The sequence below is a fragment of the Phascolarctos cinereus genome, unplaced genomic scaffold (assembly GCF_003287225.1).
Source record: "Phascolarctos cinereus isolate Bilbo 61053 unplaced genomic scaffold, phaCin_HiC Scaffold_4;HRSCAF=312, whole genome shotgun sequence".
Classification (NCBI taxonomy): Eukaryota; Metazoa; Chordata; class Mammalia; order Diprotodontia; family Phascolarctidae; genus Phascolarctos; species Phascolarctos cinereus.
The window spans coordinates 567,544,772-567,688,950 of NW_027555847.1; the positions used below are offsets into that span (position 1 = coordinate 567,544,772).

The following is a 144,179-nucleotide window of genomic DNA, read 5'->3' on the forward strand; positions in this document are numbered from 1 at the left end:
CTCCAAGAGCTTTTCCAAGAAAACCCCAGTGGGGTCATAGTCGGACATGACTGAAAAACGACTGAACACAGGGTCATTTGAGGATAAAATGAGATAATATATGTAAAGTGCTTTGCAAACCTTAAAATGCTATATAAATGCAAGCTATTATTATCACTATGTAAGTAAGGATGAAGTACCTCACTAAGAGAACTCTCCTCTGAACCAGGAAGAATTGTTTAAAAGGAGATGATGTCTTTCCCATCTCTTGCCTGGGAAGTGACAAACTTCAGAGCCAAGGCCCTGAGACGGTCAAAGAGTGAAGGGGTCAGCCAAACCTAGATTCAAGGTCACTACCTAGAATGAAAGAACACATTAGCAGTTCTGTTGTGAGGAGCACAGTAATACTTACAGGGCTAGAAGCTGGAGGAAGCAGAGCCTATAGCCACTCAGGCATTAAGCTGAGATACTATGCACACTCTGGGAAGAGCTAGCCCAATCACTGGGTGACCTTCCTCGCCAAACCTGGATGGGACTGCAGCCAGGGAGGAGGTAGCCCATCTACCAGGACCAGGCCTGCATCAGCTGGGCCAAGTGAGGAGCCAGTCTAGAACCTGCTTGCCCCAGCCCAGCACTGAATGGATGCATCTAAACAAGATGCCAGGCCTTTGGAGGAGCCTCATCCATCCACCCTCCCGTGCCTTACAGTGAATGCTCTTTAGACACTACAGAGAAAGAACATCGAGGCCCTACTGCCTCAGTACTGTGAGTTGTTTTGGCCACATAGGTTTCTCACATGTGTGCCTCACTATCCTTTTAACATTAAGTCTGTGCACACTATCTCCTTCCCCCTCCCCACCTCACCCCATCCATTCCTCAGGGATTCTGTGTGTTTTGTGGGGGGTTTTTTTGCTTTTTGGTGAGGCAATCTGGGTTAAGTGACTTGCCCAGGGTCACACAGCTAGTATCAAGTGTTTGAGGTCACATTTGAACTCAGGTCCTCTTGACTCCAGGGCCAGTGCTCTATCTACCATACCACTAAGCTGCCCCCTTCTGTGTGCATTGCAATAGCAATTGATCTTGCTATGCCATTTGAGTTAATACCTTTGCTAAGAATTGTCTGATCTACAGGCTGATTGTTAATGGGAAGCACACCAGGCAGGGCTCATGAGCTAAGTTGGGAGGATAAACTACCACAAGATTACCAGAACTCAAAGTAACAGCTGCCCCTCTAGGGACTCAACCTGCTTGTTCTAGGGTAAGTTAGGGGAGTGAACTCAGAGGGAATGTTACATACATACTGAGTCTGAGATGACCTTGGGACATCCCATTCAAAACATCCAAACAGGCAGTTGGTGATCTAGGAGTGTAGCTTGGAAGAAAGTCTGAATACATAGAACTGGGAGTCATTTGTATTGTGATGATAATTAAACCCATGGCAGTTGATGAGAGAGTGTAAAAGAGTGAGAAGAGAGTCCAGAACAGAGATTTAGGGAACAGCCATAGTTAGGGGGTGTGACATGAATGATGACCCAACAAAGGAGATTGAAGAGAGGTACCAGATTGGTAGAAGGAGAGAGAGACAGACAGACAGACAGACAGACAGAGAGACAGCAGTGTCAAAAAAACCCAAGGGGACAGAGCATATAGAAGACACTCTCCAAAATAAAAAGGTTGCAGTAAAATCTTTGTGCAGTCTATCTGAAGAAAAAAAAATCTGACATCCAGAATCTATAAGGCCTTCATACAAATCTATTAGTATCATGTTTGTTCCCCAAAGGAAAAGTGATTCAAATGGTACAATTTTCAAAACAGGAAACATATTGCTAACAAGCACCTGCAAAGTTGTTCAGACTCTAATAATCAGGGAAATGCAAATTAAAACACCATTAAGGTGTTTTAAAGCTCGGGCAAGATAATTGACAAAAAATAGCTAACAATGATTAAATGTGGGTAAGGGGGAGGGCTGCAAGGAAACAAATACTCTAATATTTTTGATGGGACTAAATCTACAAAAGCTTTTTTGAGAATAGTCTGACAACATGCAATAAGAGTTTTTAAATGTCCACATTCTTTGACCCTATTTGTCTATTGTTAAGACCATAACCTAATATTGTTCAGTTATGACCAACTCTTTACGACCCCATTTGGGGTTTTCTTGGCAAAGATATTGGAGTGGTTTGCCATTTCCTTCTCCAGCTCACTTTACAGATGAGAAAACTGAGACAAACAGGATTAAGTGACTTGCCCAGGGTCACACAGCTAGTAGATAGATGTCTGAGGCCAGATTTGAACTCAGGAAAATGAGCCTTTCCGACTCCAGGCCGAGCACTCTAGACACTGTGCCACCTAGCTACAATAACCTACAGCTGCTATTAAAAGGGGAAGGACCTTACTGTACAAAGTATTTGTAGTTGCTTTATTTGTCATAGTAAAAAACTAGAACTAGTTTTAAAACTGTTTAAAAACAGTCTGTATGTCCAATGACTCGGGAATGGCTGAATAAAGAGGTAATCTTTTTTTTGTCCTGTGACGTCAAGTTTGCCTCTTCCTCCAGATGACACCAGAGAAACCCTTTAATAAATGTTGCAATATTTTAAACTTGAAACAAACATCTTTCTTATTCCATTGCCTTTGCATTTCTGACCCCAATTACCAAAGCTGACTTCACAGGTCTTATTATAAAGTTCTCCTCCCATATACATGTTCCCAAGCTGGGGCAGGAGAGGGGGAGGAGTAAAATGACATTACTTTTCCTAGAAAGTCCATCATGACTATAAATATTAAGTGACTTCAGGTTCAGTCTAATGATGTCATATGGGAGTAAATAAGGTTATGGTTTAAGGTTTGAAGTCAATTACATTACAAAATGAAATACTAATGTTCTTTACATAGTGCCCTTCCTCTGAGAGCCTTAAAATGTTTTACAAATACTTTCCTTGTTAATTCTTACTCTGGTTCAAGAGAGGCAGGTATTACTATATTTTTATCCTCATATTATAGATTGGTCATAGACAAGTGATTTTCCTTAAAAACAAACAAACAAACATGGTAAGAAGTGTATTTGAAATATAGGGTGCTAACCCAAACCTGATCCGCTGTCCCAGGATCAGTCTTACCCCAGACATGAGGTATATCCTAGAAGGGGCATTCCAGGAAATTAGCTCCCATCAAATCTCCTCCATTTCTTAAATTCCCTTAAATGGAGACAAAATCACTTATTCCCCTACGAGAGAGAAGGCTTAAGAGGCAAATATTACCGGAAGGAACATCACATTTACTTAATTTCCCACTGATACCAGAGCTTCCTAAGAGCAGGCTGAGGCAGTGAGAAAGGAGGAGGGTTCTGAGTGCCTGAAGTCACAAGTTCCATGAATAGGTAGAAAAGGGAGAGGAAAGAGTTCAGGATTTTGCTTCTCATAAAGCGATAAAAATTCAGCAAATAATGCTTGGGAATGAAATATTTTGTTTCCTCAAAATTTTCCACGTCAACACTGCAAAGTTGACTTGGCAAGGGCAGACACGTTCCATCATTTTAAAGCATTTCTTTTCAATACTGTCATAGGATGATAGATCTAGAGCTGGAATAGACCCCAAAGGTAGTCTCACCCTCTCTGACAAATGAGGAACCTAGGGCACAGAGGTTAAGTGATTTGCTTAGGGTCACACAGATAATAAATGTCTGAGTTGGGACAGCTGGACATCTGACCATGTTACCCCAACCCCTTCAGCAAATTCCAATTGTAGGGCAGCTAGGTGGTTGCTAGGTTACAGCACTGGCCCTGGAGTCAGGAGGACCTGAGTTCAAATGTGGCCTCAGACACTTAACACTTACTAGCTGTGTGTGACCCTGAGCAAGTCACTTAACCCCAACTGCCCCACCCAAAAAAAATTCCAGTGGCTCCCTAATACCTTGAGAATCAAACAGAAAGGCCTGTCATTTAAAGCACTTCACAACCTGGCCCATTCTTGCCTCTCCAGTGTCACTTTGCATTATCCCTGGCTTCCTTCAAGACTCAAGTGCTCCCTTCTATAGGAAGTCTTCCCTTTGAAGGCTATGCTGTGTTCATTCTGTGACTATCCAGTATATGCCTATACAGAACAGGAGACTGGCCAATAAACCCAGTCTTTATGTACTTGGGTACAGGGTGCTTGACTGAAGTAATGCTCTATGGAAGAGACTAATCAACCAGGACCATTCTCTTAAGGGCTCTTTTCTGGACTAGTTTGGCGGATTCTCAGACTCTCTCACCTGGAGCTATGTAAATACAGAGAAATATATCACACACACAATACATATATATGTATGCGTAGACATATATATGTATGGATACACATATACTGACACACATAAACTGCATGTGGCAAGTAAAGATACACTGTGTACATGTGTGTCTATATGTCTATACCTAGACATAAGCACACATGTAACACATATATACATATGTGTGTGTTTTCTTCTTTTAAAAATTGCCTGTTTGTGTCATTTGAACCACTCTTCTTGGGAATGAACATGATGCTAACAGATTTACATGAGGGCCTTATAAATTCTAGATGTCAGATTTTTTTTCAGATAAACTTTGCACAAAGATTTTTCTCCAACTTTTAGTTTTATTTTGAATACATTGCCTTTAGCTCTGCATTTGACAGTTAACTACCCTTCCTTCTAGAAGCTCTCTCCTGAGTTTTTGTGACATTGCTCATATATGTATCTGTCTACACACATACTTTTATATTTGCATATAGTACATATGTGTACCAATACACATATAGCATACACACACACACACACACACACACACACACCACACACACACACAGAGTGTATCTCTGCCTGCAAGCAGTTACCTCATTCCTAGAGGTGACCATAACTTAGCCTAAAGCAATGTTGTAGGGAGCAGGCACTGTCCATAGGCAGCAGAGAGAGGAGTTAGGAGACAGAAGGACAGGGAATCATTAAAGGATAAGTCTGTTGCCCAGGGAGCAGGTCTTATTCCAATGATCAACAAACCATTTAATCCTGGGTGCCATGAGGGAAATTACTTCTGTGGGTGCTGCTGGGCGGACTAAGACTAAGGGAGACAAAAGAAGAAGGAGGAAGGGAAGAAAGGAATAGAATAAAGGAAGATAAAAGAAGGAGGAGAAAGAAAAGCAATGCTACTTGTTGATTGGCTGATGGCACCAGCAACCAAAGAGCAACTCTGTGAGGTCAGGGAGCAGTAAAACAGCTTCCTATTGTTGGAGAGCCTTGGGAGAGACCCATCCACCTCCTTTTCTGCCTTCCTAAGTGATAGGGCTGGCACTTGTCAGTTAAGGGCTCCTTTTTCTGCTTTGTGGTGACAACCTTGTCTCAGGCACCTTCCACGCCACAATTGATGGGTTTGACAGATGAGCTTTAAACAGCGGATGCTGTCAGTCAGATCATTTAGGCATTCAGTTCACACTGGTCACCACGTCTCTCCAGAAACCCCACAGTTCCTAGATTATCTGCCTCACCTCGGAAAGTAAAATCTAGGAGTAATGAAAGTTAACTATTTCAGTTCTGGAAAGGACATGACAAAATAATGCCATTGCCTTGTGGCTCTGTGCCTGCTAGTCAGAAAGTAATGTTTTAAAGTGTCTTCTATGTCTTAAGTATAGTACAATCCCCTTGGGCTACTAAGACAAAAAGTCAAAGTTCCTGCTCTCTAGGGGGTGTGTGTGTGTGTGTGTGTGTGTCTGCGTACATCCAAATTTTCGGGGGGGAGGGGAGAGAAGGGGGACACCAGGAGCTAGGGGATCAGCAAAAGCTTCCTGTAACAGGGTTAATCATCTCAAGCACAGCACTCTGCAGACTCCACATTTTGCATCATATTATATTCTGTTAAAATGCTGTGAACCTCTCAAATTTCTCATGAATTAAATAAAATCAGTTTTAGTCAACAGGAGACAAATTATTAAGCAGAACGGTAAAATATATATCATTCTGCTTGAATTGATTTTTTTGTTGAGGGTTTAAAAGCAGGATTAGAATTTTACATCTGGAATAAAAACTAATATTTATATAGGCTTATCCAACATAGGCTGTTTCACAGACAGACATTTTTATATATACTCTCTTTACAACTTGGATTTTAATTTTGTCTCATTTTAGATGTTTCCTCTTCTCTACACTATTTTTTTCCCCCACATCTCTCCCTTCTTTTCATTTCCACTCATTTTTTTCTTTTCTAAGACATTTAGCCATTCAGTTTTACTATTTATAATGTAACCTTTACATAAAGACTTTCTTTTATAGTTGGTAAAACATAAACACTCTAGTGAGAAAGAAATTCAAATGATGCCCTTTAAATGAATGCATGGACTCTCTGGACCCTTCTAATACTTTGGGGATCCATCCAGCTTTTTTTCCCTTGATCTTCCTTCCTTCCTTGTCCCCATCTCCATTGCCCCCACTGGCAACGGTAGTTACCAAGTACATCGCACTGTGTACATGTACTTTCCAAGGCAAGCCCAACTCAGTAACTGCTTGTTTTTGGTTCCTTTTTGGGTTTTTTCCCCCCTCTGAGGTCAAGAAACACTGATTCTGAGAAATGGATGTTTTGAAGTCAAGTGCCAGCTGCCCAGCAGGCCACATCCATCTTAGCACACATCTCAAAACGAGTGGATGACCACTGATGGGATCATCCTGAAAACTGAATAATTAAAAAAGCCATGCCTGGCTAGCCAGGAGATCTTGTGACATGCTCAGCAGCTTTGCTGAAGTAAATGTAAAATGTCAGGTCCAGCTGTTGAAGGAGTCCCAGAACCTTGTATTTACCTTCCAAGAAAATATAGAGAGTCTAATGAATGTTTTAATATGAATCTTTTTAATCTTAAGCAATTTCTGTGCTGGAAGAAATAACTGTTCTATATCTAAAAAACAAAAACAAAACACAAGAAAACAGTACTGGCCCACATGTAAATTGTGTGCCAATTTCGTTTAAGTCTGAGTCTCCACATCCCTCCCAGCCTTCAGTGCAGGGGTTACTCCTGGGCCCAGTCTCATTTTGATCAGTACAAGAACCCTGACCTGCTGGTTTGACCCTTTCTAGGCAACCTGGTGCTCCCTCTGGCCCAAGGGACTCAATATATTAATGTTGAACTTACTGCAGACACCCAATTACTCCTGTAATTCAGGAGTCCTTCGCTCAAGGGACAGCCTCTGCCTCCTTGGGAGCAGGGATTACTTATAGGCATGAGCCACCATGCCTAGCCTATAACAAAATTTAAAAGGAAAATTCTTGGTATTAACGAGTCCCAAAAATTTAATCTAAGGCTGTTTACAGCTGTTCATAAATCCAGCAAGTAAAATGGATATGCTTCAAGGTCCCTACTCATAAATCTTATGGACGTCAGTTATGAAAAAAGCTAAGATAACTGGTGAGTCAGATTCTATAGTTATTTTGTCACTGTCTACTAACTTGAAAGATTTTAAGCTGCATTTTCACTTGGGAAGCACACTGGAATGTTTAACCCAGGGCTACCAGAAGAAATGCCAATATTTTGCCATTTAGGTCCCAGATGTTTGACATTTATGCCAATTTTTCACCTGAATGGTCAAAAGCACAAGGAAATTATGAAATCTTAAGAAAACTGGACTTTGACTGCCAAGTCTCAAATTTCTTGGCTTAAGGCTTTTGCTCTAACATGTGCTTTCTTATTTAGACCAGGTTAAGCATTTTATAATCTATGTTATAAATGACCAAGAACAAAATTCCCCAACAAATTCAGAAATGAGAAACTGGCTATATCCCACCACAGTAAGAAAATGTAAAGTATATAATTAAAGTTTTTAGCAACTAACAAAGTTTGATATTAATGAATGTTAAATGAAAAAACAATAATAATCGGAGCATTACACAGATATTTTAATTACACATAATCCCAGGAAAATGCAATTACGATAAAAATAAGTACATTATATTCCTTGGTCCCTTGAGTAGCTGAGATAGTTGAACTATCTTCTTTAGTTTATATTACATAAACACCATTAATAAACACATGTGCATAAATATTTCCACTTATTTTCTTGACCCTTACTTTGCTATTTTCTTCTTTTATGGCCATGATGCCTTTCTTCATCCCTGAAATAAAAAGATATTATAAGCTACTAAACATTTTAATGTCCGTTTCAAAAAAATTAATAATTAAGTACAAATAGATCACTTAATTTCCAAACTGTTACTAAAAACACCAACAAAAACAGAAAATAGCTACAAAGAAATATTCAGCTAACCATCCTGATAATGCAAAATATCACAATCTGGTTGGCAGCTAAATTGTTCAGAGTAATATGAACAGCTACAGCTGAGTAATGGGTCCCAAAGTATTAGTGAATATGATTGAATGTTTATACAGATATAGACGTAAAGGTGCTCCATCAGGGATGGGAAATGAAAGGGCTTTAGTGAGTTCAGGAATGAGGAGCAAACAAGGGGTTTCAAGAATTCATTTGGCCCCCATGTTAGGTCCTGAGGACTAAGAACTAGCACTGAGTAGGAAAGGGGTTTGAGATAAAAGGACAGAATTAAGCTGCCCAGATGAAATAAGGGCACCTATAAGGAGCAAATGGGGAGAGACAGTCATATCTGAGACATGGGGGTCCAACTCTTGAAAGGCAACTTTTTTATGAGAACCAAAGGAAGGGACAGACAGTGACCTGAGGTATCTGAGAAAATATGTTCTGCCAGCTTTACAATTTTGCACATAATGGACAGATCTCATTTTCTTCAGCAAAAAACAAGTCACACAGGTTTTCTTCTTGTTTCTAACAAGGGAAAAACAACTCTGTGCTTTAAGTTAAACTACGGTCAGCATTTAGAACATAAAACAATATATATAAATGGGAAGGCAAATAAAATTTTTAGGTACAGATTTTAACTTTTTCTACTCCATATCTTATGAAGCAATTACGAATTTTTTAGTTTTTTAGAGGAGTCAAAGTTAGAGAATCAACTCTCTATCGATCATAGCAATGGACAAACAAGAAACAGAACACCAAAATTGCAAATAATCAAATCTATTCCTCACCACTGGACATCTGAGTTTAAGTATGAATCTTCCAGGAATTGTTTTAATGAAACCATAGGAATGCAGAAGCTCTTTAATATCCCTATCCCTATTTCATTCCTCACCTGACCCTGCAACCCATTCCATGTCAGAAATAGCCTGCAGAATTTAGCCCTGTACTACAGCAGTGGTGTCAAACTCAAACAGAAGTGGGAGCCACTAAACCAGATATTAAGAATCCCTAGGGGTCCCATATTGACTTCCTTTTCAAAAGTAGTATTATCTATGGTATTTATTGTTAACTATTACCTAATTACATTGTAATCTGGTTTGGGTCACACTTGGGAGTATTGTGGGTCATTTGGGGGCCAAGTGTTTAAATATTGCACTACAGGACAGGTTTACACTCTCTTAAATTATCTGGGGAAAGGGGGAAGGGATGGTGATATATTTAATTTCAAAAGAATTCTTGCTATGCAAAAGAGAAATCTGAAATGTCAAAGTATTACTTAAGCACAGTAGGTGCTGTATCACATAAATTTAAGAGCAATATTGAAAGATGGCAATCCAAGAATAAGCAATAATCAAGAGCAGACCACAGAAAGACAATAAATTTCCATTTTATTAACCAAAAAGGATCATGAAGTTAATTCTGATGAAATTTGAGCCTATAAAGAAATGAATGATTGCAAAACTTTAGACAGGGGTGGGGAACCTGCGGGCCTCGAGGCCACATGTGGTTTAGGATAAGCAAAACAGCTAAAATGGTATTCTTTGAATATAGCTAATTCTTGCTTCTCAGTGGTAATGGAGAACAGATAATAAAGATACTTGACATCCACAGTTAGTACAAAAACATCACTCAGGTGTTAGTGAATTCAATCACTAAAACCCTTATAAGAGCTATTATCATAGAATAAAATTAACCAATCTGAAGATTTAGTTCTTCACCTTGCAAAGTACAGCTAGCACTAAAAACAATAAAATGAAAGAAGCAAAAAGGATGTGAACAATTCCTCTGAATTCCCCACCTAAACCTGATTCCCTCTAACGTCTCCATTTCTTTTAGTAGCACTGCCACATCAGACCCAAAGCCTTGATATCATCTTTGATCGCCCTTCTCACACATCAACCCTTTGATGGCCAGCGCTCCTCATCTCTACCTCCACTACATCTGGCCCTCTTCTCTCATACCACTGCAGTCAGTTAGTTCAAGCATTCTCCTCTTCTGCTTTAGATCACTCTACCAGCCACCTACCTAAATGGTTGTGTCCAGTCTAACCTCTTTCCAATTTATCTCCCACACTGCTGCCTAGTCTTCCTCTCATCACATCATTCTTCCACTTACAAACCTTCAGCACCTCCCTATGACCTACCCAATAAAACAGAAGCTCCTAAATCAAGGCCCTCTGCCGTGATATTCCAAACCCCCTGCCCAGCCTTCTCTTCACATCCTCTAAGTACTGGAGCCACTGGATGACTGCTCACTGTTCCTGGACTCCTGCTATTGACCTGCCATCTCAGCTGCATCCCCAAGGCCTGGCCTAGCGCCTCCACGCGCACACACGTCTTCTCTGAAGGTTCCCCTCACAGGCCATCTCCTCTATGAATCCTCTCTGATGCTGCATGAGAAAGTGACCATGCGCTCATCCTCATGTTCACAGTATCCTCCCTGCATCCTTCCTTTTCCCTTCAGTCTTCACCTCTTTAGGTATTCATCCCTCTGCCTTTTGTTAGACTCTAAGCTCCCTGAGATCAGGGCCTGTGTCTTACCTAACTTAAGCTGATTAGTACCTAGTAGCTACTAGTATTAGTAGGCAACTAGGTGGCACAATGGACAGAGTCAGGAATTCAGGAAAACTCATCTTCCTCAGTTTAAATCCAGCCTCAGACACATACTAGCTGTGTGACCCTAGGCAAGTCACTTAACCTTGTTTGCCTCAGTTTCCTCACCTGTAAAATGAGCTGGAGAATGGTAAACTACTCTAGTATCTCTCCAAGGAAATCCCAAAGGGGGTCTCTAAGAGTCAGATACAATTGAAAATGACTGAACAAGAAGGTAGGAAGGAAAGCATTTATTGCTATGCCAAGCACTGCTTAAGTGCTTTACAAATATATCATGATCCTCATAACAACCCTGAAAGGTAAGCGATAATATCTCCATTTTACAGTTGAGGAAACTGAAGTAAAAAGAGGTTAAGTGATTTGTCACACAGCTAGTAAGTGTCGGAAGGTGGACTGGAACTCAGGTCTTCCTGACTCCAGGCACAGAACTCTATCTACTGCACCACCTAGCAGCCAGGTGGCACCAGTTAAATACTCGAGCAATGAAAGATAAGATTAACAATGATTATAGTTTACGAGAACAGCATTTAAACTTACCTATCTCTCTTTCTTCTTACGTCCCTATCTCTCTCTTTCTCCTTGCTTCTTTTTCGTTTACGTGGGCTCCGACTTCTGTCTCTTCTGTGTCTTGAGTGGTCAGTGTCTTTATGGCTTTCCCCAGACTGTCGTGAATCTAATGAAGCTGAACGTCTTTCCTCCTTTCTGGAAAGCAATATTAACCAGTAAATCTTAAGCAGGTACCACACACCCATGCAAAATATTTTAAACAATGAAATCTCAAAGTAATATAATTTACTCCAGCGCAGAATTCAAAATCAAACAGAGTTTTCTTGTATTCCTCTTCTGGGGGGTTAGAATGGGGAAAAAACAGGTTACAAGGCAATCCTATAGCAGAAACCAAGAGTATTATTATAGTAGTATACCAAGGAAAAAATATTTTGAGTAATAGCAAAAAGCATTTTTAAAAAATTAAATTGTTTTAAATGGTTCCGAAAATCTAGAATTATGGCAAACTTTATGAATTTATGAGCACATGCTCAGAAAAGAACATTCTGACAGTGCCAAGAAAATGATGAACACACCTTCCTGAAGATTTTGCTGAGTTAGATGCATTTTCAGCATCATCCTCTGCTTGTTCCACTTCCTCCTGCCAATGGTTGCTGAGTTCTGCCATGTGCACACTGATCACATCTCTAATCACCTGAGGAGAATGACGATATGGCAGGGTGTTCATTGCAAATGAGAGAAGACAGATAACTAAGGGGCTTATATGCAATATGTAAAATATGGAACTATATTCGTTCATTTCACAAGTATTTATTCTGACTCCCTAAGTAAACTGGAAATTCTTTGAGAACAGGGACCATCGATCTATTTCTTTCATACCTCATTTTCCTCTCTCAATCTCCTTCAACTAGTGTTCACAGTGATTCTGAAACTAGAGACAATTTGTATGAAGTCCATTCTTCCCCCTAAGTAAAGTTTTAGGGAAGATAAGAAGATACTTTAAAGTTGAGAAAAAAAGGTTGGGGAAGAGGAAGAAATATGGGAAATAAATTCAGAGCTGGAAGTGTCTCATACAGGCTAGACAGTGAGGTCACGTTCTCAGCATCAAAGAAAGCTGGCAGGAAAAAGGGTAAGTTAGAAGGTAAACACACAACTGAAAGGACTAAAAAAAGATCAAGGGCAAATACTAAAGTAAGTTGAGAGAAAAATGGTGAATTGCAAGAAGGTTTTAAACAGTAAAATAAAGCAATTAGCAGTTCTGAGAGGAAAAAAACGATTGGAAGTAGCACATACGCTGACTGAAAGGGAATGAAACCAGGAAAGCAGTCAACAAATGTATTAGTGTATTTTATGTACTTAGTACTCTGTTAAACATAGTGGGAAATAACTATGAAATTTTAAATCGCTACATGATCTCAAAGAGATTATAATACAGTTAATGAAAAAGTACATTAAATAAAAAAGAATATACTATTATGTGGTATGGACTATAACTACAACACATAACAAGTCAATTAAAAACATGGTTTATTAAGTATCTACTGGGCGCAAGATACTAGGGATACAAAAACATAAAAATAACAGTCTCTGTAGAACGAAAGGCATACATACAAGTAAGACATAAAATAAAATGTGTTAAGGGCAAAGGAGATAAGCAGACAAAATGTTATAAGAAAATGTGAGAGAGAGATTACTTTTGGGGGGGGTGGCAGGGACAGTTGGTAAGAGCCAACTGAAGTGGCACCTGAGCTGGATACTGAAAGAAGAAAAGGACTTGAAGAAGTAGAAATGTAGAGATATATATTCCACACATGAGAAGGATATTGAGGCAGAGATGCAAAGAGCAGAAAGATGACTGGGAGTGTACAATGCCAAGAAGATACGAAATAAGGCTAGAAAAAAGGTGGGTTAAAGTCAGACTGCAGAAAGCCTTAACTACCAGACTAAGTCTACCCTGGAGGAAACATTTTTAAGCAGGACATGAGTATTGGAAAGCTATTATTTATTGTTTTGTTTTTTTGGTGAGGCAATCAGGGTTAAGTGACTTGTCCAGGGTCACACAGCCAATAAGTGTCAAATGTCTGAGACCACATTTGAACTTCTGACTTCAAGGCCAAGGCTGTATCCACTGAGCCACCTAGCTGCCCCTAGAAAGCTATTATTTAGCAGTTACACATAGAGTAGATACTAGAGGCAGTGAGACTAGTTGGGCATCTGTCTCTCTAGTTCAAGTTAGAGATATGAGGGCCAGAACTAGGATGAGACAAAAATTGTGGGAACAGAATCCATAGGACTTGACAACAGACTGGATTTGAGGGTAGAGGGAAGAATTAAAGATAATTCAGAGATTTTGAACCTGTATAAACTATGAGAAGGGTGATGCAATGAACAGGAACTGAAAAGCTGGTAGGACAGACAGGCCTGGCGTGACAAGTGATTATTCCATTCCAAACATACTTTTAGTCTGATGCGCTGTCAGGACATATAAATAGAAATGTTCCAGCATCTGGTTGGAAATGTAGTACTACAGCCTGACGGTGACATTAGGGCTGGATGTTTGGAAGTCATTGGGAAAGAAGTGATAACTGAAGCCATGGAAGTTTATGAGACTTCCAAAGGAACGAGTGTATAGAGAAGAAAGAAAAGGGCCAAGGACTGATCCTTGAGGGACACACACTCAGGTGGCAGGAGGAAAAGGGACCAGCCAAACATACTGAGGCAAGGAGGAAAAGAACCAGAAAATATTAGTGCCATGAAAGACAAAGCAGAACAGTGATCAATTATATTAAATGTTGTAGAAAGGTCTAGATGCTAGGGACACAGAAAAGTCAAGACTATGATAAGGTCTGAGAAACCATTGTTGGTTTACATAACATTCATAGCATCACTTTTTTGTGAAAACAAAAAAACTAGAAACAAAGTGGACACTTATCATTTGGGGAATGGCTACACATAAATTGTGGCATGGTCAGACACGAGTATCAGAAAGACCATTCTAGTGGCTGTGTGTAAAGAGTCGATACTGGAGACAGGGAGATCAATTAGGCAGCTGTCATTATCAGTTCAGCTTAGAGATAAATGAATGAATGGAATGGAATATTACTACACAGTTAAAACCAACAATTTAAAAGAAGTAAACTTTGATGACCTTAGAGAAGTTTCAATAAAGTGATAGAGATAAAAATCATATTAGTGAGTAAATGGTGAGAAAGCATAGTACAGTATGAACAGTGCTAGATTTGGAGTTAAAAGAGATTGGTTCAAATCCTATTCTTGCAGCTAGTGTCCTGGTGGAAAACGCTGTTCTTGAAGTTGGGTAGACTAGAATTCCAATCCCGATAAAGACAGACACTTAAATAGTTATATGACCCCAGGCAAATCTCTTTCCGTCTTTTTCCTCATGTATATAATGGGGATAATAATAATAATAATAATAATAACTCCTATCTCACAGTGATCAAGTAAGATATACACATTAAAGCACTTAGCAAACCTTAAAAGTATTATATGAATGTTAGCAGCTATTACTGTTATTGATTTTATATCTTTCACTGTTTTCTTTTCCTCCTGCCCCCCAAGTATGGGTGTCCCTCAAGGGTCAGTCTTTGGCCCTTTTCTTTTTTCTCTCTATACTCTACTGGAAATCTCAAGAAACTTCCATGTTTTTAGTTACTGCTTCTTTGCAAATGACTTCCAAACATCCAATTTACTACTACCTTACTCCAAATCACCCCCTTGTTCCTGGGCAAGTTAATTACCCTCTCTGGGCCCCAGTGTCTCATCTGCAAAATGAGGGGTCTTAGCCCTTAGATGCCCTCTAAGGTCCTTCGTAGCTCTAAAGCTATGATCCTACAATAAGCATTGGAAAAAAGACTATTCTTTCTAAAAATAAGGAGTGAAAGATTACTCACTATCATCATATGGACCATTTATCCTACTATCTACTCCACTTCAGCAGCATCCACTGCTCAGCATGGTTTTGACTCCAAGATGCCCCCCCCAGGATAAACTTCTAAATTCATCCCTTGATTGGCAACACCTCCTCCCTCATCCTCTTCTTCCCTCTGATTGGAGGTTTGTAGAGTACAAACTCCTCCCACTGTCTTCCTTTATAAAGGACAGAAACTGAACTCCGCTCACTCCACTTTGCATGTGTTGCTCTGCCTGTTTAACTCCCCACTTTACTGCCTCCTTTTGTGTGATGTCTTCCCTTTTAGATTCTGAGCTCCTTGATGGCAGGGACTGTTTCTTTTTATTAATTGTATCCCCAGTACTTAGCACAGTATATGGCATATCATAGGCACTTAATGTTTATTGAATTGGATTGGAAGAAAAAAGATAGTGGACGACAGCTTAAGGAAGCAGAAGGAGTAGTTTTTTTGGTTGTCTTGCTTTGTTTTTAGGCTCTCAGAGACCTAAGCAATTTTTAAAGTAGTGAACAAAAAGAAAGAGGAAAGTGATCAATTAAAGATGGAATAAAGGGAAAATCAATGTGGAACACTTAGCTTTGGCAAAGAGGACATCTCTTTTTTTAGGACAAGAAGAAGATGAATGGAGAGGTTCTGAGGTACAGAGGACAGGATATGAGGGCACTCATAACAAAGAGCTGAAATTTTCCAAAGATAAAAAGCAGTGAGGGGCAGCTAGGTGGTGCAGTGGATAGAGTTCCAGCCTTGGAGTCAGGAGGACCTGAGTTCAAATCCAGTCTCAGACTAGACAGTTGACACTTTCTAGCTGTGTGACTCTGGGCAAGTCACTTAACCCTGATTGCCTCACCAAAAAGCAAAAAAAAAAAAAGCAGTGAGGTAGTAGGACTGCATAGAGTGGGTAGGACTTATGAGATAATCCCTTAGGGGTGGACTGAATAGACAAAGAATGTTTTAGGACAGCGATATGAGCAAAAGCACAGAAGTGAACTTTGCAAGCCTGTAAAACAGTAAGGACACCAGCCAGAATGAATCAGAGACAGCATGTTGGAGAATCAAAGTAGAACCACATTAGGAATCTTGAATGCCAAATTAAGAACTGAGGAAGCAGGAAACAGAAAGCCAATCAATAAGTATTTGTGTTCCAGCTAGGAGACAACCACAATTATTCTAGGTAATAAAAATCAGCTCATTAGCTTAGAGAATTATATAAACCAAAAACTTTCTGCTGCCACCAGAAAGTGATTCTCAAAATAAAGCATGAAATCAACTCTAATTTTCCTCTAAGTAGTAAAATATTAAGTACTGTTATACACATCCTGAAAACCCATTCCCTGCTAAAAGTTCTTTTTTTGCGGCAAAAGATGCTACATGCTATTAAGTGTCTACCTCAGCTATACTTTTTCACCTTCCAAAACATCTCTGCAGCATCTTGGGGTCCTATGGAGAGTTTAAAAAGTAGGGACTCAGGGGGCAGCTAGGTGGCACAGTGGATAGAGCACCGGCCCTGGACTCAGGAGGACCTGACCTCAAATCCGGCTTCAGACACATAACACTTTCTAGCTGCGTGACCCTGGGCAAGTTACTTAACCCCATCAACTAGCCAAAAAAAAAAAAAGTAGAGACTCAAGGCATACAAATCATTTTCTGGTTATAACTTACCTCAGTATAAGACTTTTTGGTTATATGAACATTCTTTGCCCTATAGGACTGACGTCGTCTTTTATAATCTCTCATTTCTGCCAGAATTTCAAGATGAGATTTTGGACCCTTTTGACTATCATCTAAGAATGAAACACAATGATCATATCCTCAACATGCTTATCAAAAAAAATCAGCATTCATGGTACATCATCAAATGACATTTCAACTGCAGTACACATGTTAGAAGGAAAAGGATTCTGTCTTACATAAACAGGCCAAGTAGCAGTGAAGTTAGAAGCAGAGCTCTTGCATTAAACTGGGGTGGGGATAGAGGGAGGGGTTCAAGTTCATAAAGATCATTCAGAAGTACTATGCAATTATATACACGGAATTTCATTGATCAAGAAGTTGTACTATTTTAGCTCATTTTAAAGGAGTTTTTAAGTGACTATATAATGTTAATACTATACCAAATGACAAATATTTGAAACTACAGTATTTATCTCAAACCTTGATTGACTTTAGCAGCCAGGTCTACAAAAAGGTCACTGTCATTTTCAGTGATTTGAGACCTGGACCGCTGTTTCTTTGTCTCTTCAAGAACATAGTCAAAGATGGCATGACGATCAGCTTGGGTCAGGTCACAGATGAAACGCTTGTGATTCTGAGGCACTTCAATAGGCACTGAAGAATAAATCCCTAAAGTAGAAACACAGTGACAAGAAAACTGCATGAAACAATGTAGAATAAAACTTTTGACTGATATTAACACATAAATGTCATAAAAATGCAACATATTAATAAAGTCAAGACACTAGGACAAGTAATACTCCTCATCAAGCAACTCCTGAATACTTAACACATGTATTTATGTTTTCAATTGTCTTAAATGTGCTATGTCCACAATGAAGGATTTGCTTAATTCACAATAGTAGAGAAGACAGATCCCTGCAGGGACAAAGACAGTAACTACAGCAAAAGGCTTACCAATGACTTAGGAAACTCCTCAAGGTGATACTTTTGACATTGCTACTGCGCAGTTTCAAAATGACTCTTATCAGAAAAGTATCTACTTTGTCAAAATAAACCGTACCAATCATACATACCAAACATATCAAAATCTAGGGAACTTTGTGAATTGGGAAGGGAATGGTATATTCTCAGTTGGTTAATGAGTTTCTCATCCATGTATATTAGTCTCTTCAGTCCAACAAAGATAAATTATTCAAATTAGGGAGGAAAAAACCAAAAACTGCATGAAGAGACTGATGTAGATGTACAGGAAACTCATTAACCAATTCAGATTTTTAAATCATGAATAGAAGATGAAACCAAAGGCAAATAACAGAGAATATGCTAGCATAACAGTCTCATAAGAATTCCATCAGGAGAACTAAAACCAAGAATGAGATGTTCCTGGCAATTAATACTAAAGACAAAAAAAAATGGTTCTTTTTCTACTTATGTTAGGCCTATTAGGATTGATAAAAGGCTATAACTACCAATAGGGAGGGTGGTAGGGGAAGGAGGGATGGAATGATGGATAACGAAAAAAAAAGGACTGAACTAATCAACTCATTGCATTCTGATTTCATTTTCTTTGAAACAGAAACAAAAAACGGGACCAGTCAGCAGAACTCTAATATAAGTGAGGAGTCATTGTCCTCAATGAGTTCAAGTCATTATCTCTGGTCAAAGGACCTCCTAGAGCATTAAAAGAACTGATAGATATGATTGTGAACCACTCTGCTGGCTCATCATCCATCTTACACTCTTTCTTGGGAGTGGTCCCCAAAACTCCGTCCTAGGTACTTTCTTCTCTCTACAGCCTCACACAGTCACCTAAGCAGACACCATGGGTTTAACTCCTGCCTCTATGCAGAAGACTCACAGACCTATACATACAGCCAGTGTCTCCTCTGATCTTTAACGCTGCATCTACTGACTACTGGACATCTCAAACTGGATGCCCCACAGGCATATCAAAGTCGATATATCCAAAACAGAACTTTCCCTCAAAACTCACCCCTGTCTTCTAAACTTCTCTATATCAATTGAGAGCACCACCTTTCTTCCAGTGTCCAAGGCTCCTAATCTCATCAGCCTCAATGCCTCCCTTTCCCCGCACCCTACATAACCAATCGACAGCCAAATCTTGTCTTTTCTGCTTCCACAATGTCTCTCAAATCTGTCCACCTTTTAAACAATCTTCCACTCTTCTGGCCTAGCACAACAGCCTCCTAATATATCTCTTTGTCTCAAGTGCCACCCTTCCCCAATCTAGTCTCCACAGCTGCCGAAGTAATTTTAAGCATAAGCCTGACTTCTTACCAACCTCATTATGTATTACTGCTCTTCTTATACTTCAGGGTCCTGCTCTCTGTTCTTCACTGGCCATACCCTATGCCTAGAATGCAGGACTTCTTCACCTCTGCCTCAAAGAATCCTTCACTTCCTTGAACTTTCAGGTCAAGCACCACCTTTCATACAAAGCCTTTCTTCCCTCCCTGATTGTGAGGTATTTATTTTCTATCAGTTTTGTAAAGACTTATGTGTGTACGTGTTGTCACCTCTGATGGAATGGAAGTTCCTTGAGGGTAAGGGCTCTTTTGTTGTTGTTTTTCTTTCTATCCTCAGTACTTTTCCCTGTGCCCAGCATATTAGAGACTGGGCTCATCATGGACAGTAAGAGATGCAACAGATTTGGAAAAGTGAAAATGTCCCAATTTTCAAAAGGGGGAGAGGATAGAATCTGTATTCTATAAGTCAGTAAGCCTTACTTCTACGCCTGACAAAATTCTAAAACACATTATCACGGGATGGTATGCGGTGAGCACTCAGAGAAACAGCAATGAATACAAATCTTGCATGAGATTAAAAACCAGCCAGATCAGACTAACTTTATGTCCTCTTTTAACAAGGTACCTAGACTAGTAACTAGTAATACTATAAACACAGACTTTAAATTTAGCAAAGTATTTGTAAAAATCTCATTCCAAAACTTTAGAAAAAATGAAGATAAACGGGCAAAACACCATTAAGACATTATAATTCATTTGGAACTGACTGGAGGGCAGGACTAAAAGAATAGTCATTAATGAATCAAGGTCAACTTTTTTTATCCTTGGCTTTACTGGCCAGCCTCAGCTCTACATCACTCCTGATACAAATCTAACAACACTGCAACATGTCTTCATATTCATTTTGTTACCTGCTCTCAGCTTAGTTCTAACCCTCGTTGTGTCTGTATGTTTGTTTGAATTTAAATTGGTTGATAATATCCTTTTTTATCCACACTGGTCTTCTTAAACAACTTCCCTCAGTAGTATTTTTTCTCTTTTTCTTCAGAATGTCTATTCCTGAGGGCTTCCCATCCTTTCTAGGCTGATTTTCCCTACAGAATTTCAGGCCATAATATCTTACTTATCCTTTCCCTCACCCTTTGAAAGCTCCTTTTCTAAAATCCGAGGTTCACATAAGATCGTGCCTGGCTTTTTTCTCTTCTATCACAAACTATCTTGGAGCAGTCACTTCACCCGAGGTTCCTACTATTTCCACCTCAGCAACCACTTCCTCCGTGTTGTTGACAATCAGATCCAAAATAGCACTTGCCTTTGTTGGGTCTTTCACCTTTTTAAGAATGAAACTGCCATTAAAGCAATTCAAAAAATTATTAGCTAATCACTTGGGGCAAAAAGAAAGCTCTAGCAGATGCACATATAATTAGTCTCCCACTACTATTATATCACCATGCCTCAAGCTTGTAATCTACTTCCTCTCTTTGTTCATGAAGAAAAGTACAATATCATTACAGTACCACTCCTGCCTCTATTGATCTTCATTCACATGATTTTCACCATGTTTCCCTTCTCTAGTTCTTGGATTTTCTCATGTGTATCTCTTTATAATCTACCTTAAAGTGCTACATAAATGCTAGCTATTATTTTTTTATTAAATAATGCTAACCCCCATCCCACATACTAATAAATCCCATAATTCTATATTTGCACACCATATTCCTTTTGAACACAGAATACCCTTCCAGAGCCATGACTTAGTTATCAGTCTCATCCCACCAAGCCTCACAGATATAGATGACGCCAAATGTACCTCCTTATGTTAAGATTTCTAATTTACTTTGTTACCTATTCTTGTACATAGATACAAGACCACTGGTTTAATTACTCACTCAGATATTTTGCTTCCTGAACATAAAGTTCTGCACTGGCATTTAAAAAATCAACTTTACAAATAAAGGATGGGAGGACATGGCTAGACAACATTTCCTGTGGAAAAAAACTGAAGGGTTTTAGTGAACTGCAAACTCAATGAGTCAACAGTGTGACATGGCAACTAGAAAGGTGAATAAAATTTTAGGCTATGTTAATGAGATAGGCACTTTGTTCAGAACAAGGAAAGATAATCATTCCGCTACTCTCTGCCCTGGTGTTCAGTTCTGGGTGCCAAATTTTAAGAAAGAGAGAAGCATATGCAGAAGAATAACCAGGGTAACGAGAGAATTAGAGAACATGCCACTGGAAGATCAGTTAAATAAACTGGGAGTGTTTAACTAGAAGAAGAGATTACTTAAGAAGGTGAAAAGTGTCTTCAAAGTATTTGAAGGGCTATCACATGGGAGGAATGGACTTACTTTACTCTTCCCGAGGACAGGATGAAGCACAATAGGCATACACTACACTGAAGTATATTTAAGCCTGATATAAATAAAAACTTTCTAACAATCAGAACTGTCTAAAAATGAAATGGGCCTCTTGGGAGGCAGTAAGTTCCTCCTCACCAGAGCTCTTCAAGCACAGACTACATGATCGCTTGTTGGTAATCAGTATAGATGGGACCCTTGGTCAGGCAAGAGTTAATCTAAAGGATCATTCAGAATCTGTGATGATGCATGGAACTATAACGAAATACATAATTTGCTATGTAAAATTACTCAGCTTTCATTCAGAGATTCCAGAATTTTCTAGGTCAACAATAAACCAACAAAATTTATGCCAAATTCTTCTTACGTTAGTCACCATGTAGTATCCTCAAAAAAGTAAATACCAAATTAATTCGAAACCAATTAATAGCAGTGTCTAGCAACACTTGCAACTTTCCAAACCAATTCATCAATGGAAAAAACAAATAGGCACAGTACCTTGAAGTAACAAATTAACAAGTAAGCAGAAGTATTTAGGGATTCAAGGCTCTCAAAATAATCATATGATTAGAGATAAAGTAATACAGTCACAACATTCTTTCCAGACTTCATCATTTACTAATACAAATAACAGGTTCAAAAGTGCATTGGTTATGATACAACATATACCAAATGCTACTAAAGAATTATTTTAATCATCACTGGGTTAACCCAAGGGAGTAATTTTTATCTTAATGTCCTAATTCAAAATATAATAAGTCACTGGTTCTTCCCAGATACTTATTTGGGTAAGAAGCAATTTCAGTGATATCCTAGACAAAAAGTAGAGGTGAAAAGAACTCTTAAAAAAAATCTGAAGAATTAAACAACCTAGAATGACTTGTTCACCAGTTTGTACGAAAATTAAAACAAAAGTTATTTGGAAAACAATTCCTAATTTGGCTCCTGTACCAGTACCCTAGCCATATCTACTACTTAAGGGTTTGATTTAGTAGGCTTTCTCTATTTTAAGTCAATAAATTATAGTATACTACTAGTAGGCACAAAAAAGAACGCTTTTGTGTAAGCACGATTAAAGTATCATTTCTATTATACATACATATATATATGTATACACACACACACACACACATATATATATATATATATATATATATATATATATATATATATTTATATAAAATTTAAAAATGAGTCAGCTCTGTCCAATACCTAATTATTTAGGGTATGGGCAATGAAAATTTAGGGAATGTAACATACATATTAGAAAATTTAACTATCGACTCTATAATCAGCTTTGTCCATATGTTCATTATTCTTAAAAACAGAAACACAATTTACTCTTTAATGTGGCTGGAAGGAGGGTGGGGGAGGGATGACACACTTCCCTTTAATTTCTTTCATATTGAGCTACTAAGCAGGGTGGGGGAAAGAATACTACTATTTCTGTTTCTCTGAATTAAACAAAACAAAACCAAAAAAAAGATAAATATACAATGTTCTGCAGCCCATCAAAATAAAGTTTAGTAACATGTTTATACTTTTGAAAGGATATCTGCAAAAAGGATACTGCAAATCTTTTAAAAGGGAGTACAATGATGTTCCTAATTCCTCCTTATACTCACCCCAATTACTGAAAGAGAAGAAGGGGGAAAAATTATTAACTATAAACTGCATTTAATTAATAAGAATGTATTACATATAAACATATCACATTTCTGAGAAAGAAACCATACAAAATGCCACTACAGAAAGACATAACACTGATAAATAATGTTTGCATTGTAACATCACAGTACATAGGATATTACACTTGAATGTTCTCCATGGGTCGCTTCTGTCTCCCCTTCACTTTTTTTTACTAACCCACAGTTGGCATTCAATTCTCAAGCTTCTTTTCCAAAATATTATGGCACAATCAAGTATCCTATATAGTTTAATAATTAAAATACAGTATGATGTATCAGAAATAGGATAAAGGATCATAGGATCAAATATTTGCCACTAAAAGGGACTTTGGAGATCATCTAGTCCAACCCTCTTATTTTCCAGATGAGGAAGAGATGCCATTAGGGGTTAAGTGATATATTCAAAGTCATGGAGATACCAAACGGTAGAGCCAAAACTTAAATGCAACAAGCCCACTAGCTCTAAAGCTACATTCTTTCCACTATATTACACACTGGACTAACCTCAACCTTTAATATTTAGCTTCAGTTTTGTCATCTATAAAATGAGGATAATACCACCCGCCCTATGCAGAGGGCTGTTGTGAGGGCCAAATGGGAATTTAAATAAAAGCCCTTAGAAATACCATGAAGCTACACACAAATGTAAGGTGACAGTATGATTATTACTATATGTGCCAAGTATAAGAATACTGCTAGAAATAGGGAATTGTAGAGCCAGAGGAAGCTCAAAGATCATCTCTTCTAATCCTCTTATTGCATAAGCAGAAAAACTATGGCACAGAAAATTTACCACTATCTTCTGTCACTTACATACAGTCTTACTTTTACACAGAATCTTTTGTTTAAAGTCTTATTTATTAAATGTATTATAAACAGCGTGAAGCATGAATAGCACCAATATGTATTTATAGTATATGTCTATAAACACATGTAGATGGTGGACAGATTTCCATGAATTTTAAGTCAACTATGATTGAATTATTATAGTTAGGTTAGAGCAACACCTAGAGGTGAAGAATCACACTTCATTAATTTTTCTAAGGTATCTTGCTTCTTGGGAGAAGCACAAAACCCCAGACATAGAATGTGGGCTGGGAGTCAGAAAAACTAGGTTCTAATTACAGCTCAGCCTATTAATTAATGATATGACCTTTGCCAAATGATTTAAACATTTCGCCCCTTAATTTCTTCATCTGTCAAACAAGTGTAATACCTTCTCTCCTATCTACTCAGAAATTTCATGAAAGATTCTCTGATACTACTACATAGTATTAGCTTGAAATACTGTCTATAGTTCTATATTCTTTATATGTCTTTATTAAAGGGGCTTCTATCAAGTTAAGACAGATCTTCCTATGGGTAATTTAAATTTTCTTCCTCACAAAGATCCAAAGATCTAATTTTTACTGATCTTTCACAGAGGAAGCAAGGTATCAAAATTTGTATCATGTTTATAGTCCTCAAAGTGCTTTAAAATGTCACCTTATTTGAACATCCGAATAACCAGGTGTAACAGGTATTATTATCCCCATTTTCCAAATGACAAAACTGAAACTCAAAGAGGTTAAATGAAGTGAGGATGGCTACAAAGCTACTTCAGTATCAGAGAGGGATATGACTCCAGTCTCCTGACTCTAAGTCTCTCACTCTCTATTATTGTACGGTGCCTCTCCTGGTACTACTGCATTTGAAGCCCTAGGACTTATTATTTGTGTGACTTTAGGTAAATGCCTTCACCTCTCTGGCCCTTATTTTCCTCATCTATAAAATGAGAGGGCTAAACTAAATTATCTCTAAGGTCCCACCATGAAGATCCTGAGAAAAGACATAAAAATACTTTAAAAAGACATTCACAAATCTTAAAGAAAGACAACTGTACATAACCTTTCAAAACAAAGGCACTGGAATTTCATAACAAAACCAAACATGGCAATTAACTTCAATTACCTAGTTCAAAGTTAAAGTAAAATCAATTTCTTAAAACCTTTTAACCTTTTGGTCAATAAATTAAAATGTTGACAGTTAAAGTTTTAAAACATCAACAGAGGCTAATTGTAATGTCTTAACCTAGATTCCTGCCTCTGATTGTCCACACTTATACTTCACTGACAACTGCCTAACAATTCAATTATCATAGCCATCGCCAATGGTCAGGAATGCTACTGTACCTCCACCAGAAATCTCTTTAGTGCCTTAAACTACTTAATTAATTAACTAGTTAACTAGTTAGTTCCCATGTCTGCTTCTGAGTGAACATCTTTTCTCTTAGTGGAAATTAAGGAAATTATTTCTAATTTTTGCTGTACACTTAAGAAATGTTGGTATTAAATGCCCATAATAATTAAATTCTCTGGAAGGCCAACAGCAGTGAGTCACAGAAGTAATGACTCATTAGATAATAAATAAGGGAGTTGAGGGAAGCTGGTAACCTGGACCAGAAAAGACACCTGCTGAGGTCATTCATGTCAGTTATATCTGCTCTGCAAATGAGCGGGAGAGCTAGAGGCATCCTGTACACAGGAAAGAACAGGAACTTAGTGGCCCAAAAAAGAATATGAGTGTTGAAACAAGAAGTGACAAAGAATCTGCTGTCAGATTGACCTGATATGGGATAGACAGGTCTTAAGGAAAGAAAGACTACCTTAGAATCACAGGTAAAGAAACCAAGCATCACCAAGGGACAGTACCACTAGAAGCCATGATTCAGATAAAATGAGGAGGTCAGACAGAAATGGGTCAGGGTAAGTGTTCAATTCCCAGGGGCCTAGAAACTTCTAGGAAAGGGAAAGAAGGCAAGCCTAAAGCACAAAGGAAAAAAACCTTTAAAAGTTAGACAGTAATAGTGCTTTACTCATCCAGGAAGCCAGGGACCAGGCAGGACACAGCTTTGCAGGACTAGAGCAACGGTAAAGTTGAAATTCAGTGCAGTTTGGTACCAAAGGCCTGGAGCACCCACACTGGGAAATAAGACTAGAAACAAGTTCTAGTTAGGACTATGAACCCCACCAAATCTAGAAGCAGGGCCAGCTTCAATCTAAGTCAGGTTAGAGAGCTGAATATCTTTGTTTAGCCTGCCTCTGGGAAGGGGGGACAAACCAAGCTTGGTGACATAGTGAATAGAGGTGCTGGGCCTAGAGTCAGGAAGATCTGAATTCAAATCTGGCCTCAGACAATTACTAGCCATGTGACCACCAGCTGTATGGGGAACTCACTCAATCCTGTTTGCCTCAGTTTCCTCATCTGTCAAATAAGTTGGAGAAGAAAATGGCAAACCACTCTAGTATCTTTGCCAGGAAAACCCCAAATGGGGTTAGGAAGAGTTGGATACACTAGGGAAAAAATAACTAAGACACTGCCCCTGACATCATGGCACTTATACTGTAGGGAACATGATACATATATAAATATATAATAGTATAATGCAGAATGGAGTGTGATAGGAGCATAAGAGACGTATACAAAGAGGAAGAAAGGAGACAGAATCAGAAAAGGCTTCAAGGAAAAGATGGGCATTTGAAATGGACCTCTATCTGCCCTGATTTGCCACAGATACAAGGTACGCTTTTGATAGCAGCAAACCAAATGAGCTCTGGGGTTCTAGGAGAACCAATGGAGAAAAATAAGAAGCCAGCAGAAATGAGTTAGAAAGAGCTATGAATGTTGACCTTTTCCTGTCTTAGAGGAATGCCTCTGCTATTCACCAAAATGAAATTTATTATAATGCAAATTTATCTTGGACCTCATTCAAAAAAGTTATTTCATAAGCTAAAAAGAACCTACTTACAAGGCAGTCTCACCCAGAAAGTGGTTCCCCTACCTCAAAAACAAAACAAAAGCCCGACTCTTTATCTTCTCTAGATTTTAGAAAAGTGCTCTCCTCACAACAGGTGCTTATAAAATTTGATTTACATAAATAAATAAAATAAATAGGTCAGTGAATTCCCTAGGATAGTATTAGAGAGAGGCTCTGCTATACTAAAGATGGTCATAGATACAAAATGAAGCAGAAACCAAGATTATCATTTCAGAAACTTAAAACTTATACTTTGCTCACCTCATATGCTTTCCACATGAATTATCCTCAAGAAAATTGCAATTTTGGTTACATGTACAAAAAAAATAACTTGGTTGCCCCCCCATGGCAAAATGAGACAAGTAAAAGCTTTAATGACAACATTTCATCTGTCAATAGCTTACTTAAGCCATGTATGACACTTACTTTGACTATAAACATCACCATCTCTTCCACTTGAAGCCCTAGCTTGTTTAAGTATCTGGAACTGTAAATTCTTATCTGCAAAAAAGGCATAAAGGATTTGTCAAAAGGCTTATTTAATGCTGAGGTATAAAAATTATGAAAAGTAGTCCAGCTTCCTTAGGCTGAAAACTCAATTCCACAATTCACACAGGAATTTTAAAAAATTAAATACTACACTTAGCATAGTTTTATTTTAGAAGTCTTCCCCACTTTCTATTTCTACCATTTATAGTACATAGACACAGACAGACCCCCTCTAGAGGCGAAAGACAAAAATTCTCTCTCTAAAGCCCATCCAATTTGAATGGTGACAAAGTCAGTCACATCAGTGGTCAAGAGCTTAGAAAACCATTCAAGGAACTGTTCCATCACACATGCAGCAAGAGTAACTACATATACACCAGGAAACAATTGTGAACATGTGCTTAACAATCTTGTTACCCTGGTCACATCCACAGGTAGTGCTGTGGTCCTATTTTTCTCAGGAAGGACAGGCATAGTCTCCCAAACCACATAGGGCATCTGTGGAAAGTATCTGCCATAAATAAATATGAACCTGTTCTCCAAACCATGGACTAAAGAATCAGGTACACCCTCCATTCATTCACTCATTCATTCCATTTTCCCATATGAGAAAAATATTGCTTTTCTATTTGCTAGGTATACTGGGAAGTAGAGTGTGTTCTACTAGGAAATATGTGGAAATCATTATAGAATTTTTATTTTAAAAACAAACTGATGATATGATACTTACCCAGGTGAACTACAGGTATCTTTGCATTCCCATAGAAAAAGGCAGAATCATACATTTCAGCCTAAACATTAAAAAAACAAAACAAAAAGCCTTTAAAAAGTGGTTTTTTTGAGTATCAGAAATTTTAACATTAAAGTTTTTATAAATATGCAAATGTTAGTTTAGTGTGATTGAACTATCTTTCTATAATAGTCTGAGAATTGGGCAAGCATTAATATTATCATCCCATAAAGAATGGGAGTAAGGTGCTACTAATAAACTGCAAAATTATTTTTGAAAGGGTAACATAACTGATCATTAGATGAAAGATGAGTAGCTCAACCTAAAAATTCCACATTTCTCAGTTAAAGCCTCAAAGCAAAGTTACCCATTTTTTTTGCAACAGTACAGTTTCATTTTTTCACAAATAAAGAATTTGGAATTTCATACTGTACAAAAATATAAGAAATACATAGACTACTATACAGAGTAGATATACATAGATCTACATAGAATACATATATATGTGATACCTCTTCTTCTTTTGTATAATCCAATTTCCTGAGCCTACAAGATGCCATATGTTTCACCAAAGAAGATTTTGGCATGTGATGATTAGGATCATATGGGCATACCACGGCTTCATTCTGTAAAGAAAATAATTATAATCATAGAATTTAGAGATGAAAGTTAAGTAACTTGTCCCAGAGCATGCAGCTAGTTAGTGGAAGACCTTGGACTGGAATGGAGGTTTTCTGACCTTCGGTGCTCTGTCTACTACGCCATACTAGCTTTCTTGAACAATAAATTTTCATAAAAAATTTTATCTACAGATTAATACATAGCATCACAAGACGTGAATAGGCCACTGGGACTCAACAATTCTTCCGCTTTGATTAAGTGGAAACTTCCACGTCAGGAAGTCAAACATGCCAGCAGAAAAATGAAAGGCACTATGATATAGTAAGAAAATCCTGGTGAGTCCTCAAACCTGTATTCTAGATCTAGTTCTGTCACTACATATGACATAAAGCGACAAGTTTAAATTGAAACTCAGTTTCATAATTTATAAATCGAAAGGTCTGAATTAGATGATTTTTAATCTTTTAGGTAAAAAAATTCTACAATTCTATGATTCCATTCTTTCTGGCCATACTTATTATAGGGATCATTAAAGGATATCATTCACCAAAGCTGTTAACTCAGCAACTCTCAAGTACACCTGATAACATAACACACACAACCACTGAATTGCAAGGGAGACAAGTTAGTGTCTGCTATTATAACATGGGGTAAACAATGGTATAGGAAACATGTTTTCCTTTGGTACCATTCAATGACATTCACATTAATAAATCATTTCCTTTTCCTTCACAAAGAGAATGATATCCCTAAATAGCAACAATCAATTGAAAAACTTTCACCATATATTTCATGTACAGTACAAAACTACGGGTTTTGTTTGATAAAAAAGATGAAAAGTTGTATGTAAATTAAGAATTTTAAATGTACTGGGGAAGGTGATTTAAAGGAAACCCAGCAAGTCATCATCATGAAGTCCAAATATATGGAACACTTTCTTTAACACTAAGAAGCAGGTTCTTCAAATGTTACCAGAAATAATAGCTCACACTCCTGTTATCACATCAAGGTTTTGCAAAGTACCCTCTCCACAATCCTAAGAGGTAAGTATTTCAAATAATAGTCTTATCTCCATTTCACAGATTATTGAACCAAGGTTCAGAAGGGTTAAGTGACTTGGCTAAGGTTCAATTCAATTCAATAAAAATGTATTAAATTCCTACTATGTACTAGGCACTGTGCTAAGTGCTGGCGATACAAAAGAGGCAAGAGAAGCCCCTGCCTTCTTCAAGGAGCTTACAATCTAATGAGGGAGACTGAACAAAGAAATATCTACAAAGCAGGCTATACACAGGATAAATATGTTGTTGTTCAGTTGTGTCTGACTTTGTGACCCTATTGTAGGGTTTTCTTGGCAAAGATATTGGAGTAGTTTGTCATTTCCTTCTCCAGCTCATTTGACAGATGAAGAAACTGAGGCAAACAGGATTAAGTGACTTGTGTAGAATCACACAGAGTGTCTGAGGCCAGATCTGAACTCAGGAAGATGAGTCTTCCTGACTCCAGGTGCCATGCAGCTGTCTCTCCCCCAATCCCCCACCTCCTCTTCCCTATAAACAGGAAAAAAATAAGCAGAGGGAAGGCACTGGAATTAAGGGGGTGGGGGATTTTATGAAATGCTTCCTGTAAAAGGTGGGATTTCAGTTAGGACTTAAAGGAAGCCAGGGAGGCCAATAGCAAGAGTGGAGGAGCGAGTGTTACTGGCAGGGGGATAGCCAGAGAAGATGTCTGGAGCTGAGAGATGGAGCATCTGTGGAACAGCTAAGAGGCCAGGGTCACTGGATCCAGGAGGACGTGATGGGGAAAGATCAGAGGACTAGGTTACAAAAGGCTTTGAATGCCAGAGCATTTTGTTTTTGTTCCTGGAGATGATAGGGAGCCATAGGGGTTTACGAAGTCGTGGGTGATGTGGCAGACCTGTTTTTCAGGAAATTCACTCTGGTGGCTGAATGGAGAATTCAGGTCAGAGTCTGAATTCCAATGCAGATCTCTTCCAGACTCTCACGAAGTTAAATGATTAGACCAAAGTCAGGCATTTTGCTGGTGACATAGCATACCCAGGATGTGGCTCTTCTGTGAATTTTTCTATACAGCAACTGCATCTTTGCAAATCTAACAAGGATGGCAAAAGAGACGAGCAACCTTTGATATTTCTTTTTTTATTCCCCATTTGCCCCTCACTACGTTTTCTTAACCCTACAACTCCTGCAAAATGCTATGAAACGGATCTACTAACTCATCTAGTGACAGCCAGGTGATCCAGTAGATCAAAGGGCTGGACTCAGAATGATGCAGATCCCTGAGCTGGAATCCTGTCTCATACATTTACTGGCTGTGCGCACCTTAACCTCGGCCTCAGTTTTTTCACACGTAAAACGGTTAATAACAGCACCTATCTCACAGGGTTGCTGGAAAGGCAAAATAAGACACGTGTAATGGGCCTTGCAAACTCTAAGCTCTATAAAAATGTTATTATTACACATCCCTCAGGCAAGGATGGGATGCGGCATCAAGAGCTTCGAGTGTCAATTCCCTGATGCAGGAAAACTAGACCCTCGTCCTAAGGCCCAAATTTTCAGAACCCACTGGCAAGACCAACCTAGTTGCACGGTCTCTACTTCCCTATTCCCACTGGTTCTTCCGGTCACGCGACAAGAGCGGCGCCGACCACTGAAGGAAGGGGGGAAGGACAATTTATTAACTTCATTCAGGCATTCAGTAAGCGCCACTAATGTATTAGGTGTTGAGGATACAAAGACAAAATTCAACTGTGTTCCGTCCTGTTTACGTTTCAGACTTTTACTACAGGTAGAGCAGACCAGGGAATGAAACATGAAGTCTTCAAACCCCTACCCCCAGAAGGCCGATGGGATAACCCAGCGGGCCCCGCCCCGCGCCCCCCGCCCCCCCCCCGCAGACCGGTGCCTTGACCTGCTCCTGTTCCTCACTGTCTCCTTCCCCGGAATCCAGCTCGTCGAGACTCCAGCCTAGGGAAGCTGTCACCTCCTCCAGCGTCTTGTAGCAGGTCTCCACAAAATCGTTCAGCTCCTGCTGTAGGTGCTGCCGATCCTCCAGCGGCGGAGGCCCAACACCAGCCGTTACCTCCATAGCCGCGTTCTGGGAGAATCAGCCGCCAGCAGGCGCGCAAGGGCTGTTGGGACGTCGGAAGGGGGCGGGGAGAGCTGTATCGCCCACGTGACTGGGAAAGCCAATGAGGAGGAGGCGGGGGAGCTCTTGAAGAGAAAGTGCCCTGGGGATGAATGAATCTGAAGTGTCCAGGCTAAGCAAGTGCACTGAGGGTCCGCTTTTTGTTGCGCCTCTAGCCAGGGTGTGGGAGAGGACGCCTTAGACTTCCTGGCCCTGAAGTAGCTTGCAAGCTGTCAGCTCTTTTCCTTATGCTGTACCAGCTTCTGCCCAAACTGAAGTGGAGAGGGAAATATGTGACCGCCATCCACTGCAGACAGTAGCCCTGCTGTCTCTGGGCAGAGAGAGGAGAATAATACTGAAGAATAATCGTCTGTGGGAAGGAGCTCTGGGCTGTGAGGATGTCGGAGAACTAGCTTTTTCATGACCTTGGTCAAGTCACTCTCTAGGTCTCAGTTTCCTGTCCTCTATCGAACATTTCAGTGCCAGGTGCTGGGACTACAAAGACAAAATGAAACAGCACCTTCCTTCTATGTTTAGTCAGTCTGACTCTTCATGACTTCATATGGGGTTTTCTTGGCAAGGATACAAGAGTGGGTTTTAATTTCTTTCCTTCTGTGGATTAAAGCAGACAAAGGTTAAGTGACTTGCCTAGGGTCATGCAGCTAGTGAGTGACTGAGGTCACATTTGAATTCAGGTCTTCCTAACTCCAGGCCCAGCTCTTTATCCACTGGACCACCTAGCTGCCTCTTCCTTACCCTCTAGAAGCTTACATTTTTGTGAGGGAAATAACCCTCACATATATGCATTTGCAAAATAATAGGAATAAACTAGCTATGGTGTTACCATGTTTACCAGGTTTATGTCCATATTATATACACAACCTGGAATAGCCATCCTCAGTGATTGAGAAGAATATTCCTTCCACCCTACCAGGAATTTCCTTATGGAAACGCAGCTTGGCAGCTGCTCCTGCAGATGCTGCTGACATGGTCACTGATGATCCAGAAAAGAAAGTACTTGCCACCAAAGACTTGGGCACCATCAAAAAGTTCAACAGCAAAAACGAATATGATTTTATCAGTGGAAATGACATTAAAGAGGCATTACCTTCTGTTTTGCTGCACCCTAAGGACCATGGAACCTTTCCATATGACTTGCATCACTAACCTTCCCCATGTGTTGTTTTCCCCATTACAATGTGAACTCTTTGAAAACAGGGACTGTTTTTTATTTTTCTATTTGTATTTCCAGCACTTAACCCAGTGCTTTACAAATAGTAAGCACTTAATAAATGGGTTATTCATTCCTTAACTCAGGAGTGAGATAAAATTCTCAGTTCAACTGAAAGATAAAACAATCTAGCTGGAGAATTTCACTCTAAGCCTTCTCTGGGGTTGCCAGCCGGAGTAATCAAGGAACAAGGTGGGGGTGGGGGTGGGGCAGTTTTACCCAGCTATCCATAGTTTAAGGAACTCCTGTTAATCATTCCTAAGGTCACACCTTCTTTCTCAAACTGCAATCTGGTCTCTAAAATCTTATGGGTTCACAAGCTCTCAATATAAAATCTCATCTCCCTCTCACCTCACCGAAACACACCTAAGTCAATCAATCAGCAAGTATTTATTAAGCACTTACTAGGTGCCTTTAAGCACTGTGCCAAGTACTAGGATACAAAAAAGGATTGGGGGGGTGGGAAGAGATGTAGAGGATGAAAACAAAAACTACCCCGATGTCAAGAAACTTACTCTCTAATGTATATTAACTGTCCTTTCAGGGACTTTCCAATCCTGCCTGGGGCATAGATTGGGCTATGTGCCAGAATTCTCCTTGGAAAGAGGTTTGGACCTGTGAACTTTACCCTGCAAAATCAGAGAAGCCTTTCTTTCCCTTTGTTTCCAATACACATTTTATACTTCATGTTGTTTGTCTTTGTTGTTGTTTGGCCAATGACATCATAGGTGATCTCTTGACTTGCAAGTGAATTGGATTTAAGGGAGGCAGAGTTGCACAAGTTGTCAGCCTCATTCTTTCTTCCTGAGTCATGGAAGTCCAGTGCTGGGACAAAAGACCAGATGACTGGTGATAACCCAGGATGTAGTGGATTATCTTGGTGTCTTTGATGCCTGACCAAGCTCTAAGCCCTCCACTTCACCTGCTTCAGCTGCCTTCATGGCCATCTAAACAAATTGTTCTCTTCTACCCATTTTGGGGGAAGTATTCACATTTTATACTAATAATGAAATAAAATTTGAAAAAATTCTACAGCCAGAGGGAAAAGAGTATCTTTAATAGGAACATGCCCTTGGAGAAAATATCTTCTAAAAACTGCTCCTGAAAATTCATGCTTTTGATCTTTTCACTGGCATAGGAGAGGGAAGCCTCTCTTGATTTGAGTAATAAAAAGATGTTCCCGTTTAGTTTGGTGGGTAGTAAGCAAGGCCTTCCCACCCTTAGTAAATTTCTGTTGGACTAGCTACCAATTATCTGCCTTATTTGAGGAATTAAGTACAGTCCTAATTTTCATTGCCTCCTATTCAAGAAAGTTTCAGGATTTCAAAGAAGTATACAGTATTCTTAATTTTTATAACACAACTAAGTTCTTAACACTGTATGTTTCCATGCTAAATGAACATACTCCAGGATATTAGATATAAATACTAAGATTTCTCTAAGATTAACAGTTCTCTTTTAAAAGATTTTGTTGTTTAGTTATTTCAGTCATGTCCAACTCTTCATGACCCCATTTAGGGTTTTCTTGGCAAAGATACTGCAGTGGTTTGCTGTTTCCTTCTCCAGCTTATTTTACAGATTGAGGAAACTGAGACAAAGAGGGTTAAGTGACTTGCCAAGGGTCACACAGCTAGTAAGTGTCTGAGGCCAAATTTGAACTCAGGAAGCTGTCTTCCTTACTTCAGGCCCAGCTGTCTATCCACTTTGCCAGCCAACTGCCCCTTTTAGAAGATTACCTTTTTTCTAATAATTCCTATGTATAATTTCATTTATTTACACGATGTCCATAGCATCACTCATCTCTAGTTGCATTTATATGAAAATACCCAAATATCTTGAAAAATGTAGTAGAGTACTTTTGAAAGTACTCCCCCACCCCTAAGAGAGGGAGGAAACATGTTTCATAATCTCTCCAGGTACAAGATTTAGCCTGGACAAGGTTCAGAACAGACCACATAGTAATTCATATGCCTGGAGAGAGAACACTGGGCAAGCTAACCCCTTGAGGTTTCCTTGAGTTCCATACTTCAAAGAGTCTACCATCAGAATATGCATATGGTTTTAAAGACTCTTGGTGAACATCTACTTCTGATACCTTACCAGCTGAAAAAATTCTTGTTTGTTTTCTTTTTTTTAACATGGAGCATTTCAGAAGACTATTTAAAATTTAATTTCCTTCCAAGAACCTAAGGGATATCAGGACCCTTGGCTTGGGGAACCTTGAAAATCCTGAGCCAAGAGAGTGGAGGTAGTTTAGTATTTTGGAAAGAGAACTGAGAATCACAAGATTTAGATTCTAGTCTTGTCCTCTGCAACATTGGGCAAGTCTCAACCTCGGTTTCCCTTTTCTCACCTGTAGAACAGACACTGGTGACCATTTCTCCTTCTGTATATTCCCCTCCCTGAGGGTTGGAGACATTGTTCTCTCTTGGTTCTCCTACCTGTTTGAATGTTCCTTGTTAGTGTTCTTTGGTAGATCATCAACCAAAACCTGGCTCCTAATGCAGGAATACTAAAGGATCATTGCTGGACTTCTTCTCTTTATCACCTTAACAGCTCCCATGACCTCATTTATCATCTCTATGCAGATGACTTCAAATTTATGTACCCATCCCTCTCTTTCCTGAGCTTCAGACCTCTATTGCCAACTGCCTGTTAGAATTTTTTAACTGGATGTGCCATAGGCATCTCAAATTCAACATGTCCAAAAAGACATTTTCTTCTCTCTAAACCCAGCTTTTCCCCAAACTATTCTGTTGTTGTTGTTGTGTTAAGGATTCTTTCAGTCACCCAGGTTTGCAACATTGGAGTGATCCTTGACTCAGTCTCCCTTACCCCACATATAATTTACTAAGTCTTACCCGTTTTCCTGAAATAATGTCTCATATCCCTATTTTCTCCAGTCACACAGCCACCACTCCCTAGTTAAGGCCCTTCTCACCTCTTGCCAAAACTATTATAATAATGTCCTAATTGATCTCCCTGTCTGAAGTTCTGCCCCTCTCCAATCCATCTTCCACATAGCTGCCAAAGTGATCCGACCTAAGGCACAGGTCTCCTTATGTGATTCCTCTGGTCAAAATATCTTAGTGGTTTCCTGTTACTTTTACCATTAGATAAAAACATGTATATTTGGTATATCATATAAAATTCAGCTCCAGCATCTCCTTCCAGGCTTGTATATTATTCCCCTTCATGAAATCTATGTTCCAACCAAACCTGCCTTCTTGTAGTTCCTCCTATATCTCTGTTTTCCATGCTTTAGCATAGGCTGTCCCCCATGCCTGGAATCTATGCCCTCCTCACCACTGCCCCTTAGAATTCTTCATTTCCTTTGATCCTTCTACTTAAGACTTAACTCATCTTTCACCTGCTATTGCCTCCAACCTGAAATTAGCTGTATATATGAAATTTGTATATATTATGGATGAGTAAATATTGTCTCCACTTATAGAAAGTCTGCTCCCTGACGATGCCCCACAGGGCAGGAAGGCTAGCCTAGCTGAAGCAGCAAGGCAGACTGAAGCAGGGACAGGAAGCAGTATGTTCCAGGCAAATCAAACCTCCACCCCCTTGACCACAGTCTCCCCTTAGACCCTAATGGAGAAAGCCCAGGTTCGATTGATTCCAGCCCAGTGCCCTTAGCCTTTGTCCTGAAAAGCAAGCCCTTTGGAGATGTAGCCTGGAATTTTTTTTAACTTGATTTTACTGATTTCTAAGAATGGAAACTGGCTCCCAATGCAATTTGATTGGAGACTTTTGTGGTCTTGTTAATTCATTGACTGCTGTAGTCCTTTGTGGCATGATCATTTTAATGCTATTATGTTATGGTGCTAAAGATGTGATTGGGTAGAGCTGCTGATGGTGGTTTGGACCAGTTGGACTTGTGGATCCCCAGAAGTTGTTTTTTACATAATTTTAGAGCTGTATGGGACCTTTCTCATGTAATCCAACACCTTTATTTTACATGAGAAAACCGTTGCAGAGAGGGAAAGTTGTTTGCTCAAGCTGTCATAGCTAGTAAGTGACAGAGCCAGAGCTAAAATGCAGGTCTTGTAACTGCTAACCTGCACTGAGGGAGAGATGAAAGAGTCAATGTGCAATGTGCAAGGTGAGTCAAACTGCCACCACCACCACTTTGACCACCATCTCCCCTCAGACCCTGATGGAGACATCCCAGGACTTTGACCCCAAGAGCCTTAAGAATAGCAGGGTCCCCCAAACCTGCTTCCAGCCCAGCCCCCTTAAATATCACTGAGAGGAGAAATCATTGTGGAGATGGGGCCTATCTTCCTCAGCACCTCCTCCCACCTCAAACCACTGTGGCCATTTCCAGCCCAGCTCTCCCAGTAATTATCCAGGGAAGAAACTCTTGTGGAGAAGGGGCCACCCATCCCTACCAACCGCCTACCAGCTGCTCCCCACAGGGCAGGAAAGACAGCTTAGCTTATGTAGCAAGGCAGGCTGAAGCAGGGACAGGAAGCAGCATGTTCCAGGTAAATCAAACCTCCACCCCCTCCACCACCATCTCCCCTCAGACCCTGATGGAGAAAGCCCAGGATCCATTGCCTCTGGCCCAGTGCCCTTAGCCTTCGTCCTAAGAAGCAAGCCCTATGGAGATGCAGCCTGGAAACAGGCAGGTACCTCCCTGACTATCTCAAGACTCCAAGCAGCTCCCAAAATGTGAATTGCAGCAAAGGTGCCAGTCTGCATTAGCAGAGGAAGTTCCTCATGAGGAGCTTAAACACTAGTGAAATCACCTCCTTCAAAAAATTTAAATGTGATTGTGGATGTGAAAGCATTTTGAAAAGTATAAATATGTTGCATAAATGCCAGGCATTATTTTTGTAGCCATTGTTGGGGGTCTTCACCTTTTTATTCCCTCTCCTCTAGACCCGATTTGGGAGATGGCATGAGTCCAAGGACATGGATGCCCTTATGGATGCTTGTAAATTTTCATGCATTCATTTTTTGTGTCAAAGAACCAATTTCAGTAGAGGATTCAATCCATTCCATTTGGTAAATTTAATTTACCAAAAGCTTATTAAACTCTGCATCTGGTAGGTGCAATGTGCCGGTGATACAAATTTTTTTTTTAAAGACAATGCCTGCCTTCAAGGAGCTTATCTTTTAGTAAAACAGATAATAGGGTTTAATTAAAAAAAAAACAGAGATTTGGAGTCAGAGGTTCTTGGTTCATATCCCAGTCTTGTTACTTGCACCTGAGACCTTGGGTAAATCATTGTACCTTTCTACATCTCAGCTTCCCCATTTATAAAATGAAAGATTAGACTAGAATCTAGTTGGAGGTATCAAACAGGGAAGCTGAACTCTTCTCAGTGCTGTTCAAACATATTAAAATGTAATTGGGAAATATTTAACTAAATTAATAAAAATACAATAGAACATAGATAATGTGGGTTTTTTTCTTGAGTCACTATGGGCCTGCAAGGATTTAGTCTTGACCCCACTGGACTAGATGACCCGTTACGGTCCTTAAAACTCAAAATCTGTGATCCTATGAACACACATAAGTACAATACAAGTTACCAATAATTACTTGTCCAGAAGCCAGATTCAGATTAGTGTCAGCTTCGGGGGTGTGGGAGAGAAGCATTTCTTTTTCCCTGCCTGCTAGTGTAAGTAAAAACCAATCCATACCTCTAAGTAGGCAATGTAGATTGAAGAGACCTAAAACAGTCCAACCACTTCGGAGTTATTTTTAAAAAGGATTTTTCATTAAACATATGCACCTTGATCTCTTTAGCTGAGAATAATTCCCCTCAGCTGCTAGTATCATCTTATTCATGAACATCTGGCATCTGCTTTGTATGAATCTTATATATCCTTGTTTATGTGTATAGTCTCCTCTGACAGAATGTAAGCTTCTTGAGGGCAGAGGGTTTCACTTTTGTTTTTGTATTCGCAGTGCCTAACTCAATGCCTGGAATACAGCAGATTCTTAATAAGTGTTTGCTGGTCAATTCTTGATATTAGCTCATGCTTTCCTTACTCATGCAGAATCCCTTCATAATTGCCTGTGATTTAAAATGTAATACTATACTTGGCATCTTCTACCAGACAACTGGAAAAAATAAAGTTTTGCAGACACCCTACTTGCTTCTGATATGATCAAGAAACTCTCCCTCAACTTTCCTAAATTTAAATAGAGTTGAGAGAAGTTCTCAAAGAAGTTCTCAAAGTGTAGTCCAGATACTAGGAGATCAAAATTTTCACAAAACAAGATTTTAAAATTTATAATTAGCAAATATTAATAGATTCATAATCCACCTAAAAAAAGCTCTTTGGGAGTCAGAGGTCCTCAGTTTTTAGGAGTGTAAAGGGGTCCTGAGACTAAAAAGTTTGATAACCATTGTCCTACATCACAATTTATGGATCAAAACAAAAACAAAAGCAGAAACTCAGACACCTAAAATAGATATTCTGAAAAATGAGTTTAGAACATAATTTAGAAAATGTCTTAAATTCCTCAGAAAATGCTTATTACTATGAAGTATTGTTATTCAATAAGAACTCACTATCTAAAATAAATTACCTTCTCACTTAAAAAATCTGCAATAAAAGAGCATTAAAAGACTTCTAAATACTCATCCTCTTTCCCCTCTACCATCTCTAGCAAGTTTATTTTTTCCTGAGGCAGCTAGATGGCACAGGGACAAAGTGCTAGGCTAGAGTCAAGGAAGATTCAAGTTCAAATCCAGCTTCAAACATATAGTAGTTGTATGACCCTGAGCAAGTCACTTACCCTTTGACTCCCTCAGTTTCCTCAACTGTAAAATGGAGAAAATAGAGCACCTACTTCACCGGGTTGTTAAGAGCTTCAATAAAACACTTAAGTGCAATGCCTGGCACATAGTAGGTGTTCAATAAATACTTCTTCCTTTTAACATTAGCCTTGAAAAAAAATCATGAAATTTTTCTATGTGTGCTTCTGTCTTTAAACAGCTAGACTCTAAAAGGTCAGTTTTCTGAGAGAAACATAAAAATAAAAATCGCTAATCACTTTTTTATGGCACACTTTTAGATATATTTTAAGTGATCAAAAAGCTACTTCTAATTTTCCTCAGGCGTCTGATCAGTTTTTTAAATGAAAACACAAAACACTTTAAAAGTTTAAAAGTTTATTGCCAAACTTGATGCAGACCCCTTTTTAAGATTACAAAGAAAAAGACAAGATTAACAGATTTCAGGTGAGGTAACAAAAAGGAAAGGCTACTGAGAATCATGCACTTCCTGTCCAGTTACAGCTGTAGCAAACAAGTACATTAAAGTACATCCAAGTGCATGTGACAAAAAACTCCAAATATTTCATTTTCGGTCAGAGCCCATGCTGAAAAACTAAAATACAAAATGCATTCCACAGTGCTTGGGCTATTTATTTGTTAATTTGTTCACTTTGCAGTTGTGAATCTACATTCAAGTTGGGGGCTATAACACAATAAATTGAAAAAAATTTAGATAAGCAACAGAATAAACTGTGATCTGAAAAATCTTATCAACTTAATTTTTTATTCCCAAGATGAGTAGCAGTGTAAAGTATATGCAACAACAACAAAACCTTTTTCAGAAAGAATTACTCAAAACTCTAAATGGGAAACAAAAGAAAAAATAACTCTAAACTCATAATTTGTGATATTCTTACAAATGATTGCTACTACTACATACAGAGTATACCCAAAGCAAATTATGTTCATTTGAGATGAGCTGAGAAGATAAATAGCCAGAAATGGCCTTGCTATTTGATTTTAAACATGGCTTCATCTTCTAATAGGCCATCACCCTAAGAGTAAACTATGTTATCACCACTACAAATATGTTTTCTTTTTTTTATTTAACTTTTTATTTAATAAAAGTGTAGGTTCATATAATCTAAGATCTACCAACTACTGCCAACTGATTACTAATGCCCAATGGAGCTACTGCTGAACGTGTAGGAATACGAGTATGATGAATTCCCAGATGCATCAAAGCTGCCTCTCCTGGATCCACTACGTGAGCCAGAGCGAGATCCAGATCGAGACCCTGAACGGGATCCTGGAGCAGAAGATACATTATATGGGCTTGGCAAACCCTTGGATGAAACTGAAGCTGCTTCCAGCAGACGTAACCCAGTGATATCCTCCACCATGGATCGATTCATAGCATCTTTGTAGGATATTTTCAGTTTGGTTTTGGGGCAGGTCAAGATCTTGGCATAGTTGCCAGTGTCGTGAAGCTTCTGAGCGGCTCGGCCATCGATCAACCCTTTTCTGATAGCCTCTTCAGAACTTATCCTTCCATGAACCTCTGGGTCAACCAGGCCTCCAGTGAGGTACTGGAATTCCAGGAAGCGCTGACCCGCCTCATAAGGTAGCCATTTCTCCTTAACTGCTTCTGCTGCTGACATCTTCTTCTTCCCCTTCACACCTTCAAAGCCGATAAATGCTTTCTGTGCTGGCTTCAGCCTGGTTGCCATATCTTGGTCAATGAGGCCCTGGGAGACCGCATCTTGAAGTGAAAGCTTCTGACCTGTGGTGGGATTGATGATGCCTCCTGTACAGGCTTGAGCTTCCAGCAGCCTCTGACCTGTGATGCTATCTACAATCCCTCTCTCTATACCTTCTGTAATTGAAATTTTCTCCAAGTTTTCTGTGTCAAAGATGGCTGCAATGGGGCTTGTCTCCTCTAAGGCGTCAGACCAAGAGCTGCTCCGGATAGTTAAATTTCTGATGGTGGAAATGCTGGAGGTCTTGCTTACAGATTCATGTCGAGAACTACTGAAAACTTCATCTCCACCACTACCACTGCCAATATTGCTGGTACCATTTTTTAAGGAAATCATATCAGCAAACTGAGTGAGGCTAAGGCTGCCAGAGCGGTATTGATCAAAGAATTTTCTGTCAACAAGGCCTTTATCAATAGCATCTTGAATATCATACTGACTGCCTGTTTTCCTGTCAACTAGGACCACCCTGGTGGACCCATCTGATCCAGTGATGGTTATTTCTTCCCACTCACACTCTTGCTCACAGAGTTCTACAAAAGTGTCATAATCAATAAGACCCTTCTTGTAAGCCTCTTGAACAGACATTTCCTTGTTGGTTTCTGGGTCTACTATGACCACTCTGCGTTTCCTCAGTGTATTCTTTTGTGATGTCTGTATTGGTTTCTTCTTTTCCTTTAAGGGCAAAAGACAGAGTCCTGTTTCTTCATCCTTCATGCATCTTTCTTTCAGTTGCAAGTAGGTGAGATTTTCCTCTGTATTTGGATCAAAAAATCCCTTTGTGTCATCACTGGGGTCTGACAAGATTTCACTTAACTCTTCATTAAAATAACCCCTCTTGTAAGCTATGTCAACTGGTAAACGATGGCTCTCTTTTGGGTCAATGATTCCACCTGTTGCAATCTGAGCCTCCAATAATCGAATTCCGTGACCCTTCTCAATAAGCTCTTTGTTCATGGCTTGGAACAAGGAGATGATATTTCCTGTTTCTGGATCTTTATACCCAGTAACAGCCCGTTCAGCTGACAGGAGTTTCTCTTTAAATTCAATGCCTACTAACCCTCGTTTGTAGGCTTCTTCCACTGGTAGCCTCAGGTTGCTGACAGGATCCACAATAAAACCAGTGGCTGCTTGAGCTTCTAGAAGTTCTAGGGCAGTACCAGGTCTGACCAAACCAATTTTCATGGCCTCATAAATGCCAAGCTTTTGTTTGGTGGTCTCATTGTAGATGCCCGCTATACAGCTGGAACCCTGGAGGAAATCCTTAATTCTCTCACCAACCTCATCATAGGAAATCTGGCCTGATTCGAGTTCATTTACAGTGGATGGACGCAAAATTCCAGAATCCACCAGTTCAGTGACTGTGACAGGCTGTCTGATTCCTTGGAATGACATGCTCCTCTTCTGTACTAACAGTAAAAGCAAGCCAGTGTGTGGTTCAATTCTACATCTTTCTTTCAGCTGCATGTAACTGACCTTCTTTTTGTTGATGGGGTCCACAAAGTTCTTCTGACTGTCTCGGGGATCATTAAGAGACCTATACAAGTCTCGGTCAATTAGCCCACGGGACAAAGCAACATCTTTCGGCAAAAAGACACTGTTAATGGGGTCTATCACACCCCCTGAGGCAATCTGAGCCTCTAACAGACGCATTCCTGTTTCTCTGTCAATCAGATTTTTCTTGATGGCCTCAGAAACAGATACTGTCTTGCCTGAAAATGGATCATCAAAGCCAGTGACAGCCTTTTCTGCAGTATAGATCTGCTGCCGATCATCAAAGTCAATGAGGTCCCGAGCAATGGCACTGTCAACAGTCAGCTTCTCATTCCTATGGGGGTCAATCACACCTCCTGTAGCTGCCTGGGCCTCCAGGAGCATTACTGTGGATTCTGGAGTAATAAATTTCTTCCTCTTGGCTTCCACCAAAGAGTACTTTTCTTTAGGGGAAGCAGAAGCCCCAGCGATAGCACCTGCTCCACGAAGGAAAGGTTGGATTTCAGAAGCAACTTCTTCTACTGACTTTTTCCCCCTCAACAGTTTGTCCAAAGTGGTTTTGTCTATCAATTGACATTCGTAGAGTTGCATTGCAGTCACCTTTTTCCTCAGCCCATCAAACATCAGTTTTGAGGGGTCAATGGACCATTCATCTTCAGTCTGAGTCTCCCTATGAGATCCATATGGACGCTGTTTGAGTTTATCAATCTCTCTCTGCATTCGACAACGTTCCGATTCCATCTGTGACTGTGTTTCCCTGGTGGAGTCCTCCAGCTTTCGCCTGCACCTGTCCTCAATCCTCTTGATCTCTGCTTGCAACCTTTCAATCTCGCTCCTTAGGCAGTTCTTCTCTCTTTCACTCTTTTCTCTTTCAGATTCAATCTTCCTAATAGCCTCTTCCTTGCGGGAGTACTGACTTTTCCACTGATTTAAGTCATTCTGAATTTGCTGTTTCTCACACTCCAGTCGCTGTTTCACCCTAATCTCTGACTCCAGTGTGGCTTTTGCACGATTCAGCTCATCTTCTAGCCTTTGCAACCTTGCCTTGTCTTGTTCCAGGACTTTGATTTTTACCAGAAGACTCTCTCTTTCTTGCACAACTTGACTGCATTGATTCTTGGATTCATGAATCCTATTAGATGCCTAAAATTAAAAAATAAAAATAAATGAAAGAACAATATTGATTATATCTCTCATAATTAAACCTCTTTGGTGCTAACATTTTCACTTTACATGTGCGTACTCTTTCCCTTCCAATCTGTGTCCTCATTTTACTTTTAGCTTGTCATTCTACACATTTGTTTTGTTTTTTTTTAAAGTTTATTCCATTACCACCCAACATCTATTGCTTCATACTCATCACTCTTATCTCCTCAAAGGAAATGGGGAAATTGCAACCCTAATTACCTTACGTTTATCTCTTATGTGAGTTTAAGGGAATTCTGATCTTGTTAAAGCTGATCATACCTATTATACTTACACTAAAATATTTAATATAGCAATGTAAATATTTTGTATTTGTATGTTGTCATATACATGGGCACATACATACTTCTACTGATATAGACACAGTTCTACTCCCACACAAATATTGTCTATAGCAGTCACATATATTAGAAGTTAAAGAAATCAATTTTTAAAAATTAGGTGTTAAAGGAAATCGAACCCAAAAACAAACCCAGGAACACTAAAACTGACATGCAAAGAAGCAACATGCTGAGAACAGTGAAAAGAGAAGAGAGTAATCAATAAGCAAGAAAAGGAAAAAAAGATAACCTGCATAGAAAACAGCTTTGTTGGGTGGGTAATTTTTAATTCAAGCAAATTTGAAATTATACAGATATATGTTAAAGATCCCTCTAAACATATATATATTTACACATATAAAGCATATATTCAAATAAAAGGATTGTCTAGTACAGGGGTGGGGAACCTGCAGCCTCAAGGCCACACGTGGCCCTCTAGGTCCTCAAGTGGGGCCCTTTGACTGAATCTAAACTTCATAGAACAAAATAAAAGGATTTGTTCTGTAAAACTTGGACTCAGTCAAAAGGCCACACCCAAAGGCCACATGTGACCTTGAGGCCTCAGATTTCCCACTGCTGGTCTAGACTCTGATACACAAAGCAAGACAGACACAGTCCTGCCTTCATAGGAGATTACCCCAAACGTCCTACCTGCTCTGGAGGACTCCAAAGAGTTACACGCAGGTTATACACATATTAAATTTTGGTTAAGGGTCAGGGCGTAAGGACAAATAGCACCAAAAGTTCTTGTCAAGCAGTTTTCTCGGTTATGATAGATGGTCATGCTTTAGTAGACACACAGCAGATAAGTATAACTACAGTTAGTTGGAATAGCAAAAGACTAATTAAGGTTAGAAAACAATGTGAGTGAATTATTTGAGAAAGAGTAAAGCCATGATCAAATATTTGTGAATAATACCTCTATAGCCTGCTTTTGGAATTTTTCAATTTCCTGTCTCAAATTTTCCCTTTCTCTCTGTAAATCATTAATCAGCCCCTGTAGTTCCAAGGTTCGGTTGTTGCTGATCTGTAGTTGGCTTCTTAGGTCAGAGATAGTAGCATTTTTATCACTATCGGCTTCACTCCTTCCTCTTCGTAGATCATCATATTCCAGTCTCAGGTTCCGCAACTCTTCCTCTAGCATCAAATGTTCTTTGGTCAGGTTCTCTGTGAGACACTGTAGCCTCTCTATTTCTATCTTACTTTCATTCAGACTCCTGCTCTTGTCTTCAATTGCCTTCTGGAAGTGCTCATTTCTCAGGTGAGCCTGTTTAACATTCTCTTGTTCCTGGACCAATTGCCTCCTCAGGGTTTCGACCTCTGATGCCAGTTTCCTCAACTCCTCTTGAGTTCTCTGCTTCTCTCTCACGTGCCCGTCTACCACATCTCTTTGCTGTCTGAGATCGTCCTCACTTCTCTTCTTGCTAATGGATGCTTGCTCCAGCTGCTGCGTCAGGTTGGTGATTTTGATTGCTTGCTCTTTCAAAGATCTCCGCATGGACTCCAATTCATCTTCTAGCTTCTTCCTCTTAGAACATTCATCAGAAGAGGTTTTCTTCAGCCTGTTCAATTCATCTTCTACTTTCTGTTTTTGGAACTGGAGCTCTTTTAGAGAACTTTGGAACCGTGAAATATCTTGGTCCTTTACTGTTCTCTCCTGAGAAATTCTCTCGTAGTCAATTTTCAGGCGTGTCAGCTCTTGTTCGTGAACCTTCAGTATGTTTATTGTCTCCGTGGCATTACTGTTTGCTTTCTGCAGATCATACTGTGTTCTTTGTAATTTGGCGTTTTCATCCTCCAGACATTTTCTCTGGTTTGTTTCAGTTTCTATCAACTTTTTGAGTCTTTCAAGTTCTTTGTTTTTATCCTGAATGGTTTTGGCAGCATCATCAAGTGACTGCTTATATCTTGTGCTCTCTTCTGAGCGCATTTGGGTGACCTGTTTCAGCTCAAACTCCAGCTGCTGTTTCCTCTGAGTGATCTCAGTGCCAGTCGCCTTCTGCTGCTGGACATTTTCTTCCACCCTCCTAAGATTCTCTGTGGTCTGAGCTAAAGTGTTCTTCAGTCTCTTAATTTCCTCTGATAAACTCCTGTTTTCTCTGGTTAGATTATCTATCTGAGTTCGGTAGCCACTGGTGTCCTCTTCTTTTTGCTTGGTAAGCTGGTGGAGTGTGGTCTTGGTGATGTTTATCTCTGTTTCAAACTGGTTCTTTAAGCTAATAATTTCCTCATCATAATTGTTTCTTACCTTACCTAGCTCATTCTCATAGTCCCAGCGGCGCTTAGCCTCCTCCTGATACTCAACTTTGAGTCTTTCTATTTCTTTGTTTTTATCCTGAATAGTCTTTGCAGCCTCCTCGAGAGACTGCTTGTGCCTGGCATTGTCCTCTGAGCGCTGCTGAATCACTTGTTTAAGCTCGATCTCTAGCTGCTGCTTTTTTTGCATAATCTCGGACCCACAAGCTTTTTGCTGAATAGCGTTTTCTTCAGCCCGCCTCCGCTGCTCTGTGGTCTCCAAGATGCTGTCATTCAGCCTGACAATTTCATCTTTCAGATCTCGGTTTTCTCTCGAGAGTCGATCAATCTGGTTTCTGAGACCTTTGGTATCATCCTCCTTTTGCATGGATATTTCCTTGATTGTGGTCTTCGTAATATTAATTTCTGTCTCATACTTGTTCCTTAAATTACTCATCTCCTCATTATAGTGGTTTCTTACCTTTGCCAGCTCATTTTCATATTCCCTCTTCCGGGCGCCCTCCTCTTGAAGAAGAACCCTCAACCTTTCTATCTCGTACTCCTTCTCCTTGATGGCCTTTTCAGATTCTAATCTTTGCCACCCAAGGTTTTCCTTTTCGCATTGCCTTGCTTTCTGCAGCTGGTCATAGTCATTCTTCTGTTGGTCAAATCTGTCCTCCACAGATTTTCTTTTCCTCTTTTCATCTTCAATTTCATAAGTGAGTCTTGTGATCTTCTCATTGAGCTCTTTTATCTGCCCATAGCACTTATCTAGGTTTTGTTTAGCTGATTTTCCATCCAGCTCAGCTTGTCTCTTTAGCTCCTCCAGGCTCACAAGTTTTGCTCTGAACTGGGAGCACTCTGCTTGGTATTTCTGCAGGTTCTGATCCAAGAATTTGTTCTTGTTACAGTTTTCAGAATTGGCATCTCTGGCGAGACGAAGTTCTTCTTCTAAAACTTCAATTTTGGTGTTTTTCAGCTGTTGGATTGAAAGCATAAAACATGTTGAAGTAACTGCATTCCTAACGCAGGATTTAAATACTTATTCTGAGTGTGTGTATACATATACGTGTGAGTGGTTAAGGAGATGGCCTCAGAGTCAAGAAGACCAGGGTTCAAGTCTCACCTCTGACACCTACTAACTATGGGATCTTGGCAAGTCAATTTACTTCTTATGGCCTTCTGACAAGTCTCTCAGATCGTAAATTACTGAAAAGTAGCTGATCTGCTTTGGATGAGGAAGTTTCCTCACCAGGAGCTCCTTATATCAATAAAATCACAGATCTGCATAAATAAAGTAGACAGGAAACAGCTATATACAATATCTGACATTGCAAAATTTTTCTTGTTTTGAACTTTATTTAATCATTCATCTTTTTTTTAAAAGCTCAACTGTAAAATAAGGAAGATATCTGAAAACTGTGCCTTTGTTTTATATATATGTTTCTCTACTAACTATTGGTCACACTCTAGGTGAGCAAATTTTTGTTTATTTATTTGGGAAGATTGTGAATTTATTCTTTTTAAATCTTGAACTTAGCAGTCAATCAATAAACATTTGTTAAGTGCCTACTACATGCCAGGAACTGGGGATACATAAAGAGACAAAAGTCAGTCTCTGACCTCATGGAGCTCACAAACAAATAAATGTCTCCAAATACAGGACCAAACAGAACACAAGGATTGCTCGTGAGACTATACATGTCCCTCAGGGAATGCTTGCTCTTCCCTTAAGCATATAAGAAACTCAGTATGTAACTTTCAAAGCTATCCAGTTGTAGACCTGTGAATTGGGAAAAGGAGTTCCTGAGGAGAAGAAACTTCCTTTACCACTGCAGACAGAAACACTAAGCAATAAAGAAAATGTATTATACTCTCAATATGAAGAATTTTATCAGTCTAGTGCATACTGACTACAAATTTAAAAAAAGAGATCAATAAATGTCCTTAGTCAAATGTTTTTAAAAATCTGTCTTAATGGCATTTTCAGGTGACCAAAATTTGGCTAGGAACAACAAATGGAATGTCTTTCATAACCCTGTTGTTAGAGCACAAGATTACCATCTGCCTAATAGGTGAAATTAATTTTATCAAATGTTTTACATATATGGTTACATTTGATGAGGAAATAAAACTTTATTCATGTCTTATCCAATTCCATATAATAGCGAGGCAATGAGGACAAAGTTCTCCCGTGTTTTGTTATTTATGTTAAAAGAAGTCACCCAAACAAATTACCTTCAGGTCATCTAAACTCTTTAACATTTCACTTAGGAATCTGTAATAGTCTCCAGATCTTGTAAGTAGCTCTATGTACCGAGCATGAATTTCTGCAGCCTTAAGGGGGGAAAAACAAAAAATAAAACATCATATTCCAAAGAGCCTTACAAAAAAGTTTATCAGTATGTCTTCTGAAATAACAATATATTTTAGCATGAGCTGTATTTTAATATAATTTGTTTCTTTTCTAATCCTTTGTATTTCATTTTATGCATTTAAAAATATTATTCTAAGATGGGGTCCCTGGCCTTCATCAGATCTACCAAAGTGGTTTATGGTACAAGAACCCCTTCACTGTCCTATTTTAGATGTGTGTTCTTTAAGATTTTTTTGAAGACAGATTCAATTCAGTTATCATTTCTTATAAATTCCCTATGTAAACTACTCAAAACTCTTTTCAACCACCCCAATTTAAATATATTTTTTCAGACTGCAATATTATGAATGACAGATTAAAACTTAACTGAAATACTTTATATAAAAAGGGCTTTCATTAAGGAGTCAAGAATTGTCAAAAGGAACAAATGCACCATGTTGTTTATAATATCCCCCCCCAATTCAATGTAATAAATTTTAAAGATTATTATAGACCTCTTGCAGAATGACCCCTGAAGGGGACTGAACCATAGTTCTCTTAATAGGTATATTGAGCAGAGTTTCCAGTCCTGAAGTGTATGATGCAAGCTGAAGTTCATAATCCTGAACAAAAAAAAAAAAGAGGTTAAGAAAAATAAATTCTTAAAGGATCTCAGAAAAATAATTTAGGTCTAAATTTCCTTAAAAATTTACATCCCGAGGAATAAATGCAAAACGGAGGCCATATGAGGTCCTAAGCATATAAATATGTGATATGACATTGCTTTCTCATAAGTAGTACATATCTACCCTAAAATGTACAAAATAAAAAACTGAATTATTCCCAAGGAAACTGAGGGTGTATTCAAATTTAGTAATAAACATTTATAATTTTTTCTCTACTATAAGGAATAAGAGCCACAATCTCTACCCTAAGAAGCTTATATATGTTAAATACATAGGTAAACATAACATGAGTAACATTCTTAGTGAAATATTAATATGGTCATAAAGAACAACATACCTTAATGGAATTTGAACAGAGTTCTGCAATCTTCTGTACTTCTTCTGATTTGTCTCGTTTACCAGATATTTCATTGTGCAAATTCTATAAAAGAAATGTAATTTATAAGGCAATATGTAATTTATAAGGCAATTTTGAAACAGATGTCATCATCCTTTAGCCTCCCTAATTAGTAGTCAAGGATATTCAGGCTCATTCTTACTAGTCAGCCTTTTCAGAATTACAATATGTATGTGAAGGAATGCTTTTCACAATAGATATCTGCACGTCTTTGCAGTTATTTCAACTGATTTTGCCCTAAAGATTCTTTAATTATGTTAAAAATACTAAAGGTTTAATATTTCAAACCACAAAAAGTAAATACCCTGAACTCTAATTCCTGTCAGAACAGATGACTGTTTAAAACTGTTCCATAAAAATGGCTTATACCTTCTGTTCATTCAAATATTTCATAACTGTACTGGAATCTCCAAACTTCATGGATTCCAAAGAATCCTGGCGACGTTTGGCATCATAGATCCATTTGCAGAATGCTTGATAATTATCACGGTAATTTCTCAGCTGCTTAATTTGTTTTTCTAAATCCCATAATCTGTTCATAAGAGATATAATGAAATTATTAGGACTTCATTAAAATGGCTCTTAACTTGTAATTCCACTAACTTTTGGGTAAGATAATTAGCATTAGATTTCATTTACACAGGCTTTTTGGGAAAGACAACACAAGTTTCCTACTACATCCCAACAGTCATACTTAGAACTTAGAGAGAATACAACATTATGCTGAACAATAGCTCAGTGGTGTGATACTGACTGTATCTCCCTAAGCACCAGATCATTTTAGATATGAGGGAGAATAAGGCCCATATCCTTTCAGGTTAGAGTGTGACATTCAATTCCATTCCATTCAATAAATAAATAATTAATTAATTAATTAATTAAATTAACCAACTACTATGTACCACGTACATAACCAACTCCTGCGTACCAAGTGCCATGCTAAGCTGTAGGAAACATACGAAGTTTAGGCAAGATATGATCCCAGCCCTCATAGATTTCATAGTTTAGATATGTCTTTATTCATAATGGCCTCTCTTCTAACCACTTCAAGAGCTGGTCAGAGAAAAGAAGTAACAAGTGACCAACTATTTTCAGCATTTACTTACCCATTTCACCCACAAAGCAGAATCACTTAAACCCCCCCCCATCACTTTAAGAGTAATAATATCTCAGTAATAACTCAACAAAGGAAAAGGTCTCATAAGGAAGCTCAACCAACCTGAAATCTATCTGTTTATCTATTCTTTGCCAACGATCTGACAACTGGTTGACTTTGTCACTGAACTTCCCAAGATCCAAATCATAAAGTGGATACTGTTGGCAAGTCTGGGAGTGGATCTGCAGAGCTTTCTGTAGCTCAGTCTTCATGGTAGCCAACAATGACTTCTTCAGGTTCAAATCATTTTTTATTTTCTGGGAGAAAACAAGATGAGTAATAGTGAATCCCTTCCTTCAACTCCATGCTGTTGAACACTGATGACAAAATCAAAATGGCACCATTTTTAAAAACTGTCTTTCTAAAAATTTTGCAATCATGCCAATACCTCAATAGTTCAAATAATTTAGTCTTCTAATTTTTATTTGCTAAAGATACCTACTGATAATGAGTTGAAAAGACAATATGGTCAAATGAATCTAATGATCCTGAAAAAAAAACCATGGAAACCTAGTGAAACTACGTCTAGCTATCTTTGTGTTTGTGTATGTATCTATACACACATATGCGTATATACATACATATATGTAAATTTATACATGCCTATATAGCTTTATAAATTGGGTATTGGGCCTTTGCCATTTTCCATAAAGTGAAACAAAATACCTTCAGTCCACAGCGGTAAGCCTCCACTTTATCAAGGTCTAAACAAACAGTTTCCTCTTCAGTGAGGCGGGATTCATACACTTTCAGCATGTCTTCTGTCTGGAGAATAGCCTGAAGTAGTCCTCTCACTGAACATAAGCTGTAATAAGCAAAAGAGTTAAAATTAGAGTGCCAACAAAGTGGTGTAATGGTGAATAGAGCCTTAATATTACTAATAGCTGGAATTTATATAATGCTTTATAGTTTATAAAGCACTTTCACTTACATTAATTCTCATTTAATAATCAGGAAAACCCTTAATCCTAAATGGTAACTAATAAAAGTATTTTAGTCCCAGGTTGCAGATGAGGAACTCAGGGCTTAGTAATGTGCCTTGCTCAGGGTCACCTAACTAACAAACAGGGAATCATAACTTGAACCAGAATCTACTTCCAATTCTAACCTTAGCATTCTTTCCATTCCATTCCATTGCTCCCCAATTATAAATAAGAAATGTAGTAATTTTAAAAAAAATTTTATACAATTTTTAAACTACATAGGCACTAAGTTCTCCCCCCCCCGGCCCCCATAGTGATTCAACCTAATATCTTCACAGGCAGAATTATGAGGCCTAATCCTTAAAGCATGATCTCCGAGGGCATCTTCTCAGATGCATTAGGAACCTAAAATAATAAAGCTGAAAATGTGATCTGAAGATACTAAGGGATGTTAAGTAAACCTCCATTAAAGAACAAAAGAAAAAGAACAGCTGTGCATAGAAAGCAAGTAAGACTTTAATTACAACAGTTAAAGACTATTTTGGAAAAGAAAGATATCTCACACTATTAAGTTAATAGATTTCAAGTTCTTTACCTATTTAAGTAGCCATCTGTAATACCATTTATGTTTTCCAGTTTTTGGAATAGCCCAAATATCTCATTCTGCAAATAACAGTATTTTTCAGAACCTCTGAAGTTAGCTAACATATCTTTGAGCTGGTTGAGGACTTCAGCAATTGCTTGTGAATCATTCTGCACACCCTGTCAAAAAAAAAGAGGAAGGAATGCCTATGTCAACACATCTCAGGTGTCTCTATCTGGTTTTGTTCCACCCTTACTTAGTTCAAAGAAAGTTCACTGAATATTATTTACTCAATATTGGAAAAACAGTTGGCTTTTTCATCTTTCCTCTTCTAGAAAACTCCAAAAATATAGCACATAAATGTGGCAGCCTACAGGTAATTTGGGTTATACTGATGGAATGCAATCTAACTCTAAGAGTTTTGAGTTGAGTTGAAAGATTTTGGTTCTAATTTCAGCTCTGTCACTAGCTTTGTGACCATATACAAGTCACTTACTCTCTCTATCTGACAACCCTTATTTATGAAGTGTGCCCTGAAGAGCTGGAATAAGAGAATCTGGAGGAGTAGTATAAACTTATACATAACACTAAGACACATTCAGGTACTATGGATTTATCTTTCTGATCCCCAGTCACCATGACAACTCTGAGAATGGCTGGTACTTTGACAGCTAACATGGACACGGCAAAGATCTGTGGTATATGCTTGGTGGTATTGTAGAAAGGGCACTGGAACTGAAGTCAGCAAAGACCTGATCTGAATCCTGCCTCTGACACACTTCAATTGTTATCTGACCACAGGCAAGTCAGTTACACTCTCTGAGCTTCAATTTCCTCATTCGTAAAATGGGGACAATACCTGTAGCACCTACTTCACAAGGCTATTAAGATCAAATGAGATAATGTATGGAAAGTGCTTTTGTCAGTCTTAAATGGAATGTAAGTCATAGTTCAGTTTCAGGCTACTAAAGCTTAAGATACCTACCTAGTATTACTCTGATCAAAAAATGGAAAGCAGAACTCTAAACAGTTGAACTGCCATTTACAATACAGTCAGATAGTGAAGGCATTTTTAAACAGCACATGTTTTTTTAGTCAGCAAAATCTAGCATTATTTATAGAAATGTAGCAATGTAAAAATGGTGAGAAATGGGTTCAAAACTCTTAGTAACATTAAGTGGGTTCAGAAACAGGAATACCATTGGACAAAAGCAACCTGATTCCTCAGAATTGACAATGTGTCATCTTTATTAGAAGAGGGCAAAAAGAACGCTATTTATAATTTAGATTACAGTTGTGTGCATTTTTTGGAGAGGAAAACACGCCAACTTTGTCATAAATTACACCACCCCAGAAACTGGGGAACATGCAAAAGGAAAAATTGTTCCTTTGAATAAATTAAATTTATTAATAAAATATGGTAGGTATTTAGAAGATATAAAATGACATCTCTCCCATATAAATATAGGCTCTCCAAATCCAGACCGGTATAGTAACACAGTGGACAACCTTGTGTGGCTTCATAAGGAGAAAGAAGAGAGAGAGTAGCTCTCACAAATACAAAGGTACATATTATATGTACTCTATATCTAAACATACCCCAACTATATACCTTAAAATAAGGTATGGCCTGCCTATAACCTGTCATAAAGCAAATCAATAGTAGTATAAGATTAGCGCTCCTGACATGCAGCCCCTCATCCTGACTAAATGTCCCCACAGAAAGAGTAATAATGCTAGTAACAATAATAGTTATTATTAACATTTATGTAAGCGATTTAAGGTTTGCAAAGCACTTTATATACATTATATATCTTTTGATCCTCACAACAACTCTGTGAGGTAGATTCTATTATTATCATCCCCATTTTACAGATGAGGAAACTGAGGCTGAGTTTAGTGACTAGCTCAGAGTCACACAACTAGTAACCACAAGCTGTCAGAGGCATTTCTTCCCAACTCCAAGTTCAATGTTCTATCCACTAAATCATCTAGCTGAATAATCATGCTAATTGCAAAGGAAGCTTAGTTATTATTATTCTCTCTACTAGTGTCTGTATAGCCAGAGCACACATGCCTGAGTGACTAGAGTATTCTACAATGGGGCCAAGTTGGGAACCTGGTCAGAAAAGAAAACATGGGAGAATAAAAAAGCTTTCCCTGTCTCCTTTTCAGAATGCCCTCCCCATCCTCTCTATCAAAATCTTACCTCTCATTTAAGAACCATCTCAAATCCTTCTTCCACAACTCGCTTCCTGACCAACCTAGCACCAAATTACCTGTCCTTTCTCTATACCCTATTGGCTTTTACTGTTTCAACTACTCCACTGGCACTATTTACATACTGTCTTACAACAATCATTATGTGTTCATGCACGTCTTATAGCCATCGTGTAAGCCTTTATGGGGAAGAACCATCTTGTACATCTTTGCTCCCCCAACAAGAATATAATAGAAATTTGTTTTTGTACTGATTGGAAAGACTAGAAGAGAACTTTTGCCTCTTTGGCATCTTGTAAGCCTAAGAAGCAAGGAATGAAAGGAAGAAATGACAGAATTATCTCTTAGTGGTTGGGGGAAAAAAATGAAATAATAGTAGAAAGAAAACCATTAACTTTGGATAGCACTAAACTCCACTGTTTTGTTATGCATACCATGTTTCCCATACCAACTGTTTTCTGCAACTGGCAACTTTAGAAAAAGAACACTTCTATAAAAGGTTTTATCTATTGTAACATTTTTCTTTCCTCTCAGCACTTCAGAAGTACAAACCACTTCCTACAGAAAGCTAGGATGATATAAAAATTACGATTTTTAAAAGTTCACACTGAAAACACCTAGTCCTTGACCTGGTCCTTGAATAAGCTTAAGTACAATTAGAATTTACTAGAAAGTATAGACAAATATTTAATATAATTTAACAAACACATACCTTTAGTTCATTTATCTTCACTGTGATGTGGTGAGAAGAGCCTTGGTCAGCTTGAAGAATATTTTTAAGAGTCATTCTGCTCTCACAGTGCTCCATCTGCCGACGAATCTTCTGAAGTTCCAGCAATATCCATGTTTCTTGCTTGTCATTTTCTCTGTTGATTTCAATGACCTGATTTTGGTTTGGATCTTTGCCAAGATGAGTGATTTCAGTTGTAGTGACTTAAAGGAAAAAAAATCACGTAATTAAAAACTTTAAAGGTTCATAAGATGGGAAAAAGTAATAAAATCACTTGAAGACAGTAAGTATATCTTCATCATGGAACTTCTCCTTTGCCCCCTTCTGGTAAAGGGAAATGAAAAACCTTTGTTTTTCCTCATATAAATAAATGTGAAACAAAATCCATGAGTCACTGAAGCAGTCAGATTTTACTGATTGCTTACTGAAATCCATTGTTCTTCGCAAATTAAATGAGCCTGATTTTGAGATTGCTATATAAAGAAACTTTTGGTAAAAATTCCTTTCAAAAAAGTTTTCAAAAAATACCTCCGAAAGTCCAAATGGCTAAATTATACAAAATATTTCATTTGTAAACAGCCTATTTAACTCATGGAGAGAGAAAATGCAAACCTGTCTGATGCTGGTGGTGACCTGGGAGCTGTATAACCAAGGTCTGATAATGTTTCTGAGCATCAGTAAACTGAGACTGTATTTTCCGTTTGTCATCATCTCCAAACATCTCTGAGCCTTGGCTATTCCTGATGAATTCTTGGTAATGTAACTCAAGATCAGATATTGTCTTCATGTAATCTTCCTGGCGCATTGTTTTCAGCTGAAAACAAAACAGGAAGAAATTGTTAAACAAGCAATCAAGTATGTGGTCATCTTCAACCAAGCCAAAGAGGAGACTGTTGAAAAATAGCCCCACTCTAGCTGTAACTGAGGGGGTACCTGTTTTGTATGCTCAATTTAACTGAAAGAGATCCTTGGTGATTTAGAGATTATTTTGTGGATACAACTGATCCTAAGAATCCTTTTACCCTATAATATGCTTTGGATGTTCTTAAAAGAATCCATAATTAATCATATAGGATAAGACAGAAAGTGGCCAATTGGGAGTAAGAGGGAACATTGCCTCAACTCTATCTGTCTGACATCCAAGATGTATAGGGAACTAAGACAAATAAATAAGACCAAAATCTATTCCCTTAAAAGACAAGTGGTCAAAGAATATAAACAAATAATTCTCAAAGAAAAACTGCAAACTATTAACAAGTGCTCCAAGTTGTAATCAATAAGAGAAATGCAAAGCAAAATAATTCTGAAGTTTCACCTCATACCCAGCAAATTGGCAATAATGACAAAAGACAGAAATAGTTTATGTTGGAATGGTCATGGAGAGACAGTCACACTAAATACACAGTTGGTAGAGTGTGAACTGGTCCAACTATTCTGGAAAGCAATTTGAAATTACGTTTAAGAAAGTGAATAAAATGTCTTTATAATTTTGACCCAGAAATTCTACTGCTAGGCTTATATCTCAAGAATGTAAATGATAAAAAGAAAGATTCCAAAATTAGCAAGCACTTTTTGTAGTAGAAAAAAAAACTGGAAACAAATTGGAGAATGGTTAAATAAACTGTAATGAATGTAATGGAATACTATTATCCTGGAAGAAATTAATATGATGAGTAGAAAGAAGCATAAGAGGATATAAAAAGTGATGCAAGATGAGGTAGACCCAGGAAAGCAATATTTACAATGTCTACAACAATGTAAATGGAAAGAAAAACAACTAAACAACCAAAACTGAAAGCTGTGAAATTAAAGTAATCAAGCTTGGCCCCAAAGAAGAGAGGCAAATGGTACATCTCCCTTCCTTCTCTGCAGGTGTGAGAGCAAATTCTGAGTGTAGGATTTGGTATATAAGGTTGGATTTAGTTGATGTGTTGGTTAGTTTGCTGGACTACTTTTTTCCTTTTCGTGTTCTTGGTTATAGGAAGTGTTGCACATTTTAGAACATATAGGTTCTTTTCCTTTTCCCCTAATTATCCTTGGAAATAGACCTAGTAGTGGTATTGCTGGATCAAAGGGTATAGGTAGTTTAATAACTCTTTGGGCATAATTCCAGATTACTCTCTAAAATGGTTGGATCAGTTCACAATTCCACCAGCAATGAATTAGTGTCCCAATCTTTCCACATCCCCTCCAACATTTGTCCCTTTCCCCTTCTATCATTTTAGGTACTCTGGATGGAGGAGTAGAGAGAGATATATTGAAAAATATAAGTGATCTAAAAATAAAAGATATTAATGAAACCTTTTTTAAAAAGTTTGCAGCTATAAATACAAAGGTTTAGTCCTCAAAAGGGATCTGATAATTTTAAGGCAACGAGCACAATAGTTTCTAATCACAAAATAGCACAGTGATGAGTGCCTTTAAATTTTTTCTATTAGTAGTTCAGGCTTATCAGATTAATTTATGTTAAGTCTCTCTACTGTCACAGGTATCAGGTTGCCTGTTTCCCATTAGGAGTATTCTTAGGCCTCTAAATCTATCCTGGTCTGTCTCATAATAAGGCCAGTCAGCAATGGCTTCCATAGCTCTCCAACTAGCCTGATAAAATGGGTAATCTCTCAAGAAGGTCAGAGTCCCATTCCAGTCTCTCAAAGATACGTACCTTAGCAATAGTCATAGCCCTGATTTTCTCAATATCGATCATACAGTAATGCCAAGACACCAGACTCTTCATGTTGATATACAACTGATTCCACAGAGCCAAAATGGCTTCATAATATTGCTCAATCCTAGAATTAAAAGGAAAGGGATTTAAAGTTAAACTTTCAAATTTCATAGTAACAAAGAAAATAAAGGAATAACATATAATTGACCATATAGTAAGATTAAAATCGAAACAACAGTAGAAAGGGGGACTATAAGTATACTTCTAAAAATCTGTATCTTATGCAAAATAGAGAATGTGACAATATTTAACTCACTTTTTAAACTTGGCTATGGCTAATAAAATTCTCAAATTATCCATACTGATGGAGATGAGCCATCACATGGATAATCCAAAAACACTTTGCTTTCAAATATTTTGTATATCTGTATTCACATGTGTGTATTTTGGTCAACAGATTTTCCTAACTGGCAATGGGGAAAGATGGCCTTGAAATATCCTGAATAGCAGAGAGAAACCAACTGGAGATGCTGAGGATAGTCTATTAATTTAATGCTGCAAACATCTGGTGAACAGCTATTTTGTACCAGGTACTATACTGACTACCATGGAAAACACAAATGATGACAGCTGTTGACATTCATATATCCCTTTTCAGGTTACATTGTACTGTACATGCATTATCTTATTGGATCAAAGCGAATACTAAACACAAACTCTCGTTCATTTCCAGGCTATAGTCTGGCCCTTCTCTACCATAATCACTCCAGTGCTGGAATTCACACACTGGAAGGACTCTCCAGTCCTGAGGTCTTTTCCTCTACTTTGATGGCTTCTCCCAGAACCACCATTTAAGGAGGGCAACCAGGTCAGGCATGTCTCATTCCTCTCCAGGCTATACTTCAGAACTTTTTCTACCATGTCCCCTCACTGAGTCCCTTTATTTTCCTCCCCTCCCTTTCTATCTTCTTTTTAAATGCTGTCTTTCCCCATTAAAATATAAGTTTCTTGAGGGCAAAAACTATCTTTATTGCTGCTTATATTTGTATTCTCAGCACTAGACACAGGGCCTGGCACACAGTAAGTGTCTAATAGATATTTGTCGGATTGACTGATAAGCTGACATTCACTTGTATTTGCTGTTAAATGCAAAATTATTAATATTCTGTAAACATTTATAGGTAATATCTTCAAGAATAGTTTTAAAATATGAAAATAATAAAAATAATGATTTTTTTAAAAGAGAAAAAAATTGAAAAATGTAGATGGAATAAATGACAAATGTCACTGACTCCTCTTTTTACTCACAGCTGGACTGAGGATTTTTCTTTAGTAATGGAATGCCTTTTTCAAATTTTCTTCTAAAACCCTGATATAGTAGGGATTATAAAATTTCAACATAAAACAATCTTGAGGGTAAAGGTGGAGTTGTCTTTGTAAACTAATTTTCTTAAACTAAAGAATAGCATTATAAAAATGTCTTTGAACTTTTGGGGAAATAGTCATTCTCTAGACACTCCCCCCATCTCCCACCTAATGGCTGACCGTTAAGTGAGACTCACTGAAAACTTACTTGTAAGAAAGGTCCACTGCCAGTGGATTTGGAGGAGGGATAATAAGACCGACAGAAGGGACCAGCATGTCTACGCCTCCTGGGCCAGTCACATACCACTTGCTGCGTTCGTTGTTGTCCTTCAAGATACATTCATCTCCCTTGTGCACTATTTTCTGTCACAAAAGCACAAAAGTATTTTGCCTCTATTCACAGAATAATAAAAAACAGAGTTGTATTTGATCATATAGGGCATTTAGACCAGTTATGTGAACCTCAAGTAGAATCAGGTCCCTGTGGGCCACAAATTAATATTATCCGTGTTTTATTGTATTTTTATTTATTTTGTTAAATATTCCCAACTGCAATTTAATTTCGTTCAGGCTGTATTCAGGCCATGTGTTTGACACCTCTGTGCAGTCCATGTAAGCACACATGACTTCTGTCCTATCTTGTCAAAGCCATGGGGAAGAGGAGGGAGTTAAGAGATAAGGTGACAAAATATTTGGACTATAATATATGTTGTGTAAGTACATATGCAGGGGAGGAGGGATAAAGTGGGCCTCCTCTATCAGTTAAAGACATCATAATCCTCTCCCTTTGACATTTAAAAAGCCAAAACAACATTTATTCAGTTTCAGATCACAGCCCTAGAAATGGCACCTTTTAATCAAATGTCAACACATAATGGGTCCCTATTTCCTTAAGCAGAGATGACAACTGGCTTTATTTAGATGTATATCAATCTCAACATTCCTTTCAGCTCCTCACCCTGGACACCACACTTATTAATCTCCACGTTAACAGTAGGACATTTCCATTTAATTGATTAGTATTAAATTTCATTATTTTATTAGAAATCACATTTTACATGCAAAAAAAAACCACTAGAAGGTATTATCTAAGTGACTAAAACATGGAATTGCTCAATACTTGGTATGCTGAATAGCCTATAGAAAAACATATATATTTAATTATTGCATAAAATTTGTACTAAATTCTCTTTTTAGTCAGCTTAATAGTCTACCTCCCCATTACTTCTCTTTTAAGGTAATATAGAAAGAAAAGATAAATCTACACACACATTCAAGGCTAATGTTCCCTAAAGAAGTTCAATAATTATGTGCCTCAGCATGAAAAGTGAAACTACTGAGCTTATTTACTAAATGACTCTTCCAGTTATAAAAGCAAAACCATCCATTGTCAAGCTATTTGAAACTTCAGTTAAATGTTGGCCTCTTACTTGTGAATAGCCTAGAGGAAAGGGAATTTTTGAATCCTTCTCAGTAATTGCCAGTCAATACACACCTGGTCTTGTTTGTAGTCACACAGAGCCCTGAGGATAATGGGTTTATTGCTCCTATAGTCTGGGTTCCGAGGTTTCAGCTGGACAATCTTCTTGGACTTGTTTACCAAGTTTTGCACCTGACGCTTATATTCAAGGATCTTCTCTCGTTCTTTCTGTAATTGGTTTTTTAAATTATATTTTTAAAAGCAATAGCTGAAGAATTCTCTGGCAAAATCTTCCAGATACTTTAAAATAAAGTGATCATAACTGGATAAAAATATTTACATTCATTATAAGGCCACAAAATTCATTTGGGGGGAGAATGAGAGCCTTTCAAGATAAACCATTATATAAGCTATTACCTGTGAATTAAAAGAGCAAAAAAGAACACCACAGTGTGGAAGGATTGCTTAAACTTCTTAGTATTCTTTTCTAAAGGATTTTTGAGGCTAAGAAATCACTCTTCTCTTTGTTTTCATTTTGGCAATGAAACTTACAAAAAGTCCAAACATTCTGAACCATAAGACTTGATAAAAATTGAACATGCAGAGAAATTCATATAATTTGATCTATGAAAGATCAAGAATCCATGTATAATTAGGGATCTTATTTTATTTGTCTTGGGCTCTTCTACATATTACTAACAGACCAGTAATCATGAGTGGTATGCTAAGTTTTTTCCATTGCCAAAGATTTTATGTTGATGATACCTCAAGTTCTTTGATCTGTTCCAGTAAGCGTTGCAGTGACATGTTCTTATCACAGGTGTACTTCTTCCTGATGGAATCTTGTAGGCCCTTCAGGTAGGCTTCAGTTGACTGAGCCTCTTCAAAAAACTACCAAGGAGAATGATGTTCATAGTTAAATACTTTTAAAAGAGCATATCAATGAAAATGCAATAATTACTTTCCAATAAATAGGGTATAATTAGTCATATAAGCTAATGTCTACATCTCATAGCATGAGAAAAGCAATTTTTGTTGTTGTTTAGTCCTTTTTGGTAGCGTCCAACTCTTCATGATCCCATTTGGGATTTTCTTGGCAAAGATACTGGAGTGGTTTGCCATTTCCTTCTCCAGCTCATTTTATAGATGAGGAAACTGAGGCAAACAGAGTCAAGTGACTTGCCCATGGTCACACTGCCAGTTAGTGTCTGAGGCTAGATGTGAACTCAGAAAGATAAGTCTTCCTGACTCCAAGTCTGGCACTCTATCCACTGTATCACCTAAGTGCCCCAGAGCAATTAATAGGCAGCTAAATAAAAATATTAGCCAAGGGGGGAATCTTTTCATATCTCAATTGTCTACTCCTAATGTCTCAGGATACCCTCCTTGCCTGAGAATCATTTGGTGACCTGGAAATACATACTCTTCAAAATCAGGAACAATTCGTGTATTTTTTGCTTTTGTTCTTTAAAAACAGATTCAAGATATGAATTTCTAAAATAAGTAAATTGCTACTGCAGAACTAAAACCTTACCTGAAAGTAGGCAGCATTTTCCTTGAGATGAACATCAATGCATTTGGTAATCTGAAGGATCCAACTCCATTGTGTCTGCAGAGTATCCATGTATGCCTGCAGAGAAAACAGGAGTTGTTTAAAATGGCATTAAGCAGGCTAAAGCTATTTCTCCCTAATGGTTGGTAGCTCAAGGAACAAACCAGCACTTTTTCGGTTTGACTAGAAACTTGGGTAGTGGTTCATGATTTTAGTGCCAGGTTAAATGAGCTTCTCCTAAAACCTAAAAAAGAACTATCCAACAGTCCGACTGGCTCCAAGTTGAAGTTAATTTTTTAAAACCAGGCTTAATAAAGAAGCATAATATACTGGCATAAAACTAGAATTTAGACTATGTTGAATGGAGCTCAATGATAGTGCAAGAGAGCTCTACATATCCACCTTTCTCCTCTGTGGAGCTTGTCAATTACTCCCAGACACTACAGTATATATGTCACATAAGAAGTCTACCTCGATTTTGTCTGAAGCAGGATGCTGGTTGAGAACAAGCTGGTCACTTTCTTGCTTAAGCTTGTTGAGTTCTTTTTCCTTGAGTTCCAACTGGCTCATACGTATCTGGGAAAAAGAAAAAAAAAACAAGAACAAACAAGCCCTTTAAAACACGTCATCCTTCAGCATTCCATTTCTCTTGCTGTTTTCTTAAATAATGGTAGAGACAAACTGCATTTTCTTAGCAACTTAACTCCCGAGGTATCAATGAACTCTGAATGAGCTCTTTCTAAATTTTAATAATACTAATAGCATTTAATCCACCTCCAGAAAAAGAACTGATTGAGTCTGAATACAGATTGAAACATACTTTTTAAACTTTCTTTATTATTCTTGGTTTTTTGGTCTGCATTTTCTTTTGCAACATGGTTAATACAGAAATGTTTTGTGTGACTGCACATATGAAATCTATATGAAATTGTTTGCCTTCTCAGAAAGGGGAAAGGAGAAAGAGGAATTTTGAACTCAAAATTCCTTTTAAAGAAATGTTAAAAATTTTTGCTTACATGTAACTGAGGGGAAAAAATTAAATGTAAAAAAAATCTAGATATCATTAGAGTAAACGGATCTGTCTTTTAAAAAATAGCATTTATATAGAACTTATTATGTGCCAAGCAATGTGCTAAGTTCTTTTTTCAAATATTTTATTTGATCCTCATAACCACCTTGGAAGGTAAGTGCTATTATTATTCCCATTTTACAGATGAAGAAACTATGACAAACAGAAGTTAAATGAGGTACTCAAGGTCACACAGCTATTAAATATCTGATTCTAGATTTGAACTCACATCTTCTTGACTCTAAGCCCTATCCCCAGAACCACCTAGCTGGCTCTTAAACTTACCTTAAACTGACCACCACAATGTTGACCACTACGTTTTTTATCTAAGTCACCAAAAAGTCATGTCAAGTTAGTAGCTTTTTGGTAACCATTAGACAGGAATATAAATAGCTTAACCAGTGGGGAAAGGCATCTAATGTCAGAGGAGAGGTACAGAGAGGGGCAGTGCACTTACAGAGAAAGCTTCCTGTTTCTGGGCAATATTTGTGTTTTTATCACTCCAATCATAGAGCAGCTCCTCTTCTTCACAGTCATTGATCCACATGATCTCACGGGAAGTAGCCTGGATGATGCTTTGGAGCTGGCGAAGGTGATCCATCCTCTCAAAGGATGCTTTCTGCAAGATTTCAAACACATCAATTCAGTGAGCAGATGCAGAATCATAGAAGACTTCCAGTTGATGCTCCTCTTTGAGGTCAAAAACTCATTTAAAAGTAACTGTGGCCTCGCTCACTAATTTAAAAAATTAAGCTAAAGTGTACTAGGCATACCAGGGATAGGAACTAAACCTGCGATTTCAGGGGCATGGGGAGCTCAGAAAAAGAAACTTCCTCTACCAATTCAGACTGGCACCTTTTCTGCAACTTACAGTCTTTTTTTTTTTTTTGGCTTTTTGGTGAGGCGGTCAGTGTTAAGTGACTTGCCCAGCATCACACAGCTAGTAAGTGTCAAGTACCTGAGGCTGGATTTGAACTTATGTCCTCCGGACTCCAAGGCCGGAGCTCTATCCACTGCACCATCTAGCTGCCCCTCTACAACTTACAGTCTTAACAGAGTTGCCTTGAGCACTAAGACCTGCCCAGGGTCACACAGCCATTTGTGACCATGGCAGGATTTGAATCCAGGCATTCCTGGCTACAAGACCAGCTCTTTATCTATTATGCTATAACACTTCCCAGTGTCTTACTAATACTCAACTAAGGAATAATGCTGTAGTCTTAAAAGCTACAAAACACTTCTGTTCAGTAGTATCTTAACAGTAGCTGGCTTCAGCTACTGATGAAATTCGGCTATTCAGTGAAATACTATGTTTTAAACAACAAAAATGAGGAACAGGTTTTGGAATATGGCCTGCTATGGTCATAAAACAGCCTATGGGTCATCTTTTCCATCCTTTCTCATTGCTAAAGAGGATATGGTGGTGCCACAAAAGCCACAATGTTTGCTAGGTATGAAAAAAGGTGAAGACTGTTGCCAATGAGGAAGTAATCATGAAAGCACCAATAATAAGTAGCTGACTTTATGGTGTTCTTCAAGGTTTACTAGCTGTATGACCCTGGGCAAGACACTTAACCCTGACTGCCTCACCCAAAAAAAAACAAAAACAAAAAACACTTTGTCTGCTTTATCTCATTTGATCCTCATAGCTCTAAATTTTAATAATAATAGCTAGCATTTATTTAGTGGCTACTATGTGCCAAGCACTTTTTACAAATATTATCTCAATGATTCTCGCAACAACCCTGGGAGGTGCTTTAAGTGACTTGTCCAAGGTCATACAGCTCATAAGTAGCTGAGGCTGGATTTTAATTCAGGTCCATTTTATGGATGAGGAACCTGAGGCATAGAGAGGTTAAATGATTTTTTATGGGTCACATAGCAAGTAAGGGTTGAAGGCTAGACTTAGACCCAGGTTATTATGACCCAAGGTAAGTATGCTATCCATTACACCATGCTGAATAGTAGGTATTATTGTCTTGTAGAAAGACTATGAGAATCAAATGTAATTACTCCCTTCACTGTTATGGAACATGTTGCTATCATGTGATAGTAAAATAAACTACATGGAAAATACAAACTCTTTAGCTATTTTTCCTTTTCTATACAAAAGGACTAGGAATGCAATGCAAAGGTTGAAAAACTTAATTAATTTTATTTCATCTACCACGGTTTAGCAACTATTTTAATAATCTCTATCATCACAATCCATTTATCAAGTACCTAGTTACAAAGAGAACTGTGTGTGAGCAATTTCCTCAATTTTAATTTCTGGAGTGGATTCTTCAATAAATGCAAAATGATAATCTAATAGGACTTTAAAACATTTATGATGTTTCCAATAGCAATACCCTTTACTGAACATAAAAATGATTTACATGTACTCAAGAAATACATGTGCTTACCACAAGGTTTTCATATTCTTCCTCCAGTTGATATATTGCAGATTTCTCACGCTTGAAGAAAAGAAAAAAAGTTACTATTCAGTGCTCCCTGTAAATTCAACCTAGTCCTGGCATTATTCCTGATCTCCTCTTTCTCAGGTCTGGCTTCAGATCCTTTCCATCCAACATAACAATTGTTCTATGTGTGAAAGAATCTTTCAACCACAGTTAAATTAGTTGTACCCAGATAATTTGCCTGAAATCACTTTCATGATCCTGGATGCAATAAGGCACTTAACAGACTAATTTTTTCCAAGGTTGAAAATATGAATAGGATTGTTTTCTCATCACCTCCTATCTTAGGAAAGTAAGGGAAGAAGATGGACATACATCCATAGAGTAAAATAATAGGCAGGAACGTTAGAATTTTTTTTTTTAATGTAAGAAGTTGAACCTTTAGTATCACTTACCCAAGGAAAGGTAGTGATTTAAATGGTCAAATGGAACCAGCTAAATATATTTGTTTTAATTCACTTTTATCCAATTAGTCTCTCCTAATTTTCAGTGAATAATGGAAAGGAGTTGGGAAAAGAGATTATTCAGTATAAATACTATAGTCACCACTAAGTAAATAATTTACCAAAGATGCAGAAGTAATGCATTATGTTCACTGTATGTACTTCCATTTCCAAAGGTGCTTCCCTGCTCATAAAACACTGAATTACTTGCCCAAATAGAACAGAGGCAACCTGTTTGTGATATTTTTTTAAAATTTCATTTCATTAAGTGCTATTTGAGCTAGATGATAATAAATAATTCCACTTCCCCATGTGTGAAATGAGATTTTACAAATATAGCATCAGGTCAGAAGTGGTAATAATCATAAGCTAACATTATTTACAAGACTTCTTAGAGATAAAATAAATTAGCCACCCACCCAACAGACATATTTTAAAGAGAAAGCATGTAAAAAGGTAGTACCAGATCGGCCTTAATTTTATCCAGCTGCCACCGATAGTCGCCAATGGCATTGTGGATGACTCTGTGGCTATTGATATGTTGCTCTACAGATGCTGAATCAACACCCCATTGCACTAAATCCATCTCCGCCTATGAAAGAAAAAAAAGAATACGTCCCTTCATCTCGAGCTCCTCAAATGAAAGGCACATCTTCCCTACCACAAGAAGTCTCAAAATACAAGGAAGGTGGGTTATAGTAACAGGGAAAACTTTAAATAAAATAAGATACATTTTTTCATCCTTTGAGAAAAGATACTTTAGAATATAAAATAATTTCTAAAACTAAAATATTCAAATATCCCAGAATTCTCAAGGATTTTCTGCAGCTATCGTGGGGGCTCCATAGGACTCCCTAAGGCAAACATGGTATCAACCTCTAGGGACTGCCCAGGGAGATCATTCACAAAACTGTGTCTCCAAGGAAGAAAAATTAGGTTTTTTGTTGTTGTTGTTATTGTTTTTTAATTAATCTACTCTTTTAGACTACCACTGGTTCAGGCATTATAGATATATATTGCAGTTATTATCAGGAAGCACAGTATGAAGTTTTCCATTACAGCACGGAATTGAAGGTGCTATCTGGTAATTAATTTACGTACCTGTACCATATAAATCAGGGCCAGGCCAAAACAGTAAACCACATCATAGATACAGGATTTTAGCTGATTTATTCTAATCCCTTCCCCTACCATATGGATAAATGTGTGTGTTGTTCATTTTTCAGTCATGTCTGACTTTTCATGGCCCATTTGGAGTTTTCTTAGTAAAGATACTGGAGTGGTTTGCCATTTCCTTGCTCATTTTACAGATGAAGAAACAGAGGCAAACAGGGTTAAATGACTTGCCCACAGTCTTACAGCTATTAAGCATCTGAAGTCAAATTTGAACTCAGGAAGATGAGTCTTCCTGATTCCAGGCCCCAACACTCTGTCCATTGTCCTACCTAGCTGCTTGGGTATATAATACATGTTATGAAATATAATGTTATAAGACAACATTATAAGATAATTAAATATAATATTATATGTGCACAAACATTATGTGTACATAAACATATACAAAATATATGCATGAATATGTGTGTGCCTGCATTCAGTGTTTGCAAATTGTCTAGTCACCATTACTCATTTCCTATGCAAACCTGAAGGCTGTTTTCAGGATTTAATAAAAACAACTGTGCTAAGCCACACCTGTGCTCAAATAGACCTGGCAAGCTTTCAAAAAGTGGAGCCATTTCAGAGTCCTACATCTAAACATTACCAAGAACTTTGACCCTTTCTCAATTAGCTAGAGCAAGCTTTCAAAAGAGTCTAGCTGTGTAATACACCAAAATGGTCATGCAGTGGCACCATTCCAAGCTTGATCTTCTCAATAATTGCCATCCTTGCGGAATTTAACCCAGCCGAATGGAATCTGAGTCTTCCATCAGGGGAATACCAAATAAGGAAAGACAAAACAAAAACCTTAGAAAGGTGAAGAAGCCAAGTATGATCTCCCAGGGGCTGTGTTGGTAGAGAAAGAGATCTTTTAAACTGAGAACATTAACAGTCTCTAGGGACTGAAATGCAGAATTCAGAGCTATGTGCTTGGGAAGGGATAGGCAAGGAAGTACAGGGTAAGAAAGAATGCTGGGGCAAACCACCAAGTAAATAATAAGATAACTTTCCCTTGGAGGTGGGAACAGTCTGAATAGTCATTCAGAGACTGATAGGCTCATTAGGTGTCTACTGATAACCCTTGTGACATTAGCCACTTTAAGAGACGAAACAATGTTCATCTGCTAATCCAAGTTTCTCCTGATTGTAAAATGGTGGACTTTTACTACAAGGGTATTTCTAGAAGGTCAAATTAGACGGCTTGCATAGGAGCTACTACTGACTAAAAGCTAAAGAACTGGGCCAAGCATGATTACAGAAAATCAAATTTCCATAAGTTTCAACCTCACTTTCTCAATTACATTCATGATACTGCCCATCATGGGTTAAGAAAAAATATAGTAACTAACCCACTTTACAGGGACTGTGGCTTAATCAAAACATTAAAACTGCTGCTATAGTCTGTAGGTGAGTTAATGCACTACTTAGATTTCAAGCCTGGGATCATAGACATCCATCTCCAGGAAGGCCTTTTTTATCACTATATACATATATATGAATATACATATGTATTAATATATTCATATATTTATGACACTGATTAGTAATAAAACTCTCTTCTAGATATAGATGAACTACATTTGTAAATGCTCAATCTCCTCCCTCTAACCACCTGTTCTGAGTTATATGCTTATTTCTGAAAATTACAGTTTATCAACAGTAGATTTCCAAGAAAAAAATCCCTCACACCTCCATTATGGCATTTGGTTGATAAGAGTAGTGGAAGCAATGGATATTTAAAATAACAAAATGCTAACGAGGGTTAAAAACTCATGTTTTATAGACATTGCAGGTCTAGGGAATGTGTCAAAGTGTATTTTAATTTTCATTATTTTACTTTACTCCTACTCTAGTGACTTAATGGCTGCATGAAAAGACAATGTCATATCATAAGCAGAAGTTAACCAACCAACAAGCCCAAACTGGAATATCTGGTTTTAATGCAGGCTGAGCTCATCCAATCTGTTAATATTCTAAACAATCCTCTGTAATTGCAAACTCAAACTTATCATAGAAATGAAGTAAGGCAAACTCTTAAAAAAACAAATGCCTTAAGATATCAGTGGGCATACTCCTATGACTTTTTTTCTCCATCCTACAAGCCGTGGTAGCTAAGTATGCATTAACAATGATAATAAAATAATGACAGTGATTCCTTAAGCAATTCACAGAAATCCATGTTCTCATACTATGTTAATGGACTGATTCTCCAGGCACACATATATCATATACATAATAGCAATAATGTAGGCTGATGCTAGATCACTTTAAGTAGCTAAGTTTTAAAAATAATTCCCTACCTCTACTCTTTTGAGCTATAAAATCTACACTTAATGGAGGGTTTAACATTACATAGCAAAAGTAATCATTCACTACTATAGATGGCATTGAGCTAATGGTAAATAAAAATAAATGTAAAGCAGGTCTTAGAGAGAAGGCCAGAGCAGATTTTTAAATTTACCCTCCTCCTATATCAATAGCCAAACAAGTTCATTTCTATAGGACTATACAAGACTGAGACTTTGTATGCACAAAAACTTCCTCTGATTGAGTCTATCATCTCTGACCTATGTAAAAAAAAGGACAGATCTGGATTAATATATTCTTAATGGATGTGAATTAAACTCAATTATAAATGGCATATTAAAAAACACCAACAAACTCTGCGTCAGTATGCAGTCTTGACTCTGCTTAATGATCTCAGAATTCATTATAATATATGCATACACAATGTGGTCTCAGACCCTATTCAGTCTCCTTTACCAAAAGAACACCATTGAAGGTCCCTGCTTTGTGGGTTATAAGGACCAGATTAATAATTTCCCCCAGAAAAAGGCTTACCCTTTGCTGCCTCATCCATCCCAAACAATCACTGGTGAGGCGCTTAGTAAATTCGTCCCATCCGGAGCCACTCTGACAAGTGTATCCTCCACCACCCCTGGAACTAGCCTTTCTTACTCGGGGAGCACTGATAGCTTTATAAAGAGCACGCATTTGCTCCTGAAGCTGAAGTAATCTGAAAGGGAAAAAAAATTATGGAAAATCAGGAAGGTGTCCTAGAGCCTCCTTTGACCCTGAAAAGTATGAAAGCACAAGCTAACAATGCTTGAATTTGCTTACCCACATCATAAATACCTAAACTAAACCTTGCTCAAAACAGAGGAAAACTAACCCTCAAGACAATAAAGTATGAAGCAACATCATGGAAAACATAATTGTCATTGGTTAAGCTGGTAAAACCTTTCTCTCTTTTAATCTCAGGACTCATTCTTTGGTTATTTGTTCTTATGAAACACAAAGTCAGTTTATAAATCACTGAAATGACTTTTTTCTAATAGAAGAATCTCATTTTGTAAACTTCACTCTCAAGAAGTTAAGAACAAAGAACGAGACAAAGTGTATGCCTATAAACTGGGGAATTGCTAAACAAACTGTGGTAAACGAATGTAATGGAACATAACTGTGCTATAAGAAATGATGAATGAGGAATACAAAGAAACACAGGAAGAATTATATAAACTAATGTAAAGTGAAGAAGTAGAACCAGGAAAATGATATATACAATAGCAACAGTGTAAATGGAGGGAGGGAAAAATGAAACTGAATGCCATTTAACAAATGATCAAGCTTGACCACACAGAATAGACTAAAAAAATTTTCCCTCCCTTCATTGGAGAGTAGAGAGACTATGAGTATGAAATATTATATAGATGTTCTCAGGCTCTGGTGGTACAATGAGTTTTTCAGATCTGATTTTTTTTCCTTTTCTCTCTTTTAAAAAATTCTTTCCTACCAGCGATGGCTTTCTCTCTTTTTCCTCTTTGTTTAGATAGCAGAAGGGAGCAGGATATGCTTGGAAATAAAGATGATGGAAAAACAAATACACCAATAAAGATTTTTTAAAATGGAAATAAGTCAAGTACAGAGTCAACAGCATCCACTATATTCTGAATAAATGTTTATATGCTCTCTTATTTAAAAATAAACAAAAAAGTGAGCCATTGTTACCTTTCAAATCTAAAAAACAGATTTTACCATTGGCACCTGAAACAAGATTAAGGGTTTCCCCCTTTCAGAGAAGTCATTTTAATTTCACTTCAGAGTAGTTCCACAACTCCATCCAAAAACAGATCCATTCTATGTCTAGCTTAGAGGCATTTCAGATGATATATGTTAAAGACATCCAGATCAGACAAACATAACACAAATACTTCTTTCAGCCATAACAGCTGTGTACTGGGGGTTTTACCTTCCTTAAAGGAAGCATCCCTTTTAACTGAAAACATGTGCCATGAGAAGATTAACAATATAACTGAACTTGCTAGAATTTTTTGCTTTTTTTTTGATGAGTCTAAGCCTTCTTCTGAACGCTCAACAGTTGCAATACCTTTTCTGATACGCATCACAGGGTTGGCCCATTTGCCGCATCTCTCTGATTAGGCTGTCAGTGATTTCCATTTGGTCATTGGCCTGAGCAAAACATTCATCCAGTTCTCTACTCCGACCCAGTTGTATACCATCTCCATACTTCAGCTCCTGAGAGAAAGAATTCACATAATTGATAGAAAACTTCCCCAAAAGAAACTTCATGTATGCCAATTCAAGCAGCTAGCATTACTTAATTTGTTCTTTTACAAATATTGGTAAATGCCATACATTTTCCCCAGCTAACTGCCCCAAATTCTTAAAAGAAAATAATCTTAGAAATTTGACAGGTGGGAGAAGGAAGAGGAACAAACCCAATTTTACACCATGAAAATTTACAAGCCAACTACTTCTAGATAGTTGCTTGAAATTTCATTAACTTTTTAAAAGCTACTTATAACCTGAGTATTTTCTGTATGTCAATGAGCTAAAGATTCATCTGTCATTCATTAGTACCTCCCACTGAATGAGATGGGGCAGTGGCAAAGTGGATAGAGTGCCAGGCCTGAAGTCAGGAAGACTGATCTTCCTGACTTCAAATCTGGCCTCAGACACTAACTGTGTGACCCTGAGCAAATCACTTAACTCTGTTTGCCTCAGTTTCCTTCTCTGTAAAATGAGCTGAAGAAGAAAATGGCAAACCAGTCCAACATCTTTGCCAAGAAAACCCAAAAAGGGGTCACAAAGAGCCAGACATGACTGAAAATGACTAAATAAAAAACAGCAAACAACACTGAATGAGAAATACAATGGAGGGAGGAGGACAACATGAAGGCCTCTTTGTGACTATGGATGCTGACTTCAACACAAGATTTATTCATTTATTTTTCTTTAGTGATCCTAGAACTCAGCTAGTTCAATTTTAGCATTCAAAGGGGAAGAAAAATTAAGCTTAAAGAGGTGAATTACTTGTTCAAGGTCATGCAGATAGTTAGTGGTCACATCAGCACTTGAATCCAGAGCCACTGACCTCAAATCCTAAGTTCTTACTATTGCATCAGTAATAGGCATTATTGACAGACTCTTTAGCAGACAAAATCGTCCCACTTCATTTTTCATTTTTTATTTTTTAAATGCCAATTAGTCACATTTATTGACATCAATTCCAATGGGTTTGCTTCCCTATTTATGTAATATAAAACCAATACACAAATCAAATGGGGATAATTAAACAGTTCAGTATATTTCTATTTTGATATCTCTAACCATTCATCCTACTGAATGACTTTCCCTCCTCTCCATCAAGACATGCAGCATTTTATCATACCCACAAGCCTTCTTAAGAAAAAGAAAGTATGTAATGTTGTCACCAGTACCAGTCATTTCACTTCTTAAACTGAAAGCCAGCTCTGTCCTTAGTCAAAAGGGTAGTAATGCCATTTCAGTGCCATGAATGATCTTATTTTGGAATTATTCTCTTCCTTGTTTTAATTCATATGTTTTGGACACATACCAATGATAGATTTGTGGTGGAGGGAGAAGGCAAATGAAATTCTTTTTTTTTTTTTAAATGAAATTCTTGAAGTCCATAAATGGAAAAGAGAACAGCCACAAAGGACATGTGATTGATTTCCACTGAAGACTAAGTAAATATCACTGGTGGCACCCAAGGACACCTCAGTTTGATTGCATACTCTTCTTTTTTACTATTAAAGAAAGATGAGCTTATATGTATACACAGCTGGATACATGGAAATAGTACAATTCAGACTCTGAATTCTTCTCTTTTTTGCTTTTTTGAATCAAGCCTTACTTTTACATCTTTATTCCAAACTTAAACTTTAAATATATCAGTAACTACAGCTATTCATGATTTCTCCAGTAAGATTGGGGGGGGAAAGCATGAAAGACATGGCAGGTACATTTTTAGTACCACACATAGTAATACAACAGTAATAGTCATGGTGGTTGCAAAGAATTTTTAAAGCTATGTTGTGTCATTATTAAACCATCCCAAGGACATTTCCTCCTTCTAAAGGATAACATTCAAGAAGTGAATTTTTATGTCATAGTATTACATTTCAGCCTATCAAAGCAGAGGCATTAATCAAAGGATAAGTCAAAACCCATAATGGAATTGATTTGCTTGCCCTTCAAACAGAACCCATATATTTTTGTGAACAAAACTAAAGCTGAAATAGCAAAAATAAAATGTTTTGTGAATTACTTAAATACTTAATGAACCAGAATGATGTTTAAAAATGTATTTTTTTAGGATTTAACATGAGCCAGAGGAAGTAAAGAATTCTTAATGGAAAATTCCTGAATTCAGAGACATTGCCTGATCCTGAATAACAGGTTAAACATGAAAAAAATCATTAGGATATTTGCCACAATGTCCTAAAAAAAGGTCAAGATATTTGGGGACTTGTTACTTAAACATATAATTCTGTATGAACCGTTTTTATTGATATAAAAAATAATCTCACACTGTTTTGCTCAACACTTTGCCCACAAGAATGGCTTTGTTAACCAGACCATTGTTGTTTCCTTCTTATATTGGGATTTTATGTGGTGAATGAATGTCCTCTCTTTCTTCTGATTTCCAGCAACCTATTTCCACTGAAGTTAATATATTGATGTGAAATAATGCTAGAATGAAGGTTTTTTCAAGTAAATAAATAAATGAAACCAGTAAATCAGAATACCAAAATATTCTCTAAACTAAATGAATATCTCATTTCTAGTCCTTTCCAGCTATAAAATTCTGTGAACTGAGACTGGTCTAATATTTGTTAGGCAATATATCAGACCTAGCCCATATTTAGTTTAATGAGTTAACATGAACACTTAAATAAGAAGACACAAATTCTACTCCAGTCTGTTCCATAAAAGGGCAGTTTCCTTTATGAGGTCATCTTCAAGAAGTCTGTTGAAATAGGAGACTCTGACAAAGTTAGGTAGTATCTAAAGAGCCAGAGTAAGAGAAGTTCCTTTGTTGGCTTGGGTAAAGATAAATAAAGAGAACTCACAGGTTGAACGATGAGCTCAGCCCGCATCAAGCAGTCAGCACAGTTCTGCAAAAGCTCCTGGATTGTGTTCTGGTTCTGGTGCCTGGACATTGTGCCACCAGTTTGACTGATGAAGCAATAAAAAAAAAAGGAGAAAGAAATGACAGCATTAAAGAAAAAATGCAACAAAATCATTATAAATTATGTAATACATATTCCCACATAATGTATCACTTCTTGAGATTAGATATCACTTTTTCCTTTGGTGAATCATAATGTTGAATCCACATCGCAAATCCCACTATAGGAAGAGATTAGGCTATGATAAATCAGCATGACAACTTCAGGGACAAGGTGAACTAAAGAAAAATCTGGCTAATGAGTGAGAAAGTGCTTTCATTCAACAATGGCAGGGAAAAAAAACAATGGCAAAAAAAACATATGGGAAGGCGACAGGGAAAAGCACTGGCCAATTAAGTTTGTCCTTAATATAGAAAAAGTTATAAGACATTCTTTCAGATTCACTGTAGGGTAAATATCTTTCTTTTAAGGGAATACCCAACAAAGCATATATATATTTCTAATTTGGCACTCACTGGAACTGAATATATTATAACCTAGTAAGGATGCTACCAACTATATCTTTTAGTAAAATGTACAACTATGCACAAGAGGCCTCTTTATCCTGTTGCATAACTAAAACTATAGACTAATACAGAGTTTTTACTTTTAAAACTGTTACAAGGCATCATGAAATAGCTGCATCTGCTATAGTTTAATGTAAGAGGAATACAAGGCATATCCCAAAAGTGCTCAAGATGAATGTAGCATCCCGTATTATTAGTGGCACATAAATTAACACTATCTGAACAGTAGTGGCTGTTCCTCTTTACCCTTGTTTATACTCCACCCCTTCTTCACTCCCAATCCCAACCCTGCCACAAAAATCATATAGGGGATACAAAGAAACAGGACTGATTTTTTTTTCATCACCAGGTTTTTGTCCTTTCCCTGGGAGTCTGTCTCTCTAGAATTAGGCAAGCTCAGACTGAGCTCATGGTCAACTGTCCACCAACAAAAGCCAAAAAAAAAAAAGCTCCATTAGTGTAGTGCAATGTAAGAGAACAGACAGGGATACTAATAACCGAGATTTAATACTACTTTAAAATTTGCAATATATTTTACATACATTATCTCATGTGATCCTCACAACAACCCTCTGAGATAGGCATTACTACCCCTATTTTATCAGAAGCCTAGAAGGAACAGGTGGCTTGCTCAGAGTCACACTGAAGTCAAATGCAAACCCCAGTTTTCCTAATCCCAAGTTCAGCATTCTTCTACAGATCTTCCTTCTCTGCAGATAATGAATAAACTGTTTAGCTTAGCCCAATTTTCTTAACAAAACATAAGCTATTGAAAAATATGTAAAATGCAACACTTCTATTATAATCCAGTGTTACTAGTCCTAAGTGCAATTTCTGATAGTTTCTAAAAAAAAAAAACTTCACAATCACAATGGTTATCCTTAGTGCCCCGAATAACCATGAAAAAACTGGACATCAGCCATATTTTTCTATGACAATTACATCCATTCTATTTTCCTACTGGATATTATATTATCCTTTTGTATCAATGCAGTCATTGTCCTGTATTCTTAGTTATATAAACTGCCTGGAAAATTTTTATCACTGCCCACAGCTAATAAGTCTGCCCTTGCTGTCTCAACTTGTACAAAATTCCAACTGACTTCTGAATCATAATGCTTTCTGTTCTTTTTAATAAAATAGACCTTTCACGTAAAAATCTTTTTAGTTCTTACAGAGATAAAGAAAATTGTTGAAGCTTGTCTTAGAGTGGTAGGAATCCAAAAGGATTTATGTAATTTCACAAGTCAGAGAATATTTGCTTACTTTCCCTAGCAGAATGGGAGTCCCTTGAGTTCAAGAATTGTCTCACTTTTTATATTTGAATCTCTAATGCTTAGCACAGTGCCTGGTACAAAGCAGAAGTTTAATAAATGCTTGTTGATCGATTACTAACTGTGGGGAGGGAATAATGGTACCTTGTAGGAGTACCTTTAGAAATCTCTTTATTTCTAAATTCTTTGCCTTATTATCTTTTAATGAATTATATCAGACGTGATATTTCTAACCACATAAGCAATCGTGGCTGAAAGGGACCTCAGAGGTATAATTCTTCATTTTACAGATAAGGCTGTAGAGAAGTTAAATGACTCATCCAAGTAAGGTAGCTTTGATCAATGGACAAGCATTTATTAGGCATCTGCTCTGTGTCAGACTCTGACTAGTCACTAAAGATACAAAGGCCAAAAAGAAAAGAAAAAAGAAAAGAAACAGCCCCTCTTCTGCAGGTGCTTCCACCCATCCTCCAACCCCAGACCACAGGTCTGTCCACTGTACCATGCTGCGAAACCAAAAGGGGTTTTCACAGACTGGCAAAGTCAGGGTCTCTTAGTAGATCAAAAATACTTTACTACTGAGAAAATCTTCCTAGAGAAATGTGAGAGGATCACCTCACGTGGGTGCAAATACTGGTAAAGCACCAGAATGCAACACCTAAAAGTTTTTGCAGCACAGATAGGATAGTGGACAGAGCATTAAACTTGGGGAGAGGACAGCTGGCTTTTCATGTTGGCTCCACCACTAATAACACCAGCTTCACTATGGGCCTCTGTTATCTTTTTTCTTTTTAAATTTAATTACGAAACAGCAAACACCAAAGAAAATGGGCATCTCCATGAACACAGCAGAACAAAAAAAAAGATTACACATGAAACTTCAGGCTTCTATTACACACAACTTGGTTTTCTTTAAGTATGTGATAAATTCAAGTTGTAGCCTTCAGAGTTGTCCTGTTTCTCCGTACTTCTTTCTGGCCTTTCTTCTGTGTGCTAATTTTTTTTTAAAGATGTCTCAATGACCTTCTTTTCTTTTTTCTTTTGTTACCTTTTCCCTATCCTCTATCACAAGCCCACCCCCTTCTATGAGAGAAAAAAAAGGAAAAAGGAAACAAAAAGGAAAAATAAACAGAGACAGGCCTCTGTTTTCCAATTTGTAAAAAGAGGGACTAGAAAAAATTACCTTTAAGATTCCTCTGTGTCCTAATGTTCTTGTGATTTGTTTTACCAAGAGAAAAATTCTCAAATTATGCAATTTCTATCTCCCTGATGAAAAGCCAGGTATTCAGGTACATTAAGGAAAGACAAGGGGACTGGAAGCAATTACAATGCTTCAAATGTATTCTAATGTATTCTTTCAGGTAACTAAGGATTAGGGGGCAAAAGAAAGTCTTGTTTTACCTACGAGCAGATTCATGTTTCAATTTTTTTTTTACTTTGCTGCTGTGGACTAGCCCACTTGATATAAATATGAAATGCACTGTATCAGTTTTGTCAAAGTAACATAGTCAGCTGAGAGTTAATGCTATTCTCTAAACAACTAATTTAACACCAGAGACTAAGGAGGTTTTAATAAAAACGGGAAAACAAAAACAGTTCTATCAACCTTTATGCCTAAATTCCCAAAAATTCCTCAAGCCTAGAAAGGAGACGTTACATCTGACAATCTTTAATTTAAAGTGCGCAGAAAGAATCCTGAAAAGTACATCTCTACATATAATGATGCACATTGCTGTTCAGTAGCATCTGACCCTTCGTGACCTCCTGGGCCACACAGGGGTTTTCTTGGCAAAGATACTGGAATGATTTGCCATTTCCCACTCCAGTGGATTGAGGCAAACAGAGGTTAAGTGTCACACAGCTAGTAAGTGTCTGAGGCCAAATTTGAACTCAGGATTTCCTGACTCCAGGCCCAGTGCTTTACCCACTGATCCATCTACCGCCTAATAATGATGTACATATGCACCAGTAAGACTATATATTTAGATAATACCTCCTTTTGCTAGAAAAAATGGGGGGGGTCGTAATTCGGGTCACCAGGAAAAATACTATTAGGACAATAAACCGATTAAGAAGAATAGAAAAAAACCCAGTCCTCAAATAAAAGCAGTTGATGTGCAGTGGACAGAGTGCTGCCCTTGGCAGACAGGAAGACCTGAGCAAATCTGGCCCCAGATACTTACTAGTTTTGTGACCCTGGGAAAGTCACTTAACCAGTTTCCTCAACTGTAAAATGGACATAATAACACCTACCTACCAGGTTGTTGTGAAGATCAAATGAGACAATGTTGGTAAAAAAGTGCTTAGTACAATGACTGGATAGTAGGCACTACATAAATGCTTATTCCCTTCTCCTAAACATAAATTGTGTACCTAATATGCACAAAACAATTCTCAGTCTGTCTTTAGAATTATTGCAACTTTCTATATTTTTTCAAATTGCTTATAAGTACCAAAAGACTTGTTTGTTTCTCTATACAGCCATGTCTTCCCTACCCTACTCCAAACACAACATACTCCTCCCCATCCCCCCATGAACACATAAATTTGTATAACAACCATATTAGCGCCTGATAATTCAGGGTGGAAAAAAGGTTTTCTAGAGCAGGAGTTTTTAACCTGGGGTCTGTGAAATATACATATACATATATATACACATACACACACACACACATATACACACATATGTACATATGTGTGTGTATATGTATATATAAAATATATACACATATACATATATAGACACATATGTACATATGTGTCTATATATGTATATGTATATATAAAATATTATATAAACATATACAGACAACCGTATTTCAAAATAATTGGTTTCCTTTGTAATCCTATAGATTTTATTTTATGCATTTAAAAATATTCTTCTCAGAAGGGGCTCATAGGTTTCATGAAACTGACAAGGATCTATGACACAAAACAGGTTAAGAACATCAGGTTCCAATAAGGAGTAACCCTAATCCCGCTTCAGCAAACTTACATGTTTGTGTTTTCTTTAGTCTGGGCACATTATTAACTATCTGATTTAAGGGATTAGGGGTAGAAGGTGGAGATAGGGAGAAGGGGAAAACAACCTAAACTGTCAGAAGACCTAAAGCTGACATACATGAGAGGACTTGCTGAAAATGCTAAGCCCACAAAAAAAGATATGATCATATTTACCAAAATTCCAATTATATTCACCTGTTTAGGAATGGTTCTATTGCAAAAATGGAGATGCAACTGCATTATTTATTTGTCTTGAAGGATACCAGTACAGTTAAGATTGTATAGGAAACACAAACCCAAGGTCAGGAAGGGAACCAGATATACAATGTGATCCTATTACATTAAATCAGGAATGAGGAAGAGGGATTTTGAGAAAGGGCACCAAAAGCTTCAAATCTTGGAGAAAACAATCAATCCTTTAAGCATATCACATTCGAATGTACTGCTTCTTAGAATCAACAAGCCATCATGCATTAGAATTTTTAGCATTCACATAAGACTGATTGCTATAGAAAATAGCATGATCTTTATGTGGCAGAAAGAGTTAGGACATTTGGGTTTCAGTCCCCAGTCTGCAATAAACTACTGAATAACCATAAGCAAGTTACTTTACCTCCCTAGACCCAAACCTCCTCATCCACAGAAAAAAGAGGTTAGACTATATAATCTTTAAAATCCTTTCCTCTTCTATTAAAAATGCAGCACTTATACTTTCTCTGTACAACAAAATGGCTACCCCAAAAGTCTACCCAATTGTACTGTGTACCCAATAATCTTAGGAGCCATGTCTACACTGTTACTTCTGTGTGGATGCCAAAAATTTCTACTTGATGGCTTATTCATGCCTAAAGATTTCAGAAATAAAATTATACAGCACACAAATGTACTAATACCTTTTGAAAACTTTTTTTTTATTTTTCTCTATTACATATGTAAATAAGTAAATGTTAAAATGAACATGGATTGAAAGCTCTATGAAGGTAATAAAATAAAATCTTCAAGCTGTTTAGTTGGAGAAACAATTTTTAAATCCATTATTCTGTTTTGTACTTTGAAATAACAAGCTGCACATTAGGTTATAGGATCACAGCAAAACTGGGATTTTGACACAGATCCTCTGATTCCATCTCCAGAAGTCTTTCCACTAAATCATACTGTTTCCTAACATCAAAAGAAAAGCAATTCATTAAATTGAGCAGAGAAAACAAGAGGATGTTAATTTCTCTTACAAACAAAAGAAATTACACTAAATAGCTATCCTAAAGAAAATAACTTTTTTTTCCCCTTTGGAAAAATGTTCCTTTAAAAATTGAATTCTACACACACACACACACACACACAAAAAAGAGAAAAGGACTTACATGTGCAAAAATATTTGTTGTAGCCCTTTCCATGGTGGCAAAATATTGGAAATTGAAGGGATATACATCAGTTGGGGAATGTCTGAACAAGCTATGGTATATGAATGTAATGGAATATTGTGCAATAAGAAATGATGAACAGGCAGATTTCAGAAAAAAACCTGGAAAGACTTGTACTAACTGATGCAAAATGAAATGAGCAGAACCAGAAAAACACTGTACACAGTATCAACTACACTGTGTGATGACCAACTAAGACAAGTACAAAGGAATCATGAAGGAAAATGCTATACAGATACGGATAAAGAACTGATGGACTCTGAATGCAGACTGAAGCATATTTTTTTCCTTTAATCTTTTTTTTAAAACTTTATTCTTTTTTGTAGTATTTTTCCTTTTGATCTATACTTTCACAACTCTAATATACATGATAGCACATGTATAACCTATATCAAATTGCCTACCATTTTCAGAAGAGGAGAGTGGAGGAAGGGAGGGAGAAAAATTTGGAACTCAAAATCTTGTAAAAATTAATGCTAAAAATTGTCTTGACAGGTAATTGGGGAAAAATACTATTAAAAAATAAAGTTAAAAAAAAGAAAAGAAAAAAATTGAATTCTATTTTATCCTCAGGCTCACAAAAACAAATGACTCATACTTTAAGCAGCCTATATGTGTTAAAATAAAAAAAAGTTCACTTCAAACTTGTTTAAACAAGGTTCCGTGATTGTACTTTTTCTAATTACGAAAAGGAAAACTTGCCCTGGAACCAAATCAAAAATGGATAGTGAACATGCATGTGAATTTTAACTGCTTCAGAAGTTTTTACTTTTTGATTTTACTCCCTTTAAATGCATCACCCTTGTGTCTGAAAAAATAAGATTCATATATTGGCAACTACAATGGGGTATAGTGGAAAGAGTGGACTCCTTATTTGGAGTCCAAAGCTTAGCACTTCTGCTTGCTACCTACGATACTGTGCAAATGACTTAACCTCTCAGTTTCCTCATCTGTAAAGTGAGGAAGTTGGATTTAGAGTGTGTGTGTGTATGTGTGTGTGTGTGTATGTGTGTGTGTGTGTGTGTGTGTGTGTGTGTGTGTGTGTAAGGTTCCTTGTAACTTTAAATCCTATTTTTAAATTAACCATTTATTTTATTTTTATTATTAATTTTTTTAATTAGCCCTATCTAAGCTGATAGGGCAATTAGGTGATACAATAGATAGAGCACTGGGCTGGGAGTCAGAAAGATCTGAGTTCAAATGTGACTTCAGTCATTTAATAACTGCGTGACCTTGGGCAAATCATTTAACCTGTCTGCCCCAGTTTCCTTAACTGCAAAAATGGAAAAATAATAGCAACTACCTCCTATGATTGTTGTGAGGATCAAACATGATAATATTTGTAAAGTGCTTAGCATACTGTCTGGCTAGACTTAATCCTTGATCCAAACATAAGTTTACTATTCTAAGAGACAACTATTGATAGACTTGCAGAAAAACATCAGCTAAAATTCTTTAGTCCTGATATGGAAATTCCCTCTGCTACTACAGATTATCAATTATGCCATAACAAGTCTTAGAAAGCTACTTAAGGTACTGAGACATCACTGTTTTAAAGAGGAACATACAGCATTTTAGATAGTAGTTAAGCATAAAAATGGATCTTTCTCTGTTAAGTGGGCATAATATTAATTTCTGGCCTGTTCCAATTACTTCTTTTTATGTATAAATTATGTTGTAAACTCCATGAATACAGCGACCTGGTCTAATATCTCTTTACATGCTGAGTGCCTAGGACAGTGCACACATGTCACAGGCACATGATATTTGTTAATAATAGTAATCATGATAATGATATAACACATAAGGCACTTTCTTGAAAAATAGAACCAATAAAGCACATTTGTTTAATGAATTGTAAATCTCAAAGCAATTTTCACAAACACTTTCCTCATCTGATTTTCTTTCTAAAGCTTTACCATTTTAAAAAATTAAAGGCTCCAAAAATGTATCCCTCCACTAGGGACAAATCTTGGTTTGGTGATGGCTTGGATTTTCATGAGTCATCTTGGTTTAGGGGCAGCAGGTTAATGGAAGGAGAGGGTTGATCACAATAATTAGCATTACAAGGATATGCTTACACTTAGCAAGTTTCCTGAAGCTTTCATTTGGTTGGGTTTTGTTTTGCTTTTTTTAGTTTCATCCTAATACATGATTTTAAGGCCATCCTAGATGAAAACACTAGGGAGGTTACAAAGCAAGTAAATGTCTGTCCTTTGGGAGTCTCAGGAGTGTCTAAGAATACCGAGGGACAGGAACTGGGCCTGTGATATCAATGCTGTAGGTAACTCTCAGGTAACTCCCCATACCATTTCAGGCCTGCATCTTTTCAGCAATTTATAGCCTTTCAGAGGTGCCTACAAAACCTAAAAGTTAAAATGACTTGCCCAAGGTCACATAATCATTGTGTCAGAACTGAAACTTGATCCCAGGTCTCCCTAGCTCTGAGACCAGCTTTCTATTATGGCCTTTGCTAAGCTGGCTCTCAAGAATATCTACAAGACACCAAATCCACTCAGATAATTTAATGAAAGTGATCAATTCAAATGTCAGGGTCTGGTTAAGGTTTCAAAAACAAGAAAAGAGAAAACTCTGAAAATTGAGTTTTCTTGCTTTTACCTTATGGTTAATCTATAATTATTCACTAGATATTGTCAACTCCAACACAACTAAAAACAGGGTTTCTCTTTCTGATCACTTCTATTGCATGAACTTAAATTGCTTTCAAACACTTACATTTTCAGTAGTCCTTCCTTCACAATTTATACAAGCTGATCTTTTTCAGATGCTATTCATTAATTCATCCAATAAATATTTACTGAGTACACATAAGACATTGTACTAAGTGCCAGGTAAATTATTAGAAAGATCTTCTCATGTAGGCTTAAGAACTCTGATCAACACAATGCCTAGTCCATGATTCCAGAGGACCAATGATGGAGAATTCTACTCAGTTCCTGATAGAGAGGTGATGGACTAAATATGCAGAATGAGACACACATTTCTGGATGTAACCAATGTGACAATTTGTTTTGCCTTACTGTATATTCATTACAATGGTTTTGTTTTCCTTTTATTTCTTGGGGCTGTGGGGATATAGAAGAGAAAGAATATAAATGCTTATTAATTGGGGGAAAAAGGGATCTTATGCTCAAGAACCAAAGACTTGAAAATACAACTTTAACAAGTCTTTCAGCTTGTTAAGAAAGTTACATTCTTTTTGGGAAGAAACACGTGCATAAAAATGAAATATAAAATCATTTGGGGGAGGGCCCAACAACTTGAGGAATCAGGACAGGCTTCAGGAGGTGGCATTTGAGTTAGTCTCGAAGGAAGAGTTAGAAGAAAGGAGTATGTTCTACACATTTGAGAAGAACAGGAGGATCAGTTTGGCTAGAACTCAAGACTATATGAAGGAGAGGGCAATAAGTCTGGAAAGTAGAGCTAGAATCAGATTATAAAGCACTCCAGTTCACCTCTCTAAGTCCTTAAGACCTAAAGTTATGACAAGATACAAGATGGTGTTTAATTCATTAACTATTGATATTTTACTGACTATTTCAAAAAATAAGTGATCAAGTGAAATGAGTCTGAGCATTGGAAATGTTTGTTTTAGTGAGATGCTTGTTGTTAACAAGACTTGACCTCTAGTTTTTAGTAGTTTTAAATAGAAATATTTTGCAAAATGCTTAACAAAGGATCCACCGAGAGTTAACACTTGTAGTTTATTGAGTTCAGCTGCAATACTATTGCTTTCGAGCCCTAAGACCACTGGAAGCTCTCTCCCCAAATACTGGAGGAAGAAAAGAAGAAATGGGACAGATAGTTGGTATGTTCCTATCCAGCAGTGGTTAGCTTAGAACCAAACCTCAAGACTCTTGAAGACTATGCTTCTAGAACCTCCTAGTCTGGAAAGACTGGTTGGCTTACCACTTTTGGGGGGTGGAATCCCAAAGTCACACCCAGTCCCTCCTTAACCACACCCTGAAAACTCAGCATTTTGGCACTGAGGCATCAGCTATTCTTTTCTTCTTCTTCTTCTTCTTTTCTTCCCAGGATATTTAAATAATCTGAGTAACAATTAGAATACGTCCATACTGAGGGGAAAGCCACTGGTGGAATTCATTAGATGAAATTAGCCCATAATTTAGTGTGCTTGTGTAACACCACATTAAACACAAATTGCACTTCCGTCAAGTAGACTAGAGAAGTGGAGACTACAGAAGAAGATAACTGAATGAATGGAATGGATTTTTTTTTAAAAAAACCAAATATTTAATAAGGATGTAGCCAGAGGAAGACAACAGCCAAAACAGGAGCTAAAATCAATATTAGGTAACAACATTATTTTCAAAACAACAACAAAAACAATCCAACAATTGGTCTGATTTTTGAAAGTATATTCTGAGCTTCAACTTAGTAATCACCTAATTGGTACATGCTCATCATGAAAGGGTTGGTACGTAGTTTTGACCACGGCAACTCAATTAAATCATCTAGGAAAACACAGAGGGGTTTCTCTCTGCATCAGTGGAGGGAGAACACACAGACTAAATCAAAATGCTTGTGTATTTGTATTTCAGGAGTTAAGAGCACTAAAATTCTTCAGTTTCTCCTGTTTATAGTTTTGCTATTTCACTTAAATATTCACTTAAATCACCTAATTATGCAATTAAGAGACTGCCTATCTGGAGATCTAAAGCTAGACAGGATGATACAAGAGTGACAAACTTGTAGTTTTGGAACCTGAGTTTGAAATCCTAATTGTGCCACTACCAAAGTAACCTTGTACAAATAAATCACGTAAACTCTTTCTCTGGACCTGGGTTTCCTCATTCATAAAAATGAAAGAGGTGGACTAGGTGACCTTTAAGGTACCTTCTAGCTCTGAATCTATTATCCTATGATTCAGCTAAGCTCTGACTAGCTATGTGACTAAACTTTAGTAAATCACTTAACTATTCTGGACTTCATTCTTATTTAATTTTATTTTAAATTAGAAGGTTGAACCTGGATGATCTATATCACCCCTTCTCGTTCTAAGATTCTATGCTTATAGGTCTCATAAATAAGCTGAAATGACTTATATACCAAGCTAATAGCATAACTTAGGATTTTGAAACCATGGGAATTAAAAGAAGAAATATCAAAGAGTTACACAGGGCAAAACAATTATTAACACTACACATGTCTCAATTGTTTTGCTTTTAATCTTTGGGCAAATCCATCTTAACATCAAGGAGGGATGTAAGTATCAGATTGAATTTTCAGTCTAGCCTGGATGGTATTCACTTTACTACCTTGTTTTTGTTATGAAAAAATTGCATTGCATATAATTGTGATTTATTTTAATGAAAACAATGTTAATTCTATTTTAATGAAAGAAAATATTCAAACAACACCATGTAAATGGAATTCAAAGTTAAATTTTCTAAGTGTAGTCCAATTTTTGTTAAATGAACATTTACTGAGCACTATAGCAATGTAGCCCTGGTGCAGAGAAAGGGTTATATGCAGCTTACACAGTCTCTACTCAGCCTAAAGATGGGAATGGATTTGTTCCTTACACACGCTGCCATTAAAAAAAAAAAGAATACTCTTTTAAAATCTGATAGACATTAGAAAACTAAGCAAAGACAAAATGCAATTATCTTATACCCATTATGGAAGGAAAGGTGTATTTCAGCTGCTTCTACACAAACCAAACTGGGGAAAAGGTTAAATTCTGTCAAGCCATCCATTATTTTGAAAGTCACTAGTTTAGTTCAGTCATACAACTTGTAATTTTAAAAACAGCATTTTTAACAAATTCAGCCCTTGGTTTTTCAAGTGGTTTATAATATGTAAAACTATAATGTATAGTTTTCTTTGGAGAAACTTTAGAGAAATAGTCAGAAAAAAGCCTTACCAAAAAACAATAGCTTACATTTATTCACTGTTTTATGGCTTACAAAGCATTTAACTCACAGCAATCTTCCAAGGAGAGAGCACAGTTTGTATGTGAAAAATGACCCTCATGAAAGTTAAAGCTTGGAACTCAGTTAAGGTCTTCTAACTCCAATATGTTATTATCAACTGTTTTGAGGAGAAAATTTTTTTCAAAAGGATTTTCTAAGCCTGATATTGATACTGCTCAGGGAATATAGTGCTAGAAACACTAAGTCAGAGGGTCCACTCCCACTGTATAAGTGAACTTTACATTTCCCCCCAGATTTAGACTACATGCAGCTTCTCTCCTAGTGCGCTTTCCCAAATTTGCAAGCCATTGTTTCCAGATGTATAAAAAAAGTGAATGCCTATATTCACTTTTATGATTTTTATATATATATATTATATACATAAAACATAAAAGTTATTATTATTGCTTTTGTTATTTGTTATTCTTTTCCATGCTCCACTTGTCCACTCCTAGATAATCCCATCACCACTAAACTCTCACTAATACAGGTTAGAACAGGTCTAACAAAATTACATTACATGGTCCAAAAGAATGAGAGCATGCTAATGCATGTCAAATAAAGTCTTCGATTGTGTATACATCGAGCCAAGTGACATCAAACCAAGCTGCATTACAGGTATCATTTTTTAAAAAGAAAAATCAATGCCAATGGGTAAAATAACAATGTTCCATGAAAATTAGATTATTTGTTTATATAAGTCTGTTTCCCCACCAATAGAATATGTAAATCTTGCTATTATTAAAGGAATTCACAAATAGGAGTAAGATTGAAAAAAAAAAACAGGACAAAAGAAATTATTAGGCATTTAAAAAATGAGTTATCTCCCAGAACATTTTATTAACAACTAATGAAAAGCTTTCAATCATTATTAAGAATTTTATAACACAAATAAAAAAACACTTTTCTATAATATTTTAATCAGTCAAGATAAAATATTGTATTAACATGGCTGATTATTTTTTCATTTTAAAGAAGCATTTTCTGGGCTTTAGACCTAGAGGAGAAAATTAAAACCTTCACTGTCTTTCAAGAAATAAAACTTTGCTAAGTACTAAATAACCCTGCTATATTGAAAGACTTTCAAGAACCTCTCTATAAATTTTGACTGAGTGTAAATTCACGGATAAAGAAAAAGAATGTGTATCTTGAATATAGGTAACATGAAGGAAAAATGAGGAAAAGGGGGTGAGAGCCAGACTTTTAAAGTTGCCAAATTTTTTTTTAAAATTCAATAATCAACATAAAAATTTCTACAGGAAAGTCCCAGCCTCATTCCTCTTTTGCTTGGCTTCTTTTTCTTTGAAAAATCCCAGGTTCTTTTAATTCAGACAAAGGTAGTTTTCAGATGATTGACATTTTTAGCCAACCACAAAAATATCTAGAACAAATAAGTTACTTGTAAAAGAAATCAGACCCAAGTGGAAAGTAGTTTAAGAATTTTAATAATCCCACACAAATTTTAAAACTACTTTCAAACCAAAAAAATCTTAGGAGTGTTTTCAGGTTGGTTCGGCTCCACCCCAGCCTAAGGTGACAATACTAACTACGAGGAGCAAATCACCCCAGATCTTCCTTTTTCTAGGGCATGGAAGGGGGAAAGAGATAGGTCAAACTAATAAAAGTGAAAAACTAACAAAATACTGAATATACTATAAGCTCCGAACTCCAAGGAACACATGAGAAACCCGATCACGAAAATCACATTAGCTGAGCTCTTTCCCCACGTATAATCCGACTTGTTCGTCGCTTTCCAGCTCTGGAAGTGGCCCTCTCAGAGTCACGGGACGCCATTCCAAGAGTTAACAACAACGCTGGAGGTGGGCCAGCGGCCCATCCATCGCCTTTTACAACCAGCTCTCAATAACTCTCTCCACACTTTCTGGGGAGCCTTTACTGCCCTGGAAACCTTCCTTTGATGATACAGGATCTATGGCACCAAACAAAAGGCACCCTGTTCACCAATTTAAAGCGTTTCCCCTTTTCCTTATGGTTTATCAGTATTGCAAAAGACAATACGAGTCACCACCTTCCCGGGGTGGCTGGGGCATCGACTGTCACCGGGCAACTTGAGTCCGAGAGCGGAACTCTGCAGCATCTGGGGGCTTAGGTTAGGGAGTGAGAGATACAGATGACTTCGGGGTTTCCCAATTTTCCTGAAAGTCCCTTAGAGGTTCGAGTCTCTCTTAATTTGAACTCTGGTGCATGCCTCCAAAACCGTGAATGGGTTCAGTTTCTTCTAGCAGGGAAAGAGATGAGAGCTGCGCCTGACCCATTCTAGGGGCTGGGAGGGGGAAATGGTGTTTGGACAAGCCCTGGGGATGAGGGAGAGAATGGGGATGACACGGAGGGATTCCCAGCACATGGGCAAAGTGAAGACTCGCCAGTATCTACGTCTCCTACACTGGCTCTGCAGGTAAGCAGAGGAGACCCTGCCTAAGGCACTCTAGGGGGCTTTGTTGGGCTTTCCGTGTGAATAACAAAACTAAATTTGAGCTATACTGGGAACAGGCACATGGCAGATTTGCGACCCCAATTCTAAACACCAGAGCCGGAGGGGTCGGGGGTGGGTGCCCAGAAAATCTGTTTTCCTTTTGTAATTTTTAAAATTTACGCTTATTTTACGGAAAGTCGGTGTAATTTTAACACCATACCTTGGTCTCCTAACAAAGCAACCAATCAAAAACCATTTAATAAGTGCCTACTAAGTGTCAGGTGCCGTGCTAGGTACTAGGAAATAATGACAAACGAGACAGAGGCGATCCAAAAACAACCCAGAGGCAAAACCACATCTTTCCCACCAAGTCCCTCCTCTCCTCCTCCGCAATAGACCCCAAGTAGTTTAGTTATAGGGGCGGATTGGATAAATGACAGCTGTTTTCCCTCTCCCTCTCCCCCTCCCCCAGCTTCCTCCTCTAAACCACAATAAAAGCAGGTTCCCAGATCGCGCCCCTCTCGCGGGTAGGTGAGGAGCTGATCTCTTAATTTCAAACACCCACTATGTCTGAGCAAAGGCGGAGTCCCAACCAAACCAGTCTCCTAAGTTTGTAGGTGAAATACATACAATCGCCTCCCACACCATTCCCATCAGTCACCCTAGCAATGTACAGAAACTCCGCAGGCTTCCTACAGGAAAAGTGACCCCTGCTTTACTTCTTTCGGTATTCCTTTAATCTCCCCCCCTTTTTTTTTTTATAAAGTGTGGAGGGGGAAGCTGGTTTTTTTTAAAATTAGGACATTTAAATTCGTCTCTTAAGATACAGAAAAGATCGAGATCTGTCTTTGGTGGGAGTACCCACAAGAATGAAATCAAGGCTCTTTGGAAGTATAATGGCAGTTGCCCCTGTGTAACCTGCTCTCTACCTAGGAAAAGGGGAAACGTCCTCTCCCCTCTCCGAACAGGTAACTAAGGCCATAGAAACCTTCCTCCCCAGCCGCCAGCGAGCGCCGGGAAGGGCCAGAGTCTGCCCTTGCTGGTACCCACCAGTAGCCGTCGGAGTTCTGGTCGTTCACGGTATACCTCCTCACATAATACATCTTGTTGCTGGATCCCCCGCCCCCGCCGCCGCCGCCACCACCGAAGCCACCTCCTCCGTAGGTCATCTCGCAGCGTAGGTCCGGGCCGGACTCTGCACGGGTCATTCGACCCAGGGTGTTGATCCGCGGATGGGATCCTCCGTTACAACTCATCTTGGTCAGAAATCAATGGAGCGACTTAGGACTGTGACATAAGCGAAAGTTGGGCGGGCGAGAAAGAAATCAAAGGAGCTTCACCATTAAAAAAAAAAAAAGACCAAAAGTTTCCCAAGACCCCTGCAGGAGCGGACAGCAGCTCTTTTGATTCTGATTTTCTCTCCTCTCCGCCGCTCCAGGGGCAGTGTTGGGTACACTGCAGTGGTCGAAGAGGGGAAGGGAGAGCAAAAGGGAGATAAGAAAACCCCACCGGGGGGCTGGGCCGGGGTAGGGTAGAGCTTGGGAAAGGTGCAGCGCCCAGCTGGTGGTGGTGGTGACGAGGGCTGGCTTCCAGAGAGGAGGAAAAGTTGTTGCTCTCGGGTGGGTGCTGGAGTAGAGAAGCAGAGAAGCTGGGTGCGCGCCGGGTGTTGGTGTTGGTCGATGGTGGAGGGCTAGTCTCCTCCCCGCTGGCACAGAAAAGGCGAAGCCACACCTGCCTGGTTTCTTTTTCTTCTACGTCGGTCTTTTTTTTTTTTTTTAAATGAACACACCCAGGCGCGGTGGAGCGACAGAGCCGAGCCGCGCCTCCCCCACCTAGCAGCGCAGAACTCTGGCCCAGTCTTCTTCCAGCTCCTCCCCCTGCTCCTGGCGGTCTCACAGACGCGCAGGCTGTCCAGGTTCTTTCCCACCGTTTCTCCCAGGCCCGCCCAGCCTGCAAGCCTGGCCTGGCTTCACGCCTTCCGTTCCTCTCAGCACCTGAAGCCCTACCCAAGTAGCTCCGCCCTTTGAGCTGATGATTCTTGAAGGAATGGCTGAAGCAAAAAATCCCAAGACAAGAAAGCTCTTTGCTGGGGGCAAGAAGGGGGGGGGAACAGAGCGCGCCTTCTGGGGCATCTCTTTTCCAGCAGACACAATAAATGGAATATCCCAGCTTTAGAGGTTTATCCAGGGTTTTCCAAAATGGGAGGGTGCCGACTGAAGAAGTATTTATAAAATGGGGGTGGGGTGGGTGAGAGAGATCTTCTGTTCAAATTATCCTCATAGCTACCTTCCTTAATGTGTCTATTTTTCCTTATTATTTTAGAAAGATGGACGCCAATCCCTGGAGAAGTCAATCAGTTTTGGCAATAATTGATTTCTTTGAGTTTTACTTTTTTTTTTCCAAAAAGGTACACTAAGAACACAGTTCAAGGTTTTTATCCTTCAAGAAAGTTATCAACTGAGTATAAATAATGTTGAATTTAATTCTGCATTTCCTAATTACATGCTAGTCACTGAACTGGAAGCTGGGGACAGAAAGACAAAAACCGAAGTTGTCTCTGCCCTCCGGGGACTTATATGCTATTGCATGACTATTAGGTAGACATGTAAGTACAAAGTACCTGCAACGTTAATTTCAGTTTCTTAATTTGGGGAATGGGAAAAGGCATCGATTTTAGGGAGGAATAAAAAAAACCCTCTTCAAGTTTTGAAAAAGGCACTTTTATTGCAACCAATACTTCTCCATCCAAAGCTGCCTTTTTCCAAGCCCTTTTTTTCTTAATGGTATGTGATCATAGTGATCTGCAGAAGTATTCCTTTGACTAGCAACAGTGTTAGATTCATAAAACTAGAGTAAGAAAGTATTTGTTTCTTCCTCTCCTTCTTTGAAAGTGTTGCACTAGTTGGTGTAAAATTCCTTCCATTTTTTCAAGTTCTGTGATCTGTAATCTTAACGAGGTTAGTCTAATCTTATATTCACACAGTAAGAAATTGAAGTCCAAAAAAGTTAAATGTCTTGCCCAAGGCCATTCTGCTACTTGGTGACAGTTGAGCCCAGGCTAGTAATCCCCACTTTTTTCTGGGCTGCCTCTTTTCCTTCCATAGAGAATAATCTGACAATCCAAGCTACAAGCAACTTCTGATTTTGTAGTTTCATTTTATTTAGTATGTTGGAAAACATCCTAAGAATGTAGTAATAAACCCTAGATTTAATGATCCCTGTAGTAATATTCTCTCTCTCGCAAGTAACATTAGTTAATATCTAGATTCCAAGAAGAAAATAGCTATGGTGAGTGTTTGTTATTTCTCCTGATGATAATGTCCCTTTGTGGGCTTCTTTGAATGAAAAACAACAAAACAACAACATTATGAGGCCCTTTCCTCCAACAAATCTCAGAAGATGTATATGCAGTAGTGTAGCTATTAAAATGCTACTTGAATGCCTGTATCAGTGATAAACTGCACACTCAGGGCAGCCCTTACTAGGTATAGCCTAGAAACCAAAAGTCTAGGGTTGCTAAATGCAGGATCACAAGCTCTCAGAATCAGAATGAACCTTAGGAGTTGACTAATCCAACCCACACCTGAACAACAATCTCTTCTATAACGTTCCTAACAATGATTAGCCTTCCTTCATTTGTAGATCTCTAGTGATCTTCTGAGCAGCTAGGTGTTGAAGTGGAGAGAGGGCTGTGACTGGAGTCAGAAGAATCATCATCCTTAAATTCTAATCTGGTCTCAGACACTGTCTGTGTGACCTTGGGCAACTCACTTAACCCTGTTTTCCTCAGTTTTTTTTTCATCTATAAAATAAACTGGAGAAGGAAATGGAAAACCACGCCAGTATTTTTTGCCAAGAAAATTCCAAATGGGGTCATGAAGAGTTGGACATGACTGAAACAACTGAATGACAACAACTAAAACGTGATCTTCTGGCCCTTCATTTGTAACTGCTTCCTCCTGAGGTATCTCATCCCAATTTTGGTTAGCACTGATTGTTAGAAAGCTTTTCTTTTCTTTTCTTTTTTTGGTGAGGCAGTTGGGGCTAAATGACCTGCCCAGAGTCACACAGCTAGTAAGTGTCAAGTGTCTGAGGTCGGATTTGAACTCAGGTCCTCCTGACTCCAAGACCAGAGCTCTATGCCCTGTGCCATCTAGCTGCCCCTAGAAAGCTTTTCTTTACGTTATTCAAACCTAAATCTGCCTCTGCATCTTCCACCCATTGATTCCCAATTCTCAGGACAAGATTTAGAAGGAAGTTTTTAGAAAAAGATAAAAACCTCCAAACAAATTGTGTTGAAGCAATAAAGGAAATATATTGAACAACTGACTGGTGTAGGATGTCTCTGCAGGTGAACCAGTATTGACAACAATATGAAATAGTTGAATTTATATTTATTAAATTCAGTGTTCTAATAGGAAAAGGAAGGAACACTAGCTAGGTTGTTTGCAATGGCAAAACTGACCAAAAACAAGGATAAACTTTGGCAAAAAGATAATAACTCTATTTGCAGTTGACTTCCTCTTATCTCTAAAAAATCCTGGGGTATCAAAAATTAGTTTACAACCAAAAAGAGCTACTCACAACCCTTACACCACCAACACCCAAATGTCTTTTCACTCTGTGCTTTTCAAAATTATATTTGTATATTGATAGAAGAACAGAAAGGAAGAAAGGATAGTGAATTCTCTTACACAGAGAAGACATTCAGTAAATATTTGTTGATTAACAATAATCACTCACATTTCTTTACTACTTTAAAGTGTTTACTTGCCACAACCCTAGGGGAAAAGTTGTCTAGGTAATACCATCCCCAGTTTACAGATGAGGAAACCAATGCTCATAAAGACCAGTCAATAAGCATTTATTAAACATTTACTATGTGCCAGGCACTGTGTGCTGAAACTCTGGAAATATAAATACAAATAAAAAAAAGATAATCCTTGCCCTCAAGGGGCATATATTTAGTGGGGAAAGACAACACATAAAAGGAAATTGGAAAAGAGGTGAAATAACTTGCTTACAGTTAAATAGCTAGTAACTATCAGGGCTGGGATAGGAACCAAGGTATCCTGAATTTAGGTCAGGCACTTGTCCCACTACATCTCCCAGCTTGTAAGTTCTTCTGTGTGATCTATCCTTTCCCCAAGCTCACCACATTTCCAACTGCCTCCCTTGGAACTGGTCTGTCTCCTTTAATATGTGACATTGCTGAGGACCTAAGATCCTGCAGGACTTTTTATATGTCTGCCAAGAGTGGTGTAAGAAATGAGAGGATATAGGAAAGAGATCAGCAACCCCAAAAGATGGAGTCCAAACCTTTTACTCCAATTGCAGATGGCTGTCATTTCATCTAACTTCATCTATACTGAGGCAGGTTACTGATAGGTGTGTCTTGCTATCCTTCTTAAATCCTCCAATATTATCTCTTCTGTCCCTTGTCTATGTAGGTAGTAGTTAACAAAAGAGAGCAGTAAGTAAGCAAAAATATATACACAAATCTACTGTGGTGTTAGACCTACTGAGGAGCTAAAAAGTAAACAAACAAAAAAAGGTCTACAGCAGACCAAGGTTGGCATAAGGCAAGTGGTGAAGGCTGACCTGTGTATCCCTGTAACTTATTTGAGATTTAAAAAGTTGTCAAGGGGCAGCTAGATGGCACAGTGGATAAAGCTGTGGTCTGGGAGTCAGGAGGACCTGAGTTCAAATCCAGCCTCAGACACTTGACACTTACTAGCTGTGTGACCCTGGGTAAGTCACTTAACCCCAATTGCCTCACCAAAAAAAAAAAATTGTGAAAAGCCAAGCTAAAAGACATCTCAGTTGGCAAAGTGTCTTTCATCCCCACATTCACCTGTGTCTCAACATCTGTATTATTAAGGGATTTTATGAAGGAGTTTTATTTATATAAAGAGATTTGCATCAGTTTTGCTATTTAAGTGTCCTCATTTCCACCCTTCTCAGAGGGACAGTACTGTCTGTCCCTCTGAGTGTGGGAGCAAAAAACTCCTCCCAAAATCCGAGTTTAAAGAGGACTCAGAAGTCCAGCCAACTCCTCATTTTCCACCAGCTATACTCCTTGGATTCAACTCCACCATCATCATGCTCCTTTGCCCCAGGTACCTTCTACCACCACCCTCACCTCTACTTTTTAGCTTCCTTTTGTGTGTTGTCTTCCTCATTAGATTGTAAGCTCCTTGAAGACAGGGACTGTCTTTCTTTTTCCTATTTGTAACCCCATTGCTTAGCACAGTGTTTGACACCTAGTAGGTACTTAATAAATATGTATTGTATTATATTGTATTGTTTTGCTACTTAACAGTATCAGGCAGTCATGGATTGTCTCTTCTGCTTTTCCCTTCTCTATCTTAGTTCCATCAAAATATCCTAGGTCTATTTAGTAGTAACCTTTGGGGTTTTGTTCTTATACTCATTAATTACAACATAGAAGCTTTCTTCATTAAGTTACCAGACTACCTCCCAGAGGCATTATAATGGTGGGGAGAGGGGAAGGAAGGTACAACTTAAAAACATTTGTGGTCTATAAAGTGGACATAGTTCAAAAAAGCATTGCTCTCAATGTGACTATGTATACACATCAGAATGCTCATTCCTGATTCTTAATTATGAGAATCTCTACTCAGCAGTATTCTGTTAGCTTTTGGATTAAATGATTAAAAATAAAACCGGATAGTATCATCCAAAAATACATCCTTTAAAAACACACATACACAAAGAAATAAAAAGCTCCATGGGTCTTTGCATCTATCACTCTGTGCACCATATTTAACCTAACTTTGAAGTCAGGATGGAATAGTAGAGGAACAGAATTAGAAGACATGAGTTCTAGTCCTAGTTGTTACTAAGGAGGAGGGAAGGAAACTAGCATTTATTAAGTATCTTATATGTGCCAGGCACTGTCCTAAGTGCCTTACAAATATTACCTAATTTGATCTTCACCACAACCCAGTGAGGTGGGTACAGTTTTACAACTGGACAAACTGAGACCAATAAGATTAAGTGACTTGCCCAAAGTCACACATCTAATAAGTGTCAGAAGCTGGATTTGAACTCAGGTTTTCCTGACTCCAGGTACAGTACTCTATCCACTGCCATTTAACTGCCTCAATAGTAACTATGCAATGAATCAATGACTAACTTTTTTGGACCTCAGTTTCCTCATCTATAGTAATAATAATGTAATAGGTAGCATTTATATGTTGCTTTAAGGTTTGCAAAGTGGAAACAAATGTTTGTAAAAACATTTTCTCATTTTATCCTCACAACAACCCCGGGAAATAGGCACTGCTATTATTACCCCTATTTTATGGATTAAAAAACTTAGGCCAACAGAGGTTAAATGACTTGTTCAGGGTTACACAGTTAGTGAGTATCTGAGGACAATACTGTCCATGGGGTTTTCTTGGCAAGGGTACTAGAGTGGTTTGCCATTTCCTTCTCCAGTAGATCATGGCAAACAGAAGCTAAGTGACTTGCCCAGGGTCACACAGCTAGTAAGTATCTGAGGCTGGATTTGAACTCAGGTCTTCCTGACTCCAGGCCTGGTCCTCTACTACTGAACCTGTAAACCTATAAACTAAGAGGTTTAGAAAACAAATTTGAAAAAGTTTCTTCAGCTCCAAAGTTTTCAGATTCAGAGATCCAAGAGTGGTCAGTTACTCAGCATAAGATATTAGGGTGTTATTGCTATTTTGGTCTGGACATGTGATTTCATCAGGGCAGGAAAAGTCAGTTAGGTTAGGAAACTCCCTCTTCCATTGCAAATTGATTACCAAGTGTTTTGCAACTTACACTCTTGCAGAGCTGTCCCAGTTGAAAAATTTTAGATGCCTGTAGTCAGATTTGAATTCAGGTCATCCTGATTCCAAGACACTGGGCCAAGCTGTCTCTTACCATGTGGCTTTAAAAGTCAGTGATCCACATTTTGAAGCTAAGCATTTCTTGACAAGTCACTCTACTAAAGTCAGCTATTTTTTCCACCCACTTATGCTTACCTCCCCTTGAACTGATAAAAGCAAATCACTGGTACAGTCTCTCTCTCCCTGACTGACTGAAGAGATGACCTTGCTAGTCAGGAAAAAAGAATCAGAAACATTGTGGATTTATTATAGAAACAACACACCTTGAACATAGGAATTCCTTATCTGTTCAAAATTCCATGGAAGCTTTGTATTTTCTTGATAAAGAATATTCTCTGTTCCACACAGAAGAAAAATTTTTGGCCTTAGAATGAACAGCCACCCTGCCTGGCTGGTGAATATTTTCACAACTTCAAGATTACAGAGTTGGGGCAAGGGATTGAAATTTAAGAAAAAAAACTATTGAGATGAAAAAGTTCATTCATCTTTTTTTTCAAATAAAAATATGTCAGTGCCTTTGCTACTAGTAAGTGCCTTAATAAATGTTTGTTGAGTTAGATTCAATTGAATGATGATGTGCTTAATAGGAATTTAATAGCACATTTCATATCCCCATCACCTTCTGATTCTACCATGGTTATAAATAAATTCAAGTGCTCTAGAGATTACAAAATCCAGCCTTACATGTCAACAAATAGGAACTGTCCATTTTATCATTGTTAAAACTAATTATAAAGCAGGGGTTCTTAATGGGATCCATGAGCTTTTTTAAAAAAATATTTTGGTAATTGTGTGCCAATGTAATTGATTTCCTTTATAATCCTATGAGTTGTATTTTATTCATTTAAAAGCATTATTCTGAGATGTCCGTAGACTTTACCAGACTGCCAAATGGACCTATGACACAAAAAGAGGTTAAGGAATCCTGAATTAAAAGATTTTACGTAAGTCAACAAGCTTGATAATAAATATTAACTTTTGATGCTGAGTGAAGTGAGCAGAACCAGGAGAACATTGTACACAGTAACAGCCATGTTGTTTGATGACTGACTTTGATAGACTTAGCCCTTCTCAGCAATGCAAGGATCTAAGACATTTCTAAAAGTCTCATGATGGGAAATGCTATCCACATCCAGAAAAAGAACTATGGAATTTGAATGCAGATTGAAGCATACTATTTGCTTCCCCCCCCTTTCTGTTTTGTCTTGTTTCTTCTTTCTTGTGGTTCCTCCTATTGGTTCTAATTCTTCTTTACAACATGACTAATGTGAAAATATGTTTAATAGGAATGTGTATGTAGACCCAATATCAGATTGCACGCCATCTTGGGAAGAGGGGAGGGGAAGAAGGGGGAGAAAATTGAAAACTCAAAAGTTTATGGAAGTGATTGTTGAAAACTAAAAATAAATAAACTAACTTTAAAAATTAACCTTTTTTCAGAAATGGAAAAGTACTGATGAAACACAATCAGAAGTAAGTACTCTTTTTTTTAGGCAATTGGGATTAAGTGACTTGTTCAGGGTCACACAGCTAGTGTCAAGTGTTTGGTCTGAGGCCAGATTTGAACTCGGGTTCTCCTCACTTCAGGGCCGGTGCTCTATCCACTGTGCCACCTAGCTGCCCCCAAGTACTCTTTTTTTTAAAAAAAAAAAAAAGGAAGGAAGGAAAGAAAGAAAGAAAGGAAGAAAGAAAGAAAGAAAGAAAGAAAGAAAGAAAGAAAGAAAGAAAGAAAGAAAGAAAGAAAGAAAGAAAGAAAGAAAGAAAGAAAGGAAGGAAGGAAGGAAGGAAGGAAGGAAGGAAGGAAGGAAGGAAGGAAGGAAGGAAGGAAAGAAGAAAGAGAGAGAAAGAAAGAGAGAGAGAGAAAGAGAGAGAGAGAGAGAGAGAAAGAGAGAGAGAAAGAAAGAGAGAGAAAGAGAAAGAAAGAAAGAAAGAAAGAAAGAAAGAAAGAAAGAAAGAAAGAAAGAAAGAAAGAAAGAAAGAAGCAAGCTATAGCTGAACTGGCAGTGTTTATAAACTTTGATTAGCTTAAGTTTCCTTTAGGAACAGGAATGTGGTATTTTGTTTTTTAAGTAACTGTTTAGAAGTAAATAGTTGAGGTGAATTGAGGTGAATAGAAATCTTGAAGTTTTGGATTAAATACAATTAGTTCATACATAGAAGATGAAAAATAAAATTCAAGGAAGATTTATTTAGCACTTACTATAGGCAAGAGGCAATGTGGGAGATACAAAAATATCTTCAGGGAATTTAAATGATAGTTGGGTTGATAAGACAGGGAGGGACACATACTCTATATTACAAATTGGAATGTAATAATTGCATAGGAGATGTATGAAATGCAATTAGAGATTTGAAGGAGCTAGATCACAAGTAGTACTTAAACTCTTTTATTTAAAAACCTATAATATCAAGGAATATTGTCCATCATTGACTGACTGCATGGAATAATGTATTGAAGGCTGGCATTGGTTTCAGGAAGATCTAAATTCAAATCCTGCTTCTAACATCTACTATCAACTTCGAAATGTATGTGACTGTGGTCAGTTCCTTTACATTCTCAGTTACTTAGGTTATTCTCTAAGATTATAAATTATTGACACAGTGCCCATTTGCATTGGTAAGTTCCCTACACTAATGAAATCACAGGCCCAGAAAATAAAATCCATCATTAACCACCAACAAGCATTAAGTAAGTAACTCCTATGCCTCAGTATTGTGGATACAAATACAAAAGGATAGTCTCTACCCTCAAAAAGCTTATATTTTACTGGAGAAAGATACAACATGTTCACAGATAAATATAGAATAGATAACAAAATAAAAAGCATATAGTGTCTGATGTGGTCTCTGTGTTGGTTGACTTAGTTGAACCAATTTTTTGTCTGTTTGTTTATGTAATCAATCACCTTTGTTACAAGGGAAGGCTCACTGGGTTGGGAGAGAAGGGTTATTCAGAGAAGAAAATGATATGAAAGCAAAAGGCACCAATAAAACCTAATGACAAAACAAAGTAAACCCCAAACAAAATAAATACAGATGGGGGAGGGTAACACTAATAATTGGGGGCTTCTTAAAGTAGGTAGCACTTGAGGTGAGCCTTTAATGGAAGTAGGGTTTCCAAGAGGAGGGCATTCCCTGTGCAAAGGCCTGGAAGAGAGAATTTGAATGTCACATAGGACTCAGTAGCAAGAAGGATATTTTGGCTAAAGTGTCCTTACTGATCAAGTTATTGTTCAAAATGGAAATATTATAATATGTCTACTATAAAAAGTGACTTTAAAATATATTTCCTGCCATTCAAATAAATATGTCAGTTATTTTTTTTATCCCCTTTTTTCTTTATCATTTTCACTATCATTCTCTTACAAAGGCTGCATTCAGGTTTATAAAAAACATATTTGGGAAAATGATGTGTCTTATATTGGAATCTATGATGAAATGATCTGGAGACTCTCTAATCAATGTGATAAGACTGCAGGTACTTCTCACAGGCTGGACTTGGCCACTTACTGAGGGACATGTGCCTTTCTGGAGGTCACCTGGAGCTTTTCTGATTGTTCCTAGTGACTAGCGCTGTTTTCTGCTGATTAGCTGAGTAAGAACAAGAACTTCAGAGTTCTTCCTCTATGGTCTGTAAGAGAGCCAAGGGAAAAGCTCCACCCATCTTCAGATCATTTGTCTAGGAATAATTCTTACATTTGTTTTCAAGGTCATACCCTAGATGAGTCTCCATAATGTACCCTGTGGACCAGAGGCTCCCCAAAGGAGACTAGATTTGTAGACCCAGATTTGATCCCTGGGAAACTGATTCTTAAAAGGGGTGGTGGACTTCCAGGTCGGGAGCGGGAGCGGCAGCCATTCTGGTTTAGGATTTGGATTATTGGCCTCTGCAGGGTCTACTGCTGTACCCACTGGATCATTAGCCTCAACCTTCAGTCAGGTATCTGCCTTGTCTTTTGGCCCAAAACTCTCAGCAGCAACTTCTGCTCCTACCACCACTTCTAGGCCTACATTGTTTGCTTCCATAGCAAATTCTTCCCTTCCAGTCTTTTCTGCCCCAACCCTCTCAGTTAGAGCCCCATCCACTTCAGTTGCAGCACCTGCTCTTGGAGTATTGGGATTTGGATTAAAACTTCCTAGCTCGACAAGTGCAGCCACATCTACTACCACTATTACGACTTCAACTACCACCACAGGCTTTGCCTTGAATCTAAAGCCACTGAGTACACCTGGCACTGGCATCATCCCTTCCACCTGTGCCACTTTGCCCTCAGCTACCACAGCTCCAAGTATAACCCCTGTGATGACTTACCCTCAGCTGGAAAGTTTGATCAATAAATGGAGTCTCGAACTGGAGGACCAAGAGAAACACTTCCTTCAGCAGGCCACCCAATGAATGCTTGGGACTGGACATTAATTGAGAATGGTGAGAAGATTACTTCTTTACACAGAGCAGTAGAGAAAGTGAAGCTGGATCAGAAAAGGTTGGACCAAGAATCAGACTTCATCCTGTCACAGCAGAAAGGACTAGAGGACCTGCTGGCTCCTCTGGAGGAGGCTGTGAAGGAGCAGAGGGGAACTATCTATTTGCAGCATGCAGATGAGGAGCTAGAGAAAACTTATAAACTAGCAGAGAATATAGATGCTCAACTGAAGCGCATGGCCCAAGACCTCAAGGACATTATTGAGCACCTGAATATGTGTGAAGGGCCTCCTGACACCAGCGACCCGCTCCAGCAGATCTGTAACATTTTGAATGCACATATGGATTCCCTTCAACGGATTGATCAAAATTCAGCCCTGTTGCAGCAGAAGGTGGAAGAGGTATCAAAGGTTTGCAGGAGTCATGACAAGGAGCAGGAACGCAGCTACCGGATCGTGTTTGATTAAATGGCTTGAGATCTGCTGAATAGTGTTGCCATGTTGTTCATTACCTATCCATTACATAAAAGGTCCTAGGGTATAAACCTGAGTAAAACATACAGTTACCTATTGCAGTTATTTTTTGTTATAGTAAAGTTTGTGTGGGTATTTTTCTTCCATTCTAAATCTTAAGTAAGACATACAGTTAATCTATTGCAGTTAATTTTTGTTACAGTAATGTTTGTGGGAATTTTTCTCCATTCTAAATCTTTATGGTGGTAAGAGAAAACTATGCTGGAATTTACATTAGTTATATCAAAATTTTGTCAATCTCATTATGCCCATTAAATTGCTTGATGCTTTATGAAGTCTTCCAAAAAAAAAAGGGGGGGTGGTGGCAAGATTCTCTTTTTTTGGCTCAATACCCTTAGATGCCCTTCTGGAGAAATTTCTAAAAGAATATTTAGATATATCTCATGTCTGTGATTTCACCTGAATGTAGGTAACAGGTTCTCTCTAGAAAAGACACTCAGGGTGCAATTTGGGTATCTGACTTAGAAATTTAACAACAATGGACATAGCTGTTTCTCTTTGGATTTTTCAGAGAAGGGCAAGTTTTTCCAATCAGTATGTCTTCATGGTCCCCGGTCAACCATGAGTGACAGAGATAATACACTAGTTGATTTTGCTGTCTTTTGCTTATTTGTTGAAACATCAGAAGACAGTCCCAGTCACTGGGGACAGTCGAAGCTCAAGACAAGAAACAAGCCCCAAATTAAGAGGCCAAGTCCAGCTCTATGGGAGATTCTCCAATATAACAACATCCACTTTCTGCTGCCTTATCAAGTGGATTTTGGGGACTCATCAAACCAATGAGGCTCTCACCATGCCCTCCTAGCAAAAATACATGTCCTTCAGCAAGGGGCCATATTTGCATGCCCACTCCATTGGAGGTATTTCAGTCTAGCAAAGGTCCATACTTTATCATCTCATCCAGTGGATTTGGACAACTCCTTAGCTAGATCAGGGGTTCCTGATCTCTTCTGCTGCAAGCCCATATAGCAAGTACTAGGATGTTCTATCCTTACCATATGAAAATGACGCTAGTCATCTACCATGAATAGGGCAAACATGTTTTACTATTGTACTGTTTAATTGCAGTAATTTTCCTCCTCTACTTTTCCACCAATAGTCCAAGTTTGTGAGATGATTGATTGGGCCTAAGTATGAAGTTTATGGCCGTAAAACAGAATGAAGCTACTTGGTCCACATGGGCTCAAATCTATAATCTCTGCTTTATACTTTGGCTCTATTAGTAAAGTTCTAACAAATGGAGATACCCAATAACACAAATTATTTTAAATAATCAACACTGTATTGTCAACAAACTCCTTTCAGCTCCAAATTTTATGATCCCTATGATAAATATAGCTTCAGCTCATAATAGACAATAAATGCAACCTAAGAAACCAAATCAGCTAATTCTTTGCAGAAACAGGATGACTTATCAAAGTAATGTTCCATGTTTAGGGGCACCTCGAGGAACTCACAGGCCAAGTGGCCAACCCATTATCATGACCATCTGGGCACAGTGCCAAGTTGATCTTTGGACAGCAGACAAAGTTGTTGCTCGAATTATACTCAAATTTCTTCACAGGGATATTTACCATTTAGGAATATTGACAAATACTTAGGTAAAGAACAAAACAATGGATTAAACTCAACTAAACAACTTAGTCCAGAGTGCAACAGTTCAGAATTTGTATTTGATTTTTCTCAAATACTTAAAAGGGTCTGTGATCTTATCAATGTGAATGTACCATCTAACAATACAGATTGTCTACTCCCATTGTGTGACTCTTGTCCTTATCCTTCCATAAGCCTGCGATGTGTGCTACCTTTTTCTTGACATCAAGAGGATACCAGTTAAGTATAGGGGCTATCCATTCATTATGCTTCACTCTCATGACATGACCAAGCCTATAGCAGAATGGTAGAGTAGAAACACATTCAATCAATAACCCAAGGGTCAATGGATCAAGACCATTCTCCACTAAGAACTTAATTTACTTGGTCAGATATGACAAGACTAATAAAATGAAACACGGCAGGATCCCAGTTTTAAATGACAATATTTAAAAAGATGCGAAACCAGCAGTAGCTATTTTTCTTTCAGAAGAAATAAGTATGGTAGACATGGAGCTTGTTTAAATATTGGCATCTTAATAGCCAGGAATTATTCCTCTGGAATATCTTTTATTTTTGACAAATTTCCCTTCATCCTAGGTGTTTTTCTCACCTTCTTTCCATCTTCTTGCTCCATCTTCCTTTTGGAAGCTACTAAATTCTTTCACAAACAACATTTCTCTGACCTCTTCTCTACATCTAAAAAGTAAATTAAGGTTACTCCTTATAGCAACTGTTAGGGGTGGGGTCTCTTTGTGTGAGTTCAAAGAAGCTTAAAATGAGGAGACAATTTTTTTCCTACTCACTTTAATTCCTACATTTGGCAGCAAATACCTCTCCAAGGAAGAGATTATGGTGGTAACATTAGAGAGAAAGAAGCACACATTAAAACTTACGTGTCCAAAAGAGATTCATTAGAGGTTTTGGGGTTTTCTTTTTGTTTTTCTTTTTTAGGCAATTGGGGTTAAGTGACTTGCCCAGCGTCACACAGCTAATGTGAAGTATTTGGTCTGAGGCTGGATTTGAACTCAGGTCCTCCTGACTTCAGGGCTGATGCTCTATCTACTGTGCCATCTAGCTGCTCCTAGAAGTTATTTTTTACATCTGGTTATGGGATTGGGAACAATGCTGCTCTGATCTTCCAAATCTGCAGCTAGAATGGGATGGTGCAATGATTTGGTAGCATCTCCAAGATGGCTTCCCAGATTTCACTTTTGACAAGGAAGTTTCACCTCTGACATATGTTAGAGGTAATCCATTCTTTTTATTAACTATTAATTACCTCAGTTTCCCCATCTATGTTTCTGGGTCTCTGCGTATAGTAATTGGTTGAGAGACATGAGGAAATGTGATTGAAATCTTTCTCAATTTATTCAAGGTTGACTATCAAAAGGGATATGGAAAATTATTTATGATCTCAATGTTATAAGCCTTTGGGGTCCAAATGGACAATTATCTGTGGAATAATAACTGTTGAAGCAGGGAGCTCTTCCAAGCTGGTTTTAGGGGTGAAAATACAAGAAAGCAAGATACAATTAAAACCATAGAGGAATAGTGGATGGTAACCAGTTAATGAATATGAATGTGGGTCTTTTGAGGAGTTCTTCAACTTAAATTGTCTGGCCAGTGCAAGAAGAATAGCCTTGGATTATTGTCTTAAGTAAGCATCAAAGACTTTATGGAGGCTGTAGTGGTTTTCTCCTCAAGATTCTTCTCCATATGAATTCTAGCTCATATACTATAGGGAAATCAGGTTAAACTTCCAGGGCACAAAGATCCGTGAGGAAGGCCCAAATTCTGAAAATAGTCATAAATAACGTGCATATGGATGTATGTGTATAAATATATATATATATATATATATATATATATATATTACTAGTGAACAAAATAAATTCTTTTACATTCCCCAGAGTGAAGAATACAACTTAGATTTATAAAGTACTAAGAAATAAACCCATACATATGCCCATAATAAGAAAGAGTTATAAAGATCACAAACCAAACACTATGAAATAAATTGCTGCAGTCATAAATTAGTGGAAAATAAAACATATGGCTACTACTCTGGGCCAGGCTTTCTGGCATGGACTATTATAATAACCTCCCAATTGGTCTCCCTGTTTCCATTCCTTTCCACTTCTAAGACGTGGGTCTGACTATTACTCTTCAACTCAAAACCCTTCAGTGGCCTCCTATTACCTCCAAGATAAAGTACAAATTCCTTAGCTAGACCTTTAAAGCCCTTCACTGTCTGGCTCTAGCCTTTTCTTCCATTTCACATTACTGCTCCTCCTCCCATGAGATCCACATCCCAGGCAAACTGATTTGCTTACTATTCACCTTATTCAATATGCTATCTCCCTTGTGGGGAGCCATCTCCAGTCATCCTAATCTATATCTTGTTACTGGACCCCTCTCTCACTTAAATTCACTTGTGAGTCCTGGCATCACCTTCCTGATATCATGGTCCTCTTCAAGGATGATGGACAAACAACAACAATCTCCCTTGTATGTTCCTTTGTACAGGCTGTCCCCCATGCTGCCTTCCTCACCTCTGCCTCTTAAAACCTTTATTTTTAGGGGCTCAGCACAGGTGCTACCTCCTCTATGAAACCTTTTCTGATCCCTGTCCCCTCCAAGTTTTGAATTTTTTCTCCTCCAGTCATCTTATATTTACTTAGTTGCATAACTGTTGGAACCCCTGGAGTAAAATATAAGTTTGTTGAAGGCAGGGACTTTTATTTTTGCCTTTGTATCCTCAGCTCCTGGCACCAGGCCTGGCCCATAGTAAACACTTAATAAATGCATGTTGAGCTGTGTAGAAACATATAGGTTAACTAACTATAAAGTGATGTGACTGAATATCTATAAGCCACATTCTAAATTCAGTCTCATTATTTTATAGTCATGCTCATGGCAAAGCTGGTCACAGATTTTCATCTTCAGCTTATGTGGCTCTCCTATTTGTATTCATGTAGCTTATTTCATTTTAATCTGAAATTCTATGGAAGAGCTAAACATTCGGTTCTTTAAGAAAGCTGAATATCAGGACTGCATGACATTAAGTCAGAAATAAAGGCAGAACTTGTTTAGCATTGATATAAATTCATTGATTTGACATATTGAAGAGCCAGGATGCTGGTGTGTGTTCTCTCCACAGGATAAGCCTCACTTTTTTCTTATCTTCAAAGTGGTTGATTAGCTAGAAGCTTCACCATTTGTAGGAAATTAGAATGTCCATCAACTAATATTACTATTATCAACATCAGTTATTATTTATTGGGGGGGAAATTGCATGTATACTTACCACTATAGAGAACAATGGAAGAGAGTATTAGTGATGGGAAGAATGGGTGCAGAGAAATCATAGTCCCTGCCTTCAGTGACCTGAACAGCTAAAGCAGGACACAAAATGGTAAACACACATCTACATGTAATAACAGCTCACATGTATATAGAACTTTGCTAGTGGTAAGCACTTTGCACACATCATCCCATCTGATCCTCAAAAAAACACCTAGTAAATATTACTAGAAGTATTATCATTCTCCATTTTACAGATGAAGATACTGAGGCTCTGAAAGTTACATGATTAACTTGTTCAAGGTCACACTGCTGGCTGGTAAGAGGTCAGCTGCTCCCTATATTCTGACCCCGAGTTCAATGTCCTTTCCACTTATTAAGCTGCCTCAATATTGAGCAGATACTAGCAGGACATCTCTCATAGTAAGAACTGGTGAATAGTCATTTGCAGCTTTAATCCTTTTTTCCCTAATCCCTATATAAAATACCTTTAATGTTGGGCTTGTAAATAACAGGTCACACTAATTTTTTTTTGTGTTGTTGGTTTTTGGGGGGGTTTTTTGGTTGTTGTTGGTGGTGGTTGGTTGGTTTTTTATTTTTATTTTTTATTCCTGGAATTAGGGGCTTATGAATTCAGCATGCAAATAGATGTCAAATAATAATACAAATTAGTACTTTGAACTAAGAGCACAAAAGTGTGTGTCTGTTCTCCCCTGAAAAACCATAAGGGCCTAAAAGATTTATTTCAATGTAGAAAGGTAAATTGCTTTCATTATGCTGGTTTCGCTTCCTTTTAAAAATTAATTTTATTTTTCTTTTTATTCAAACACCAAACTTTATACTCAAACACCAAAACATTACAGCTCTACTGATGAGATCCTGGGCCTCAAGCAAGAAAGCAAAAAATCTCCACCCAATTGGGCAATGATTCATCGGAATGGTGGTGTTCTGTGACAGACTGGTATGCACAGCACTGTATAGAGAGGCTCCTGAGAAAGGGAGGGGCTGAGGCAATGGTGAGGCAGCCAGCAATCATCCTGATTAGGGCCTTTAAAACAATTACTGAACCAGATTCAGAAACACATAGATGCCCAGTGTGGGAAGAGGAGTAGTCAACTGACATCAACCCACGCCCTCTCTGCACATGTTTTCACCTTTTAGCATGCTCTCTTAAAAGCTTTCCCTGGACCATCTAAGTTATGAGGTTCATGGACAATGGGACAATAACCAATGGAATCAGGAACTCCTTTGTGAGCTCAAAATCCCACCATCCCATAAAGAAACACCTCAATGATTTCTAGAAAGATGTCCCAGTGCAAGGAAGAAAGAATGTAAATGGACAGATAATGTTATAAAGGCAATTACCTCAATGAAACCGGGTGAAGAGTCTAAAAGATTTTTCAATATAAAAAGATGAACTACTTTCCACGTGTAGGCTTAATTTCTTTTTTAAAAATTAATTTTTTGAGAGTTAGTTAGGTAGTACAGTGGATAGAACATCGGCTCTGGAGTCAGGAGGACCTGAATTCAAATCTGGCCTCAGACACTTGACACTTACTACCTGTGTGACCCTGAACAAGTCATTTAACCCTGACTGCCTCACCAAAAAATAATAAAAGTAATTTTTTTATTCTGAACTTAAATACCAAAATAATGGCCATTTTCATATACAAAGCAGGACACAAGAAGAACAAAAAGGGTACATGGAACTGTGAATCTCCATTTTATAGAAGGTATACGATAAATTCCATGTTACTTTCAAAACACTGTCCTACTTGTCTGTGCTTCTATCTTTTCTGTGCATTTTAAAAGATTTTTCAATGAACCTCTCCCCCTTTTTGTTTATCACCTCTTTTCCTATCCCCCAACTACATCTTCTATTAGAAACAAAGAACTGGAGAAATCAATTAATAAGCATTTATTAAGTGCTTACTAGGTTATAGGCACTATGATAAGCACCAGAGATACTAAAAAAAAAAAAAAGACAAAAACACAGTCCCTGCCTCAAAGAGCTCCCATTCTAATGAGGGAGACATCACATTAACACACATAACACATACGTAATATGCACATAAATATATGCACGCATGATATAGGTAGATATGTTTATACATATACATTCCATGTATACATAAACACACACACACATACATGTCCAAAATTTTTCTCTCTCTGCATTTTGGCTGTTGACTTTCATTTCAATCTCCGAGCATGAGGAGTTAGAAGATGGAAAGGAAATTTTCTGCAAATGGTGTCTAAATTGATAGTCATCTGCAGTAATAGAACTCTACCAGGAACTGTTTATCCCAGCATTTGTGGATTATTCCAGAAGGAAGACTTTAGCCTGCACTAACATGAGGGAGTAACTTTTCAAATTTCAGGGGAGAAAGTCCTAATCAGAGAGGGAGAACAGTTTCAGTGAGCCAAAGAAATGTTCTGTCTTGCAGAGAAGGGTGTGGGGAACTACAGCAGCCTTGTTAAACCTGATTGTCAGCTTCCTAGAGAAGTTTCAGCTACTTAGCAGTTTGGCTTCAGGTGGAGTCAAATAATTTAGCTCATCTTCTCCCACCTTGGAAAACAGAGATAGCTATTTGTCATCTCTTAACAGCTCTTTATTTTACTGTTTCGACTAAGAAGAAATATATGTAATGATTTACTGTTGGAATTACCATCCTCCTGAAAAAGCAGGAAATATTTCTATGACATGAATCCCTAAGTAAATATATAATAAAAATTAGATAATTTTTAATATTTTTAATAATTATAAAGGAACTTCTCAAAATCACATTAAGGTAAAATACATACTAATCACAGAGTCATCATTAAAACTCTATTTTAGAATTGTATTCTGAAAGTGTCAAAGCCACAATATCTCTTTAAGTTTTAAAAACTAATTTTAACCAATATATGACAATATAATAATTTACTGAGTGGTTTCAGGAATATTATCACTTTGATCCTCACAGCAACAACCTAGTGAAATAGGCAAAGGGGATATTACTATGCTTTCTCCCACTCTCTCTCATTGTCACTCTCCCACTCTCCTAACACCTTCACCTCTTCCTACAAACATGGTCTATTCTGTTTTAGCCTTTAAAAAAAAACCACTCTTTCCCTGACCTCTCAATTCCTCAAGTCTTCATCCTAGAAGTCTTCTCTCTTTCCATGAAAAAACTCTAGAAGAGTACTGAAGGTTTGTAACTTCTACTTCCACACTGCCTACTCTGTCCTCAAACCTCATGGTTTCTAACCTCAAAACCTTACTGAAACTTTCTCCATGATCAGTAGTGACCTTCTATTTGCCAAATCAACAGCTTCTTCTTTGTCCTCATCCCTCTTCACCCACTTACAGCAGTGAACTATGTTGACCATTTTTATCATTCCTCCCATGACAAGTTTTGCACCCAGTCTGGCAATGATGCCCAGAGAGTCTAAGAGTGACCTTTGGGGACCAAGTCAGTGCAGCTGAGATGAAGGCTTTTCTGGCATCAATTCCACATTTGGACCTGAATTTGGTGGGACCAGTGCTATATAGAAATTGTGTTAAATCTGAGGCTACTGTCAGCAGACATTGAAGTGGTATGCTAGAGAGTAAGCCTCTGTAATGTTAGAGAGAAATGTTCTTGCTATATCTTTGAAGAAAATATCCTTTTGTCAAACCTAATTTATATTAATTGGTTCAATGAAATTTGAGTACAACTTGTTGGCTGCTAACAGTAGGAGAACTATGATTTTTTTCCCTACCACCAACCAGAATGGGGCTTGAGATAATAATAGTAAAAATGCCCCAATCCCTCAGGGGTATCCTTAGAACACTGAAAGGAAAATGTAGCCAGCCTGGCTCTGGAATTGTGAGCCCACAGAATACTTACTAAATATATAAGGGAAGAATTTCCCAGAAGTGAATTTTTTAAATCACTGAAATGAGGAATAAAGGGAAACTGTTTTCCTTTGTGGAATCTCCTCCTAGAAATTGTTAAAATAGGATAGATGCCAATCTGTCCAGGATTCAGTTGAATTGAATTGATACAGGGAAAAGATCTTTGACTGCATTCAGAGGCCTTAGAATCAAATCCTGCCCCTTACGTTTAACAATTCCATCATCTTGGGCAAGTCATTTGACATTGCTGGCCTTTAGTTTCCTTTTCTATAAAATGAGGGAGTTGAATGAGCTAGTCTCTGAGGTCTCTTCTAGATCTTAAGAGATAGATATCCCACCTGGAATTAGGGAAATAGTCTAAATGGACTCCCAAGGTTCCATTCATTCCTACAACTCCATAAATTTAGACATCAGTCTTATCCCCTTAATCATTTCAGCTTTACATTCTTTCCAGTTGACTACCATTTTTCTGGTGCTAAAATTTTTAAATTCATCTCCCCCAAAAGCCAAACTTGCAGTCAAAGTGCCTGACTTCTGTCAGTAGCATCATTATTTTCTTGATTTTACCTGGATTTAAAACTTGATCACAATGTTTAACTTTTTCCTCCATAATGGACAGAGTGCTGGGAGTCAGGAAGACCTGAGTTCAAATTCTGCCTCAAACACTAACTAATTGTGTGACCCTGGGAATGTTATCTAACCCTTCTCAGCCATGGTTCTCTCATCTGCAAAATGGGGATAATGTTAACATCTAATTCGCACAGTTGTTGTGAGAACCAAATGAAATAATAAACGGGAAATGCTTTGTAAATTTTAAAGCACTACATAAATAGTAATTAATATGATTCTCAAAAAAATAGTCAGCCACCAAGTCCTCTTCATTTTCTCTAAAAGTATCCTGTATCCATCTCTTTATTTTTTCTCTTTTTTTTCTTTTCAAGTGAGGCAGGGGTTAAGTAACTTGCCCAAAGTCACACAGCTAGTGAGTGTTACATGTCTGAGGCTAGATTTGAACTCAGGTCCTCCTGATTTCAGGGCTGGTGCTCTATCTACTGTGCCTCCTAGCTGCCCCATCATCTCTTTCTTTATATACCTACTACCACTCCTCTAATCTTAGACATTCTCCCAACATCTCCTTGGTTCCAATCACTCTTGCCAAGTGCATCGCACATGCTACCCCAGAATGTTCTTCCTCAAGCACTGATTTCATTGTGTCCTTCATTTGTACCAAAATCTTCAATTCTCCCCAATGATCTAGTGAATAAAATTTAAATTTCCCAACTTGTAATTTTAGATTCTCTATAATCAATCCCCAATCTATTAATCCAGTCTTTTGTCCCAGTACTCTCTAGTTTAAAATCTCCACTCCAGGCTTATCAATCTTTTCACCATCCCATTAATATACATAGTCCCACCTCCAAGACTTTGCTCATATGGTTCCCTCAGTTTGGAACACTAGGGCTCTTTCATTTAAAGTCTAGCCCAACTCCTATCTGTTCCACAAGGCCTATTGTATACAAATTGGTACCTCCTTTCTCTAATCTCGTGATTATTACTTGCTGTAATCACTCAGACTATCACATTTGTTTTTGTATCAGACTTCCTCTAATTGTTTCCTCACTGTTTCATTGGTTGCTTATATCATTTCCCCAAATAGAATGGAAGTTTCTGGAGGGCAGGACTACGTCTTACATTAATTGCTTTTGTATTCTCCCTCAGCACATAGGAGGTACTCAGTAAATGTGAGATGTGATTAATAAAGTGATCAAACTAGTTTTCTTGTTGTGGCTTGTCTCCTAGTTCTGAATGACGTTTTCTCCTCCAAAGAGGCATTCCAAAACTGAACACTCTTTCAAGTCCAAACTAAATAAGTTTTTTTAAAGCCTTATTATTTAAAACTTAGTGTCACACCTTGTACAAAACAATCATACTATTTTGTAGGCACACATACTTCATTCTGAATGAAATGATTAATAACAAAGACAGGTTTCCAGGTGCAACCTACTCAGGTTAATGAAGAAAGAATCTTAGATGCATGGATGCAGAGTTGGAAGGACCTTGGAGTCATGTAGTTTCATCATCTTCATTTTATAGATGAAGCAACTCTACAAAAGTGAAATGATGCATGCTAGGTTTCACAGTTACAAAATAGCAGAGTTCAGGACATACCCCTTTTATCTACTACTTAAAATGGTCCTTCCACTTTCTTTTGCTATGGCTTGTACAAGACACTCACTTGAACTCTTAATCATTCCTTAGAATCTTTCAACATTCTAACCTTCCAAGTGACTCCCTTCCATTGACTACCTACACTGCATCTTCTTAGAGTAGCCTTCATCCCGTGCTGCCAAGTTCGATCACAACTCATTATTTCTTGACCATTTTGTTAATTTCTCTGCACCTTTTCACACTTTGCCTCTTGACCTCACTAGTGTTCTAACTCTTCTCATCTTAAAAACAAACAAACAAGTAAAGTGTCAAGATAATGCTTTTTGGATCCTGTCTTACATTTAGTGGTGGTGGGAGGATGGGGAAAGTGTTGTTTGCATTCAAATATTTGAATAGCAGTTTCATGGAAGAGGGATTAAATTTATTCTGTGAGTCTTCAAAGGAATTATGGGTCCAAGTTACAAGGAGACAAATTTTAATCCTATATAAGAGAGTTTTCTAACAATTAAGAGTTTTCTAAAAAGAGAATGGATTGTGTTTTGAGGTCATTGATTTCCTGATGCTGGAAGTGTTCATGAAGAGCCTGTCAAGTCTTCACAGGATATTATAGAATGAGATAGGAAGTCAGATAATAATTGCCCACATTTACACAGCACTTAATTTTTGCAATGTACTTCATATACATTTAAGATATATGTGGTGGTCATGTAAGACATATCTATATGCCTTCATGGGTTATATAAATGTGTAGGTGTGGCTCGAGAATGGCATAGATAAATATGTCTGGAATCTGGACCACCCCTCTCCATAGAGAAGTCCAGGGTAACCATAGAACCAGTAAGCTAGCACGGGGGAGTGGGGGGTGGGGAGGAACAGGCAAACCCCAGGAGCCACGTGAGACTAGATGCTCTTTTCTCTAGTCTCTGAAAAGGGTATCACACTGGATTATATTTATCTCCCTCAAATATTTCTCTCTGGTCTAGGGGTATGATAATTAAGAGTTTCCAAGCTGAACATTCCTTTATCTCTCTTAAGGGAGTATGAGCTCTGGTAGCTCTGAGTTTGCATTCACCAGCTAATCATTCCCACAAAGACACAATCACAAAAAACAATCCCAAATAACAGCTAATACAATCCCATTTACCCAAGCAAACAGCAAAAAGAAATCAGAAAAGTTATTCTTATCAGAAGATATCAAAGAATATACTAGAATATACTTTTTAGCTGGAAGTGAGATAAAATCTCAGCTCAAACCAAGATGAAGGGCTTAATCTCATCCTAGGGAAAGTCTTCCAAGTGTGTCTAGGAGGCAAACTGGAAATAAAGGAAGTGTTAAGAAGCTAACTTCTTTTGTATGTCTGCAGCTTAAAGTTTTTGTATCTCTCCAGTTGACTGTCTAGAACCACACATGTTTCTCCCTCCACCCCCATCCCCCCCCAAAAAAAACCCCAAAACAAACCAAACTGACTATAGGACTTAACACAGGTACACAGCCTGAACATTCTCTCTACCAATCTGGAGTCATGTCTCCTTCCGTGTAGGTTAGAAGCTCAGTTACATACAACATCCCATTTTCTCCTCACAACAACCTTATGAAATCGGTGCCATTATTTACCGCTGTCTTACTAATGACGATACTGAGGTTCAGACTGGTTGTGACTTAGCCAGGGTCATAAAGTTAATAAGAACCTAAGGCAGGATTTGAAGTCAGATCTTCAGCTAGGTGGTGAAGTGAATAGAGCCCTGAATCTGAATTCAGGAAAAACATGAGTTCAAATTTGTCCTCAGACACTTAACAACTGTATGACTATGGGCAAGTCACTTACCCTCTATCTGCCTCAGTTTCTACATCTGTAAAATGGGGATAATAATAGTGCCTACCTCCCAGGCTTATTGTGAGGAGAAAATAAGATATATACATATGTATATGTATGTGTGTGTGATAGATATGTTTATATATGTGCATATACATATATAATACTTTGTACATCTTGAAGTACTATAAAAATACTAGCTATTATTTTTTATTTATTCCTGAAGAAGTTCATGACTATCTCTATTCACTATATATGGTATTTCTAGATAAAAACAACCCTAAATCATTTATATGAATAAATGATTGATTAAATAAATAAAGCAATTATGAAACACCTACTATGTGCAAAGCACTGTGGATACAAATAGAAAAATGAGACAATCCTTGCTTTCAAGGAGCTCATGTTCTACACAGTAAAAAGCTCATTTATAAAGCACTTCATTTTTCTCTTCTTTTAAATCCAGTCCCTTTAATCATTCACTCATTCATACAATATTTATGAAATGCTGATTATGTGTACAACATTGTGTCAAGTCCTGAGGAAGATACAGAGTTTAGGTAAGAGATGGTCCCTGCTGTCATGGAGCATGTGATATGCTAACAGATACCACTAGCACTTCTCCATTTTTTTCCTGTTTTCCAGACTTGTGATAATTCCTACCCCAGGAGCCATTAATCAAATATTCTAAAAGCTGGGTGATGAGAAGCTTAGGTCACATTCGTGTGACCACTTCATTCCCCTGCCATGCCCACTCTTTGTGTTAAATGAGATATTTCAGAGGAGGGGCTCCTCTCTTGTCTATACCTATCACACATGGCCTACATACTGGTCATCCCATGATAAATAAATGATCTTTTGTTGCTTAAAGAAAAGTCAGTGGCCTCTTCTATTACTTTCCTATCCATGCCCTGCTTTTCAGAGATTGCACACACATGGTCAACAGGACACAGGTGCTGCAGTATCTGGTGTAGTGCCATAAATACTAGAAGCTAGAAAGCACAGGACAGCCTGCTCACCAGTGAAGCATGACTTTTCCCTCTTAAAAATGATTCAGAACAGGCACTTTTCAAATATGGAGGCTTTAGAGTTATCATTTCTGCTCAAACCTTTCCAAGTTAGGATAAGTAAATATACACAATGGAAAACAGATTTAGCCATACTACATGTGAACTTAACATATCAAAAGCAGAGGAGGAAAAAAAAAATCTCATAACTCACAAGTACTAAGCAGAAGGAGTCCTAGAGTCAGTCAGTCAACAAGTATTTAATAAACACTTACTATGTGCCAGGCATTATGCAAAGCACTGATTGGATAATAAGATCTAGAGAGGAAGGGAACCTCACAGATCACACAGTCCAATTTATGTATGGGGAAACTGAGGTAGAGACATCTAGTGACTTCCCTCTGATCACACAAATAGTAAGTGATAATACAAATAGTAACTTTATTTTTTTTTTGTTTCTTTCTTGTTTTTTTTTTTTTGGCAAGGCAATGGGGTTAAGTGACTTGCCCAGGGTCACACAGCTAGTGAATATCATGTGTCTGAGGCTGGATTTGAACTCAGGTTCTTCTGACTCTATCCACTGTGCCATCTAGCTGCCCCTAACACTTTATTTTTCAAGCCACTTTCTTTACAATAACATTATTAGACAGTACAAGTGTTATCTTAAGGTCTTCTCTACTAATGAGGGAATTGAGGCTTTGAGAAGTCAAATGATTTCTCCCTATCTGTCACTAGTTAAATTTTAAAGCTGGGACTAGAATCTATGTCTCTTGACACCAAATCTGATGTTCTTCTCATGACCCAATGCTTCCAATCCCAAAACTGCCATAATTATGGCAATGTGATTAATGAAGATGTTCAGTAGGATTAGATTTAAAATTTATTCTTACCCTCATCTTCCCCAATACTTATATAATTTTCCTTCAAAGTACAACATTAGTTATGTCTGATGGGATATGAATAATGAGAAAGAGCAGAAGAAGGATGGTGACAGTTAAAAATACTTTTTTAAATTATGTAAACATAATACCAATCGCAACAAATGTGAGCAGCCAAATATTAAATACCTCAATGGATCTATGATCTTGTCCACATGGTCTTTCCTCAATTCACGCAACTCACAAGTCATCTGTGTTTTTCTATAGAACCTCCAAAGAGGATGTACCCAAGATGCTGGATGTCTTCCTCTGGATCAGGTGATATTCCTTGGGTGCCAGTACAGCATGCGAGCTCTCTATCTATTAACACTTCCTCTCACCTCATGCCTGGACCACCTCCTTTTCTAATCATCTCTGTCCTTCATGGTATCTCTTACAATCTCAGTGTAATCTGGGAGAAAAAGCTGAGGCCTTCTTTTGCTCATCATACCTCTATTCTCCTTTGACTTTGATTCCTGAGAAATTGTTGTATTCTAAGATTCAGAATCATGTAACATGGACAAGTTGTGTTTTTTAAAAGGGGGTAGCTTGGTAGAAACACACTTTCCCCAAATGGGACCCAGCCCACTCTTTCTCCTGTTCAATTCTGGGCCTGATTCACTATCAATATCCAACAGTTCCTGTTCCAAATATATGTCCTAATGTTGATTCATTTATCAACCCTGTGCTCAGCTTCCTTCTGTCTCTGTAGTGACAGTAAGAAAGTGGTGGAAAAGGTGGCCAATGGTGTTAAAACAGATAGTTTTTTTAGATTATTAATAAACTTCATCTTAGTTGTTAACACTCTAAACGTGAGATCCTTGTTCAACGACCAGTGAACAGATGCAATACTGGTAGAACAAAGTCATCAACTTCACATTTTTCCATAGACAAAGACAGAATAAAGAAGGAAGTTGCATTTAAATGGAATGATGGCTCATAGTTTCTACTTGGAGCCATAGAAAGAGCTGGTATAATTTATTTCGTCCTGCATCCAAAAGCAACAAGAAACATTATTTCACAAAAACATTTGGTCTTTTTGAGTTGCAACACCCATTTTAAGCAATTGCTGAAAGACTACTATAAAAATAATTACAACTTAAGTATCATCATCTATTTCAGACTATGAAGGGGTACAGAAATGGATAGGCATGGGGGGATTATGGGATGATGAGGGGATGCTAAGATACAGAAGAGCCCAGATTCCCCACAGAACACTCTGTTGGAACTTAGAGATGCACCACTCCACTAAAAGATAGAATCACCACTAAACTCTTCCACCCAACCCAAGAATCCAAAAAGGAAACCCTAGAGGCCTACAGGGATTCTGGGATAGACAAGTAGGCAAGTTGAGAACAAAAGGCTTCCCTTGGAATATTCAGGGAAATTCCAATACTCCCTGGAAGTATCACCCAGATGAGTATCACCCAGATGAGCCCAGCAGGTTCTGGTTGGAGCCTTTTCTGAATCACATGGATGCAGGAAAATTACTTTGGGCAAATCCAACATGGCACTCAGCCTGAACAAAACTGAAGCTAAGTCCAGCCCATTGGAAGCAAACTTTGAACCAAAGTCTAACCTAATAGAGATAAGTAGCCTCAGGGCATTCCAGGTGGGATACAGAGTGACAACAGTGGCTTGAGCTCACTTACAGGAAAAAGGACCTAGATAAAATCCATCCTAAATGATCCCTGAAGCTTGTGGCGTGAACCCAATATGGGAATACTCCCAGAGTAGGCCTGGAATCCCTTAAAGGAAGAGCCCAGTATGGTCTACTATACTCAGGAACAAGCAGGCCATTCCTACACCACTAAGTTGTGGAGATAGTTGTTGTTGTTCAATCATTTCAGTTGTATCTAACTCTTCATGACCCCATTTAGGGTTTTCTTGGCAAAGATACTGGAGCAGTTTGCTATTTCCTTCTCCAACCATACTTAGAGCTAGGCAAGCCATGCCTACGCCACTGTGGAGGTACACCCAAACATAAACCCCCTATTCCCCACTTCCTCCACCTGCTACAACCACCACCACCACCACCACCACCACCACCACCACTACCATTCATCCCATGACCAAACCAAAGAAAACCCCAAATACCATGAGAAAATGCCTTGGTTTAGGAAACACCCAGGAGGTAAACCTTTAAGAGAATATCAACTCCACAGCAGAAGGGGAAAAAATGCCCTTGTCATTGGAATTATTTACTTGAACCAGTTAGAGGAAAATTGAAAATGTTTATCAGAGGTGGGGAACCTGTGGCCTTGAGGTCACATGTGGCCCTCTAGGGCCTCAAGTGTGGCCCTTTGACTGAATCCAAACTTCACAGAACAGTTTGGCTGCAGGTTCCTCACCCCTGGTACACAGTCCCCACCCCACAACACACATAGATTTAAGTATAGAAATACATTAAATTCAAAATATAACATAAATATAATGTAGTTAAATATAAGGTAGTTAAGGAGAGAGGATACTAGTAAGAAAAAGGCTTCATGTAGAACATGGTGCTTGACCTGTATCTTTCAGGAAGAGAGGGATTTTATGAGGAGAAAGTGAAGAGGGAGAGAATTCCAGGCATGAGAAGCAGCCCATAAAAGGCATGGAGAGAGGAGAAGGAAGGCCATTTAAGAAACAAAAGAGTCAAGGATACTACAACAACCAAAGAACTGAAAATGAATATCACCCAAATGGCAAAGGAGTGCATAGTGGATATAAGCACAGACATTAAAAATAAAGAATGATGAAAGTGTGTAAAAAATGTTAACAAAGAAATGAATGATCTTTTTGTGGTGGCAAAGAATTGGAAATTGAGGGGATGCCCATCAGTTGGGGAATAGCTGAACAAGTTGTGGTATATGAATGTAATGGAATACTATTGTGCTATAAGAAATGATGAGCAGGTGGACTTCAGAAAAATCTGGAAAGACTTGTATGGATTGATGCTGAGTGAAGTGAGCAGAACCAGGAAAACATTACATACAGTAACAGCCACAATGTTCGATGACTATCTTTGGTAGACTTATCTCTTCTTAGCAATGATCTTAGACAACTCCAAAAGGCTCATGATGGAAAATGCCATCTACATCCAGAAAAAGAACTATGGAGTCTCAATGCAGATCAAAGCATATTATTTGCTTTCTCTCTCTTTTTTCTTTTGTTTCTTCTTTCTCATGGTTTCTCCCATTGGTTCTAACTCTTCTTTACAACAGGACTACCGTCAAAATAGATTAAAAAAAAAAGAAATACAGGAGTGGAAAAAATGGACCAGTCACATGGAAAGAATGAGAGATAACCAATTGACAATTCATCTGCTCCACTGGTATGTCTGAAATGTCAAAAGATAGGAGTAAATCCCTTAGCATATAGGCTAGCCTCCTTGGTGGTGAGCTTGTGGGAGGAAATGGACAAGAGGTTGTACAGGCTAGACAGGCATGGATGAGTTGGGATCTGCATCACTGAGGAGGTGAAATCACAGATAGTTTAGTTTAGTATGTCTCTAAATGTTTGAATCCAAGTTAGTCAGCTATCAATGTAACCCTGCTATTATTTTCAAAATCTCTACATGATGCTTAATTCTGCATTATCTCTCAGTATATTTTAGTTGCATTTAGTTTTTTCCTTTAATGTGTATACTTAACTATTTCATTTTATTTCTCAGATTTTCTTGGGTTGTTTCTTTTGCTACTTCTGACATTGTTTTGTTAATTCCTTTTTGCTGGTTTTTATTCTGCTCTCTTCTATCCAAGATCAATCAGTTTGCTCATTCATTTTTTTTATGGGAATGTTTAACAATGTTGTTACTTTGCAACATTCATTTTTGAGGTAGACAATGAGGAGGCATTGCCTTGTGTCTTCTCATTTTACCATGTCCTGAGAATCCTCTTCCCTTCCAAATTACTTTTCCAAGGGAGATTTTGATAACGAAAAGTAGTTAGACAAAAGGAACCTGGAATGGTTGGTCACCTGAAAAATTTTCTCTTCTTTCAAGACAAGTTTTCTCTTGTTTGACATAAAGTGGCTACTCAAGTCTTAAGGCTTACAAGGTTAGAAATGACATACTTCATCCAAGTTATTTAGCAATTTGTTGAGTCAGGAGTTGTCTCTTTTTGATAAACCAAATACCTCTTGGTTCAGTTTGGCTTACTTCCTCTTATTTTATCTTCAATGAAATCAGAGGAAAGTTCATGGGTTTTTTTTTCTAATAACTTTGTAGAGCTATGCTTACTGCAGGAATAATAGATATGACAAAACTATAGGCTAAATTCCAGGAGTCAATCATGTAGCCCATGAGCCAGATTTAACCTTCCTGGACCTGTTATAGGGACCATCTGAGAATTTAGCAACAACAAAAAAAGTATTTACCAATGTGATCTGTGGTCAGTGATCTGTGGTCAAGGGCAAACAAGAGAAGGGGGCTCTGCTCAGGGCTCATATGGACCAGATTCATCCTATCTTTCTCTCTCTGTCTGTCTTTATCTGTGTATCTTTCTCTCTGTGTCAGTCTCTGTCTGTGTCTGTGTCTCTCCGTCTGTCTCTCTCTCTCTCTCTCTGTCTCACTTTCTCTGTCTCTCTCTTTGTCTCTCTGTCTCTCTCTCTCTCTCTCCTGACCCCAGATCCCAAAGTAAAACTCCAGGGAAATTTCAATAACAAATTTATGTCTAGGATTCCCCAAAATATGGGTAACAGGGTCTCTTCTACAACAGATATGAGAGAGTGGTTAATGTACTTCACCACAGAACATGCTTAACATGCAAAAGACTCAAAGAACAAATACAGAAAGCAGAAAGTACCTCAGGCATCCCTGAATGATAAAGGCCTTTTGTGGGATGATAATAGAGATATTTGACATTCACCTCAGACCTGCTCTGACCTAGGGATTTACAAGGTCCAGCTCTCATGGCCAGCCATGGCATGACTATAGTCCTTTAGCTACAGAATGATCCTCCCAATAGCCAACTTCTCCTCTGAGAAGCTCTCTTCCATTTGGTTGGCTAATATTCAGATTTAGAACTTTGAAACTCTCAACTCATGAGATCATTACTGCCAATGCTGGAAACATCCTTTTTTTCTGGATCAGTGTTCCTCAGTTTTGTTCAGGGAAGGCAACAACAGACAAATGGCACAGTAGATAGAGTACAGTGCTTGGAGTCAGGAAGATCTTAGTTCAAATACGGCTTTAGACATTTACTAGCTGTGTAACCCTGGGCAAGTCACTTAACCTCTGTCCTCCTCAGTTTCTTCAACTGCAAAATGAGATCAAATGAGATTGTATTTGTAAAGCAGCTGGCACATAGTAGGCATTTAATAAATGCTTGTTTTCTTCCTGATTTCCTTCCTTCCTTCAAAAAGAAAGCAGCCAGAGACTTAAGATCTCATCTTAGTTTCATATGGGAAAACACAGACTGATTTCCATTGTCATGTGTTTCTAAAGCAAGTCACTATTTGGAAAGGTCATGGGAGAGAGAGTGCTGGAAAAGTCCCCAAAGGGCCAAGAGCATGGGCAGAACCATCTCCATAGCTTTATAGCTTGATTGGAGTCCATCTCCTTCACTCATAGGAGTCCATCATCTTGGCTCTCAGGGGCCAACTGCCTTTGACACAATCACAGAAACCAATCAGGAATACCTCTGTCATCCCAACAAAATACATGTCCCTCAACTAGAAACCAGAGCTTATGACTAGCTCTATGGGAGATACTCCTTTTGGACAAAGCCCCTGTCCTATTACTACATCCATTGGATGGCAGGAGGATTCAACTGATTAGGAGTTCCACTCACCAATCTCTGCTACCTTTCCTCTTACACCTGGAATCCATGAATAGATCACTAGAGTCTGACACTGGCCCTCCATACCTCATCTAGACTAATAGTGGTTTTTGGTTTTCACTTTGCTTTTTCTCTATGCTTTCTGCTACGTTGACCTGAGTTCAGGAACTTCCTCTTTTCCTAATTTGTGGGGTGGCCCTGAATTCAACTCTTACTCTTAGTCAAAAATTTTAAAATGCAGCAGTTAGCATGGCCTCAGAGATGCTACCCAGCTCTATAATTTAATGATTTTATATACTTGAGCCAAACTCCCTTAACTATTGAAATCTTTCAGGAAATACCATTGCTCTTTGATGCTGATCAGTGGTATCTTCTTTTAGAGACTTAAAACTAAATTAAACTTGAAGTTCGTTCATCAAAGAGTCAAGCAATTCCACACCTCTTGTATTCAGCCATCTTCTGATCTGGCATATTTTAAGGTTTAATTGTTACTTTGTCTGTCTGGCTTCTAATATAAGCCAGGGACTATGTCCTACACAGTTCTGACACATCAAGGCAGGGGCAACACAGCTCTGACCACATTATCAGATGTCCAACCATGACTCTATTAACACATCTGCTGTATTTCCCCTGTTCATCAAAAGAGCACTAGCTATGGAGTCAGAGAACCCGGATGTCAGTCTTTATAAGCTTTGTGTCCTTCAGCAAACCATTTCACCTCTCTAAGCCTCAGTGTCCTCCATCTGTAAAACTGGGACAAAAATACAGGGCAGCTAGGTGGCACGGGGCCTAGAGTCAGGAAGACTCATCTTCCTGAGTTCAAATCCGGCCTCAGACACTTATTAACTATGTGACCCTGGGTGGGTAAGTCACTTAACTCTGTTTGCCTCAGTCCCTCATCCATAAAGTGAACTGGAGAAGGAAATGGCAAATCACTCCAGTATCTTTACCAAGAAAACCCCAAATGGGGTCATGAAGAGTTGGACACAACTGAAAAACTACTCAATAACAACACCAGACTTAGAGGGTTGTTGTAAAGAAAGAAGTTTGCAAATTGCTAAGTGCTATGTAATAATAATAATAATAATAGCTAGTATTTATACAGTGCTTTAAGGTTTACAGAGCACTTTACAAACATATCTCATTTTATCTCACAACAACTTTGGGAGGTAGGTGCTAATATTATTCCTATTTTTCAGATGAGGAAACTGAGTCCAACAGAGATTAAGTGACATAGTTACACAACCAGTGAGTGTCTAACTAAGGCTGGATTTGAATTGAGGTCTTCCTTACCATAGACCCAGCACTCCATCTACAACACCATCTAGCTGCTATATAAACATGAGTTATAAGTATCATAAATTTAACAGTAAAAAGGACCTTAGAGGTCATCTGGTCCAAAACCTTGTTCAACAAAGGTCCAGCCACACAGATTTAAATGGTAGAGTTGGGACTTAAATGAAGACAAATCTCAAATTCTTTCCTTTGGCACCAAATTTCAAATTCTTTCCACTATACTATGCTACTCTTGATTATGATGATGTCAATGATGATGAATCACTTACAGTGTGGTTCAATTTAAAAGCTATTAAATGACCATCTCTGTTCTATAAAAACCATTACTTACTCGGTCTTTTGCCCTGCAGAGATGTGCACATATTTCTTGTTATTTGTTCCGTCATGTGGCTAAGTATTTGAATCCAAATTATATGATGGTTACTTCTAGGCTAATGGTACTTACTTCTTGTTTTCAAGGAGAAAGATGACACATTGGTCTTTTCCCAATCTTCCTAATACTGTATGATTCTCAAAGTGATTGTGCTTCATAGGACTTGACAACTTATTGGAAATGGAGGATGAGAGTAAGGAGTCAAGGACGACACTTAGGTTGTAAGCCTGGGTGACTGTAAGGGTGGTAGTACCCCTGGCAGTAATAGAGAAGTTAAGAAGAGGGGAGGATTTGGGAGAAAAAAAATCATTAGTTTAGTTTTGGACATGTTGAGTTTAAGATACCTACAAGACATCCAGTTCAAGATGTTTGATAGGCACTTGGAGATGCAAGACTGGAGGTAGTGAGAGATTAGGGTTGGATAAATAGATCTGAGAATCATCAACATAAAAATGATAATTGAGTACACGGGAGCTGATGAGATCACCAGGCAAAATAGTAGAGAAGACGAAAAGAAGGCTCAGGATGGAGACCAACGGAACACATTAGTGGGCAAAGGAAGATCTAGCAAAGGAGACTGAAAAGAAATGGTCAGGCAGGTAAGAAGGAAAACCAGGAAAGAGATGTACCATGGAAACCTAAAGAAGACAGTTTCAAGGAGAAGAAGATGATCGACAATGTCAAAGAGATTAAAATGCAGAGAGATTAAAAACAGAGGAGGATAGAGAAAAGGACATCCCTCCTGCCTGCCTTCCTATCTATCCAAATCCTTCGCTTCTTTTAAGGTTTCATTTTCAGTCTCAACTCTTCTTCAAAATCTATCTTCCCTACCCCATCTCATAGAAGTTTCTCTTTGTCTGCATCCAGAGCACCTATTGTTTACATCATTCATTTGACATTTGCACACAAATAGCACTTAACAAATGTTTGTTATATTGAATTCATTATATAATGCCACTTAAGATTTCTTAAATTGTTGTCATGCTATTAAACTTTTTAGTATTGGTGCCCTGTCTCCCAAACTAGCTATAAGCTCTTTGAAAGCAGACATTACCTTCTAAGTATAGTCTTAGTACATGGCATAGCAACTAGATTAGTTCCTGGTAAGGGTTTAGATGAAAGGCCATTTTAGACTCTTCCAGCTTTATACATTGAATGGCCACCCTGAGTGACCTATTTGAAGATTATAAAGGGGGAAGATATGAGAGTGCACATTCAGAACTTACAAAAGAAGTTTAAAGTTTACTTCTTTAGGAGTTATAAAAAAAAGTTCCTCAATCAAGTTTGATGAAATCATAAGAGTTGCTAGCCTTTGATTTGCTGAAAATTCTCTGGTGGCTTTTGAAAATATGAGCTAGATGTAGTGAGTGAAGGGGTTGATGGTTCTAAATCCATGATCCTATTATCCAAAGGCCATAGAAGCCTAGATTTTTTAAAAGTTGATTGAAATTCTACAGTTATGAACTATGTCAGATGTGTGGAATCTGTCTCCTAACAACCCAACTCCCTCTAATGTATGTGAGAAAAAAGACCCAAGAACTTATTTGTTTGAATTATCACCTGTCCCCTGAGAAAAGGGAATATTCTCCTTTTTTTGTCATAACTTAACCCTACAGGTCATTCAACTCCATTATGCACAGATGACTTCAGAGCATCTACCAACAAGATGCCTGGAAGAAATTATTCAAAGCAAAAAATGAAATCTTCAGCTTAATTTAAGAAGTATCTATATTTTTCTTCTCATAAATATTTAATCTTTACATTGTACACTAAAGTTTATAAAATACTTTTATCACAGTAATCCCTTGAGGTAGGTAGTAAGGATATTATTCCCATCCAGCAGATGAGAAAACTGAGGCTCCAAGAGGTTGTGACTTGCTTGGAGTCACATAGCCAGTAAGTATTAGAGTCAGGATTCCAACATATCTCTTCTAACTCTGATCATTCTTTTGCGTCATGCTCCTGAAAACAATCTCTACAATTCAATCCAATTCAACAAAACATTTCTTAAACTCTTATTTACTACATGCAAGACACAATGGGAAGCCTTGGAGAAAATAAGTCTCTATCTCCAAAAAACCACTTAAAACTGTTAGAGAAATGAAGAAAAAATAGCTGTATGTGATTAGCCCACAAAGAAGCCAGCCATTTAGAAGACAAATTCTAGGCCACAGATGGTGAATGACTACAAAGATAATGTAACAAGACAGTCAGATATATTTAACACGATAATAAATATGGCCTTTCTCACTTTTCTTAAAAATGTTTTATTAACATCTTTTGTCTTTACATTGTAGTCATTTAACACATCCACTCCAGATCGAACCCCACCTTATGACAAAAAAAAACAACGAAGCAGCAACATCCACTACAATAACTTCATCTAACAATGCATACAATGTTCTGTCCGAAAGGTTCTCCACCTTTCTATCATAAAGAAAATGTTTCGTCATCTGTCCCACAGCACATTTTTTACTGGTTTTTCAATTACTCATAGTTCAAGGAATGATTGCAGTCATTTTGTATACTGTCCTCTTCCTTTGCCTATTTCATTCTGCATCAGTTCACATAAATCTTTCCACATTTCTGAGAATTCTTCATGTTTGTCACTTTTTACTGCACAATAATATCCTCCACATCCACATGCCATAGTTATCAGTAATGGTACTGCTAGGTTAAAGGATATGGGTGGTCAGTTACTTTTCTTACATAAATCCCAATTGGAATCCCGATGTAGATAACTTTTAGCACTGCTAAAAGAAAGTTTGGTTTCTTATATAGAAATCTGGTTTAATGCTACCATCATCTTCATTCAAAAATATAGCTCAAACTTACTGAAAGTATGTCATAGTTCTAAACAACATTATTCTATTTTTAGAAAGGAGGAGTCTCTCTGATATGGTATTCTTGATCCCCAGATATCAGATCTCTCTCTAGGCTTCCAAACTACCCCCATACAGAAAACTACTGTAAAACCCCTCCCTTTTGGAAACACATGGACTAAGATACACTTTTACTGCCCATCTTAAAAAAAAAAACTGAGCCATTCTCCATCAAGCAGCGGAAAGGGTAATATAGGAGGATCCATTAGCCACTGGTATAATGAAAGGGTACTGGGCTAGGAGTCTGAGGTGAATTCCAGTTCAAACTCTTCTAACCACACCTTTAATGACATTAGACATTTATTGTTTCTAGGTCTCAGTTTCTTCATCTGTAAACTGATGAGGTATAGTTAGTATTTTAGATGACAGAGTCAGGGTCTAAAACCTGGATGAATATAATAAGATTAAATTTAATGTAGATAATTGTAAAGTCTTACATGTAGATACAAAAAGTCAATTACAAAAGAAAAAGATGAGGAGCATAAGATTAAAGAGTATGGAAGATTTAGTGCATTTCTAACTCAAGGTGAGTAAACAGTGAAGGTGACAGCCAAAAAAAAGGAAAATTCTTCATTAAATAAATTTTTAAAATACAATGCTTAGAACAAAGAGGTGATTGATAACCCCACCAGACATCTTTAAGAAGAGGCTAGATAACAGTTTGTCAAGGATGAGTTTCATGTCTCAGTCAGAAGTTTATCTAGATGACCTCTGAGGTCCTTTCCAGCTCTGGAATTCTTTGGTTTTATGACTCTAAATCTATAGAGCCTACCAAAGGGTTGTTGTAATTATGATGAGAAAATAGAGCTGTGTAAATATATTGAGTTTAACTCATTTCATGCCAAAAATCTGAGTCCTGAACAGTTTGTACTGTCACATAACCATTGATTTTCTCTTTTTTTTTGTGGTAGTACCTGTAAATAAACAATGTCCTACAGAACAGATAATGAAAAATACTTATGTTAGAGAGGTGGGAGACTATTAGGATAGAATAATATTAAAATTACCACACTGGATGCTTTTGCTTGTTTTTTCTTTTTCACAAGGAAGGATTCAATATGGAATGAGTAAGGGAAATGACTGCAATGTAAAGACAAAAGACATCAACAAAACATTTTTTAAAAGTTGCTTGGACCGTATTTGTTATTATGTTAATAATAAATAATTATTCTTTACTAATCAAGGTCATGGAGTTAGTTCAGCATACATACCATTTTAGACTTATTAATAATACCTCAGTGGATGAGTTCTGTTGAATTAGAAGAGTCATGAATGATGAGAAGACTAGGTCAGACATCATTTTGGAAACTGCGTCACTTTCAATGCTCCCAAGCTGATCTCTGCCACAAAACCCATCTTTTAATATCAGTATTCCCCCAGTCATATTATAGAACAATGTTAAAAGCAAAATATATTAATCTCTCAGACAGGATGTGCAAAAACAACTGAAAGGATATAGGTCTCCCAAAAGAACACAGCAAGTCAAAAAACCTAAACACTATCATTCAAGAAATAAAACAAGAAAATTCCCTAGAACTTCCAAACATAGAAAATAAAGTGCCAATCAAAAGAATCTGCAGGTTTCCTAAAAAACAACAACAACAAAACCTACCCTATGCTACAAACTCCAAGATACATAGTAGCTAAGTTTAAAAACTCCAACGACAAAATCAATTCTGCAAACAACCAGAAAAAAAGACTTTCAAATATAAAGGAAAGGATATTCAACTTACACAAGACCATTCTGCACCTACTGGAAATATAGGAGAGAATGGAACAATCTTTTCCAAAGAGCAAAGGAGTTCAAGCTGCAACCCAGGGACATGTAATGCAAACCTGAGCTTAATTATTCATGAAAAAAATAGATTTTAATAAAAAAAGCATTTGAAGTATTCCTACAAAGAAAGCCAGACTTGAGCAGATTATTTACTTTGCAATCACAATAAGCAGCAGAAGTATATAAGAAAGGTAAACAAATACAGCAATTAAAAAAAGGCAGGGGTAACAAAATAAATTATCCCAGAAAAAAATGGAAAACAAAACCTAAAAAGATGCCCATGAGGTCAACAACAACAACAACAACAAACAAAATAGCAACAGAGACCAATAAGATAGTTCTTTCTAAAAATACACAAGGAGACAAAGGTGAAAGTGGAAATCTAATAGAAGTGATAGTAGAGGAACAGGCTTGAAACATCATAAACTAAAACTCACAACACTGTGCCTACAGATGAATCAGTGTTTTTTTTTGTAGTACTAAACTGTAGAATAAGAGGATGAATAAAAGGGGAACCGGAAGAAAGAAGACAGAGGGTAACATGTAATATATCCTAATCCAGTCAAAAATTAACAATGAAGACAGAGGGTAACATGTAATGTATCCTAATCCAGTCAAAAATTAACAATGAATGGAAACTTCTGCATTTTCCCAGGAAGAAGAAAGCTTACAGGAGAAAGTGTGAGGAGGCAAAAGTAGGGATTTAATCAGGGGAAAGAAGGGAAATCTTGTTTCAGTGGTGAGGAGTCCCATAGAAGGAGAAATATAGTCTATGATGGGAAATGACGACCTTATAAAGGGTATACTCTGCAAGTATTTGGTAACTAGAGAGATCACTCATTCTTCCTTAGGAGAAGGAAATCAGCTACTGGGGATAACTGATACCCAGAAGAGTGGGAGGGCACAGACCTAGCAATATTAAATGTGGGGAAATGATCATCAGGTAGGAAAGAGATAGTAATAAACTTCACAATTGTGACATAAGAAAATTCCTACCATAGGGCAATACTTATATCCTCTCTATCATACAAAGGAACTGGTATTTCTAAGAGTGAGTGACAACAAAAATAATGGAGGAAAGGGCTATAACTTCAGGGCAATACCATAGAAACTATTTAGAAAGAGGAACTCAAAAATAGTTACCTCAGAAGCTTTAATTCCTTGAGGAACAGAAAGACTAAAGAAGCACTATATAAGCATAAGTGCTGTTATCAGAATAAAAGTCTAGAATGGACAGAAAGGGAAAAGAAATAATGAAGAGAATGAGGGAAAGAAATCTTTTTTAAAAAGCACAAAAATAAATTAAAAAAATAAAACAAATTGAAGGGGAGGAAAAAGGGAATTTTACTTGATTAGTTAATAGAGAAAAAAGACTGGAAGAATTAGAAAACTCAATAAAAAGAAGAAAGGAAAGGATTTAATGTTGATGTTAATAGTAATAGCTGTCATTTATACAGCCCTTTAAGATTCATAAAGTACCTCACATATGTTAATAAGTTAAGCAAAACTCCAAAACTAGGGATACAAACCTAGTAGTGGTATTTCTGGGTCAAAGGGTATGCATATTTTATAACCCTTTGGGCATAGTTCCAAATTGTTCTCTAGGACTGTTGGACTAGTTCACAACTCTACCAACAGTACATTAGGGTCCCTATTTTTCCACATCACTTCCAGCATTTATTTTCTTTCTGTCATGCTAGCCATTTTGATAGGCAAGAGGTGATATCCTAGGGTTTTAATTTGCACTTCTACAATAAGTAGTGATTTAGCACATTTTTTCGTGTGACTATTGATAGCTTTGATTTCTCCTTCTGAAAATTCTGTGTTCACATCCTTTGACTGTCTATCAATTGGGGAATGGCTCTTATTTTTATAAAGTTGGCTCAGTTCCCTACATATTTGAGCAATGAGACCTTTATCAGAGAAATTTGCTGTAATTATTTCCCCCAGTTTCTTGTTTTCCTTCTAATTTTGGTTGCATTAGTTTTGTTTGTGTAAAAGCTTTTTAACTTCATGTGATCAAAATTCTCCATTTTACATCCTATGATCCTCTCTATCTTCTCTTATTCATAGATCTTTTCCATGCTCCCCTAATTTACTTATAATATCACCGTTTATGTCTAAATCATTTATCCATTTTGATCTTATGTTGGAATATTATGTGAGATGTTGGCCTATGCTTTGTTTCCTCCTAACCATTTCTCAGTTTTCCCACCTCATTACCTCTTAACTAGAACATTACTATAGCTTCCTAATTGGGATCCCTGACTCAACGCATTTCCCTACTCAAATCCATCCTCCACACACTTGCCAAAATGATTCCCTAAAGTTTAGGTCTGACCACATCACTCCCCTACTTGGTGATTTCCAGTGGTTCCCTATTGCTGTTAAGATAAAATACAAGCTCCTCTGTTTAGCATTTAAAGCACTTAAAAAGCTATGAAGTCCTCAAAACTTATCTTACCAGACTTACTATGCATTTATTCTCCTTCCCACATGCTGAGGTCCAGCCAAGCTGACCTTACACTTCCCTGCACTTAATACTACATCTCTCAGCTCTGTACTTTGCATTGGCCATACCCCTTCAACCACCATAGTTATTTCAATGTCCAACTGACCAATGAACTTTCACTTATGATGTAGAAAAGCAATTAATTGGAGCACAGGTAGTGCAGTGGATAGAGCACCAGGCCTGGAGTCAGGAGGACCTGAGTTCAAATCCAACCTCAGACCAGACACTAACTAGTTGTGTGACCCTGGGCAAGTCATGTAACCCCAATTGCCTCACCAAAAAAACAACAAAAAAACACAACCCTATGAAATCTGGATCAATTAGAGAGGATGGGATGAAATGCAGGAGACAAAAATTAAGAAATGATGACCTTAGAGGAAGCAATGATTATATTCAAATATGATACCCATCTGAAAACAGACTGCAAAGTGAGGATAGGCTAATGTTATGACAATATTCAGATTCAAATGTAAACATCTACATGGACAGCTTATTTCACATAGCTCTATGTACCTCTTAGAAAAATCCTAGTGAAGGCTTCTGTTTCAAGTTGAGGAAAGTCTAATCCCCTAGAATATGGTCATAACAGTGAATAAATTGTACCAAGCAAGCCCCAACTAAAATCACCCCTTTTACAGATAGCCTTTCCTAACTCCTCTTCATTCTGGTGCCTTCCCTCTGTTGATTATTTCCTATTTTCCCTGTAACTTGTTTGTACATAGCTGTTTGCGTGTCGTCTCCCCCACTCGATTGTCTTTCACCTTTCTTTGTATCCCCATCACTTAAGAAGTGTCTGGCACATAGGCATTTAAAAAATGCTTATTGACTGATCTATCTTACTCAGATCCAGCCACAGGCAGAATCGCTCTGAACTAATTTCAAATGATGTTCCTAACACTTTTCTTGGGAAGGAGAGCTCATCACTCACAGAATAAGCTGCCCAGTACCATTTGCAAATATTGTAAGGTGTTTTAGGGAAATGACACACAGAGCTATGCATTTGGCCCATAAAATAGCATTCTCCCTTGCTGGTTTTGAGCAGGTCATGTTGCTTCTTTAATAAAGAAACTTGCTCAAACTTGAGAAGCGGTTGTAAGAAGCATTTGTGTCTCATGTGGTGCTCAGGGTAAGGTGGAGCAGGTTTGTCGCACGGTTTGAAGGTTCAGCAGGTCCATTTGTGCATTCATCAGCAGCTGTGGATTTTGCAAGACTGGTGATGGTACCCATTAATCATCCTAGGCAAGACTGGACCCAAGACCACTGACCAAAGCTGCAGTCCCAACAATCAGGCCAGTGTAGTACCTATAGCCAGCCTTCTTGGGCTCGGAAGTGAGATTCAATTCTATTCAAGTCTCTCAAGTGCAACTTTTGGCAAGGATCTGGGCTAGGTGCTAAGAACATAAAGATGAAATAGGACCCAACCTCACCCTCAAGGAACTCTGAGTCTATGTGTGCTTGAGACCTTATGTACAATGCACGTATGAAGCATCCAGAGTAAATTTAGCGTTAAAGAGAGGTTGGCTATATGAATCCCTATGTGTAGGGACTTGTCTAAAGTTGGTCTCCACCAATCATGTGTGTCCCTGATGCGTGCAGTATTTTTAAGTCTATTTCTAGTGTTCCAAACCTACTGTAGGACTGCCTTGTTATAGACACTCCAAAGTGTCCACTTGGTGTCATAACTGTTTTGATCAGGCCTGAATTTTATGAATATGTGGGAAGTATGGTTTGAGACTTTTTAGAGTAGGCGATTATTTCTTAACTAGTTACTCTGATTGTAGCTTTTCCAAACCTTGATTCCCACCTTGATCCTGAAACCACAAAACTGCCTCATATGTACCTCCAACTTTGAAGTTAAAAAGAAAGTCATGTTTGAACAAACTTCTGGATGTTGAGCAAGATAAGAAGCAAGCCCAGGCCCAGACTTCAGTAGTGAATAGCTGAATATAGAAATATTGTATTTTTTCCTCATCCCTCAAACTTGTTTTTTCTTCTACTCAAAATAGAATTTTAAAACTTCAAATCTTAAAATTTTTTGTCACAGAAAATAAATACAGAATCTATTTTAGAATTTAATAATATAAATGTAGAAAGGTCAGGAAATTCCAAATCCTGCAAGAGTAAGGCATTTCTTCCCTATTATCACCTTCTTATCATCACCACTCCCTCCTTTCCCTGTTCCTCTTTGTAACCTTTCCTAGATCCATACTGACTTCTTTCCCTTCTGTGCCCTTTGTGTCCCCATACTCCAGACTACAAAGGTACTTTTTAAGAGTTTATTTACAAGAGAAAAGAAAATATACAAATTCAAAAATTATACACTCGAGTAAGGTATGTAATTAGAAATTATACGTGTAAAAGAAATCTAACTAATCTCTGACAAGGTAACCTTAAACTTCCAAAGTTATTATATGGTAAAATTCCCTTAGGCCTAGCGGAGACATCTTAATTTCCCCATTGCCCTCAGGCTTGCTAACTTTATAGGCTCCCCTTGTGGCTTCAGAAGATAATAACTTCTCTTCAGATGGGTTGTCACTCTGTCTGTGATGGGGATTTATCTTCTCTTTGTACCAAACACATTGGTCCATTCTTCCAATCTTGTGTTTGCTCTCAGCCCATCAAGTGGCCTTCTGATGGCAAGGAGGACTTTTTTTTGCTTTCTGCCCAAAGGGTAATAGGATCATAAATGGAGGGCTACCAGGGATCTTAGAGGTCATTTAATTCAAGGCCTATTTTACAAATGAGGAAACTGAGTCCCAAAGAGGCTAAATGACTTGCACAATGGCAAACTGGTAGTAATGGTAGTGGCAGAAATGGAATTTAAACCCAGGTCTTTTTGACTTTAGGTCTAGACCCACATTAAGCCTGAGTCTACAGTAAGCCTCTCTATGTTAAGCCTGAGTTATTTATCTTAATTGCTTGGGGTAAATATCTTTCTAACTTTACTCCTTCCATAGCAGATGAGGTAAAAAGACATAAGTTTCTCTGACTTCAGCACCAGATTAATCCATCTTGACGAGCAAGTATCTAAGTTCACAATAAAAGAAAATACCCTCCCAAACACACAATACTTTGTATAGGGGAGGGACAGGGACCAATGTACAGGAGGTTCCTTAATGATAATTTTTTGTGGGACCTGAGTAATTGGGGAAGCAAAGGGAATTAGTATTTGTATATCACCTATTCTGTGCCAGGCACTGTGCTAAGTGCTTTTTACTGTGAGCTACATGCTATTATTATCTCCATTTTACAGTTGAGGAAACTGAGGCAAACAGTGGTTAAGTGATTTGTGGAGGTTCACACAGGTCACAAATGTGTAAGACTAAATTTGAACTCAGATCTTCCTGACTCCAGACCCATTGCTCCGTCCATTGTGCCATCCTTCGCAATCCCCTGAAAAATGATAGCAATGGTAACAACAATAACTTATTTATATAAAACACTTGATAGCCAGAGGTCTCTGTGTTGACTGTGGGCTTTTTTCAGATCATAAGGAGGGCAGCTCACATGTATCTCAGTCCTTATCACATTGCCATTTCTTACTGAGCATACATTTTAAATCACTGGTGATAAGAGACAACTTCAAATAGATTTCAGCTGGGAAAGTGTGGAGCTCTGCCGAGTTGGATTTGGACTCGATTATCAGAATACTGAAAACAATTAAGCTTCCTAAGGCCATTGGCATGTCTTACTCCAACTATATATGTGCAGACATCAGGACCACACTTATTTCTTAAACAACAAACATTTACTAAGTGCCTCCTTAAAGATACAGAGTTTAGATGTCACAGACCTCATAAGAGTCCTCGGTACAGTAGAGCACCAAGAAAGGACCAGAAAATCTGCAAATCACCACCTAGCTCTCTTCCCTCTGGTTTTTCTTATTCCTTGTGAAAACAGGCTATAATGCATAAATATGCAGGATGAAAAACCAGATTATGGTACAGGCAAGCAATTGAAGCATACTATACAACACAGGGACTTGGCTTGAATATGCAACCAAAGGACCACAGGATTTTAAAGTTTAAAAAAGCCTTTAGTAGGCATCTACTTCAATTTTGCAGATAAAGAAACTGTGGCCAAGGACTGGCCCAAGGCTACACAATAAATAGTAAAGTTGGAGTTAGGAAGGGGAAGGACTAGCCCAGGTCTTCAGATTCTAAATCCAGTGTTTTTGTTCTCCATGAACTCCTTCTAATCTTTCTCTTCTAAAAGTTAGGAGAGAGGGGAATTGTTGACTCATCCCATTCTTGTGGGTATCAAATTTTACTTCCTCCCTCTTTCTCTCTCTCTCTCTCTCTCTCTGTCTCTGTCTCTGTCTCTCTCTCTGTCTCTCTCTCTCTATATATATACACATACATACATGTATACATGTGTACATACACACACATATATGTATATATTTTTCCTTCTCAGAATTTAGCAAACACTTAAAAATGAAATCAAGATACAAATTCAGGAAGAGGGAGAAAAGCTCATTTCAGTTCAATTAATTTTAATAGGAATTGCCCTGTTGGGAAACCAGTTCTGACTTGACTAAGGAGTTTGGTTTAGGCAAATGTTCCATCTGGTATTGAGAATTTGGGTAAAGAGGTGTGGCTTTCCTAAGACTACAGACACCAATGACTCACACCTGCTTAAGACTTAAGACCCCACCCAAAGGCGTGTCCCTTTCTCTGCCTCCCTCTTTCTACCTTCTGTTCTGGCAGCTACACTCTCTCAGGAGCTCCTGGCTTCCAAGGACTCTGGGAAACAGAAGTTGAAATCACTTTGTGATTAGTCATGCACTCCTCCTGACTAGAAGTGACATGGCAGCAGCTTTATAATGACACCTGGGGTTTTGGGGTCCCAGATATCTAGCTTGTAAGTCATTACTTCTTGGAATTACTTTGTTACAGGTCTAAGAACTATTGTGCACTGCCATTGAAGAGAAACTGATAACTCTGAATATGGATGAGAGCCAATCCCAATCAAGATGCCAAGGAATTTACACTTATTTGCACTTCGTCTCAGGTTTGGGGTATATTCTTTTGATTCAAAAAAAAAAAGCACCTAATGTTGAAGTCATAAAATCACAGAATTTTAGAGCTGGAAGAGAAATTCAATCCCTTCATTCCATAGATGGGAAAACTGAGATCCTGAGAAACAAAAGGAATGCCCAGGTAGAACTTAGCTCTCCCAGATCTAGCTTCATAGAGTGGAATGGATGCAATCTGGAACCAGAGAACCTGGATTTAAATTTCAGCTCTGCTTTTTGCTACCTGTGTGACTTGGACAAGTCACTTCACCTTTTTTTGAGCCTCTGTTTCCTCAACTGTAAAATATGAGGGTTGGACTAGAGGGCCTATGAGGTCCCTTCCAGCTCTAGATCTGTGATCTCATCCTCTCCAACTTCCCTTCCAAGCTAAATCTCATCCTAGTTCAGTGAACTGACAACCTAAATCAATGGTCTTTCCCCCTTAGAAAACAAAATGACTCTAGGGTAGCTATATGGTGCTATGGGTACATCACCAGGCCTGGAGTCATTATTTCTTTTTTTTTTTTTGGTTGGGCAATGGGGGTTAAGTGACTTGCCCAGGGTCACACAGCTAGTAAGTATTCTGTGTCCAAGGCCAGTTTTGAACTCAGGTCCTCCTGAATCCAGGGCTAGTGCTCTATCCACTGTGCCACCTAGCTGCCCCTAGAGTCATTATTTCAAATCCGGCCTCAGACACGTAGTAGCTATGTGACCCTGGGCAAGTCACTTAACCTTGTTTGCCTCAGTTTCCTCATCTGTAAAATGACCTGGAGAAGGAAATGGCAAACCACTCCAGTATCTTTGCCAAGAAAATCCCAAATGGGGTGACAGAGTTGGCCAAGACTGAAACAACTGAACAACATCAAGGGATGGAGATGGACTATGACAGATCATTTATTCCATGTGCTTGAATATCCTTATACTATAGATACTTGTGAGACCCTGCCTTATTTGGCAAACTAGAAAAGAATGAACTACTTTTGGGTGGTTTCTATGTCCCTAGCATTATGCAAAATAGTATGAAGTGGAGGTTGGGGTGATAGTTTACCGAAAAAAATCCCTTTCCTCAGGGAATTTACAAAATCAGTTTTGGTAGGCAAATGTTAGGTGTGCTAGAAATAGTTGGAAAGCAATAAGAGAGTAAAAATCAGGTGCTAAATTATCTAATTCAGATAGTAAATTCAATAGGAGTTCAGAGAAAGGACAAGTAAATGAAAATTAGAGGCCAGAGAAAGCTTGATGAACAAGGAGACCTGAGCTGGACGTTGAAGGATTGGTATAAATAAGTAGGGTGATGAGGTGAGGCAAGACATAAGAGTAAAGGCAAAGATGAGAAAGACAAAGACAGAGACACTGATAAGGACCTCATTTCTAAAATATACAGAGAATTTAGTCAAATTTATAACAACACAAGTCATTCCCCAATTGATAAATGGTCAAAGGATATGAACAGGCAGTTTTCAGATGAAGAAATTAAAGTCATTTATAGTCATATGAAAAAATGCTCTAAACCACTATTGATTGGAGAAATGCAAATCAAAACAACTCTGAGGTGCCACACCTATCAGATTGGCCAACACACAAAACAGGAAAATGATAAACGTTGGAGAAGATATAGGAAAATTGGAACACTAATGCACTGTTGGTGGAGTTGTGAAATGATCCAACCATTTTGGAGAGCAATTTGGAACTATGCCCAAAGGGTTATAAAAATGTGCATACCCTTTGATCCAGCAATAGCACTTCTAGGGCTGTATCCCAAAGATATCGTACAAATGGGAAAAGGAGCCACATGTACAAAAATATTTATAGCAGCTCTTTTTGTGGTGGCAAAGAAAATGGAAATTGAGGGAATGCCCATCATTTGGGGAATGGCTGAACAAGTTGTGGTATATGACTGTAATGGAATACTATTGTGCTATAAGAAATGATGAGCAGGCAGACTTCAGAAAAACCTACAAAGACTTGTATGGACTGATGCTGAGTGAAGTGAGCAGAACCAGGAGAATGTTGTACACAGTAACAGCCATGTTGTGAGAGGACTAACGTTGATAGACTTAGCCCATCTCAGTAATGCAAGGATCTAAGACATCTTCAAAGGTCTCATGATGTAAAATGCTATCCACATCCAAAGAAAAAACTATGGAGTTTGAATGCAGATCTAAGCATACTATTAGCTATTTTTTCTTCTGTCTTGTTTTCTTTCTTATGGTTCCTCCTATTGGTTCCAGTTCTTCCTTACAACATGACTAATGTGAAAATACGTTTAATAGGAATATATGTGTATAGTTTATATCAGATTGTGTGCCATCTTGGGGAGGGAGGCAGAGAGGGAGGGGGGAGAAAAAATTAAAACTCAAAAGCTTATGGAAGTGATTGTTGATAAATCAAAATAAATTAACAAAAAAATTTTAAAAAAGAAAAAGGCAGAGACAGAGAGACATAGATAGAGAGAGAATGCATTTGTTGAGAACTTATGTGCCAAGTACTATGCTAAGCTTTGGGGATACAAATAGAAGCCAACAAGATTGTCCCTGACTCAAGGAACTTACATTCTAACGATAGAAGACAACACGTAAAGGGGAAATGGAAGGGAGGGGGGTGGTTTGAAGACCACATGATTTGGAACTGGTCCCTGGGAAGTATAGTGGAAGCCTAGTTCAGGCAAGATAAGGCTAAAGCTTACCTACCACAGCCCAGGGTGATTTCAGGGACTGGAACCAATAAGAGAGGGGATCAATGTGTTTTGGGGATTAGGCTGGGACTGGGATTAGGAGAATATTCTACAGAAATGGACCTTTTGTTTTTGGAATCTGATGAGATATAAGGCTGGGTAGGCAAGGTGGAGCCAGGTTATGAGGTCTTTCAGTGCTAGAGGATTAAGAAAAGTATGTTTGATGCTATGAGCTGTTAGAGGTTCAGAAGAATGATGTGTTGAAAGTGTTATCTGAGACCAGTGAATCTGGCATTGCAATGAAAGATGGATTGGTATTCCTTTTCTTCACTTGGGTACAGGGAAAGTCATAGGAGGGAGAAAATGGAGGCAGGGAGACCAGTTAGGAGGCTATTTCAGCAATCCCAGGAGTGAAGTGATGAGGGCTTGGATTAGGGTGGTGACACTGAAGTAGAAACTATAGAATGGTGGGTGTGTCTAGTGACTCTTCCAAATACCTTCAGTCACCTGATTTGTCTGAGCACACTATATTCCAACCTTCCTCAGGTGAACAAATGAGGCCTCCAGGAAGCCAAGAGGCCATAGGAACAGCTGTTCATATGAGATGAGCTCATAAGGTCTGGGGCACCTATGAATTAAGGCCCTCTATCCATTATTTGGCCTTATCTTACCCAAACAGCTTGACTTCCTTCCCATCCCCAATGTGATTGCTACACTCTAGCAAGGCTGCCCTCCTAACATCCACTGTGCTTCTTAGGTCCCTTTTGTTCATGGCATGCCCCCTCCCAGAATGCCATCTTCTTCCCTCCACTGATCCCCATCTTTTGTATCCTTAAAAGTATATGAGACCTACTTCTATGGGATCTTCCCAGAATACTTTAGCTCAGGATGATCACACCTTTCACAGAACTCTTTGCATTTATTGTCTATATTATACTCCGTAGCCCAGAGCAGCTAGGTGGCACAGTGGATAGTGCAGTGGGCCTGAACTCAGGAAGACCTGAGTTCAAATTCAGCCTTAGACACTTACTAGCTGTGTGACCCTGGGCTTAACCCTGTTTGCCTCAGTTCCCTCATTTGTAAAATAAGCTAGAAAAAGCAATGGCAAATATCTCCAGTATATTTGCCCCCCAAAAGTTCACAAAGAGTCTAAAATGAGTCAACCACACAAGTCACACAGCTAGTGAATGTTATGTGTCTGAATCTAGATTTGAACTCAGGTCCTCCTGACTCCAGGGCCAGTGCTCTATCTACTAGTTCTTCATTTTGAAGGCTTTCACGGTGCTTTTTTCACAATTTTACCAAGTTGTTAGCTTAAGTATTAGTAGTCCCATTTTATAACTCAGGAGAAGAAGGTTCTGAACACTATGGTTATACTGTGCTAAACCTGGCCTGGACTTTGAACTCAGACCATGCTGAACTCGGAGTTCAGTCTTCTTTCCTCAGTCTACAACACGCTGCCTTGTCACCATCACAGGTGCTCTGCATACAGCAGATGATCAGGAAATGCATGTTTGTTCATGATTATTAATTTTCAATCTTGAAAATTGGCAAACACTATATACTGGGGTTTGATTTATTGTTTTGTTGATTATCTAGGCTTAAATTGATGGAGAAAATATTAATAAAGTATGTTGTGTATGCATTTTTCCTTTGCAAAGCTAGTTGTTAAACATTTACCAGCATGACCCATTCTACCGATAGAGTTGTTGGTCTACAATGTTAATTACTCTCCTTTCACTTCCATGTTTCCCACTATCTCCACTTGCAGTTTATTTTTATGCAAAGACTTTTTTGCCCTTCAGGATGATTCCAAACTGGTGGGAACAGGAAGGTTGGAAGAAATCCCCATAGAGCTGCTGGAGATAAAAGGGATCTGTCCACCAAGCCGCTGGCAGTCTGCTGCCAAAGCTATTATTAAAGTGCCCTGAGAGGTATGTAGGATAAAGATGGGTGATATGGATCAGATACAGAGCCTGACTGTAGATGGGGGTGGCGGGGCTGGCTGGCTGGATCTGCTGCTGGTGGCTCAGAAGGCTCCAGCTCGACCTTTGAGGAGAGAAACAGCTTCCCCAGAGAACCTATGAGAAGAGGTTGGAGATGATGAGAAACATTATCAAGGAGAGGGAAAATAAGATGGGCTCTTTGAACAAGCTGTTGAGTTGTTTCAGTCACATCCATCTCTTCAAGACCCTGTTTTGGGGTTTTCTTGGCAAAGATAAGTAGCTGTTGGGAAAATGAATAGTAAACTTTGCCTTTCTCTCCTCCAAAATGATTTTCCTAAAACAAAGGTGTGAACTCATCTGAACTTTATTCAATAAATTCCAGTGATTTCCTATTGCCTTCAGGATCAAATATAAAATCCTCAGTTCTACAGTTAAAGCCCCTCATAACCTGGCCCCTTCCTCCCTTTCCAGTCTTTTTACCCTTTACTCTCATTTTCTAATTCTGAGTTTCAGCTACACTAGCTTCCTCGGAGTTCCACTCTGTCTCTGAACTCTCCTGCCTCTGTGCTGGCTGTCTCCCATGCTTGGAATGCTTTCCCTTCTCCCTTCTTCCTCTGGGAATCCCCAGCTTCCTTCAAGACTCAGGTCAAATACTAGGTTCTTCGTGAAGCTTTTCCTGGCCCCTTCAGCCACTCATCAGTCAAGTGAGAGGTTGGACTGAAGAGGTCTAGGGGCTTTGGGGTGCTGGGACCCCAAGATCGCGGTACTGGGCCCTGCTGAATGAATTCAACTCAAATCTTCTTCAGCCAGAGGAAAAGTTTATTAGTGATAAATCACTAAGGCCAGGTGACATAAGGACAGGCAGGCATGAGAAGTTCTCAGCCTTTTGAGCGTGAGATTCTCAGCATCTGAATAAGGGCCAAGGTGGATCTTAAATACTAAAGTAGCTTTGGGTGGCCAGAGAAGGGGGTTGGGAAAAGGGTCTAGGTAAGAATTCTAATTGGGGAGGTCTGAGAGATTGAATAGACGGTGGGAATAGACAATGGAGGGAAGGGGAAGGCAGAAGTTTGAAAGGCATCTGCACAAAACCAAGGTGGGGCCAGGACTTTCAAAAGGAGATAAGGGGAGATAAGGAAGGCCTTTCTGGGACCTATAGACAAAAGGGAGCCAGACCTGAATAAGATTGAAAGGCGAGGCTAAGGCTTGCAAAGGGAGGTGAGGGTCTGGGGCCTGTGAGTCAGATTCCCTTTGGGGCAAAGGGCGAAGATCTTGGTTTGGGCCCTGCCCCCATCCGGACCAGATGATTGATCTCAGAAGTCCCTTCCACCTTTAAATCTTTGATCCTAAGAACCTATCCGTACTCTCTCTCAAATCCACCTTCATTCAGTTTGTATATATTTGATACATATTCATATGTAAACATAGTGTTTCTCCCATTAGTATTTAAGTGCCTTGAAGGCAGGGACTGCTTCTATTTTGTCTTTGTAATCCTAGAGCTGACCAGATTGCATTCCACATGGGAAGTACATAAAAATACTTATTGATTGATTACTTGGTCACCGACAGTGAATCAATATAGAGACCTAATGCAAGATTGTTCTAGTGGGATTTTTTCCTCATTGTAAATATGCCAAAATAAATGTAGTCAACACACGTACAACAACAAATGTAGGAAACACAATAGATTTGACAGTCTTACCTTAGCTACCCAGCCTCCTGAGATATCCCAGGGTGCCAAGGAATATCTGAGATGGCAGCAGTTCTCAAACTGTGGTCCCAGGTCCTTTGACAGTACTTAAGACCCTTTCATAAAAATACTAAGACATTTTAATTTCAAATATAGTAAAAATTAATAGAAAGAAACCACATAAACAAAAGCTCTTGGGGAGGGGGTCCTCAATATTTTTTAAAAAGATAAAAGGGTCCAAAAAGTTTGAGAACCATACCTTAAAGTTATTTCTAGCTCTAACATTCAATGATTTTATGTCACTTCCTTTCTCTCCAGTGTCAAAATTTTGGTCCTGTATGTATATTTGCTCATATACATATAAAGATACATATAAATGAACATGT

General features: G+C 38.1%; 3 protein-coding genes across 4 annotated transcripts; 1 reads left to right on the forward strand and 2 right to left on the reverse strand.

Moving 5' to 3' along the window:
- Positions 1-7,847: 7,847 nt before the first annotated feature.
- SNRNP48 (small nuclear ribonucleoprotein U11/U12 subunit 48) lies at positions 7,848-32,070 on the reverse strand. Its single transcript, XM_021009901.2, has 9 exons — positions 31,847-32,070; positions 28,807-28,920; positions 28,295-28,355; positions 27,502-27,576; positions 17,442-17,630; positions 16,950-17,071; positions 11,937-12,055; positions 11,392-11,556; positions 7,848-8,084 (listed from the first exon to the last, which is right to left on the reverse strand). Exons 1-9 carry the CDS (start codon positions 32,021-32,023, stop codon positions 8,045-8,047), a joined length of 1,062 nt encoding a protein of 353 aa, XP_020865560.1. The 5' UTR covers positions 32,024-32,070; the 3' UTR covers positions 7,848-8,044.
- An 8,348-nt stretch (positions 32,071-40,418) lies between these two features.
- DSP (desmoplakin) lies at positions 40,419-92,117 on the reverse strand. 2 transcript variants are annotated; one of them, XM_021009887.2, is made up of 24 exons: positions 91,396-92,117; positions 75,631-75,736; positions 72,621-72,769; positions 71,075-71,249; positions 67,539-67,667; positions 66,579-66,629; positions 64,631-64,792; positions 63,576-63,680; positions 63,087-63,182; positions 62,318-62,443; positions 61,628-61,780; positions 60,341-60,495; positions 58,765-58,891; positions 56,715-56,916; positions 56,085-56,305; positions 53,165-53,331; positions 52,313-52,451; positions 51,710-51,903; positions 50,860-51,022; positions 50,431-50,514; positions 49,923-50,030; positions 49,290-49,388; positions 45,736-48,030; positions 40,419-44,433 (listed from the first exon to the last, which is right to left on the reverse strand). In XM_021009887.2, exons 1-24 carry the CDS (start codon positions 91,599-91,601, stop codon positions 41,215-41,217), a joined length of 8,631 nt encoding a protein of 2,876 aa, XP_020865546.1. In that variant the 5' UTR covers positions 91,602-92,117; the 3' UTR covers positions 40,419-41,214. The 2 variants fall into 2 exon arrangements, with proteins under 2 accessions (XP_020865546.1, XP_020865547.1); XM_021009888.2 differs by having other exon boundaries at positions 47,533-48,030; positions 91,396-92,114.
- A 9,546-nt stretch (positions 92,118-101,663) lies between these two features.
- On the forward strand, positions 101,664-103,115 carry LOC110192010 (nuclear pore glycoprotein p62-like). Its single transcript, XM_020963034.1, is given in 3 exon segments — positions 101,664-101,703; positions 102,044-102,616; positions 102,619-103,115. Coding segments are annotated over 3 exon segments (1,110 nt in total).
- The last annotated feature ends 41,064 nt before the right edge of the window (positions 103,116-144,179 follow it).

What these genes read in the sequence shown, in the direction of transcription:
- SNRNP48 (XM_021009901.2), bottom strand. Translation starts at nt 32,023, where the DNA reads ATGGAGGTAACGGCTGGTGTTGGGCCTCCGCCGCTGGAGGATCGGCAG. An exon ending in GGCTGCTAAAGTCAATCAAG is followed by an intron (nt 17,072 to 17,441) that starts GTTTGAGATAAA and finishes TTTCATTCTTAG; the next exon opens with ATGATAGTCAAAAGGGTCCA. An exon ending in GTAAGAAGAAAGAGAGATAG is followed by an intron (nt 8,085 to 11,391) that starts GTAAGTTTAAAT and finishes TTTTTATTTCAG; the next exon opens with GGATGAAGAAAGGCATCATG.
- DSP (XM_021009887.2), bottom strand. Translation starts at nt 91,601, where the DNA reads ATGAGTTGTAACGGAGGATCCCATCCGCGGATCAACACCCTGGGTCGA. An exon ending in ATAAAATTAAGGCCGATCTG is followed by an intron (nt 66,630 to 67,538) that starts GTACTACCTTTT and finishes CTTTTCTTCAAG; the next exon opens with CGTGAGAAATCTGCAATATA. An exon ending in GATAAACAGATAGATTTCAG is followed by an intron (nt 51,023 to 51,709) that starts GTTGGTTGAGCT and finishes TCTTATGAACAG; the next exon opens with ATTATGGGATTTAGAAAAAC.